This window comes from Equus quagga, chromosome 2, assembly GCF_021613505.1.
Source record: "Equus quagga isolate Etosha38 chromosome 2, UCLA_HA_Equagga_1.0, whole genome shotgun sequence".
NCBI lineage: Eukaryota > Metazoa > Chordata > Mammalia > Perissodactyla > Equidae > Equus > Equus quagga.
The window spans coordinates 58,600,539-58,741,386 of NC_060268.1; the positions used below are offsets into that span (position 1 = coordinate 58,600,539).

Here is a 140,848-nt window from a genome sequence, read left to right on the forward strand (position 1 = left end):
GGGAACTGGGAGGGAGCAGGGCAGGGTGGGGATGGGGTGAAGAGGAAGTTGCTGAGGAGGGTGGGAGACTGGCTGGCAACAAGCCCTTCCCCACTGGACACTTCCTCCCACTCCCCTCCCCCATACAACCGCAAGGAAGAGTCTAGGTGTTTCCAAGGATGGCCTGTGGGGTGGGGGCATGCAGGGGGGACATCTGGACTGTGTGTGTTATCTCCCTCTGAAGAGTGTACTCGGGATACTAATCTGGGTCTCCAAAAATGAGGAGGTGGGAAGGTTCAGTGATCACCTAGTCTAATCTCCCATCCTGCTTTTACAGAAAGGGAAACTGAGGCACAGAGAAGTACGGTGGCTTGTTTAGGATTATGCCATGACTTGGCAGCAGAGTGGGACAAGGACCTAGGAGTGCTGCCCTCTGCTCCCATCCTTCCTGCTCTGCCTTCCCCCACTCCTCTGCCAGCTCTGATGACACTTCCGGGGAGATCTGGGGCTTCTGTAAAAAATGCTCTAATTGATTCTTAACAGGAAGTGTGGGCTTTTTTGCTCTGAGTTGACAACCGCAGCAGCTACACACATACACACAGACGAGCATATGTGCCCCAACATACACTCCCCCGCCCCCACGTTTGTAGACAGCTGTGTGCACATACATAGAGCCATCTGCTCATACTCGTGGGCATTTAGGCACACAGATGGGACACACCTGTGCACTTCTCCCTGGTGCCAGGAGATGCCCAATCGGAGGCTCCCACCTTGTGCCCTCTCACCTGCCTTACGTTTTCATAGTGGACAGTGGATTTGAAGGGGAGGAGCTGAAAAGGAGGACCTGGCAGGGCTTCAGTGGGCAGCAAAGGCCACCATACCCCAGGCTAGGCTGCATGGCTGAGGCCCATCAGTCCTGGGCCTGGAGGGGCTGCTCATAGTTCATGGGGCAGATGGACAGGGAAACCACCAATTTGTCACGGGGGCCCAGTGAGGCTGAAGAAATGGGGCCTTGGAGAGGTTACCCAACTTGTTCACAACGGCCCAGCATGTAAATGGCAAAGGCTAGATTTGGACCTGGTCTATTCGACCAAGAGCCCAGGTTCCTGGTCACACAGGCACACCTTTCTTTAAGCTGAAGCAGCGGATCCAGGCTGGAGCCCCTTGCACACCGATAAAATGCCAGAGGACTTCTCACGGACAAAATAAAGGAAAAAATCATGTTACAGCCCTGTGGCCAAGTGGTTAAGTTTGTGCGCTCGGCTTCAGTGGCCCAGGGTTTTGTCAGTCCTGATCCTGGGCATGGACATGGCACCGCACGTGAGACCATGCTGAGGTGGCGTCCAACATGCCACAACCAGAGGAACTCACAACTAGAATCTACAGCTATGTACTGGGGGGGCTTTGGGGAGAAGAATAGAAAAAAAAGATTGGCAACAGTAGTTAGTTCAGATGCCAATCTTTATTAAAAAAATAATAATAATATTACTGGGAGTCTAGGTGGGGCTGAGGGAGGCTTTGCGGTTGAGTTGGCATTTGAAGCTGCTTTAAGAATGAATGAGGGGCCGGCCCAGTAGTGCAGCACTTAAATTCACACGTTCTGCTCCAGTGGCCTGGGGTTTGCCTTTTTGGGCCCTGGGTGTGGACCTACGCGCCGCTTGGCAAGCCATGCTGTAATAGGTGTCCCACATATAAAGTAGAGGAAGATGGGCACAGATGTTAGCTCAGGGCCAGTTTTCCTCAGCAAAAAGAGGAGGATTGGCAGCAGATGTTAGCTCAGGGCTAATCTTCCTCAAAAAAAAAAAAAAAAAGAGTGAATGAGATTTTACTAAAGAGAAGAGTGGAGGGGACAGGGAAGGGTATTCCTAGCAGAGGAAACAGCACGAGCAAAGACAGTGCAAGAAGGTACAAGGGGCAGGATACGGTGCCATGCTAATGAAGCAGGGGGCAACTGGCCAGAGAGGTTGTGGTCAGAACTCTGGGATGGGGCTGTAGGACTGATGTGCAGATCGGAGGGGTTGGAAGGGGCTCAAGTGCGAGACAAAGGCATTTGGGTGCGAGGATGTCCTGGCAGGTGCTCAAGGAGGGGTGTGACTCCAGCAGTCCTGTGTTCCAGAGGCTCGCTCTGACTCCAGGATGAAGGAGGGTAACGGGTGGATGCAAGGAGGAGAGGCTGAGGAAGCAGGTGTCCAGACAGAGGTCATGGGGTGGACCCAGGCCTGGAGCAGTGGGATGGAGTGGAGGGTGGGTAGGAGAAGAGAGACAGCCTGAGAGTAGCTAGGGGCTCTAGAGGGATTCAGGCAGGGATGATGATGCAGCTGCTAGGTGGAGGCTTCTGAGGTTACCCAGTCCACCTCCACCCCAGGCCAGGCCACTGGGCTCAGGCTGGAGGGCCTCAGAGAAAGTCTCGTCCCTGCCCCAGACTCCCTGCCATTTCCAGGGTCTGCCCACCACACACCACTTCCCCTGGGAGGAAGCAGCAGGGACCCCTCCATGCAGGCAGGGCAGGATTTTCTCCTTTCTCCACTAGCTAAGGAGCAATGCTCAATCTCTGCAGAGCTGCAGGGACAACACTAGCTACCACCCCTGGGCACAGACACTGGCTCCACCAGCAGTGAATGAAGGTCTCTGCCCTTGCAAATGGTTGCTGGTGCCTCTGGAAGCCAGATGGGGCTCTTGTTGTTACTGCCTTAACTGATTGCCATGAAGGATCTGTGCAGTCACTGCTTCCACATGGAGTCTGGAGTGGTCGTGCTGATTGGCAAGGCCTGGTCACATGTCCAGCCTTAGTTGCAAGGGAGTCTGGGAAAGGGAGTATCTGGCATATTGAGCCTCAGTAGTGGAAGCTGTGCTTTTCCTCACAAGTGGAGAATTCTCCACACATAGGAAGGGTTTTCAGATGCTGGGTGGCCAACATGAATGACAAATGTCCAATATGCTAGCTTAAGTGGATGTTGGTGAGAATTAAATGATACGTTCCGTGTAAAAGTGCTTAGGAAAGCAGCTGGTATAAAGAGCATGCTCAGTAAATGTTAGCTCTCATTCCATTCAACTGTAAGCTCCACGGGAAGGGAAGTGGACCTGTTTGGTGCCCTCCGCTGTATCCCTAGTGCCTGGTGTAGTGCCTGGCACATAGGAGGAGCTTGTGTTTGCGGCATGAACATCCTCCCCTCAAATCTGCGCTGTCCAGCCTTCCTCTCATCATCTTTTTCTCTTTGCCCTGGCTGTGGCCACACTATTTTCCAAGGAGGAGGCATAAGCCAGAGCAGAAAGAACACCATAAGAGGAGTCCCGTGCCCACAACTCGGGCTCCCTACCACCAGCTCACTGTGTGATCTTGGGCAAATCACTTCCCCTCCCTGGTCTGGCTTTCCGCACCTGCAAAATGGGCACACTAACCTCAGCTGCTCTGCCCCACATTTCTGATATGAGGGACAAATGAGAAAATGTGAGCAGCGGATTGCAAAGCAGCGAAAAGACTGCACCACAGTGGGGAGGAGGCAGCCAGCCGCTGAGAAGTGTGAGGACCCCACCCCAGAGGATCCGCTTTTGAAGCGGGCCACGGGGGAATGTGTGTGGGGAAGCGGCCTTCCTCTTCCCTCAATGGAAAGGACTGGTGTTCATGTATCTGTGAACTGAAGCTATTTTTATGTAGCACGACTGCGATGATGACAGGGCCTCTTCCTGAAGGGGAAGGGTGGGGAGTAGACCTGAGTCATCAGTGCAGCGGGCAGGCCGCACAGCTGACACAAGGCTCCCTGCGGAAATCAGACCTATACCCAGAATGACTGCCGGCCTCCGCCTTCCTCAGGTGGAGACCCCAAGCCGCGCAGCGGGGCACACAACCTGCTCCAGGAAGGACTAACTCAGTCATTGGGCTTGGAGCCCGTCAATCATTGCTGCTCTTCCAATGAGCTGTGGGCTGGCCGTGTCCCTGGGCGGGAACCTGAGGACCCACTGAAAAAGCTGGAATAGACGGATGGAAACGTGCCTGCCACACCCTTCCCGCTCCCCCCGAGTTGGCTGGCTGGCATTGAAGTTTCAACTAGGGTTTATCCGGCACAGATTGAATGCCCACACTGTGTTTAGGGGCTTTCCGTGTCCCTTTTCATTGAATTTTTCCAACACCCTCCTGCTTAGGTAGAGGTGATTTGCCTCCATTTTATAGATCAAGGCGCTGAGGTCCCGTGGGGATGTGCCTGACGCAGCTCCACAGCCCTCCTGACTGAGTCCTGGGCTGAGGGAGCCAACAGGAAGGGTGATTATTTTCTTTACTGGAAGGACAGGGAAAGGCTTCCCAGAGAAGGTGACATATGAGCTGGGCCCTAAACAATGAGCTGGATTTAGCTCTCTTGGGGGGCAGGGAGAGGGGAGAAGGAAGGGCATGTGACACAGAAAGCATATGACATGGGCAAAGGCATGGAGGTGGACAGGGCATGGCTTGTTTGGGGCTGTCGGGTAACTCAAGGTGGCTGGGGAGGGGCGGGGAGAGGGGGCAGATAGGGGAGGGCCTTGCATGCCAGGCTAAGGGGTTTGGGCTCTTTGGGGCTCCTGCAGAGCTGTGCAGGCCCTGAGCTTCCTCCCCAAAGTGCAGTCATGCAAAGGGCGGGGGAGCCCATGGTGGGGGGGAAGGACAGGGGGTGGCCCGTTGGGATCAGAGGAAACCAGGTAGGTTTCCTGCCCTGGAGCCTGAGCTCAGGCAGCGGCCAGGCCTTGCAGGGCTGCTGTGCTCCACAGGCCCGGCCTGGGTCAGGGTCTCACTCCCCTGAGTCTTGCAGGGCCCCTTCCTCTGCCCTCCTGAGTGTCTCCTCTGTGCCAACGCCTTTGCACACGGCATTCCCTCTAAACCTCACAGGCACCTGCAAAGTGAGTATTCTCACCCCCTTTTCATGGGGGAGGAAGCTGAGGTTTTGAGAGGTTAGAGGATCTGCCCCAGGTCACACAGCCCCTCTGGGTGACCTCTTGGGGCTCCCACCTTCATCCTCCAACAGAGGAATCCTCTCTGAGCCCTGCTTTCCGTCAGTGGAACCATAACCCCCTTTCCTCAGGGTAAAGGGGACCCTGAAGTGCCCAAATGTAACTCATCTGCCTCCCAGGCACCCTCAGCACAGACTCAAATGTTACATCTGGAGGCCCCTTGGAGATCATTTTGTCCACTCCACATATCACAGATGGGGAAACTGAGGCCCAGAAAGGAAGAGATTTTCTTGGGGTCCCATGGCTCTAGAGGTGATTGGCCCTCCTCTTTTGAAGCAGAGTCTCTCACTGGGGCTCTAGCCCAGCTGAGAAGTTGAGCAATGAGGGACAAGTGGGTTAGAGTGCAAGAACTTGGGGTGAGGGTGGGGGTGGCTTGTGGGACACGGGCTGGCTTGGGGCTTCTGGGAGATGAGAGCCACAATGCACTCAGCCCCTTCTTCCCACTTGGAGAACTTCAGACAATTCAGGAGAAAATGTCCCTTATCAGGACACTTTACTGCTATCTGCCTGAAAACTACTCTAATAACTATTCAAATTTTGGTGATATCGAGGTGACTGCGCCCCCTAGAGTTGTGCAGTGCACAATTTGAACAACTGTGAGTGATCGCCCAGCCTTGAAAATGGAGTGAGGTCTCTGGCAACTTTCTTCACTTCTCTATCCGCTCTCTTCTTTCCCTCACCCCTTCCCACAGAGCCAGGGACCAGGGGGCCATTTCCCACCAGGGTAGGAGAGGGAAGGAAGGACGGAGACAAGGGAGGAGGAAGGAGAGTGTAGCGGGCCCCAGAAGGAAAGGGCAGGACTTGTTTCTGCCCTCAGAAACTGAAACCAAAAGTCCCGGCAGGAGTCAAGTGAAAGGCAGGTCTGCAGCCAGTCTCTAAGGTTGCACAGCCGAGCTGAGGGAGCAAAGCCGCCCTGTCTGAGGGCAGCAGCCCTGGTCAGGGACCCTTAGCTGCAACCTCGGTGTCGCCTAGAGCAGGCCTTGCCCTTCTTGCTGACAAGGCGTGTGCAGGGCAAGAGACTCTGAGGCTTCCAAAGGCCCCTCTAGACATTATTACAGTGCCCAGCACTGGGGTTGGGATCGTTGCTGGAAGGTGGGGGTAGGGCGCTCACTCAAATCACGGAGTCACCTAATGGCCCGAGAGGGGGTGACCCTTAGCCTTGGCTGGTGTTAGTGTCTGTGTGGATGTACAAACACCCACAAGGCTGGCACAGCTGGTATCTGTGTGCCCAGCTTCATGGGGACCCTATCTCTCCAAGCTGAGCTCAGGACATTGAAGTAACATGGATTTTTGTGACCCATCCGGCTGTGAGAGGTCATTTAGGTGCCACCATATTGGATTCGCTGGGGCTCTTGTTGCTTTATTCCAACAGTGGGACAAAATGTTTGAAACTTGGACTGTCTTTAAATATTCAGATTGTATTGTCGCCATTTCTTGTGACCTTTATGATTCAACAAGCCAGACAACTGGTGTCTGGAACCCTGGTGTCACCCATCCCTGGAGGTTTCCTGGATCCTCTCTGGAGGGAGGGATGCTGGGCTCCGTGGGTCCCAGCTCCAGAACGGGCAGCCCCTTGAGGGCTGAGACTGTTTCATTCATCTTTGTGTCTCCCATGACAACAGGAGCCTCTCTTCCCCGTGGGGGTTCTCAGAGTGTAAGCTCCTGGCTTCTCCATTTGTGGGCTGATACGTACTCTGTGCTGGCCTCACAGAGGCAGGAAAGAAGGGGACAAATGCAGGGGGAGGGCAGACTGATGGGGGAGGGCACAGAGGGACCTGGCTCCACCATTTCCTAGCCCTGTGGCCTTGGACAAGTCCCATTCCTCTCTGAGCCTCAGTTTCCTCATCTGGAGATGGGGATGACTTAAACAGCGACTTTTATTGAGCATTTACTATGGGTCAGGCACTGTGTTGAGTGTCTTGCATGTAGTAACCTATTCAGAAAGTCCTAACCTATTCAGAAAGTTCCGGGCCTCCAGTGTGTGAGGGACACCATGGGCTCAGCTGAAGAAATAGAAGCTTGGAGAAGTTAGGTGACTGCCCAGGATCACGTGCAGGTGAGTGGCAGAGCTTGTACCCGACCAGCCCTCTGTACTGACAGACTCCAGCGGGCCTGTGAGGACAGAACTGTGGAGAGCTCAGCACAGAGCCAGCTTGGCTTGGCAAAAGTGCTCCGCAGCGGTGCTGTTATCAATGGAGGCCAGGCCTGGCTGGTCCGGAAGGTGCTCACAGCCTAAATTCAGGGTCTGGGGCAGTGAGAGTCCAGCCAAGTGACCCCACAGGATGCTGTGGGAGGAGGCCCTCCAAACTGGGATTCTGAAAGACCACATCCAGTAGGAGGGGTGGAGGCTGCCGAGGGCCCTGAGGAATGGGGTTGGGCCACCCCTGAGAAGGCTCTTCACTCCTGGTGTCAGATGCCCCCACAGAGGACTGGAGGCTGAAAGGAAGCCAGCCAGTGATGGGAGAGGAAGCAGGCCGTATTCGGGTCTGGCTGACCTGCGGGAGCTGGGCTGAAAAGCGTGGGTCTGGGAGGGCCCCAGAAAGCAGGTCACTGATATGGTGACAGTCATCTCACTGGGGCTGCCTCTGGGGATCTGGCTTAGCCTCCCTTCCCAGTGACCCAGGGGCTGAATCCACTCCTGACCCTGGACCAGGACCAGCAGAGAGACAGCCCCAAGCAGGGGGACTGTGACTTGAGGACCCCTCCTGGCAGGGACTGGCAGATGTCTAGGCCTGCCAGAGAACAGATGAGTCTCCAGCCCTGGGGACTGAAGAAACACACACACACACACACACACACAGCCTCCAGAGGGACAGGGTATGAGGGCCAGGCTGGGTAGCTGCAAATCCACAGGCCAGAATTCTTAAAGCACCCCAGCCTCCTCTCACACCCCACATCCAGTCTGTCAGCAAATCCTGCCGGCTCCTTCCTTCCCCACTGCCATCTGAGCCACCATTGTCTCTCCCCTGGGATGCTGCAGTCACCCCCTCACCGGCCTCTCGGCCCCCCCCCCCCCACCCCCCGACCTCCATTCTCTGTTCTCAACACAGCAGCCAGAGCCATAGTGTGAAAGATCACGTCACTCCACAGTGGCCACTTTGCTCAGAGCAAATGCCCCCGTCCTAACACACACCTCTGATTCCATGTCCTATTCCTCCCCGTCCGGCGTCCCTCACTCCACTCCAGCCGCTCTGGCTTTCTGGCTTTTCTTCACAGCCATCAGGCCTACCCTCCCCCACCTCCAGGCTGTTGCATCTGCAGTTCCCTCTGCCCAGAACACTCTTCCCTTTGACCTCTGCACAGCGAACCACCTTCCTGCCTTCCAACCTGCTCAAATGTCACTATAATTCTCAGCATTCCAGCAGAATACAGCACTCAAATTAGGGTTATTTGAGGAGGATTTACAAGGGGTGGACGGGATGTAAGGCAGCCCCAAGGGAGAGTGCAGTGCCCAGGAGCATGGGGCCCCTCTGCTCCTCCCAGGCCTGAGCAGGGAGGGAAAGAAGTGGCTACTGCAACCGGGAAGGAGAGAATTGTGGGACCACATGACAGGAGCTGTGACCGCGCAGGGAGGGAGCGGGGGGAATAAACACCTCCCTCTCCTTCCCGGCTCTCCTGCGTGGGTGCCCCATGGATGAGCCAGGCGGGAGGGTAAGCAGAAGTTCCCCTGCACAGGCTCCAGCTCAGCCACCCCTGCCCCCAACCCCCTCCTCTTCCCTTGCCCTATTTTATTCCGTGGCACTTATCTCTTAACATATTGACATATTCACCGTGGTTATTTTTATTATCTGTAAGTTCGATTGGTCCCTTTTATTCTCTGCTGCATCTCAAGAACACTGCCTGGCACATAGCTGGCATTCAATAAATAATCCCTGAGTCAATGAATGCCCACTCAGTCACCGTGGGCGCCTGGGGGAAAGCCTTTGGGCCCTTTTGGGCCCCTGCCTAGGGGAGGGGCAGGTGGATGCTGCTGTCTGGGGCTCCAGGATCGAAGAGAAGCCGGCAGAGCCTGGCTGGGGAGGAAGGCAGGCCTGAAGGCCTCTGCCCAGAGCAGCCCCAAACCTGTGGCTCCCGGAGCAGCTCCCTGCCTCTCCCCAAGGCTGTGACGCTGAGGCCAGTAGGATTGTCCTTGGCAAAGACCTTCCTGTGTTTGGTCTCCTGAACAAGGCTCCCCTCTGTGAAATCTCCTACCTTGTGAATCAGCTCTTTGAGGCACACCTGGCCCTTCTCCTGGGGCTGCACAGAATGTTTCCTGCAAGGAGGCCTGAACTCTCCGTGCAGTGGAGGTCCAGGTGCTGTAGGCATTTGTGCTGTGTCCTAGGCCTCGCTCGGGTCCCCAGAGACAGGCCTGTGGGGGGCCTGCCTGAACTCAGGGCTTCCTTGCTGGGCTCTTGGACTCCCGCCCCTACAAGTCAGGGGACTAGGGCCTCCCTGAGATGACACTGCCACCCCCTCAATAAGACGATGTCCTACAGAAGAGAAGACTCAAAACAAGGTGACGTCCAGACTTGCCCTCCAGTTGTAAAGTTGTGCATTTTCAGCTGGCAGCTGTTTCAATGCAAACACCAATAGGATTGTGGAGGGAGCCTCGCAAAATGATACTAATCTTCCACTGGAAAAATAAACATTTGAAACTAGCAGGAAAATTCTGAAAAACATACCACACAAAACCCAGAAGTCTTAAAGTAAAAGACTGATAATTTGAACACATAAAAACTAAAAACCTGAATGGGGAAAATTATCAAACAACAAAGTCAAAAGGCCACACACTGGAAAAAACTATTTGTAACAAAATGTCAGATAAAGAGCTAATCTCCTTAATATACACATTTTAAAAATTAATATTAAAAAAGCAACCAAATTCAAAAATGGGCAAAGTATATAAACAAATTCACAAGGAAAGAAAAATTTAAAAGGAACAGTAAATATGAGAAAAGATGCTCAAATTCACTCCTAAAGAAATGCATAAGAAAGTAACAAGAAAATACCATTTTCAACTTCTAGCTTGGCACCAATTAAAATGTTTTACAATGTATAGTGTTATGAGGGCGGGGGAAAGGCAGGCTCTTACGTTGTTGGCGGGAATATAAATTGAGCAGCATTTTGGAGGGCAATTCGGAAATAGCTATTATGGTAGAGTAAAGGTGGCCACAAATTGACACACGTCCCATAGAGAGGTGGCGTCTATGCCCCCTTCACTTGAATTTGAGCTGGTCTGTGAGATCTCTGATGAATAAAACACAGCAAAAGTGATAATGTCCTAGTTCCAGGTGTATCCCTTACCTTGCCCAGGGGGTTCCAGTTCTTGCAAGCCAACTGCCAGTTTACCTGAACTGCGATTACCTGATGTCACCGAGCTGTGAGAAGCCCTGGAGGATATGACACCATGTGGAGAGACAGGTCAAGGAGCCCTGAGGCCCAGTATAGCGAGTGATGAAGCCAACTTGGAAGAGAATCAAAGATGAGCCATCCAGCCGAGCCCTTCCTGAATTCCTGACCCACAAAACTGGGAAGAAAATAAAATAGTGGTTCACAGCACTGAGTTTGGAGTAGTGTGTTGTCTGGCCATAAGTATCTGGAACAGCTGTCCAAATTTAAATTTTCCCCATTGACCCAGCAATTGCATTTCTATGAACCTAACTTACTGAAATGTTTACAAAGCACACAAGAACATTGAAACAAACAAGTTCCTCGCAGCACTGTTTGTGAGAGCACAAGACTGGAAACAGTCTATCTGTCCATCCTTAGGGGAATGGCTAAATTAATTCTAATATATCTAGTTAATGATATATACTGTGCCTGCCAAAGGCCTGAGACAAGAAAAAGTCCCATTCGTGACCCTACGAGCCTAGAGTGACATAACAGAGTAGTTAAGAGCATAGATTCTGGAGGTATAGACTCTGGCTCTGCCATTTATGGCCTGTGTGACTTTTGGAAAATTGTTTAACCTCTCTCTATACCACAATTTCCTCATCTGTAAAACGGGATGATAATTATAGTACCTACTTCAGATGGCTGTGGTGAGAAACAAACCAGTTAAACTGACAAGCCTGGTGTGTAGCTGTGCATATATATTCTGAAGATGCAAAGAGCTTGCAGTTTAAATTGAGTTGGACCAGACTTTTAATATCCTAAAGGGATTGCACAGCAAAGGGTCTGCTAGATTGCCATCCTGGGACAGAGAAGGGAGATTTGACAAATAAAGGCTTGAAGGCAGGGGTCGGAGAATGTTTTTAAATAAATGGCCTCACACTGTATTTCCTGTTCTACGTCTTGCTCTCTTAGAGATTCTTGCTGCTTCTGCACTTACAGACCCACTCAGTTCTTTTTACCAATTGCTCAGCATTGCACTGTATGGCTGCACCTCAATTTATTTCACCGTCTTCTAGTGACGGACTCTTGGGCTGGTTCCAGTTCTTTGCTACAGTTACAAACAATCCTGCAGCAAACATCCTTGTCCCTTTATCTTTGCCCTATCAGTGCTATTATTTCTGTAGTGTAGATTCTCAGAAATGGAGTTGCTAAGCATAAAGTATATGTACATTTAAAAAAGCTCTGAGAGCTCTCGTCAAATTGTTTCAATATCTGGTCACATTTTCCCCTCCACTCCTTTCGTTTTTATAACTTTGCTGTCTGTTTGCACATATATATATATTTTAGATGAATTTTAGTATCATTTTGCCAAGTGTTGTCAGGCCTTGCCTTTGAATGAATACAGGGATGAATCAGCCACTGTGCCTGCCCTGAAATGTCCACAGTCTGGCAGGGACTGGAGTGGGGAGGGCTGTGCAGTAGGGATGATAGCTGCAAAACAAACAGGTACCTGCATCGAGGCCAGGGCTGGCACCGAAGGCCGGACCATGGGCTCTGGGAGCCCCCAGCAAAAAGCAGCATTTTGGGCCTGTGGCAATCAGGGAGGCCTCCACAGAGGAGGTTTCCTGCCTAGCCTTTGCACTCGTTACAGAGCACTTTTTAGAACACCAACTCATTGAATTCTCACAACAGCCCTTGACGTTAGGTAGTATTATTATCTCCTCCTTCCAGAAGAGGAAACTGAGGCCTGGAGAAGGAAGGTCTTGCTCAGCTCCAGCCTCCTAGCTCTTAACTCCTCTTTCCCTTCCTCTTTGCTGTGCTTCCTCATCATCTCCCCCCTCAGTGCCCCGCCCCCCATCCTGAGCCTTGCTGGCTGAGCTGGCAGAGCCCTGGGCCAAGGGCACTGCCTGTGGACACAGCCCATGGCTGAGCGGCCTTCTTAGAGAGGCCTGGGACCCGGACCCCAGGGTCCAGGTGGACCGGGCTCACAGCTGGCTGGACCCTGCTCTGCTCTGGAACCCAGACCACACAAAGCTGCTCACCTCCAGCCCGGGAATCCTGGGTCATCCCACCACTTCTCCAGGCAAACACCTCTGGAAATCAGGCCTTTAGAAGTTCTTTTGGATTGAGCATTTGCCCTGTTCTGCATTTCTTTAAAATGCGCACTGCTCTGACAGGAACCCATAGTAATTCCTAAACGTTCTGTGTGGATAGAGTTATTCTCTTTTCCCTCACGTTTAGGAAGGCCCGAGCTCTCTGGGAGGGCCTTAGTGAAGGGGAGTGGGAATTAAACTGGCAATTAACCCCCCATTTACCCGCTGCAACTCTTACCGCCTCACCCCTCCCTCACAGGCCAAAGTCCTTAGCCTGGCATTCAAGGCCTTTCACCGGCAACTTGGGGGAAAGCCTCAGAAAACAGAGCAGCAGGAAGCCCGGAGCAGAGGACCCCGCTGGGAGAGACTCGGAGCGGGCGGGCACTGCGTTTCTCCGCGCGGAGCCTCCTCCTTCACCGGCAGACCTAGCCAGCCTCGCCCGTCTGGCTTCCGTCCCCGCCGTCCCCGAGGTGGGGACAGATTACGTGTGCGCACAGCTGGGGAATTACGGTATTTCCAGACGGCGGCTCTTCGCCGGCTCTGGCTCCCCCGCGTGTCAACAACTGGAACTGCAGCCGGGCCGAGCCGGCCCCGCCCCTCCCCGGGGAGCTCCGGGACCAGGCTCAGCGTCCAGAAGCCGCGCGCCCGCCGGCTCCGTGCCTCTCGGGTCTGGCTCCTCTGTATCGGGCTGCTTGCTTGCCATATTTTCTGTGGCTTTCCCCCAAATCGCTTTCCTTCCCTGCGAGAGAGTCGCCTCCTAGTGTCGGGGTGCCCCAGCGGACGCTGGCCCCAGGGACGTCCTCGGGCCTCGCCTGCGGCCGCGGCCCTGCCCGGAACGCAGCACGGGGACCACGGAGTTCGCCTTTGGAGGGAAACATCTAGATTCCATCTGAACTCTCGCTTGCAGTGTGTCCCCGAGCGAGACATTAACCTCTCTGAACTTCACTTCCTTCCTCTGTGAAATGGAGCTTAGATTTACTAGTTTTTGCCTCCCGGGGTTGTAAAGATGCTTCAACGGGATAGTATAGGCGGCAGGTGGAGAGCAGGAGGGTAATAATCGCCACGATAACAGGCACTCACTGTGTGCGGGGGGCCTGTTCCGGGGCCGTTGTGAAATGACCCTATAAAAAAGTATAATCCAGGGACCGCCAGGTGGCGTAGTGGTTAAGTTGGCGCGGTCCCCTTCGGATGCCCAGTTGGCGGGTTTGGATCCCAGCGCGGACCTGCACATCGCTCATCGAGCCGTGCTGAGGCCAGCCTCCCACATATGAAGTAGAGGAAGATGGGCACGGATCTTAGCTCAGGGCCAGTCTTCCTCAGCAAAAGGAGGAGGGTTGGTGACCTGTATTAGCTCAGAGCTAATCAGACTCTGGGGCCAGTCGGTGGCCTAATGGTTAAGTTCAGTGGACTGCAGTTCACACCTGGGTTCCCGTCGGGCGCGACCTAGACCACTCCTTGGCAGGCATGCTGTGGCAGCAACCCACGTACAAAATAGTGGAAGATTGGCATAGATGTTAGCTCAGGGTGAATCTTCCTCAACAGAAATAATAGTAATGCCTGATTCTGCCTCCCTGTGGGTCATTAATCAATGCTTTCTTCCGCTAATGGATTATTCATCCCTTCTTAGTATAATGCTTTTGTGGGCAGGGACCTACAAGACCATTCAGGCCTGTTTCCGGATAAAGAGAGGGGGAGAGACTTGTCAGGGTCACATGGCCAGACCACACAGAACTGGACCGGAGCTCAGTCCTAGCCCTGTGCTCCTGCTGCTCCACCCACCCCTGCCTGTTGGGTGAGCAATTCTATAGGGGGTGCTCCTTCCCACCCACAAACTGCTGGCTCAGTACAGGCACCTCTCCAGAGGCTGCCCCCTGGCCACTTCTGACTCCACTTGGCCAGGACCTTCTGCCACCCTCTACTCTCCCTGCTCTAGGCTCTGCAGGCCTTGCTCCCCTCTCAGGGCTGATGCTCTAAGCAGAAAGGAGACCAGTGCAGCCTCCGGCTCCCGAGTGCTGGCACAAGACCAGCAAATACTTTACCCCTTTTTGTGTGCGTGTGTGGGTTCTTTCTTTTGTGAGAAAGGGGCTAACAATATATAGCAAGTGAGTCCCAGTGGCATCTTTGGGTGGGTGAATTGTGGATATTTTTTTCCTTATATGTATTTTAAATTTTCTTTGATATTGAACAAGTGTTACTTTATTAATAAGACAAGAAATAAAAGTTGTTTCAAAATTCTGAGAGAACGGCCAACAATCATAAAGAAAAATGAGCTGGAGATAAGATCCTATTGTTCTCAGAAAGAAAATGAAAATGGTCCTTAAACATAGAAAAAGAGAACCAACTTTGCTTGTCGTGATAGAAACGCAAATTAAAATCACATTAAGTTGCCACTTCTTACCTCTCACATCCCATAGATGCACTGGTAAAAACTTCAAATGATAAAGAGGAGGCTACTCATTGTGACTCTATTGTAACAGCAAAAGACTGGACACAGTGAGCAGGAACTGGTTGAATAAGCCCCCCCCCACGGAGGACCCTGAGGCTGCAGAAGGAACAAGGCAGAGCTGGACATGCTACTGCAGAGATCTCAGTGGAGGATTGTTCTGTGAACAAAGCAAGGTGCGTGTCCAGATGAGGCAAACCCGTAGAGAAGGAGAATAGATTACTGGTTGCCTGGGGCTGCGGGGGGATGGGAAGATGGGGGATGAGGTGAGAGCTAGAGGGCATGGGGTTTCTTTTTTTTTTTCTGCTGAGGAAGATTCACTCTGAGTTAACATCTGTGCCAGTCTTCCTCTATTTTGTATGTGGGTCGCTGCCACAGCATGGCTTGATGAGCGGTGTGTAGGTCTGTGCCCAGGATCCAAACCAATGAACCCAGGCTGCCAAAGTGGAGCACGCCAGACTTAATCACTATGCCATGGGGCCAGCCCCTGGGGTTTCTTTTTTTTGGGTGGTGAAAATGTTCTAAAATTTAGTGGTGATAATTATGCAACTCTGAACAATACTAAAAACCATTGACTTGTGCACTTAAATGAGTGAATTGTATGGTATGTGACTTATATCTCAATAAAGCTGTTACCAGAAAGGCAAGGTGAGAAAATTGAGTAGAGTATGCTACTGTAGGAAAGGGAGAAAAAATATATACATTATGCTATGTTGTATATACATGCATATGATTGAATTAAACAGTATAAGGATAAGCAACAACAACCACAAAGGTTATGGTGTCAGTCGGGCTGCAGTCAGGGAGCAGAATCGCTTTGAGGTTGTGGGAGAGGGGCTTCCTTATAGTAATCCGCTTTCACACCTGCGGAAGGAGCTGGGGAAGACAGTGACCCAGAGGGGAGTTAGAGGATCAGAGGAGTCACTGGCTAGTCAGTCTGAGAAGCCAAGTATGTCCAGCTGCCAAAATGGAACCTTGGGGGAAGCTGTGGGAGGTCTATGGGAAGCTGTTTCCTCTGTGCAGAGGGTGCCCCTGGGTCTGCCGTGAATATCTTGGTGGCCTGGGACCACTGCTGGTCAGCTGGGTCATCAGTTGGGGATAAAAGCTGGCTATGAAGTGAAGGAGAGTGAGGACAAGAAGGAAGCCACTGATCTATGATAACTGAGCATGACAACCTTCAGAGACTTGACTTTGAAACTTATATTTTATATAATTCTAAAACAAAATTAACATTAAAAACTATCTAAAAAGCAAGATGAGGCAAATAAACCCACACATGTTGAGTTGGTAGCATAACTACACAGAGGAGGACTATTCCAGGTGACTTTAAAACAGTAATGTGACTATATGTCCCTAATGGGATATACCCAAAGACAAGACCAACTTTTAAAAATACTTAGGAGCCGGCCCCGTGGCCGAGGGGTTAAGTTCGCGCGCTCTGCTTCAGTGGCCCAGGATTTTGCCGGTTTGGATCCCGGACGCAGACGTGGCACCGCTCATCAGGCCATGCTGGGGCGGCATCCCACATGCCACAACTAGAAAGACCCACAACTAAAGAATATACAACTATGTACTCAGGGGCTTTGGGGAGAAAGAGGAAAAATAAAATCTTAAAAAAAAAATTTTTTTTAAATACTTAGTTTTCAGGAATCATGTTGTTGGTTATTATGTTGAAATTGTTATTCTGAGACTGTTGTGAGTATATTATAGGGTAAAGTGAAGGAGGAATTTTCTTGGAGTCTCTGAAAAGTGGGATTTCCAACGTGGGAGAAAGAAGATACAGATGTAATTTCAATAACGTTAGATAAAACTCTGTTGTCTTGAATTTTGAGTTGATACTCATTCATGAGTATGAACCCATGATGCATTTCATCAGAAAACAAACAAATGAACAAACGTTCCCTAGCTCTATCCACTGAACGGTCCTAGAAATAAGAAGACCAACCCGGTAGCAATTATCTTCCCTAAGTTGACCAGTTTCTTATATAAGGATATAAGCCAGGAACAGGCTGGTGGAAGAGATGCACAGAGACGGTGTGGGGAAAGGGCACAGAGCTTCCCTGTCCTCTCTGGGGGCCACTCTCTCCGAATCTCCACGAGTTCACCAACCTGCAAGCTCTCTGAACCCCCACCTTTTGGTTTTTTATGGAAGCTTCATCATGTAGGAATGACTTAATCATTGGTGGTTGATTCAACCTCCAGCCCCCTCCCCTCCCCAGGGTGTGTGGTGGGGACTGAAAGTTCCAACCCTCTAATCACAGTCGGTTCCCCAGGCAACTAGCCCTCATCCTTAGGTGACCAGTGGCTTCCCAAATCACCTCATTAACATAACAAAAGACAACCATTGTCCCTCTTAACCCTTTGGAGATTCCAAGGGTTTTAGGAGCTCTGTTCCTGGACCAGGGACAGAGACCAAATATATATTTCTTAATATAAATCACAATGTCACACTGGTTTCTTAAATAGATTTAGGAAATCATCAGTGGCCGCTAACATCACACAAAGAGAGACAAGATGTTATGTGCTTTCTGATGGAAATACACATCACTTCTCTGAAAGGAGCTTCTCCCAAACTAAGCCTTTTGATCAATCTACCAACTTATAGGAAACACAGGAGGCAGAGGAACATGTTAAATGACGCCACGGGGAAGTCATCAGCAAATCTAGACTGTGGGAATCTCTACAGGATAAACGACCCAGTATATCAACAAATATAAGAGAGAGCAAGAGACAGAGGAGTGAAACTTGTAGATTAAGAGACTTAAGAGACAAATCAACCAATTTCAATGTATGGAGCTTATTGGGATTCTGATTCAAATAAACTATAGTACACATGTTACATAGATACATATACACATATGACAATTGGGGAAGGTTGAACACGGACTGAATATTTGATGATATTAAGGGATTATTGTTAATTTTTAGGGAAATGATATTGTGGATATGTTTTTAAAAGAGGTTTCATTTATAGAGATACAGACTGATATTTATGGATAAAATTATATTTATGAATTTGCTTCAAAATAAGTCAGGAGAAGGAGGAGGTTAGCCATGGATTGTTAATTCCTGAAGCTGGATGGTAGGTATGTGGGCTTCATTATGTTATTCCATCTTTTTGTGTATTTGAAATTTTCCATAGTAAAATTTTTTTACAAAACTCATATCTCTTAGATAAAGCAAACATGACAAAATACTACCACGTGGTACTATTCTTTGAACTTTTCTGTAGGTTTGAAATTTTTCTAAATAGAACATTAGGAGAAGAAAATCATCTCTTTGTCTTGATCCTTTTGCCCCAGCAGGAGGCCTCACAGCCCAGACCTTGGGGCCCCAGGGACCATTCTGAGCAGTCCTTTGGGACTGAGTGGTCTTATGGTCATAGGTCACTAGATGGAGCAGCCCCCAAATCCAGAAAGGTCAGCGCAAGGAATAAAGTCCAGAGGGATCTGGACGCCTTCCAAATGTTGCCTGGGGCCCCTGGAACTTCAGACCTACACCGTTCATGGCTCCCATCAACTTGGGCTGTCATGTGCCTTTGAGACTTGCCTTCCACTGTCCCTCTCATTCTCCCTCCCTCCTTGTGAGAATACCTGAGATGATGCTGATAAAGGACTGACACGATGGCTAGTACACAGTTGGTGCTCAATAAATGATAATAGCTCAAAGAGATTAGACCTGCCTGGGGAAAACAGAGACAAAAAAGCTTGAAAAAAAATGGATTGGAATGAAGTGGTGTGGACAGCCCAAAGCAGTGCCTCTCACCTTTTAATGTGCCCGGGAATCACGGGAGGTCTTGTTGAAACGCAGGTTCTGGTACCGTGGGTCTGAGGGGGTGCCTGGGATTCTGCATTTCTAACAGAATGTCACCCAAATAGCAGAGGAGCGTGAAATCTACTAGGTCGATTGGAAAACACAAGTCACAGTTCTGTTTTGTAAAAACTCTATAATTTCTCAAGATATGAAGTAAGAACAAAGGAAAGCCAGGAGGGCCATCTTGTGGAGAAACCTGCCACCGGTGCGAGGGGGCCCTCGACCGTTCTCAGAGTGATCTTGAGAGAGGTCACTGTGCTACATCCAGCCATGGCCATCAGGGCTGGGTGGCTCATACCTCCAACCCATCAGTTTTACAGATGGGGAGACTCAGGCCCACAGAGGGGAAAGGGCTGACCTAGATCACCAGCTAGTTATAGAGTCTAGCGAGGAAGGCTTCCTGGGAGGCTGGGGGCTAGGGAGGGGTGCCATGCAGTTGAACGTGAAGGATGGGAGGGAGTTGGAAAGAATGGGCCAGTTGGGTCCAGGTCAAAATGGCAGTGTGTGCAGTGAGTTTGAATCCAGCCTCTAGCACTTGCTGCTGGGACCTCTACAAGTTACCAGCCCTCTCTCAGCCTCAGTTTCCTCATCCATTAAATGAGGATGACAATGTCTTTTTGCAGGATTGTCGTGGGGATTACCTGAGATAATGAATGAAAAATCCCTGGCCAGCGTGGGAACGCTGAAGGCTGGGGAGGCCCCCTAGATGAAGCCCATAGGACCTTCTGGGCTTACCTGGAAACACCAGATGGGTGTGGCTTAGCCTGGGCCAGGGTGGCTGGTCTGGTGGGGGTGGCCAGACTTCTGTCACACACCCCACTTCCCCAGGGTTTTTGTATGGCTAACTCATGGTCATTTGGGTTTCACCTCCAGGTTCCCCAGGGAAAGGGAGTAGACGTGGACAGTCTCCAGGCAGCAGTGGCTGTAGGAAAAGGTGATAAGGCAGCAGCCACTTCATTCTGCTAGCCCAGGGCCATGGAGCTCAAGGACGGCAGCTGGGCAGCTCTGCCAGCCAGCTGCTCCCTGGCACCTTTGCATCTGCCCGGGAGGCCAGGGCTTGGAGAATGACCGACACCTGCTGTCTCACGCCAGCAGGGGCCTGTCCAGCTGCCAGATGCTCATGCTCTGGCTGTGGAAGCAGACCACCTAGGTTAGAACCCCGGCTCCACCACCTACTCATGTGAGGTAGGGAGACTTATTTACCTCTCTGTGCTTCAGCTCCTCCTCCATAAAATGGTGATGGTAACACCCACTTCATAGGGTAGTTTGGGGGACAAAATGAGATAATCCACACAAAGTGCTTCGTGTGGGGCTCATTAATTAACTATTATCATTGTGTTATTTTTCAAAGGGCATCCCAAATACCTCCTCCTCCGGGAAGCCTTCTTGAACTACTCTCCATGGACTAATACCTGAAAGATATTCTTCCTCTTCTGATCCTGGAAGAACTGGTAATGTCCTCTTGCTTTTGGGGTAGAGCTGCCTGGGACCCTGCTACATATCTCCAAATCTAAAGAGGCTGGAAATGCCTTAAAACCTAAAATGCAAAGAGAAGACATGGGCATCCCCAATGGTCTGAAGTGCAACCCATTATGATGTGTTTAACGTGCATCTTTTTGTTTGCATGTCTTTGCAAATCTGTGTTGTTTTGTATGCATGCATCTTAAATATTTTTATTGGTATCATGTTATAGGTTTCATTCAGGTTTTGTTTTTTTTTTCCTGAGCAAGATTTGCCCTGAGCTAACATCCGCTGCCAATCTTCCTCTTTTTGTGTGAGAGGCACTGCTGCAGCATGGCCACTGACAGACGAGTGGTGTAGGTCCACCCTGCGCTTCTGAACTTGGGCTGCTGAAGCAGAATGCGAGGAATGTAGCCCCTAGGCCATTGGGGCTGGCCCACATTCAGTTTTTTCACTTTTTCTGCTCAGCACTAGGTGGTTGAATCCATGCTGCTGTGAATACATCTGGTCCCTCCCTTCTGTAGTTTCATAGTACCATGTTTTACCCATCCCCTCCCTAAATGTGGACACTTTGCTTACCTCCAGCTCCCAGCAACCACAAAACAACAACACAGCAATGAACATCCTCTAAGGTGTTCCTTTGTGAGACTGTAAGAGAAGGAGCTGGATTTTAGGGTCATTGTTCGCTGTGTTTCATTTCCCTCATTACTGCCAGACTGTTTTCCAGAATGGTTGCCCCAGGCTACTCCCACCGGCAGTGTACCTGACTGTGACACATTCCCCACCAACATTTGGCATTAACCATCTGTCTAGTTTTTGCCAGTCTACTTGGTGTAAGCGATATCTTGTCATTTTAACTTGCATTTTTCTGATCACGAATAAATCTGACCATCTCTTCATATGCTTGCAGGCTTGCTGGGGTTTTTGTTCCTTAAAAGTCTGCCCAAACTTCATCAGACTAAAGAGCTTCTTCAAGGCAAGGGAAAACAGGATTGAAACAAAAAAACAACCCACCAATTGGGAAAAAATATTTGCAAGTCATATATCCGACAAAGGGTTAATCTCCATAATATATAAAGAACTCACACAACTCAACAACAAAAAATCAAACAACCTGATCAAAAAATGGGCAGGAGACATGAACAGACGTTTCTCCAAAGAAGATATACGGATGGCCAATAGGCACATGAAAAGATGCTCATCATCACTGATCATCAGGGAAATGCAAATTAAAGCTACACTAAGATATCACCTTACACCCATTAGAATGGCAAAAATAACCAAAACAAAAAGTAACAAATGTTGGAGAGGTTGTGGAGAAAAAGGAAACCTCATACACTGCTGGTGGGAATGCAAACTGGTGCAGCCACTATGGAAAACAGTATGGTGATTTCTCAAAAAATTAAAAATAGAAATACCCTATGACCCAGCCATCCCACTACTGGGTATCTATCCAAAGAACTTGAAGTGAGCAACTCCAAAACTCCCATGCACCCCTATGTTCATTGCAGCATTATTTACAATAGCCAAGATGTGGAAGCAACCTAAGTGCCCATCAACTGATGATTGGATAAAGAAGATAGGTGTATATATACAATGGAATACTACTCAGCCATAAAAAAGGATAAAATTGTCCCATTCACAACAACATGAACGGACCTTGAGTGTATTATGTTAAGTGAAATAGGCCAGATAGAGAAAGACAATCTCCGTATGACTCCACTCATAAGTGGAAGTTAAACATGTAGACAAAGAGAACAGATAAATGCCTACCAGGGGAAAGGGGGCATGGGAGGTGAGCACAAAGGGTGAAGGGGTGCACCTACAACACGACTGACAAACAATAACGTACAACTGAAATTTCACAAGGTTGTAAACTACCATAATCTCAATAAAAAGTTAAAAAAAAAAAAGTCTGCCTAAGTCCTTGAGGTCTGATTTTCAGCACCTGGGGTCAGCTGGACCGGGGTCCGGAGTCCCCAGGGTGGGGCCTGCCGGAGGCCTTGCACGCACCTCCAAGCGGGGAGGCTGGGACAGCTCTCCCGTGAGAGATGCCCAGGGGTACCTGAGAAGCCCAGAGTGGCCCAGACCCGCCAGACTAGGGTCTGAAAGGCGCCGAGCTGTGGGCAGGTCAGGGGGGCCAAGGAGGGATCTGCAGCCTGGTTCGGGATGGGGGGAGGCCGCAGCAGCTGCACCCTAGTCAGATCGCAGGGCTAGGCGCGGACGAGGGGTCTGGAGGAGGGCTGCTGCACCCCGGTTCTCCAGGGAACCATGCCCCCCACCCTGCCCCTCCTCGGCAGCTCAGCGCGCCCACCCTCGGCTCCCTGGCGGCCCTGTGGGACGCGCGGCTCGCGCCCGGGCAGCAGCGCGCGCAGGGCCCGCAGAGCGGCGGCATGGAGGAGGCGCTGGCGTGGGAGACGGACGGCAGTGAGTCCGCGGCGCCCCGGGGCCGGGGGGCGGGTGCGGCCAGAGGCCGAGAGGATACCCTGCGTCCCCACGGGGATGGCCAAGGCTGCGGTTGGCGCGGTCCGCGAGGCCATCTCCGTCCTGGGCTTCTTTGTGGCGCCCAGAGAGAGGCGCACCGGGCCGAGAGGACATTGGCCGTGCGTCTGCGACTCGGGGGCGCTCCTTGCTCGGAAAGCCGGGAGCTGCGGTGGAGGAGACGTTAGCTAGAAATAAGATGGTAATACGATCCTTTATTCAGTACTTAATTTGTGTGTGGGCCGAGCCAGGACGGGCACGTTATTTGGTCTTCAAAGCGGCGCTACGGGGAGGACCTACTGTTATCTCCATTTTGCAGAAGAGAAAGCTGAGGCCCAGGGTGGTTAAATAAGTTGCCCAAGGTCACACAGCCATTAAGCGGCTGAAAGCCCCAGCTTCCCCGCAGTGTCGGGGCCGGATGGGGAGTGGAGACCATATCAAGTGGGGGAACTGAAACCCGGAGGAGAGGAGCTGTGACGTGCCGCCCGTGGGATGAGAGCACCTCAGAGCCGCCTCCAGGGAGTGTGCCCAGTGCCAGTGGCTCTAGGCGGGGCAGCAGCAGCCGTGTGGGCAGCAGCTGGCCTGGGGGGCTTTGGCTGCACTGCTTGGGAGAGAGGAGAGCATTGTGCCAGTGACCTCACTGGGATCGGGATGGGGATGGGGATGGGGTAGGGGGCTCTGTCAAGGTGATAACTTTGTCAGAGGAGTGCAGGGTTCTTCTGGGGCGGAGGATCACCTGAATGGGAAAAGAATGTGCAGCAGTGGAGCATTGGGATGTATGGGAGGGAATTCTGGGCAGAGCACCCCGCAGGGGCAAAGGCTCAGGGGCCAGAGGGCAGTGTGTCTTTGACGTGGCCAGAAGGAGGGTGCATGGGTTCAGGTGGATGGAAGAGATGAGACTGGGCTTGATTTCACTGGTTCTATGCTCTGTGCTCTTGAACTCACTTGGACTCTTGGCTGTATGCGGACACAAACCAGGCCGCTCCTCCTAGGCTTCAGCTAAGACAAAGTGTGTCAGAGCTGGAAGGGATCTTTACAGATTACTTTGGTCACCCTCCCCCAATTTTACAACTGAAGAAACCGAGACACCCAAGGTGGACGTGACTAGCCCAGGATCCTGCTGCTGGAAAGTGGCAGAGTCAGGACTAGAACCCAAGCTTCTCTAAGTCACACCTGAAGTGCCAGCCCTTTTCCTGATCCTGGGTCGTGGTGGTGTTCAGCTAAGATGTTAGGGAAAGAAAAGCTCGGTTAACACAGTACTTCCTGAAGATGTTTGGGATCTGAGAGGGGCTCTTCCAGAGCCTATTATGTTACTTTGAGAAGGGCCCTCTCCTCACCTACAGGAAAGGCAGACCCCTTTGGAGTGGGCAAAGGTGGAGCTGTCAGTGGGGACCACACTTGGAAGGTAGTATTTCTCCCCTACCCTTGAAAATGTTGACTTGAAGCTCCCTTCTCTGCGGAGCCTCTTTCCTGCCGTTTCCCTGAGCTTGTGGTTTGGTTTTCCAGCCGACTCACGAGTCTTAATTGGGGGAGCATCTTATAGTTCAAAGGCTCCTGAAGAGTTTTAGTGGTTTGTGTGTCACTCATTCATTCAACAAATATGTGCCAGGGCCTGAATTTGGGGATATGGCAGTTAACAAATTAGACAAAGATCTCTCCCCTCATGAGCTTATATTATAATGGCGGAAGCAGAAAATAAACCTGATAAATATGTAAATATAGCATACGCCTACGGTGAGGGGTGCTATGGAGAAAAACAATGTGGGGAGTTGTGTGGGGAGGGTGCCTTCCTTGGTTGGGGCTTCCCTGGCTCAGAGGGCCCTCAATGAAGGAGGCCCCACCATCTCCAGGTCTTTGGCCACCAGAATTTATTCAGACTCTTTGCCTTGGAGGAATAATAGTGATGATGAAGATGATGGCACTATTTACCAAACACCATGCTAGCGGCTTTTCATATCTTGTATCTAATCAATAGACTAACCCTGCCAGAGAGCTCACATCCCCATTTTGCGGATGAAGGAACTGAGGCACAGGATAATGAAGTAACTAAGTCACACAGCCAGGAGGTGGCTTAGCCAGAGTTGAACCCAGGGACCTGTGATTGCCCTGGGGCAGCAGCTCTGGGATCCACAGCTTATGTCTATGAGGCCCAGAAAGCCCAAGACCCTCTCCCACATATGGAAAGCTGTGTGGAATTTACCTGGAAAAAGAAATGGATGGCAAGCCTATCTGTCACCTCAACACATCCTAGCCTTTCCTGCCAAGACATTGGCCACCTGTGGATACACAGAGGGGCTGGGTCTGGACATTCTCACTGGGCCAAACATGCAGAATGTGAGTATTGGCAGCAATAAAATCAGAAGATCACCTGTCCTGTAATGACTGTGCAAAGGGCCGGCAAATTATCTGTCCCTTGTGCTAGTGTGTCTAAGCCTTTCTGGAGAAGGGACAGGTAGCCATTAGTCTGGGGATTGTTAATGTCACTCATGGAAGCAGAGTTTTGTGGCTTCCTCCCTTTGCCCAGCTGTGATACTGTGATTTATAAGAAATATATATTTGATTATTCAGATGACCAAAATATATTTCTCATATATATTTGGTCTTCATCCACAGCTCCCAGCTCCCAAAAGCCTAGGAATTTACTAAGTGTTAAGTGTGAGCAATGTGTCATTTGTTATGTTAATGAGGTGATTTAAGGAAAGGAATGGTTGCCAGTGGAGCCAACCGTGTCATTAGAGGGTTGGAACTCTTGAGAGAGGATTGAAAGGGCTGAAAGCTGAGTCAATTGCCAATAACCAGTGGTTTAATCAATCATACCTGTGTAATGAAGCCTCCATAGAAACCCAAGAGGACAGGGTCCCAGAGCTTCTGGGGTGGTGAACACATGGGGATGCAGGGAGAGTGGCACGCTAGGACAGGGCATGGAAGCTCCGCGCCCTTTCCCCACACCTCGCCCTGTGCAGCTCTTCCATCTGGCAGTTCCTGAGTTATATCCTTTTATAATAAACCAACGATCCAGTGAGTAAACTGTTTCTGTGAATTCTGTGAGCTGCTCTGGCAAATAAATCAAACCCAAGAAGGGGGTTGTGGGAACCTCTGATTTAAAGCCAGTTGGTCAGAAGTATAGGTAACAACCTAGACTTTGGATTGGTATTCTGAGTTGGGGGGGGGGGCGTCATTGGAACCTCCAATCTGTAGCCAGTCGTTCAGGAGCACAGGTAACAACCTGGGCTTGCAATGGACGTTTGAAGTGTGTGTGTTGGGGGGCAGTCTCTTAGGACTGAATCCTGACCTGTGGCATCTGATACTCTCTCCAGGTAGATAGTGTCAGAATCGAGCTGAACAGGACTCCCAGCTGGTGTTGGAGCATTGCTTGTTGGTGTGGGAAACCCTCCCCGCTACACACACATGTTGGAATTGGTCTCAGAACACCATTAGCCAGCTTTGAGCCCTCTGTAAGCTGTGGGTGGATCCGAAAGGGTCAGGTGCAGCCCGGGCCCCCAAGGAGTAGGTGGTCCAGCCAAGGAGACCAGACATCCTCACAAGCCAAGAGCGATCAGGATGATGGCATCATGGGGGTCTGGTGGGATGAGCCCTGGACCACATCATCAGGCTCAGGCCTGGGTCTTCCTGGCTTGGCCGCCAACCCTCTGAGCCCACTGCTGCCCATGGCAGGAGGCTGGTGGGGGAGCTCTGAGGTTCCCTTTGGTCTGAGACTGTCTGAGATAAAGATGCAGTGATGAGCACGAGAGGAGTGCAGAGAGAAACTGCAGAGAAGGCACATCAGAGTGCGCTCCACAGCTGGGAGGCGAAAGCTGGTTAGGGATGAGGAGAGAAGAAGAGGTGGAGGGACGAGGGTCACGAGGTGGAAGCCGGGTAAACATGCCTCTGGCCTCGCCCGGGCCTGATGCAGTGGGTGGCTCATGACTCCTGCAGTCTTCTACCCTGGACAGAGCCAGGAAAAGGTGATGGGACTACTGCGACTCCGGTGGGAATGAATTCCATTCCCTTCCCCAAGAGCAGCTCTCGGGGAGGGGACATGAAACCTGGATGGTGGGGCACTGTGCGGGGGTGAGGGGCACACAGCTGGCTCCTGTGGATGGTCTGCCGATGCTCTCCCATCTTCAGGGTTCAGAGTCCTGCTTTTATGGACCTGTGGTGTGTTGAAAGGAAAAGCAGTCTGTCTGTGGAAGTGCCCACCATGGAGAGGGAGGAGGGGCATCTTCAGATCCACCCTTCGTAGCTGGAAGACCCTCTGCCTGGAAACTTTCAGGGCCAGGGAGGGGCTGTTCCTCATTCCTTGTTGTGCAGGGTGGGGGGCCCTCCCTGCTCATCCTGCATCCCTTTTTCTCCTCCCAGTGCTTCCTCTGGAGAGGCAGCTCCACGAGGCCGCCCGCCGGAACAACGTCGGGAGGATGAAGGAGCTGATCGGGAGGAGAGTCAATGTCAGGGCCAGAAACCACGTGCGTAAAGGGGCTCCTCCAAATTGGGGACCCTGGAATAGGGATAGTGCCGTGGTTACGCCTCCACAAGGGAGGGACAGTTCACGGACACTAAGGCAGGTGCGCTGGCATGTGTTAACTTGGGGATGGCTCAGGTGGTCCACATTGTCTCAAGGTCTCTGAGGCCTCCCCCGGAGTCGGGGTCAGGATTCTGAGCCAGGCTTGGGCAATTCCAGAGTTCATACTCTTAACCCCTGTGACTCGTGGGAAAGGCACACCCAAGGAACATAGGAACAAAGTCAAGAGGGCAAGGGGTCAAAGGTCAGGAGTTAGAGGCTGACAGTCAGGCAGATAGGGGCAGACACTTGGAAGGACAAAGATGGAGTGGTGCCTGTGGTCAGAAGTCCAGGGACTCAGGACTAAGAGAGGCCAGTCCATGAGAGGCTGAGCATGCGTGAGGCAGCAATTTAGTTCAGTTCTCTGAGGGCCCGCTGTGCCCACTGAGTGTGTAAACCTGCTGTGGGCCCAGATCTGCCCTCTGTGGCTCAACGACCAGGCAGGGAGGCAGACCTGGGCCCTGCTGATCAGGCCTCAGGGAAGGCCACAGGTAGGGTGGTTCACAGCCCTGCTGGGGAAGGCAACAGAGGGAACAGCCATTTCTTCTGGTGGGGGACACCGGGGATAGGCCTGGGTACCACCTGGGGTGGCCTCTCTCCGTCTTGGGGCTTCTGGCTGTCAGGAGCGTTTTAGAGGAGATGCTGGCCCGGGTGGAGGTCAGCGGAGGCTGAAAGGGTTGGGAGCAGCGTTCCTGACTGCAGCAGAGGCTGCTCTGTCTGGGGTGACATGACAGGGGTATGACTGGGTCTTCAGAGCCTGCCTGCGGCTCAGTTATAGTAACAGATTCTACGGTGTGTCTGGTGCATTTTGATTTCCAGAGCACTCTCTGCCAGTTTCCTGGGGTCCTCACTCACTCCTGGAGAGGGGAGGAGGGCAGGAAGCGTTAGTCCTGGTTATCGATTGAGGGGAGCACAGAGGGAGTAGCAAGTCGCCTTAGGTAACACAGCATGTTATTGGTGACTGGAACCTTGGTCTTAACTCCTGGACAAGCACTTGCCAGGAAGCATGGACTTGCAGGATGATAGGATGCTAATGCTAGATTCCTTCATCCACTCATTTGTTCATTCATTGATTCATTCATTAAATATTTATTTACTTACTTACTTTACTGGCTTACTCTGCCAGTGCTGTGCTAAGTGCTGGGGACGCAGAGCAGACATGGTCCCTGGCCCCTTGAAGCTGATAGTCTGGTGGGGAAGGACAGACATTAAACAGCATCGCGCAAACAATTCATTCCCACTGTGATAAGCTGAGAGCATGTGGGGACTGGAGGGGGCCCACCCCACTTACGTGGGTCAGGGAAGGCTTCCCAGGGAAGTGGCATTTTCGTGGGATCAGGTGAAGAAGGACAGTGGTCCAGGCAGTGGGGACAGCGTGGGCAGAAGCTTGAGGAAGGAAGGAATAGCTGGTCCCCAGGGAGACCACACAGAAAATTAGTTTCCTTTTGTTTTCCTCTCACAAGCGGAAACCTCCGGAGGGAAGGGGGCCGTGGGTTGGCTCCACTAGGCTTGCTCAGATGTGTGAAGGCCAGAGACCATGGTGAGCTGCCAGGGTGGTGTGACAGTGAGGTGAGGAGTCAGGCCCCAGCAGGCCTGTTCTGAGGGAAGGAGGGGACAGAACGGGGCCCTCAGGGACTTGGAGAGTATCCTCAGACATGGGTGGCTGTCCAGCAGAGGGAGCAGCAGGAACAAAGACAGAGGGGAGAAGTTGTCTGGCATTTCTGAGAAGCAGTGGTGGGCAGTGGTGGGCAGGCGGGACAGGCAGGGCCTCCGAGGCCCCGGGGTCAGGAGTATCCCAAGAGCAGCGGGAAGCTGTGAAGAGTTTTAGCTGGGGACACATGGACTAATCCTGTGTTTTACTATGTTCATTTCAGCTGCTGCCATGGGGAAGGGCCAGAATGTGGCTGGGGCCCCTGCCAGGTGGTCACCAGAGCTGACAAAGGCCCTTCCACCCTGCAGGCCAGCTGTCCTGGCCGGGAGGTGGGGGGCGCTGTGGGAGGCGGGCCAGGCAGCCGGCCGGCGCCTCACAGGTTTCCTCTCGATCCTGGCAGGTGGGCAGGGTGGCCCTGCACTGGGCGGCAGGCGCAGGGCATGAGCAAGCTGTGCGGCTGCTCCTGGAGCATGGGGCTGCTGTGGACGATGAGGATGCGGTACGGGACCCCTCGTGGAGGCGCGTCTGTGTGTGCGTGTCTGTCTGTCTGTCTGTCTCAGGGTGATGGAGGGGCATCGAGCTCTCTCTGGGTCTACGAGCCAGGGGTCATTGCCGAGGTCGCTGCTGACATGCAGATGCACAGGTGCAGGGTAGGCAGGGAGTCAAGTCTTCGGGCACCAGTGACACTGCACGGATCCCATTTTTCGCTTGCACAGTCATAAAGATCTCTCCATTTTCAAGGGCCTTTCAGTTCTCAGAGAGCCTTTTCAGCCCCTCGTGATACCCTATGAACAGGGAGAGATATGAGTTGTAGAACGGAAAATTGGGTGAGTTGACAAAGGCCTTATTTGTAAAGCCATTGGGAGGAAGGTCTCTCATGAGATGCCACAGGGCTCTGTCCTGGGTAACCCTTTAACCAACAACCTGGATAAAGACTAACAGTCTTACTTAACATATTGGCAGGCAGCACATTGCTGAGAGAGAGCACTGAAGAATAACAGGGTCTGCAAAATTATCTCTACAGGTTTGGGGAGAGGTCTGAATTTTGACAGGGATACCCGAAAAAGTCTGAATTTAAATTTTTTAAAAAAAAATTATAAACTTCCCTGCAGAGACTTAGCTTCCATGGAAATATTTTTCTTTGGCCTGGCTTCTCTCTGCTCTCAGGCCCCGCCTCGAGGGGGCTTGATTTCGAGTGGGGCTGGGAGTGAGTGGGGCAGCTGCACCTGCCTCTCCACCCTTACCCGTACCTGCTTCGGCCTCCTTTAGAGGGGACTCTGGAAGGAGAGTGTCTGGGATCCTTAGTCTGAGTTTCCCAATAAAACACTGGAACCTCTTGCATCAGCCCTTTGCTCACAAAGACGCCACTCTCACCACTGTGCTCTGTTATTTCTTCCTTGAGGGACTGAGTGAGAAAGGAAGATATGAGGGAGAATAGGAAGAGAAAGTCCTTTTATAGATCTTCTCTATTTCCTTTGAGAACAGTAATAAAGACATTTGGAGCAGTAAGAAGGCTGGTGGACATGCCTACTTTAGTAACAGGAGAGTGGAGGAGATACTGGAGAGGGAAATCCTGTTGTTGAGGGAAGGTCTCTAGTGATATGCCACACGGCTCTGTCCTGGACGGTTCCTGGATCTAGGACTGTGAATATCCCTGGGGTTCCCACTGGCAGGAGGCTCTGGCTCCCATGACCCTCCTCCCCCAGCCCTGAGCCTTGACACTCGTCATCATTCCCACCTGCTGTGGGTTTCTCCCTCTGGACTCCGCCCTGTGCCTCGTCCAGCCAGCCCACAGTTACTGATACTCTTCCCGGGGCTGAGCTCTGAGCTGGTGCTGTGTTTCCTGGCCTCTTTGGCTCTAGCTGAGAACAGCTCCAGTCCCCATTTGAGCTGCTATGTCAGGTCCAACACCTTCCCCAAGATTTCAGCAGGAAGGGCTTAGGTTCTTGTGGTCAGTGCTGGCTCTTACTTCTAGCTTCTGCTCAGTCTTTGCCGTCCTCTTGAAATTTTGCAAATAGTGCCTTATCGCTACCTTGGCATCACCCCCACTGTGGCTCTCAGTGCTTCTCCCTGGTTTCCACAGAGACCCCATTTACAGAAAGCTTCCAGTGTGGGCAGGCTTTCCAAAATAAGAGATGGAGGGGATTTACGTCACACATGAAAACAGTCTACAAATCCTAAAATCCTGTCTGGCATTCCTGTTCTTTAAGTCCCTTGACCTCTTCCTTGTCTTGGCCTCAGCGTCTGCCCCCCCACCCCAATGCTCCTTGTCTGCACCACAGCCTTCCTGCCTCCAAATTCCTGCCCTTTCTAAAGCAGAGCCACAAGACTGTCTTTGGATGCCCAGTGGCTGCTGATCAGTTTCACCTTTCACTCCCACCACTTGTCAAAGGTTTTACCCAGACGGAGTTCCGTCCCTAAGAGGAATTCTGGTGCCAGCCACTAAGACCCCCTTTCCTGCTGCTCCTCACAAAGGCTCTTTGTGGGGCCAGTGGGGAGGCAGCTATGATCCGGGGTGTTCCGTGCAAGTGCTGGGTGGGGCACTCTCCCTCCTAGAGGTCCGACTGTGAAATTGAGGCTGATTCAGGACTAGGAGCTGACCAACCCTGTCCTTGTGGCCCCTGCCCTAGGCCCCAGGCAGCTTGGAACATGCCGAGGGTGGGCATAGGTTAAGGGGACACTGACCCCTAGTTCTTCTTGAGGTGGGCTCTGCATTTCAGCTCCCAGCTGCACGTGGGAGCACTTGCCCACTGCAGGCCTGCTTCTTATGCTGCTGGGGAGATTCTTTGGCCTATCAGAGGAGACCACACTGTCGGTTCATTCTACGTATGACAGGCTTTTGGCCTTGCCAGGAGACCTAGAGCCACACATGACACTTTCTGTGAGAAAATATGTTCTTGTCTATTGGCACAGATGTTAGCTCAGGGACAATCTCCCTTAAGCAAAAAGAGAAAGATTGGCAACAGTTGTTAGCTCAGGGCCAATCTTCCTCACCAAAAAACAAAAAAATTCCTGGACTTTATTTATTTATTTAAAGATTGGCCCTGAGCTAACATCTGTTGCCCATCTTTTTTCTTCTTCTTCTCCCCAAAGCCCCCCAGTACGTGGTTGTATATTCTAGTTGTAGGTCCTTCTAATTTTACTATGTGGGACGCAACCTCAGCATGGCTTGATGAGCAGTGCTGGGTCCACACCCAGGATCCGACCTGATGAAACCCTGGGCTGCTGAAGCAGAGAGGGTGAACTTAACCACTCAGCCACAGGGCCGGCCTCTGGACTTTGAGTTCCCAAAGCTGGAAGCTCCCTGGCCTGGATGGTCCCTCATGGTTGTATGACTATGCAGTGCAGATAGGGCCCAGGTGGCACAACCACACCTCCTTACATTCTCCTCCCCTCCTCCCCTGTGTCCTCTCCCCCAGTTTGGGATGAACGCGCTTCTCCTGTCTGCCTGGTTCGGCCACTTACGGATCCTGCAGATCCTGGTCAACTCTGGGGCCAAGATCCACTGTGAGAACAAGGTAAGGCCCCCCTGCCCCTGCCTCCTCTCTTCCTCCTGCCCCCAGCTGCACAGGTCTACCCCATCTCTGCCCCCTCCTGCCCGCCATGAGCCTCTGCCTGCTCCAGCTTGCCCTGGCCCTCTGAGAACCCTCCCGAAGCCCCAGCTAAGCTCAGCCCTGTGAAGCTGGCACCCTCACTGCTTCCCCTGGGGCTGAGAGAAGGGTCTGGGGTATGTGTTCTATCAACACTGAAAGCCTCTTTCTTCTGATCCCCCCCCAATCCTTTACCACCCTCTGGTGTGGGGACAGTCCCCAGCCCTCTAGGCAGCCTTCTTATTTACACGAGAGGAACCGAAGGAACACCCTCTGAGGGTCTTAGGAAGGTTAGATGAGATGGGGTGTGGCCTCCTCCTCTGCCCGGCTGGCCCCTGCCTCTCTTGTGGTTTGTGTGGAAGGAGGAAGGCACCGTTTACCGAACTGTGGGGCCTTCAGCAAGTTACTTCACCCTTTGAACCCCAGTTTTTCCATTTGGAAGTGGGGATGCTAGGACCCCCTCTGAGCTGAGGGAGAAACAAGAGCAGTGCTGTGGGCGAAGTGCCTGGCTCGGTGCCTGGTCCCTTGGGGAGCCTGGCAGTGCCTCGCCGCTCACTGGTGGGCCCTGGGGTTTGAGGGAGGCGGGGCCCGCGAGTCGGAGTGCCTGGAGTCCCTGCGCTGGTGTCCCAGTGGCCCTTAGGAAAATGCAGTCATTTCCGGGCCAAAAACCTTCAGCCAGGAGTTCTCAGCCTTGGTCCTTAGAGAGAGTTCAGGGGTCCAGCGACTCGGATGGGAAAAAAAGTATGTATTTTTTTTAACATAACTTCTACTTGAAAATTTAGCATTTCTTTCAGTGATGAATGTGGGTGGTATTAGTATTACCTGTGACTTATCACTTATAGAAAATGTAGCTATTTTCATATCACGTTACAGTTTTTAAGGTATATCAAAATACTATTTATGTTCATCATTACTTTGAAATTATGGCAGTTACCAATCCTTCACTAGATCTTGTTGTTTAATGGATCAATAAAGCACGTATGTTACTAGATTGAAAATTTGCTTTTTGATATTTTTGCTAATTCTGTTTCAATATAATTGGTTTCCTTTTGTCGTGGGCAGAGTAATAGCCCCCAAAGATGTCCATGTCCTAACCTTGGAGCCTGTGAACCCCAGAATCTAACATGGCAAAAGGGACTTCGCAGGTGTGATTAGGTTAAGGACCTTGAGGCGGGGAGATTATCCTAGATTATCCAAACTGGCCCACAAAGGTTCTTAGAGGAGGAAGAGGAAGGCAGAGGGTCCGAGAAGGAGATGTGATGGAGGAGGCAGAGGTTGGAGTGATGCGGCCACAAGCCTAGGAATGCGGCAGCCTCTGGAAGCTGGAGAGACCAGGAAAGGGATTCTCCCTTAGGGCCTCCAGAAGAGGCACAGCCCTGCCAACCCATTTTAGACTCCGGCTCCAGAGCTGTAAGATAGTACATTTGTGGTGTTTTAAGCCACCGAGTGTATGGTAATTTGTTACAGCAGCAATATGAAACTAATACACCATTGTAAGCCTGTGTATTTGATTAAAATTTCTTCCTATATAATTTATTTTATGCATTTAAGTAAACATTTTTCTGAGAATGGGTCCGTAGGCTTCACTAGACACCACAAAGGGCCATGGCACATGAGAGTTGTGCTTATGCCATTGTCAGGATTTGTTGTTGTTGGTGGGAATGTCTGACAGCTCCCAGGGAAGGATGCCCCTGGGTTATGGACCACAGGATCTGAGCCCAGAGTGTGGGAGTGAGAGAGTGAGGGCCTATCAGGAGGGACCCTAGGATGGCACCCCGGTTCCAGCTGAGAGTCCTTCTGTCCTGTCCTGCCTGCTTGGCCTGCTTGGCCTTGGAGAAGCTCAGTGGCCCTAGGGAATCCAGTAGCTGTCTTGATGGAATTTGCTATAAACACAGAGCTGTGAATGAGCCTCATTGTTCTAGAATGAGGGAGGCGGGGTCTTGGGTGTGTGTTGAGGGCAGGGGCAGGGCTCTGAATAACGGACTCTTCTGGCTAAGCAGATCCCCTCTGTATTAGTTTTCTATTTTCAGTAACAAACCACCCTAAAACTTAGTGGTTTAACGTAACAATGATTTATTATTTTTCATAATTCTGCATTGGCTGGGCAGTTCCTGTGGTCTTTCCTGGGCTCACTTATGAGACCACAATCAGCAGGAGGTTGGGCTGGGGGCTAGCTCTCTCTGGGTGGCCTCCCTTGCATGTCTGCAGCCTCTGCAGGGAGGGTTGGAACGTCTGGGATGGTGTGGCTTGTTTCTCCAGGTGGTGGCTGATCTTCACGGAGGGCAGGCTGGCCTTCCTTATGTTGCTACCCCATGCATAGAAAAAAGCAAGAGAGGAAGTGGCAAGGTTTCTTGAGTTCAAGGCTGGAAGGTCACATGATATCATACCACATTCTACTGGTCAAAGCCCATTACATGCCACCCTAGATCCAGGGGGAGGAGAATATTGGATTCCCCCTCTGGATGAGAAGGGTAGCACAGTCCAGTAACTTACGGTGCTTCCAAGGGTGGGAGGAATAGTTGCAGCCGTCTTTGTAAACAGTCCATCGCAGCCTTCCTTTCCATCCCTGTGGAAGGTCTTCCCCAAAGATATTCATCACATCTTAGATGAGGATTGAGCCAGGCCCACAATCCATCCACCCCTTCCTGCTTCTGCCCTAAAGCTTTCTCTTTGCCCTGCTGTTTACCTGGCTCTACCTTGCCAGGCATTGGTGATATTTAAAATTTTGCTATAGACTGTATTAGAATTTCACCAGTTTTCCTGTTAATATCCTACAGTATTTAGTCATCTTGTCTCCTCCAATCTTGAGACGATTTCTTAGTCTTTCCTTGTTTTTCATGACACTTTCTTTGACACTTTTAAAGAGTAGTGGTCAATTATTTTGTAGAATGCCCTTCAATTTGGGTTTGTCGGATGTTTTTCTCATGATTAGATAGACTGGGGTTATGGAATTTTGGGAAGAAGACCACAGAGGTCAAGTGCCCTTCTCATCACCTCGTATTAGGGGGCGTGTCACACCAACATGATTTGTATCTAGTGATAACACTAGTGAGGTTGTTACCTTGATCCAGTTCTGATACCAATTCTGATGTGATGTATCTTCCACAACACCAAGCAATTAACTCAATTCTCCATGGACATTCACCGGGTGTCCCACAATTTAACTCAGTTCTGACACTGTCCACCTGGAGATGGCATCAGATTTCATAAGTTAGGGGCTCAGTCCCACAAGACTGCCCCCACTTCAGATGCCAGTCTCAAGTCCACATTGTTACCTGTGCTTCTGACCAACTGTTTATAAATCAGAGGCTCCCATGACCCCCCTTCTTAGTTTTGATTAATTTGCTAGAACAGCTCTCAGAACCCAGGAAACCAGTTTACTTACTAGATTATCAGTTTATTACAAAGGATATTAAAGGATAGGAATTGTAGGGGAGGAAGACAAGTCCTCTACCCTCTAGGTCCTTCTGGCTAGCCTAAGAATGAAATTGACATGAGACAGAATAACAGGAGAAAATCAAAGCTTTATAACATGTATACATGGGAGAAACCCAGGAAAACTGAGTAGCCGGCTAGAATGGCCAAAGCCACCACCTTAAATACCATCTTCAGCTAAAGACAAAGGCCCATGCTGGGAGTAGTGGTTTGGGGCCTCAAAGGAGAGGAAGACAATTTACATGGAGATGAAAATGCAAATATTTGTTAATCAAGTGTTTGCTGGGCTGGCTACAGACAAGGTTATCTTGAGATATTAGCTCCTTCCTGGAACAGGCCCTTCTATCCTAAATTCTTTTAGACAGTGAGGGGGAAGGTCAAAGTTTCTTTCAGTCTTTTGTTCTTAAAGATAAGCCAAAGAGACACATTTTGGGGTGACTAATTCTGATCCCCCACCAAATCAATAGCCAGATATACAGATACGTAGAGCCAGGTTCCAAAAGCAGGAGCTTCTGTCCCTATGGAATTTGGGGCCTGGCACGTGGATGCATTCTATTTCACCAACCTGGAAGCTCTCCAAACCCCGTCCCTTTGGGTTTTTATGAGGCTTAATTACTTAGGCATGACTGATTAAATCCTTGGCCGTGGGTGATTGATTCAACCTCCAGCCGTTCTCCTCTTTCTGGAGGTCAGGGGGGTGGGGCTGAAAGTTCCAACCCTCTAATCCCTGGTTGGTTCCCAGGCAACCAGCCCCTGTCTTTAGGTTACCTAGGGCTTCCCCAGGCCCCTCATTAACATAACAAGAGATTCCTTTCTGGCTCTTACTGCTAGGGTAACCTAAAGGAGCTTTGTGCCAGAGACAACGATGAAGACCAAATATATAATTCTTATTATAAATCACAATATCACCCTTGATCTCTTGGTGAAAGTGGTGTTGTCCAGGTTCTCCACTGTAATGTTAGCATTTTTCACTTTCCTTACTCTATTGTTAGAAACTCTTTGTGGTTTTAACTTACATTTCAGTAATGACTAATGATGTCAGATATGTTTTCATGTGCTTATTTGCCATTCATATATCTTCTTTGGTCTCCAAATTATTTTTATTTATTTATTTATTTTAAGATTTTATTTTTCCTTTTTCTCCCCAAAGCCCCCTGGTTGTGTACTTTTAGTTGTGGCATGTGGGACGCCACCTCAGCATGGCTTGATGAGCGGTTCCGTGCCCACGATTCAAACCAGTGAAACCCTGGGCTGCTGAAGCAGAGCACATGAACTTAACCACTTGGCCACGGGCTGGCCCCCCCAAATTACTTTTTAGTTGAGTTGTTTAATTTGTTATTGATGAGTTTTTAGAGTTCTTTATAAATTTTGGATGCATTTTGAAATTGCAGACATCAATGTACTTCCCTCTAAATACTTCAGTGTGCATGTCATTAACTAGAGTTCATTTCTTTACATACAATGAAATACACAAATATTAAGTTTATACTCACTGAGATTTGACAAATGCTATTCCTGTGTAACCCATGCTGCAAGATCATGACCCATCGATGGTTGCCATCTACTTGAAAATCAGTGTTCCAAACAGTCTAGCTGTGATGCAAGGCCAGGGTGGAAGCTCTGGGCTGTGAACATAGGGTTTGCAAACCTCCTTCCTTAATTGTTGCTTCTGGGGCCAAGAGACCTTCTTCCGCACCCCCCACCCTACCACCTCCTCCCCCCGGCCCACTAATCCCCTAGTCCCTAGTCCCTGCAGACCACGCTGCTCTCAGTCCTCCCTGGAAGGTTAGGGGGTGACTTCCTAGTGACAGACACTGGGCACTTAGCCACCGCCTTCCTCATTTGCTGCTCTATCAAGGAAAGCAGATGCTAGAACCTCCATAACAACATTCTGTGGGGATGTTCTGGGACTGTTAGTGCCATACAGCCTCAGCTTACATCCTCGAATCATTTTCAGTTTATAAAGTACGTTTCCTGTAGGTGATGCTCAAGATTATTAAGCTAATTTGACCTCTGAGAAAGTGGAGGCTCAGGAAGGTAGAGGTAACTAGCCCTAGGCCACAGAGCTGATAAACGCTGGAGCGCAGCACAGATTTGAACTCTGGCATCCTGACTCCCACCCGCCCCTGTGAGGCTGAGTTATCCCAGGGGCCCATCTCCATTTACAGTGTTGTTTCCATGGGGAAGCTGAGTTCTGGGTCATGAACACTCACCGTTGGGGAGACAGCCAGTGTGTGAGAAGGGCCTCCCTTCGCACACTGCAGGGACCACCCTGGCTTGTTTCCAGGAGGGCCTGACCTTACTGCACTGCGCAGCCCAAAAAGGCCACGTGCCAGTGCTGGCATTCATAATGGAGGACCTGGAGGACGTGGCTCTGGACCACGCTGACAAGGTGAGAGTGGCCTCAAGGCTCTTTGTCCTTCTCATTGGGCCAGGGGCTCCTGGGACCACTCCTGCCCATTCCTTGAGTGCATCCTTTGAGCTATGAGTGGTGTAGACTGGACCCCACCTCAGGGAGCTGCTGGTCTGGAAGGGACATGAGGGCACAAATAGCAGGCCGCAGGCAGAACATGGTCAGCTCCCTCAGACAGGTTCTGTTAAGGACTAGACAAGATAGAGAAGGGGGCCACTCCTGTCTGCTTCCCAGAGGAGGTGGTGTTCCGTGAATGAACTGGATTTTGTGGGCAAAGTTGGAAAGCAGGGGAGAATTCCAAATGGAGGAGAGGGCATCGCTAGAGCTTTAGAGGTGGGAAAGGCCCTTGGTGTGTGAGTTCAGATGGACCGGAATCTTGGGAGTGAGGGCCCAAGGAGGTGCTGAGGCTCGTCATGGAGATCTTGACCCTCAGCCTCAGGAATCTGTCCCTTACCCAGTAGGTATCAGGGAGCCACAGAGGGATTTCAGTGGGGGAGGGTCCCCCCCACCCCAAGTGGGGTCTTGTTGGGATATTGGGTCTGGGCTTTCCAGCCAGGGTGTGTAGGGCAAAGGGAGGGGGGAGCAGGAGAGGGGCAGGAGAGGTCACTGTAAGCCCAGAGTGGTTGGGGAAACAGAGACCAGGGGGGCAGGGCATGGAATGTTCACTCTCTTCTCTTTCCAGCTGGGAAGGACAGCGTTTCACCGGGCTGCTGAGCACGGGCAGCTGGATGCTCTGGACTTCCTTGTGGGCTCTGGCTGTGACCACAGTGTCAAAGACAAGGTACTGTAACCATGGGTCCCAGGGGAGGGCCCAGGCTCTGGGCTCCTGACCAGGGCGGGTGCTGGCAGCTCACCTGTGCTTACTTCTGACTCCAGCATCCTGGAGGGGCTGGATCGGCCCAAAGACCAGAGTGTGTCTGATGTTCATCCAGCAGGCAATTTTTGAGCACGTGCCATGGGCCAGCCCTGTGCTATGGGTGAGGAGCACAAAGATGCCCAAGACATAGTTTCTTACTCAAGGAACTCAACACCACAGTCCTAGTAAGGAGCTATGATCCGAAGTGGGGAGTCAGGATGGCAAATCTGATTGGTCGGTAGTGCTGCCTGGAGTGGGTTTGAGTGGGACTGTGGTTTCACTGGGGATGCCTGGTGTTAGGCGGTGTGGGAAAGGGTTGGGGGCTGGTAGCCACACACCTGCTGGTTATTTGCTTTCTTTGTATTTTAGTAATCTACTATGGTTATGGTGAAAGCAGGGTCAGGGCGCTGAGGAGGGAGCAGTTCATTTAGGGTGGGGAGCTTACCAGCAGGATTTCTCCAATCTGAGAAGGGGTGAGGGATGGGGACCAGAGGGGGCTATCCTACAAATGACTCGTATCAGTGGACCCTTTTGAATCGTTAGGCAAATGTGTTGCAGCAAATTCTAAACAATGCTTCCAACAAAGAGACAAACTCCATTTTTAATCTTCTGATTAATGTGCTCCGCCAGGAGAGGAGTTCTGTTTATAAGCTAGTGACGGAGAGTTCACAGAGAAAGGCACTGCAAGGTCTTAGAAATGGAAGCCCCTTCATCAAGGGCAAGTTCAACCTTTTCACTTTACAGATGTGGAAACTGAGGCCCAAAGAGGGGGATCCTTTAGCCAAGGTCACACAGCAAGACAAAGGTTGAGCTGAATTTGGAACCAGCATCCTGATACCTAGCGCTGTGCTCCTCCCTCTCACCAGGCTGCCTCCTGGGGCACTGAGCCCTTGGAGTCTGTACTGAATCTGTCATCCACACTCATCCTTTCAGGATGAAAAGGCTGAGTCAGGTTCCGAGAATGAGATCAGGCCAATTTCCTTTATTTCGGAAACACGGCCTGAGCACGTCATGCTCTGTGCCAGCACGGGGTCAGGAACTGGGAGTACGGAGAGGTGTAAAGGACAGCCCTTGCCAGGACATGTCCACCCAGGAGGCAAAAATGATTGTACTCAGGGCCCTAGGAGAACAGGAGCTCCCAAACTAGAAAACAAGAAAAGTCCAGCTCTGATGAACTTACCCAGAATCTTGCAATCAGAAATTCTAAAAGGAAGCTTTTAAAATTGCATGCTCCTGTTAAGTTTTGTACTTTCAGATGAGGAGCGTCTTCATTTTGAATTTCATTTGAGGAGGGGTTCAGAATGCTTTTCAAGGCTTTGAGCCACTGAAGGTCTGGCTCCTACTAGGACCCCACAGCCTGCACAGGGAGGTAGAGCTGTCAGAAGCGATGACAACACACGTCATGCCACAGGTGCTGTAGGTAGGGAGGCTTACAGAGCCCAGGGAGTCATTAGTTCCCCTGGGAATGTCAGGGAGTTGCTGACAGGGCCTCAGAGAGGTGGAGAGGCTGGGCATCCCCATGGGCGGAGGGGAGAGGGCACTAGGCCCAAAGTCAAGGCCTCCTTCTGCCCAGCTCTCCTGCCTCTGAGCCCGCTGCCCTCCCCAGGCAGAGTCCCAGCGCCCTGTTAGGGGGTCCATGCCACCTGCAGCTTCAAAGGGCAGGATGTGGGTATTTATAACCTAGAGGGAAGAAGAAAGCCCCACCCTGTCTCCACAGCCTGCTACCTATGGGCACCTGCAGCCCCCACGGTTCACCCGCTTCCTTCGTGTCTTCTTGAACAGAGACTTCACACCGTGGCCACATTTCCCACAGCCTGGTGCTTGCTTGCAGCAGCGAGCCAACCAGGTCACTGTGTGCGCATCTGCAGAGGGTGGGGGAGGAGCGGAACGGCTGGTGAGGGGATATTTTAAACAATTTTTATTTATTAATATGACAGTGATCGTAAAGGAAATTTAAATCTTTCATCTTCGATCCCATCAGATAGTTAGAGCTATTTGATGGATGTGTGGGTCTCCCATGGCGGGTATGTTCTATCTGTCGTCAGTGCTGCTGTGGCTTGGTATGCTGTGTGTTCACATCCTCACTGGGCCCTTTAAGGATCTGTGCTTAAATGCGAAGGTCTTGATTCCTTCCTCAGGAGGGCAGTGAGACAGGCCGGGTAGAGGAGAGAGCTTGAGCCAGGAGGCTTCCACGACTGGGTCAGCTAGCTATGTCCCAGGGGCCTTCTGGGCATGATGAATGGCCAAAGTTGGATCTTCCCTTCTGGATGCTTCTGTGGGTTCCTCAGGGGTCCTTGCCCTGGTCCTCCGTCTGTGGTTCCTTCTTAGGGACATACCTTGACGTGTCACCTCCCCTCTCTGAACCTCAGCTGCCACGTCTATAAAATGAGGGGCGGCTCCAGCTTGTCCCCAGGGCCTGCGGGGGTCTGTGACTCTACTGGCCCCTCAGGAACCCTTCTCCCTGAAGGACGGGAACACGGCCCTTCACCTGGCTGCCGCCCGGGGCCACCTGGCTGTGCTGCAGCGACTCGTGGACATCAGGTTGGACCTGGATGAGCGGAATGCGGTGAGTCATGCCCAGAGGATGCAGAGATGCATGAGGCTCGCTTGCTCCCTGCCTTTGAGGAACCTACAGCCTGAGGTATGGCCTGATTTTCCCCTGGGAGAGCCCCTGCAGCCGGGAAGCTGAGGACGTGTTTTCAGACTAACAGTCCACCAGGAAAAGATAAGCAGCAGCACAAAACTCGAGGCTTGGTGAAGGCTCTAGGCATGAGGGATCACCAAGAAGTATACCATGGTGTGTACTCAAAGAAGGGAGAAGTCGCTGTAGCCAGGATGATCTGGGAAGGCTTCCTGGAGTAGGAGGGAATAGACAGAGAGTAGGGGGTGAGACAGCTTGGAGGGTGAGGAGAACTGAGCAAAGCATAGGAGAGAGTGAATGTACCACATGCCCCTCAAAATGAGACAGTCAGGTTCGGGGCTCAGGGAACCATAAATAACTAAGGTCGCTGTCCTCAGTAGCAGGGCAGAGGAGAGCTTAAAGAGCCCTGGAGCCATGGCAGAAGGGGTGTCCTCTCCCCTTGAGGCCTGGCCTCAGCCTCCCCGCCGTCCTCATCCCTCTGGTGTTTCAGGAGGGTCTGACTGCCCTGCACGCGGCTGCTGAAGGGATCCACCCCGACTGTGTGCGGCTCCTCCTTGGGGCTGGGAGCAACGTGAACACCCTCACCCAGGTAACCAGGCCTCCCCACCACTGACATCTGCCTGCGGCAGAACCATAACCACGTCAACAGTAGCAGCCACCATCATCCCTGAATATTATGTGAATAGAGGCTATGAGGCAGCAGGCCCGGGTTCTGGTCTGGCTTCTCCGCTGCAGAACTCTGTGACCTTGGGCCAGTTACCTAACTTCTCTGAGCCTCGTTTCCCAACTATGAAATGAGGAGGCTGCATACTTACTGTTTTACACTCTGTGAGGATTAACTACCTAGTACGGTGCCTGAGACATAATAGCAGCTCCCCACCTGTCAGTGTCTTCTTATTGTTGGGCACTTCATGGTTCACAAGGCCCCTTTGTGACTATTACCTTAGAGAAATTCTCCCCATTTGACAGGTGAGGAAATTGAAGTTTAGAGAGGGTCACTGACTTTCCCAGGTCACAAGCTTGTAAGAAACAAAGCTGAGTCTGAGAAGCCCATTTCCTGACTGCAATGCTCAGGCCTGGAAGGTTCATCCCACCTGTGCAGGGGCCACCCAGCCCTCAGGCTGGAGCTGGGACTCTGGGACAGGGCTCTTCTCTCCCTCCCCATTGTCCACCTCAAGTCGGCCCCAGGACAGTCCCCGCTGTGTCCTGGAGACTCACAAGGTGTGGTCTTTCTCTAGGTAGGGAGTTCACTTTTTTTGTTTTTGCTTTTTATTTTTAGATGGATGAGGAATAATTTGTCTTAGCTGGCTGAAGGGCTTCAGGTTCTGGAATTCTCTATTCTAAATTTCAATAATAATGCAAAAATAATAATAATAAATAATAAAATATAAATAATAGTGAAAATAGTTAAAAAACAGGAATTAAAATGGGATGCTCAAAAATATTTATTTAACACAAAAGGAGACAGTCAAGGAGAAACAGAACAAAAAAGACAGGAAACATATAGGAAATAAATAGCAAAATGGCAAATGCAAATTTAATCGTAATATCAGTGTTAATATCCCCTAAATGTGAATAATGCTTTATAAGCCACAAAACACTTAATTTGCAGAATTCCCCTGGAGGTGTGGGAACTACTACCCCAGGAGTGTGGGGGTCACCAGAGCCCAGAGAGGAAAGGCGGCTGCCCCAGGGCACCCAGCTATGTCCTCCCATTGGCTTGGTGTTGCTCTTCAGTCAGCAGGTCCCTTCTCTGTGCCCAGTACAGTACTAGGTGCTGGGAGGGGGCAAAAGAAGTGAAATGCCAACAGTAGCAGAGACTGGGGAGGTTGTGTCCAGCTGGTGGTCATTGGTGGCTCTGGAGCTGCCCACTGCACTGGGCCTTGTGCTCCAGCTTCGGCTTGAGGTTTCTGGCAGAGGCACAGAAACCCTCCCACCCCTCACAATGCGGTGCAGCAGGGTCTCTGAGGAGGCGGCAAGTCCAGTGTGATGGCATTTCCCATTGAGGGGTGGACTGGTTCCCACCCACCCGGTGCACTTCCCTCAGATGGGACTTTGGGAGGGTGACCAACTTGTCCTGGTTTGCCCCGTACTGTCCTGGTTTTAAAACCAAAAATCCCAAATCCTAAGGAACCCTCAGTCCCGGCAATCTGGGACAGTTGGTCACCTATGGGGCTTGCCTGGCAGCGTGGGGAGGTATCGCATGTGACATCGTTGTTGCCTCAGGGGTGGGCTCTGGCTGACGGAGAGCGCTTAGAAGGCCTGTCCAGCATGAAGCCCTCGCTCTGGCCCTGCCAGGCTCCTGCCTGGACACGCTGAGGCCTGTTCCAGCCGGACAGTCCACGCCAGGTGGGGTTTGCTCTGTACGGGCAAATCTGATTTGTCCCCCTCTTTGAAAACCATCTCCTCAGAGTCTGTACTCTGCATGTCTTTACCAGCTAAGGAATTGTTCGGGCCTTGGCCTATGTTCCAGAATTTGTGACAGGAGGCAAGGAAAAGGCTGAGGCCATAGTGAGCCCCTGGTACTAGTCACCTGGCCTGGGCAAGTCACTGATGCCTCCAGCGTCAGGGTTTAATGGGGATAATAGTCCCAGGAGGTTGTGAGATGCAAATGAGATAAGGAATCCCATAGTGCTTTGTAAACCCCACTGCATGATGTGAGGTCCTTAGGACACTGCGTTGATGCCTGTTTCCCTCTAGAAAAAGCAGAGCTGCCTCCACTATGCAGCCCTCAGTGGCTCCGAGGACGTGGCCCGGGCCCTCATCCACGCAGGAGGCTGCACCAATGTGGCTGATCATGTAAGTGCGGGGTCCTGGATTGAAGGGGGTCCCCACTGCAAAGTGTCCCCTGACCCCACCGTTGGAGTACAGCAGGGAGCACTTCAGGCACTTCAGGCCCGTTGGGGTTGGGGCGGGGCCAGGACCAGGGGAGCTGACAGCACGAGGGAGAGTCAAATAAGCTCCCAGCTGCAACAGGATTAGAAACCGAGGTTGCATTTCCTCCAGAGTGAATTATCAGCTCGTTTTTTCCACTCATTTATCCACTGGGTCTCAGTAACGATCTTTATGTTACAGATCTAGGCTCTTGGTTGTTCATTTTTCTCCTGTTGTGTTGTGGTGCACACACAGGCAACATAAAACCTTGTGGTTAAGACATGGACTTTGGTGCCAGACAACCTGGCTTTGAGGCCACTCGCAAACCGAATGACCTCGGGCAAGCTGCTTTGACCTCCCTGGGCCTTTTTCCCTAACTATGGGCACTATTATTATTCCCATTGTATAAGTGAGGAACTATTTATTGTTTAAATTAGGAAGAGGTCATTTCTTTCTTTTTTTTTTTTTTTTTTGAGGAAGATTAGCCCAGAGCTAACTACTGCCAGTCCTCCTCTTTTTGCTGAGGAAGCCTGGCCCTGAGCTAACATCCATGCCTGTCTTCCTCTACTTTATATGTGGGATGCCTACCACAGCATGGCGTGCCAAGCCGTGCCATGTCCGCACCCGGAATCCAAACCGGTGAAGCTCGGGCCGCGGAGAAGCGGAAGGTGTGAACTTAACCGATGCGCCACCGGGCTGGCCCCGAGGTCATTTCTTACAGCTGAAATAAGTACTATATTTAAAATTACTGTAAAAACAGTATACCACAGTTCATTGCAATATAGAGACAAAAGGCATCCTTAATCCCAACCCCCTAGAAAAGCGATGACTTGACTTCATTCCCTCCCAGTTCTTCCTCCTGTAGAGTAGCATCTCCAGCGAGAAAGAATCCAGCCTAAGGCAGAACTCTGGAAAGGGGGAGGCATACTTATCTTACTCATCAAGACACCAGAACCTTGATTCCAGTCCGGTGGAGTCGACCCAGCCCGAGCATCAACTGTTGCTGCATAGTTTTCCTAGGACCCATTTTTAGTGCCAGATGTGGTCCAGTGACCACATCACACTTAACAATTCCTCTACTGTTGGGTATTTAAGTTGGTTCTGACTTTGCCACGATGAATAATGGTTTCATGAACGTTTTTATAGTACGTAACTTTTTATTTCATTTGCTTTATATATGAATTCCCCAAGCAGGATTTCTGGGTCAGGTGGTAAAAACATTTTTCTGATTCTTGATGTAAGTTGTCAAACTGCTTCCCAGAAGGTCAGACCACATAGCCCCCAGTAATTTATGAGTGACTTTTCATCAATATTGACCTTTCATCAATAAAAAGTAATATTTTTATTAATTTTGTAGTTAAATGATTCTTAGTTATTATTTTACTTTGAATCTCTTTGATTCCTTTCGGCCTGTACTTTTCCTATTAATTCATTTTTCTAGTTTAGGTTCTTCTGTTGTGAGTTATTTCTTTAGATCCCTTGTCTCTGTTGGTGGCTTTTTGTTTCCATGAGGTCATTACTCTTGGAATCGTATATGTTGTTTGCTCGTACAATTTTTTGTTTTTTCCTGAGGAAAATTGGCTCTGAGATAACATCTGTGCCAGTCTTCCTCTATTTCGTTATGTGGGATGCTGCCACAGTGTGGCTGACGAGTGGTGTAGGTCTGCACTCAGGATCTGAACCCTCAAACCTGGGCCACTAGAGTGGAATGCACCAAACTCAACCACTACACCACCGGGCCAGCACTTCTTACAATTTTTTGACATAGATATAATTTTTTGAAATAATATAATGTAATTTTTTGAAAAGATGTAAATTTTTATGTAATCAATGGTATTCTTGACACATTTTGAATTTTAATTAATTTTAATTTTAATCTTCTAGTTGTGATTTAATTTTTTTTTTTTTTCACTGAGGAAGATTTACCCTGAGCTAACATCCTTTGCCTATCTTCCTCTTTTTTTTTTTCATGTGGGTTGCCGCTGCAGCATGGCTGATGAGTGGTGTAGGTCTGCTCCCGGGATCTGAACCTGTGAACCCAGGCTGACAAAGCAGAATGTGCTGAACTTAATCACTACACCATGCGGCCAGCCCCTGATTTTTGATGTTTCTCTTTAATCCTCCTAAAATGTATTTTTGTGTATGGTGTGATATATTACTCAGATTTTTTCCCCCAAATTTTTATATTTCTATCTTAAGTGCATTTGTTAAATAATTCTAACATTTCTTAGTGCTTTTTCATTCCTTCCTTCATCATATATTTACATTTTGATATATGATGCGTTCTATTTGTGGGTGAGTGATTCTCTATTAGTAAGTTTTATGTCTTTTCTTGAGCTGGTACCATGCTATTTTAATTATTATTGCCTTATGATTTGTTTTAAAGTCATAAAGGCTAGTCTCCCTTAATTATTCTTCTCTATTAGTGTAATCTTTTATCCTTTTATAGTCTCACATGTTTATTCTTCCAATTGAATTTTTTTTTTTTTGAGGAAGATTAGCCCCGAGCTAACATCTGCCGCCAATCCTCCTCTTTTTGCTGAGGAAGACTGGCCCTGAGCTAACATCCAGCCCATCTTCCTCTACTTAAATGTGGAACGGCTACCACAGCGCGACTTGCCAAGTGGTGCCATGTCCCTACCCAGGATCCGAACCGGTGAACCCCAGGCCGCCAAAGCAGAAGGTGTACACTTAACTGCTGTGCCACCAGGCCAGCCCCTTCCAGTTGAATTTTAAAGTAATTTTGTCAATTCAACAAAATCAACTTAAAATTTATGTTAATCACTAAAGTATAAATTAATTATAGATAATTAAAATGAATTTAATATTTAGTCTTCCCATCTAGGAACATGATATGTCTCTCTCTATACTCAGATATTAATTTAAAACTACTAACAAAGTTAGACTTTAAAAACTTATTAAAGTAATAAAACATAAAAGGAATTTTAGAAAACAGAACAAAATCACTCACGTTTCTACTACCCTGGCACAAATATTCTCTTTTATTTACTCTATACTAATCTTTTAAAAAAGTTACCCACTTTAGCATAGTTAGAATGATCATATACGTATAATCTTGTGCCCAGGTAATCACGAGCATTTCCGCGTTCCTGCATCGCTATTGATGCTGACAGTTTTGCCTGTCAAATGGTGGCAGTATGATTTATTACCTTTTCAACTATCGTAGAGCATCAAGTTTACTTGCCAATACAAGTAGCACAGCTTTATGCCTATAAATTTTCTTTTGGGAAGATTCCCAGAGGTGGAAATTTGAGGTCAAATATTGTGAATGTCTTTCCAGCTCTTGATGTGTAAACCAAGTCACCTCCTAAAGGTCCTGTGGCAGTCTGCACGGCCACTAGCAGTGTGTGGGTTGGCCATTTCTTAGTCCTTTCACCAGTGTCGTATAGTATGTTTTACATTTTCTCTCAACTGAAAAAAATACCTAACATCCTTCATTATTGTCTTAATTTGCATCCCTTCAATTATTATTGAAAGTGAACATTTTTCCATTTGTAGCTAATTGTCTCTTCAAACTGTTTGCCCATTTATATGTGGGGATCTAAAATGATGTTTAAATTAGTTTGCCTGGGCTCTTTATCATATATATAAGCCCTCTGCCTCCCATGTCAACGATAAAGATTTCTTCTTAGTAGGCTGTTTTCATTTTGACTAGTTTTGCCCCTATTTATTTATATTATTTTTATTTGTTATATTTGCATTTTTTACATATCAAAAAGTAACCTGCTGGTAGTAATAGTGTCAAAAGACACAGACCTAAAAAGTGAAGGCCCTCACTTCTCTCCTCTGGCTCTATTTTTTTTTTGCAAACAGAAATGCTCTTTTCCCCAAAGAAATCAAACCTGATGATTTTTTTCTTTGCTTTTTCTTACATTGTTTCTATGCTTTGAAAATGAATCTCCTTGCCCATAATTTCAAAATAATTTATCTCCTTCCAATTTTTAAGTAAATTGATTTTTAAAAAATCAACTTTTAAAAATCAATTTTTAAATATCCGTGGTATAAAACAGGGACCAATGTGTATTTTTTCCTCTGAAATGACGAAGTAGTTGTCTCAACACCTCTTATTGAATAAGCAAATACTTAAATTTATTGGGTTCTGCTTCTTAACAGATGATTCTGTCACAATGAACTGTTTCGTATGTGGATTTCTGCCCCAGTTGAGGGCTGACCCAAATAATTAACACAGTCTGCCATCCTAGAATCTCTTTGTCGGAGGCGTGCTCTGTTCCTTCTTCTAGAAGAGCAGACGCTCCCATCAGTCCCCCATCCCTGACGCTTTTGCTTTCTCCTTAGCTTCTGGCACTAACTGATAGGTTACTTTGTTGATGATGTTTCTTGTCAGTTTTCCTCAGTAGAAGGCAAACTCCATGTTGGTTCTGCTGATGTTGACAGAGGTTTTGTTTGTTGTGTTCGCTGCTGGATCCCCAGTACCTGGAACAGTCCTTGGCACACAGTAGACATTCAATATGTACTCACTGAATGAATGAATACCAGTTACACGTTCACCTCCAGCTGCCTCTACCTGCTGGTCCAGGAGGTCCCAACGCCTCGCTATCCGCCAGCACGGATGGTCCCCTCCCACTGATGGGAGGCTGTAGAACCAATATCCTGAGCCGATATCTGCCGCGTGGGGCTAGTCCTGATCTCTTTTAGGGATGCCCTGCGCTCCTTGTCTTTTCAGATTACTGCAAGGTGTGGCTTATTCACGTGGCAACAGGTTTTTTGTTTTGTTTTATCTGTTTATCTTTTTTTCTTAAACAATCGAAATTCAAAATAACCAGGAACACTTTGAAAGAGAAAAGTGGAGTAGGAGAGTCGGCCTAAATCCACATACCATAAAAGAGTGATAAATTTGATAATATAAAAACAAATATTTTGACTGGCAAAAGAGACTGTAAGGAAAGTCAAAGCCAAATGACAAACTAGAAGCAAAGATAGAGGGCTGAGTCTTTCTAATATATAAAGAGTTCCTACAAATCACTAAAAAATAAACAACTCAAGAGAAAAATGGCCAAAGGATATGAACAGACATTTGGTAGAAAAGAAAATACAGAAGACTCTTAAGAGAAATGCAAATTAATACTACATGGAGATAAAATTGTTCCGTCATCAGATTGGCACAAATCCAAAAATTTTGCCAAATGTGTTGACAAAGCTGTGGGGAAATAGGTAACATCGTAAATTACTGGAGCATGTATAAATTGGCACAATACATACAGAGAGCAATTTGGCAATATGTATAAAAAGTGAAAATGTGGGGCTGGCATGGTGGTGCAGCAGTTAAGTGTGCACGTTCTGTTTCGGCGGCCAGTTCAGATCCTGGGTGCAGACATGGCACTGCTTGGCAAGCCATGCTGTGGCAGGCATCCCACATATAAAGTAGAGGAAGATGGGCACGATGTTAGCTCAGGGCCAGTCTTCCTCAGCAAAAAGGAGGATTGGCAGCAGATGTTAGCTCAGGGCTAATCTTCCTCAAAAACAAAACCCAAAACAAAACACAAACAAACAAAAACAAGTGCAAATGTGTGTCCCTTTGACCCAACAAATTTGGGAATTTACTTTACAGATATAGTTCCACATGTGTGGAATGATATATATACAGATTTTTGTTTCAGTATTGTTTGTAATAGCAGAATATTGGAACTAACGTTTAAATAGGAGACAATTTAATAAATTATGGTTCATCCATGCAATTGAATACTATACAGCTATAAAAAAAGAATCAGGGTGTTTTAAAAAATATATGCTTATATGGAAAGATCTTAAAGATACAGTTATGTGTGAAAAGCAAGATGCACATTCTCCAATTAAAGGTATCTGGGCTCCTTAGAGAAATGGCTGATTCTAGGACTGGGTCAGGAAATCTATAGCATGAGTCTGGAGCATTTTGTAGAGACAGAAACTAAAGAAGTGCTCCATAAAAAAATACAGTGAGGTACCTGCCTACTAGAATGGCCAAAAGCCAGAATACTGACAACACCAAATGCTGACAAGGATGTAGAGTAACAGGAACTCTCATTCACTGCTGCTGGGAATGCAAAATGGTACAGCCACTTTGGAAGGCAATTTGGCACTTTCTTACAAAACGAAACATACTCTTACCATCGGATCCAGTAATCAAGCCCTTGGTATTTACCCAAAGGAGTTGCAATGCCCGCATATGGATGTTTGTAGCAGGTTTGTTCATGATTGCCAAAACTTGGAAGCAGCCAAGGCGTCCTTCAGTAGATGAACGGATAGATAAAGTGTGGTACATCCAGACAATGAAATCTTATTCGGCGCTAAAAGGAAATGAGCTATCAAGACATGAAAAGACGTGGAGGAACCATAAATGCAGGTTACTAAATGAAAGAAGCCAATTGGAAAAGTCTACATCCTGTGTGATTCCCACTATATGACATTCTGGAAAATGCAATACTATGGAGACAGTAAAAAGATCAGTGGTTGCCAGAGATTAGGGGGGAGAAGGGATGAGTAGGTGGAGCACAGAGGATTTTTAGGGAAGCGAAACTACTCTGTATGATACTGTAGTACATTTATCCAAACCCACAGAATGTATAACACCAAGAATGAACCCTAATGTAAACTATGGACTTTGGGTGATAATGATGTGTCAGTGTAGGTTCCTCACTTGTAGCAATTGTACTACACTGGTGGGGGATGTTGATAATGAGGGAGGCTATGAATGTGTGGGGGACAGGGGGTATATGGCAAATATCTACATTCTCAATTTTGCTGTGAACCTAAAACTGCTCTAAAAAATAATTAGGAAAAAAACCCCACAAGGATGAGGCTATGTCAAAGAGGCCCAGGACCTAACAGAAATTTCTCCCAGTGGTCAAAGCTGGGACCATTTGAGCAACAAAATAGATAATTATATTCCAAGGAATAAGTATGTATGAGGCCATGCTGATTTAAATAAATGATTGACTGAATAAATAAGTAAATGGAGGAGAATAAACACATCTCCCATGCAGGAGAATTCCAAATAGTTTATGTGGACACTCCGACCTCAAGGGCTGGAGCATAACTCCAGCTTCCTTAAGTGTGGGCTTCGCATGGCCACTTCCTTTCAAAAAATACAGTATGGGAAGGGGAAAAAAGAGTAACCTTACAGAAAGCTGACAAACACTACCTCAGCCAGGTGGTCAAGGCCGACATCAACCCTAATAAATCATGTCGACACTATGTACCCTTAATATGGTGTGAGGAAAATGACACTTTACCTCTGTAGTCTTCTTCCCCTAAACCCATAAACCCAGTCTAATCATGAGAAAAAACATCAGACAAATCCCAATTGAGAGACAGTCTATCAAATACTGATAAGTACTCCTCAAAACTGTCAGGGTCATCAAAAACAATGAATGTCTGAGAAACTATCACGTTGGTTCATTAATTATGACAAAATTACTATACTAATGTAAGATGTTAATGATAGGGGAAATTGGGTGTGGGGTATATGGGAACTCTGTAATATCTTTGCAACTTTTATGTAAAACTAAATATATTCTAAAATAAAAAGTTTATTTAAAACTACAGAACAAGGGGCCGGCCCCGTGGCCGAGTGGTCAAGTTCACGCGCTCTGCTTCGGCGGCCCAGGGTTTTGCCGGTTCCACTCCTAGGCGCAGACATGGCACCGCTCATGAGGCCATGCTGAGGAGGCATCCCACATGCCACAACTAGAAGGACCTGCAACTAGAAATACACAACTATGTACTGGGGGGCTTTAGGGAGAAAAAGGAAAAAATAAAATCTTTAAAAAAACAAACAAAAAAAACTGCAGAACAATGAATAGTATGCTTAAAAAAAAAGAAAAAGGATGAGAGACCCACACAAATATGCCCAACTGATTTTTGACAAATGTGCAAAGCGATTCAATGGAGGAAGGTTAGATACCCTTTTCAACAAATGGTGCTGGAGCGATTGGACATCCACAGGCAGAAAAAGAGCCTTGACCGAATCCTCATATCTTATACAAAATTAACTCAAAATGCATTACTGACTTAAATGTAAACAAATAAAACTTTCAGAAAAAAACGTGGGAGGAAAACTTCAGGATCTGGGGCTAAGCAAAGAGTTGTTAGACGACACCACAAATGCAATCCATGGAAGGAAAAAATTGATAAATTGAAGACCTCATTAAATTAAAAACTTTCTGCTCTCCAAAAGATCTTGTTAAGAGGATGAAAAAACAGTCACAGACCAAAAGAAAATATTTGCAAATCGCATATCTTACAAAGGCAATCATGTGGAATATATAAAGAACTCTCAAAGCTCAACAGTAAAAAAAAAATCATTTAGAAAATGGGCAAAAGACATGAAGAGACATTTCACTGAAGAGGATAGACAGATGGCAAATAAGCACATAAAAAGATGTTCAGCATTATTAGCTGTTAGGGAAGTGCAAGTTAAAACCACACTGAGAGATTGCTACGTTAACATCAAAGGCTGGCAAGGATGTGGAGAAACTGAGTTACTCCTCCATTGCCGGTGGGAATGTAAAATGACACAGCCACTCTGGAAAACAGTTTTGGAGTTGTTTCTGAGACTTAACATGTAATTACCATGTGACCCAGCAGTTGCATTCTTGGGAATTTATCTCAGAGAAATGAGAACCTATGTTCATACAAAAACCTGTACTTGAATGTTAATAGCAGCTTTTTTCATAATAGCCAAAAACTGGAAACAACCCAGATATCCTTCAAAAGGTGAATGGTAAAAGAAACTGTGGTATATCCATACTGTGGAACACAACCCAGCAATAAGAAGGAAGAAACTACTGGCACATGCAACAACTCCGGACGGATCTTCAGGAGATTATGTCGAGTGAAAAAAGCCAGTCCCAAAGGTTACTTATTGTATGGTTCCACTTGTATAACATTCTTGAAATAACAAAATCAGAGTGGAGAACAGGGGCTGGCCTGGTGGTGCAGTGGTTAAGTTTGTATGTTCTGCTTTGGCGGCCCAGGGCTCACCAGTTCAGATCCCAGGTGTGGATCTATGCACTGCTTGTCAAGCCACGTTGTGGCAAGCGTCCCACGTATAAAGTAGAGGAAGATGGGTACAGTTGTTAGCTCAGGGCCAGTCTTCCTCAGCAAAAGGAGGAGGATTGGCGGCAGATGTTAGCTCGGGGCTAATCTTCCTCAAAAAAAAAAAAAAAAAAAGACGTGGAGAACAGATTAGTGGTAGTGGTTGCTGGGGATTAGGAGTGGGGATTGGGGCAGGGGAGAGAAGAGGATGTGGTTATGAAAGGACAACACAAGGGATCCTTGTGGTGATGGAACTCTTCTATTTCTTGACTACGTAGTAAATACACATACTTACACGTGATAAAATTGCATAGAACTAAACACACACACATACAAATGAGTGCAGGTGAAACTGGGGAGATCTGAATAAGGCGGTGGATATTGTCAGTGTCAGTGTCCTGGTTGGCAGATTGTCCTCTGGTTTGTAAGATGTTACCACTGGGGGAAGCTGGGTAAAGGATACACCAGATCTCTCCATCTTATTTCTTAACTGCATGTGAATCTACAATGATCTCAAAATAAAAATTTAATTAAAAAAAGGTTTTGCTTGTATATACATTAAAAAAGTCTCTGGAAGGATAAGAGCAGTGACAGAGGCTAGCAGTGGGAATGGGGAGTGGGGAGAACTGAGCAGGTGGGTGACGGGCGCGGGAAGAAGGCTTTTCACTAGATGCCTTTGGTTCTTTTGGTTTTTATAAATAAAATGTAAAAGAATTATAGGCAATACTTGCTTTCTTTCCACTCCTCTTTCCCACCACATTCCCCCTGATCTGTTTCCAGGACGACAGAGGCCATGTCTAGCATATTTGGCTATTGTAACTCCATCGTCCGCCGCTTCGGGGAGCCACATTGTAGCTCTCAGTCTCCAGGCTCATCGAGTCATGCATCACTCTCACAACGGACCTTCTCTTGGCCTGATTTTGATTTCACGACTGTCTGGCAGTGTTCTGAGGACACTGCTGAAATTCTGTCGTGGTTTTACCTTGGTCTTAAATTTTTTTCTAGATGTGTTTTAGAATACTTTTTGGCATTTATTGAAATTTGGGTTTGAGATTACATTAAACCTGTAAATAATATAAGAGAAAATGATCATCTTTATAATATTTTGTTTTTTCACCAGGAACATGGTCTCTTGCCATTTCTTTCTGTCTTCTTTTACATCCTTCAGTGATATTATATAGCTTTTGGTTTGCCTTTGTCATATCCATTTCCAATGATATCTTTCATAGACTTTATATTTTTTGGCTGTCATTGTGAATAGAATATATTTTTAAAGTTATATGTCATTTTTTGTAGGCATTCAATACAGGAATGCTATTGACTTGGGTGTTTTTATCTTCTATATGACTTTTTTATTAATTCTACTAGGATTTTTTCTTTTTTGGTGGGGGTAATGACTATTTTAACCTGTCTAGATATACAATCACGTTGCCTACAAATAATGTTATTGTTAAAATCTTCTTTTCTAATATTGTTAAACCTTTTTTTTCTGGCCTAAACTAGTAATGGCAATAGTGGGCATTCTTGTTGTTGTTGTTGTTGTGTGTGTGTGTATTCTGTTCTGTAACCTTTTTATACTCGATGTGTGAGGGTGTTTTCCCACAATAAGTATAGCTCTATACCATTGATTTTACTGGCTTTATACTACTCCACAGGATGTGTATCACTGTATCACCTAGAGAGAGGGATGGTGTGGCAGTACCTCCACTTTGTCATGTAGTCGGGTCCCTGGGGACCACTGGGGATGGCGTCTTGAGCGAGGCCTGCCATGAGTGTTGGACTTGGACTGAGATCTCTCTTCTGGTCCTGGCTGCTCTCTCATTCTTTCATTTCATACTTAAATAGTTATCAGCACCTACCTAGGTGCTGGGGGTAGAAAGTCTTATAATACAAGGTCTCTATTAGCTACGTGTCCTTGGGCAAGTTGCTTAAGTTTTCTGAACCTCAGAGTTCCCGTTTGTAAGATGGAAATGCCAATAAGAATACCATCGCTATAAACTTCGTAGGTTCCTGTGTGGATTAAAGGAGAGATTAGAGAACATGAAGGTGTTGTTGCTAGAAGGGACCTTAGCAAACATCACTTGCCAGATAATGAGTAGCAGAGAGAGGAAATGGTTTGCCTGAAGTCATGTTGTGAGTTCCTGGCATAGGAAGTCTCAAACTTGGCTCTTCAAGCCCCCGTCCACCTTGAGGATCCATTTTGGGCTCAGGGGTTCAGGCTCCAGGGCTGTAAATGCCTCAGGCCACCCATCTGAGAAGGAGAGGGGCCAAACCCAGAAACACCATACCCCTCCCTAAGCCCATCCCCCAGCACCAGCCTGCAGCAGGGCGATCCTGAGGGGAACCCGTCAATTGATCCTGTGTCTCCCCCCTCAGCAGGGCGCCTCTCCTGTGCACCTTGCTGTGAGACACAACTTCCCTGCCCTGGTGCAGCTCCTCATCGACGCCGGCAGTGACCTGGATGCCACCGACAATGTAAGTGGCCGCAGAAACCATCTGGGCCCCAGGGAGCCTTGGGCACCCTCCCAAGCTGGCAGGGCTTGGCTGCAGTCTACCAGCGTGGCCCAGAGATGAGGAATTGCATTTTTAGCTTGTAAAAAGCATTTGAATATTTGTTGAGAGTAGCATTATTTTATTAACCTTCCCCAATTTTAAACATTTTGGTTATTTCCAAGTTTTTGCCATGATATATATAACCCTGCGGTAAACATCTTCCTACCTTCAACCTTTTCCTTTCATTGATTTTATTTTTCCTTAGGGAAAATTCCCAGAGCAGGGTGACTGGGCCAGCCTTGGGTAACAAGAGGCTCCACGTCCTGAAGTTGTGATGTCAGAAGCCCTTTGAAATCCCTGCCCCCACAACCCACCCCCAACCATGCAGCGCTCAGAGCCAGCGCACAACCACGAGCGCTGGAAAGCAGTTTGGCAGGATATATCACATGCCTTTAAAAGGATCAGTATTTGTACTTCTGGGAATTGAGCCTCAAGAAATACATTAAAAGCTCGTGCACAAAGATATTCCTTGCAGCATTGTTTATCAGTCTTCAATTTGAAAACGACCCAGATGTTTAGTAGTGGAGGAGTAGTTAGGTAAATTATAGTACGGACATGTAATTATGGAGCTATTAAAAATAGTGTTTATCAGAGTTTATATCATGCGGAAAATGTTATGTTAGGTAGAAAAATAGATGCCAAATGTATGTATATAGGATGATCTCAAATATGTAAAACCAACCAACTAAGAATATTCTGCATTAAAAAAAAGACTAGAAGAAACATACTAGGATCAACAAGTGATATTTTTTATTCTCTTTACTTTTTTGTTTTTACCAGATTTTCCCTGGTGAATATTACGGTTGTGATTGAACCCAGTTTACCCCACCCCCATAATTTCTTAGAGAAACTTTGTTAAGCCCCGTTGGGACTGTACCTACCTTGGTCCTGTTCTGGCTTTGGGCTCATGCTTTTCTGCTTTCTGTCTCCTTGTCTTCTACTCCAGAGGCAGCAGACGCCCCTCCACCTTGCTGCTGAGCACGCCTGGCAGGACATAGCTGAGATGCTTCTCGTCGCTGGGGTTAACTTAAACCTGAGAGATAAGGTACTTCTGCTCACAACCCGCCTCCCTTTCAAGTGTTCATGGCTCCCTCTTTGCCAGAGACCCTGCTACAAACGCCTCTTTCTTTCAGAGTATTCAAGGCCTCCTATCCTTTATACACCAGCTCAAATGCTGCCTCCTCCAGGAAGCCTCCTGCCCCTGCACCACCTTTCCCTGCCTCCTCTGAGGTCCCTCAACACTTGGTCTGCCCCTCTCCTGGTCCAGGCGTGTGATATGGTTGTCTTCTGTTTCATGGTCCCCATCAGACTTTGAGTTCCTTGAGTCAGCAGGTGGGGATGGGGGAGAAGGAATGGAAGAGCGCACATCACCCTACAACACCTTGCGGGTCGGACAGGGGTGGGGGAAACTTCCCAGCTCACTGTGCCTCTGGGGTGGCTACCTCCTCAGGTGGCTGGAGGTCAGAGAAGAGTGAAGACTTGGTATGAGGCTACAGAGGTCACAGGCTCGTGAGGAGAAGGGTGCTTGCATGACCTGGGAGGAGATCCCTGCTTTGAACTGGGCCCCAGGGCAGCTGACCCAATGCTAAGAGGAGCTTTCTATCACCCTTGGGTCCCTGACAGTCATTGGGGCCAGCACCAGGCAGGAGGCCTGGAGCAAAGGGCTGGGAGCCTTGAGGGGAGGGGAGGCCAGCACACTTGATATGATGAGCCCAAGCCCCTTCTCTGGGCTCTGGTTGCCTCTGAGGAATAGGACTGGTAATGCCTATTTCACAGGTGATGTTGAAGAGTTATGTGAGCTGAGTTTCATAAGCTCTAAGACTTCCTAAATTCTACAGAAACACACAAGATGGTTGCTGGAATTATCATTATTGCCTTATTCTACCTGTGACTTTCCCACATGCCTCGACATGCCCAGAAAGCCTTTCTGCTCTCCAGGGTAGACTGCTGGAGACCACTTTCTTTGGTCTGGAGGGTTTGTAGTCAGTGCTAAAGGCTACACTACCCTCCTCCTGTGGAAACTCTGGCTTCCCTTCCTTCTTCTTACTTGCAGCAAGGAAAAACCGCCCTGGCAGTGGCCGCCCGCAGCAACCACGTCAGCCTGGTGGACATGATCATAAAAGCCGATCGTTTCTACAGATGGGAGAAGGTATTGAGACCCTGAGCTTGGTCTCTCCGTGTTGGAAAGGGAACGGCCATGGCTCTTTGTGAAACTGGCTTTGGACCGCAGCCCTGACCAATTCAGGGGCCCCTCACTTTCCAAGGGGGTGATAATCCCTGCCTTATCTAGCAGCGGGGTTGTTTGTGAGCATTTGGAGATGGGTGAGCATCCAGACCACACTGAAACAAGGCCGACTGTGGTCCATGCCAGTGTGGGGATACTACTGGGCACTGCTGTGGCTTCTGGTTGGTGGATGAATGCATGCATGCATGTGTGAATAAAGATGTGGCTAGTTGGTTCCCTCTCACTGCCATCTCCAGGTGGTTGGAACTACTGCTTGGGGTGTTGCGTTCAGGTAACTTTCTGAGCCCAGAAGGAATGTGTGCTGGGATTGATTAGTGATGTCTGCTGTGGAGTTGGGGAAGAGGAGTGGCAGAATGTAAGGCTATGCTTTTGCTAATCCAGTTGTCAGCCAATGAGGATCGGGTGGGGAGTTTTTTGGTGTCTTTGAGGGTTGTTTTTATACAAAGAAAATAATTTTTGCATTTACTTCAGTTTTAAAAATTAATATTAAATTGCAAATTACAAAACCTAGTTTTCCATAAACTTTTAAATTCATTTTATAAATCTTATTATTCTAGTTACACAAGTAGTAAATTATAACAATTATTTTCAAGGAAGCTTTTTGATTAATGTGTAGTGCCATGTTTAAACTTAATTAAACTACTCTGAACATTTTAAATGGAATGAAATCTAATATAATAGTTTTTTTAAGCATTTCAAATGCTTCCTAAATTCTTAAATTATCCTAGTAAATCCAGTAAATTAAACCCATAAATAAAGTGAATCTCAAATCTCTTAAACCTTCCAATATTGTTTACAAACTTAGTAAACTTCTCTTACACTTCTCAAATTAAAAAAATCACTATCCCCAAATTAGTTATCGATAACAAATTTCCACAGGAATCACAAGATATTCTCTTTCGCTGATATGCTAGATTCTCGTATGATTTATCCCTGTGCTTAATTCTAAACCACGTCAGGCTTTAAAAGTTCTCACACTGAGCCCGCGGTGCACGTTAGGATCAGAAGTCCCCCCCCACCCCCCTGACCCCCAGACCAATTCTGTCAGAGTCTCTGGGATGAGGGCCAAGCATCAGTGGTTCTTCAAGCTCCCAGATGACCCCAATGTGTAGACACTGCTGAGAACACTGCTCTAGGGAAACGGTTTTTACCACCCAGGGCAAGAGCCAAGCCCCCAGGTCATCCCCTCACAGGTGACTGGCCAGACACCGTTGGCTAGGATGTAAGATTCAGAGCTGCCGACACCATGGTGATTTTCCCCATCCCAAGCTTTTTAACAGCCCAAACTCTGCATCCACTTCCTTTAGAGGGGCTTACTTAGGCTTTTGTGGGTTTAATTTATGCTATCACACAATCCTTTTGCAACCTCTCATTTTATCACCTGGTTTGCATAGAAAGAATTCTGTACCCTACCCTTTACTACTCATTGGTGTTCAGCAAGTCCGGTGCCTGATTCTTGCTTGCCTGATTTTAGCCACAGCTTCTGAGTCATTCTACTGACACGCATGCTATAAGAACACAGAGAAAAGAGAGGAATTGGGAAGGCTTCCTGGAAGAGGTGGCATGTGGGTGGTCTTTTGACTCTGACAACGGGGTTAAGGACAGGGAGGTGAGAACAGGAATTCTGGATGGAGGAACAGTGTGAGCACCTCGGGTTCCAGAGGTCACGGCAAGGCACAGAGTCAGAAACCAGAGTAGTGGACACTAACTAAGCCCCAGGCCTGCGATGACGCCAGTTCTCTGTCCAGGCTTACAAGGGAGAGGCTGGGAGGGATTTCCCCCAGATGGCCACTGCATTTTGGGATGTGCCCCACAGGACCACCTCTCATGCAGGGATCCCAGTGACCCCTCTGGGAAGAGCTTGACCTTTAAGCAGGACCATCGGCAGGAAACACAGCAGCTCCGTTCGGTACTGTGGCGATTGGCCTCCAGGTACCTGCGGCCCCATGAATGGAAGAAGCTTGCGTATTGCTGGGAGTTCAGCGAGGCCCACGTCCACGCCATCGAGCAGCAGTGGACAGGTACCACCTTGCCTCTCCCAACCAGAGCAACCGGAGGGTGGAGGGGTGGGACGATCGAGGTGGGTTCAGGTTTTTGTGCTTCTGCGGAAAAAGCCTGTGCAACCCGCAGCCCAGCCACACCAAACCACGTGCCATTTCCAACACACTGAGAGATTGTTCCCTCTTCCAGGCATTTGTGCAGGCTGTGCCCTCTGCCTCTCCCTCCCCATTGACCCGTGAACTTCACATTCTTGGGAATCAGCCCGAGTTGATACCCATCATTCCCACACTAAGCTAAAGGCATTCCCTGTAAAGAGGCGAAGAGCTGCTGTCGGCGCTATTATTTAACATGTATTTGGAAATTTTGGCCCTGCTACTAAGGCGTGAAACAGAAATAGAAATAAGGAGTGTAAATATTGGAAAGCAAGAGAGAAATTTATTAATTTCAGATGCTATAATTATATATAGGAAGTCCAGAGTCGTGAAAACTCAGAATAAAATAATTCAATGAAATAGCTGAATATATGATAAAATATACAAACACCATAGTATTCCTCTGTTCCATTGATAAGTGGGCAAAATATATAAAGGTATTTAAAAAAATATTCCATCTATAATAGTTTCATCTGGAAAATCTTAAAAAGAAATACGAATGCCACATATGAATAATACAATAAAAATTAGTTGAACTATAGATGAAGACGGGTAAGTGGAATGACATTTTGTATTCCTAAGAGAAATATTGTGTAGATACTGATTTTTCCCAAATTGGATTAAAACTTTGATCCAGTTTTAATCAAATGAAAATAGGAGGTTTTTGAAACTTGACTAAAGGATTCTGCAGTTCATCTGAAAGAATAACCAGGGAATGTATAAATGAACATTCTGGGGAAAAATAGTGAAGAGCGTCTAACCCAACCAGACTTAACTGCTTAGAAAGCTAAAATAATTAACCTAGAGAGACGCCTGACACAACAACATGCAAATCTCTTAGTGGAATAGAGCAGGGAGTCCAAAAGTGAGAAAAGCTCTATAACAGATAAGAACTTTCAAGGACGATAAAGGAGCACTTCTATATTATAGGGCTGAGGGCAAGGGCTAGTGAATAAATGGAAGTTGAGACAATTGGGTCAAGTGAGACTGCCGCACCAAGGGCAGCACCATGAGGAAGTGTCTGCTGAGGGCCCAAAAGTGGCGGAAGGTCGGAGGACCAGTGAACAGACTGATGTGGACCCAACAGCTGTGCTCAAGCATGTGTGTCCACAGCCAGGACAGCAGACCTAGTCGCAGAGTTTATTTAGCAGGTTAACCCCACACCTGCTCTGAAGAGTGTGGGCGCTTATTTTCCAAACATGCTTGTCCATTGGAATCACCTGGGGAGCTTTAGCACCACTCACCCAGACCCCGGGCTGCACCCAGACCCAAGTACTTCGGAATCTCGGGCGGGGGCTAGGGGGTGCTGGTGTCAGTGTTTTCTAAAACTTACCAGGCGTTTCCAGTGAGCATTTAAGAGTTGAGAACCACTACTGCAGGGGGAAGAATGTGGCCAGCTCTGTCTCTAAGCTGTTTTCTCATCCGTAAAATAGGGCCACAGATTTTGTGAGGAGCCAAAGAGGTGAAACGTATAGTAATGTGCATCGTGGTACCATAGTGAATGCCAATGCTTTCTCTCTTCAGAGTGACACCAAGAGGATATATGGTGGATGCTCAAGAGAAAGCCTGGGGCAGGGGAGGTTCTAGGGTCCCTGACACAAAACCCCTGCCCCCACCCCATCTGAGGCTGCTCCTCCTCTCCCCCCGCATCTCTGGCCTGATGTTCAGAAGGGCCTGGTGTTCAGGAGGCCATACAGGGCGGCAAATACACGTGCTCAGACCTGGCTCCTGTAAGGCAGACCACGTTGGCTCCTTCTCCTTTTCCTCTCATGGTCCTCAGGCACCAAGAGCTACCAGGAGCATGGCCACCGGATGCTGCTCATCTGGCTGCATGGCGTGACCACTGCCAGCGAGAACCCCAGCAAAGCACTGTTCGAGGGCCTTGTGGCCATTAGCAGGAGAGACCTGGCTGGTAAGAGTGTCCTCTGCCCGGCTCCTGCTCAGGGCGGGGCCAGGCCCCAAGGTCAGAGCTGCATGGCCCTGCTGGAATGCAGCAGGGCCCCCAAAGGGCTCCTCAGACCACAATGATGTGATGTGAGCTCTGATCCTTCCAGACTCCTAGTCCTGGTCCTACCTCCTTCTGGAACTCAGGCGGAGCCTTGGGGAAATCACAGTGCCTCCTGGCCCTGGTTTCCCCATCTGTGCAATGTGGGTATTGGCCCAGAGGACCCAGAGGACCTGTGACCTTCATAGCCCCAAAGCCACAGATGTTATCATCTCTTTCTCTCCAGCCCTCTATACCTTTTTTTTTCTTCCAATTTGGAGTAAGGCTGGAACAGCCTGCAGACTTCTTTTTCACAGACATTAAGACATATGGGCCAGAACTAGCTTAATATCAGTTGAACCAATCAGATCTGGTCAAATAAAAATTTTGAGGCCACCACAACCTATTTGAGTCTGTCAATCTCTAAAGCCTGGCTTGGAATTCAGGGCATCCCATGGAACCATCAGGCAAGTGGGATAAAAGGGTCTAGTGCTAATCCCTCATTTTAAAGAAGGACAGCTCATGATGACAAAGCCTTAACACCATCATGTCCATTGGCAGGGTGGGTTACAGGGCGACCACAGGATGGGTATTAGGCAGTCACCCATAGTAATAAAGGCTGTGGCAGTCGTGCGGTAACAGGAAAATCACTGATAGCTTGTTATTGAGGGGAGAAAGGAAAGCCCCTGGCATGGTGGCGACCTTGCCTGCGGCAGCTGTGAAAAAACAGTCATTTCAGAGTGGAGGAGTTGGGCATGACTTTTTTCTTTTTCCAAAATGTTCTTAAATATTATTGTTGCATCTTCTTTTAACACGTCTGGCAGGCAATTAAAACCTAAAACCAGCTCTGTGAGGCAGAGCTTAGGCAACATGAGGCCATAGGATTTTCATCTTTTGCAGAAAGCATCAGGAAGAAAGCAAATGCAGACCCCAGTGCCCCCAGGAGGTGCACAGCCATGTAACCGGAGGGGCCAGACCTTCAGGCGCGTAGGACCTCAGAATGGGGCCACCGAACAGAAGAGACCCACCATTTAAGGGCTTTTTAAAAATCATTGTTAACAGATCTCCAGCTACTTCTACTGAAACGCACAGTCATGCAGGACGAGCAGCCCATGTTTGTCATCTTTTTCACCAGCCTTGCTCCAGGGCCCTCTTTCAGGTTTTGCAGGTCATCCCTTCCCACAGGTATGGTCCTTTGCAGCTCTCAGCTCAATTTCATCTCCATTATCTCCTCGGAGCCTCGCAACAGTCCCCTGAGATGCAAGGGGCCTCTTTTCAGAGAAGACACTGGGGATCTGGATAGATAAGCAGCTAATCAGGTGGTGAGGTCAGGTGCCAAACTCATCAGCATTTCTGTCTCCCCGACCTGGGGAAAGGGCTCCACCCATCACTTACAGAAGGGACCGTCCTTAACTCATTCACGGGACTTTATGAATGCCGAGCTTACTCCACCACTGTTTCTCTTCACAAGCTTATCTGTACACTTTGACAGTTCCAGGAGGCACACACTCTCCTTTTTCTCTCGTTTTATATTTTTTGAAGTTTTAAAACTTTTTATTTTGAAATTACACTTACAAAAAAGTTGCAGAAATAGTACAAAGAATTTCCAAATACTTTTCACAATACAGCTTCCCCCAGTGTTAACATCTGACAGAATCACAATATAATTTTCAAAATCAGAAAATTAGCACTACATCCCACAACTAGAAGGACCTGCAACTAAGATATACAACTGTGTACAGGGGGGGTTTGGGGAGATAAAGCAGAAAAAAAAAAAAAAGATTGGCAACAGTTGTTAGCCCAGGTGCCAATCTTAAAAAAAAAAAACAAAAGAAAATTAACACTGATGCAACACTGTTAACCCATCTTCAGACCTTATTCAAATTTTGTCAGTTGAGCCATTCATGTCCGTTTTCTGGACCAGGATCCAGTCCAGGATCACACCTTGCATTTAGTTGTCATTCTTCTCGTTTTGAATAGCCCCAAATAAAGGGTCACCTCTCTAGAGCATCAGTATCCAGTAAAACTTCCTGCGAGGATGGGAACGTTCCAGGTCTGTGCTTTCCAGTATGTTTGCCACTAGCCAACTGTGGCTATTGAGCCCTTGAAATGTGGCTAGTGGGACTCAGGACTGAGTTTCTACTTTAATTATTTGACATTTAAATAGGCACTTGGGGCAAGTGGCAACCGTAGTGGACAGCACAGCTGGTCTGGCCCTTTGCTTTTAGGTACCAGGCAAGCACAGGTCGTCGCGAGGCTCGGCTGCACCTGTAGGAGAGGGTGGTTCCAGGGAAATGTGATTCTGGAAGCCTCAGGGTCTCACAGAACGTGGAGGATGCCTGTGTAGGGTGGCCTGGAAGTTCTGCCTGAGAGCTGTTTCTGTCTGATTTGAGCTCTCCTGCATGTGGCACAGCTGGCTGTGGCCAGTTTAGGAGCCCACATCTTAGAAAAACTCCCCACCAAGTTACCCACTGGGCCTGAGTCCTGGGGAAGGAGAGAGAATAAAAACCGCTAGAGCTGAAAGGGGCTCCCGTTCTCACACGTGGCCGGTGGGAGTTCACAATGGGACAATCCCCTCGTCTACTCATCTACTAAAAGTACAAATGCCTTTACCCTTTGACCAAAGCAATCCCATGTCTAGGAATTTATCCTACACATAAACCTGCGAACATTGTACTGACACGAAATCAAGCTAAGACAGGGGAAACTGCTGGGGAGAGGAGTGTATGGGAACTCTGTCCTATCTGCTCAGTTTTTTTTTGTTTTTGTTGTTTTTAAAGATTGGCACCTGGGCTAACAACTGTTGCCAGTCTTCCTTTTTTTCTTTTTGTCTTTCTGCTTTATCTCCCCAAACCCCCCTGTACACAGTTGTATATCCTAGTTGCAGGTCCTTCTAGTTGTGGGATGTGGGACACCGCTCCAACGTGGCCTGATGAGTGGTGCCATGTCCTCAGCCAGGATCCGAACCCTGGGCCACCGCAGCGGAGCGCACGAACTTAACCATTCAGCCACAGAGCCGGCCCCTCTGCTCAGTTTTTTTAAACTCTTTTTAAAAATAAAGTCTACTGGGGCTGGCCCAGTGGCGCAGCGGTTAAGTGCACATGTTCCACTTCGGCGGCCCAGGGTTCGCTGGTTCAGATCCCGGGTGTGGATATGGCACCGCTTGGCAAGCCATGCTGTGGTAGGTGTCCCACATATAAAGTAGAGGAAGATGGGCACGGATGTTAGCTCAGGGCCAGTCTTCTTCAGCAAAAAGAGGAGGATGGGCAGCAAATGTTAGCTCAGGGCTAATCTTTCTCAAAAAGAAAAAAAAGATAAGAAAAAGAGGCTTTGAAATCAACCCATTTTACCGGCATTAACCTGATGACCTGAGAGGTGTGTCTTGCCTGAGGCCTCACAGTTGGCATTGTATTCAGAACTCTCCCACGCTCCCCCCCCAACCTTGGCCTCCGTGCCTTGTGGCATCCTTCCTCTGCATGTGCTGTGTGGGGTGGAAATCTTCCTCTTCCATCCATTCCATTTGGGAAAGGTATTTTGTACCACATGGGACTTTGATCATTTATCTGGGTGAATTTTGCAAAATGAATTTTGTATTTTTCTCACAACAAAAAAGCAAGTTCTTAAATAAAATAGAAATGTTGAAATACATCTCTTAAATTCAATACCCATTTCTTTTTTTGGGAGCTCTATGGCGAAATTTTAAATCCGACAAGCTGTTGTGGATTGGTTCTGTGTAACCACAGTCACTCAATTCGCCACCACCCGCCAATGTTCACTGAGTGCCAGGCTGTCTGCTGGGAGCCAGGGCGCAGAGCTGAGTAGTGCGGGGTTCCTGTCCTCCAGAAGCTGGTGGTTGGGGGGTGGGATGGGGGGACCAAAATGTAACATAGTGTGGCCTGTGCTGTAATGGGTGTGTGCAGAGAACTTTGGGATTTATTCTTCCTTGGGAAGGTAAGGGGGAGGAATGTCTGAGAAGCTCATGGAGAAGACAGAAGTGGGGAAAGCATGTTCCAAGCAAAAAGCAGTCTACATAATGGCACAGAGGTGTGGCCTATCTATCTGGGGAATGGTGTGGCTGGAACACAGTAAGCATGGGAGGAGGAGGAGAGATGAGCTGGTGGGGCAGGAGGGCTGAGAGTCCTGGTGTGCAGAGAGGCCTGGACGTTTCCGTCCTCCATGAGACTATTCCAACGGGCACTAGCAGCTCCAGAGCTCCCCACCCGTCAGCCGGTGCTTGGTCGGGCCTGCGTCACAGCTCAACTTCTCCCTCTGCCCAATCCATCTTCCTTTCACAACCTTCCTTCCTTTGATCCTTAATAAGCATCTTGCATCCAAAGTTTCATCTCAGCATCTGCCTCAGCCTGCGACATGGGAGTGGAGGGCTGGGGGTAGAGGTCCAAGACGGCTGAGTCTCTAGCTGGGGAGTCTGAGGAACAGCGACGCTAGAAACTGAGATGATATGGTTTAGGAGAGAAAGGGCAGGTTTGGGCAGTGGGGACATGGGTGTGGCTTTTGCCAGGTAGAGTCTGGGGTGCCTGTAGAAGCCTGGCCTAATAGGCCTGAATAGGCATTCAAGGCCAGCCCTCAAAATCAGTCAGAGCTGACGATGGCAGTCATCAGGGTGTAAGGTCAGGAAGTAGTCAAAGTTGTTAGCGGGTGTGGCTCACACAGGGAGAATTCGAAAAAAAAGTGGAGGGCAGTCCCAGGGTTCATTACTACACCAGGTGAGGTGGTGACCACTGACCACGTGTGGCATGGCCCTGCCCACAGGGCTCCCTGTTAGCTGGGAAGTCAGGACACACACAGTGAAACGTCTGTGTGTTTCAAGGAAGCCTCAATGCTAACGGTCAAAAATGTCAAGCCCTACCTTCATGGTTTACCAAGTGCTTCCTTTTTGTTTTTTTTTTTAATGATTGGCACCTGGGCTAACCACTGTTGCCAATCTTTTTTTTTCTTTTCTGCTTTATCTCCCCAAACCCCCCCTGTACCCAGCTGTATATCTTAGTTGCAGGTCCTTCTAGTTGTGGGTTGTGGGACGCCACCTCAACGTGGCCTGACGAGCAGTGCCATGTCCGCGCCCAGGATCCGAACCCTGGGCTGCCGCAGCAGAGCGCGCGAACTTAACCACTCGGCCACGGAGCTAGCCCCAACCAAGTGCTTCCATAATTTGCAACAGTTGTCAAATCAGAAGGTGGTCAGAGAAGACACTGTGGCCTTTGTGGAAAGATCACAGGCTTCAGGGATGGCCAGACCCAAGTTGGCATCCCAGCTCGGCCCCTTACTGTGTGAGGCTGAGCAAGTCTCTTGACCTCTGCCAGTCTCCAGGACCTCACCTGTGAAATCAGTTTAGCCAGGGTTGTGGTGGGGACGAAATCTGAACAAGTATGGTTAACTGAATATTCTGAAAACGTACAGGGAAAGCAGCATCGACGCTCATTTTGTCTAAATTATACCCTAGAGAAACCAAACAGTTGATGAGGGAAAGCTGTGTTTTGGGTTTTTTAATCAGCGAACTCCAGTTAATAAATGCAGAAAGAGTGATAAAAATTCGAGTATCGTCACTGTTCTGCAGCCCTCAATCCGTGCAACGACCAACAGCGGCAGCTAAACCATCGGGGGATCTTCCAGTGACTGGATCAGGCTAACAGCGTTGGAACCCACTGAACAATCTTAACAACTGAGGCAATCAGATGTTATGTGTCTCCTGAGGTGACGCGATGGGAAGTACACAGCTCCACCTAGGAAGCGTTCCTGCCAAAAAGATTGAGCTTGAACCTGATCGAACCTCTAGCTGTAACTACCAGTTTACTGGAAACACCAGGGACAGAGAAACAAATTAAAGGACATCGCAAGGCTACAATCAGTCAAATCCAGACTGTGGGGAATTCTATAGGGCATATGAGCCTGTTCCTTCAACAAATAAATAGCAAGAAAAAAAAACAGAGGGAGGAGGAACTTACAGTTTAAAAGAGACTTGAGACATTTCAATCAAATATAAAGTATGAACTTTGTATGGAAGCTGATGAGAACAAGTCAACTATAAAAAGACATTTGTGAGATACTCACAAATGGGAACATTGACTGGATATTAGATGATATGAAGGAATTATTATTTTTTTTTTTGAGGAAGATTAGCCCTGAGCTAACATCTGCTGCTATCCTCCTCTTTTTGCTGAAGAAGACTGGCCCTGAGCTAACATCTGTGCCCATCTTCCTCTACTTTATATGTGGGACACCTACCACAGCATGGCTTGCCAAGTGGTGCCATGTCTGCACCCAGGATCTGAACCAGTGAACCCCAGGCTGCTGAAGCGGAACGTGCGACCTTAACCGCTGCGTCACCAGGCCGGCCCCTATTGGTGAATTTTTAAGTATGATGATAGCATTATGGATATTTTATCTCTTGAAGGTACCTATAAAAATATTTATAGGTGCCAGATGGTACCTATAAATGATATGGTATCAGAAATTGCTTTAAAATAATCCAGTGATGGGAGTATGTGGACGAAGTGAGGGTGCAGTATGAGATGGAGCACGACCATCAATGAGTTGTTGATAATTTTTGAAGCTAGGTGGTGGGGACACAGTTCATTAAGGTATGGAAAGTTCCAGGCACATAGTAGCAGCTCAGTAAATGAGAGCTACTGTTATTTTACAGCAAGCAAACTGCGCTTTAGAGAGATTAAGTAACTGACCTAAAGTCACACCGAACTGGCAACATGGTCTGCTTCTCAGAAAGTCTAGGGAGCCCAGTCAGGCAGCTACAATGATCACAAACGTCACTCACTGAAATTGAATTTTTATTCCAAATGACTGTAATGGCTAGAAAGACAACAGCTAAAACTGAAAACAATTTGCTTAACTGGAAATTAGAAGTAGTTGATTTGCAGGAGAGCAAATGGGGGTGACAGCCTTGGCACTCGGATAACGGTTATAACCCAGAAAGCGTAAAAATAACCAACGTCCTCTGACACACAATCTGGATGTGCTGCATTTGCAGCAAATAACATAAAAAGAAAGAAAGGAAGAGAGGAAAGAAACGGAAAAAACCCCACAAAACCCCCAACTTCAGAAATTAACATTGACTGAAGAACTCAGTGGGGAAGACAGTTGGTAGCAAAATTTTCACAATTCTTAAAATGGGAGTCTTCAAAAGTACTTCTTCAAATTCAAAAGCTAAAAAAACCGAAGAGGGAACAGTTACACTGGCTTAGAAGAGCTGCCGCCTGCCATGAAGATGACAATCAGTCCTGCTTCCAAACACAGTGATCACCGGTGAAGCTGACAAACCCAACAGAGGCCGCCTGGAGGGCGCTGACGTCACTGATTGTACAAGGACGCGCCGGATCACTCGTCGCGAACAGCCACAGCCGCAGCTATTGCTCCTCCTGACTGATGCTGAGGTTGCCTTTCTGCACCTCGAGTTCCTCGGCACTGACCATTGATGGGTCAATGGCCGCATATTTGGTTCCATGGAATTGTAGCAAATGTATCTGTAGGAACGCAGGATCATTATTTCATACGTCACCATGGTATATAAAGGTCTTACACTTTCAAATTACAGAGTGATACATAATTAAAGAAAAACTAGAAAACACAGAAAACTCGAGGATTTTTTAAAACCAGTTTGGGAGCTTTGTTCATCACTTAATATGTAACCGGTCTCTCCAAGTTCCTACAAACTCTTCCTAAACATCTTAGATGGCGGCACGCTGCTCCACGAGCAGGTGCTCACCCTCCCTCTGCTGCTGCGAGTCAGGTCCTTCTCCTGCTCTGCCCTTCTCACCCCGTGAGGAATGTCTCTGGGCAGCAAGTTGGTCTGTATTTAGGATCCTCCCCTTAGGTCTACTGCCACAAGTGGATGACAGGATCAAAGAATGTGACTGCTTTTTTAAGGTTCTTGATACTTCTTGCCGAAGTGCCAAAGCAATCATTTCTCACCACTATTCTAAAATCCACTGAGACAGAGGATGAAGAGGTGGTGTTTGTTAGTTTATATATATTATTTTTTTAATGCATTAAAAATAGATCAAGAAGTTGCTTCATGGGGCTTGCACTGACCCCATTGAGGTCTGGAGTCCTGCTCTGACTGAATTTATTGTGTCCAGGAGGCAAGGTCATGTCATACCACGTGGCTACTTCAGTGCATGGAGGTGGCCTGCTGTTCTCAGAAAAGGGACGGTGGGCAGAGTCCCGTGGGTGTCTCTCATAGACCTGCCTGAATGCTCCTATAAATTATTAATGTAAACCGCCCTTACTGAGTCAATACCTCATTCCTACAGAGAATTCTGTAGTTTTCCACCATCAAAAAAAGGCTTTATATTTCAAACCACACACTTTGGGTTCAAAGTGCTCTGGGTTCCAGGCTGGGCCTTACCTGTACATAAAGATTCACCTCCGCACTTCTGCACAGGTATGGGAAATTGCCTCCTGTTTTAAGGTGAGCCCTCCGGGCATTAGGATACAGTTTGTACATTTCTTCTTTAGCTTCGGTTGAAAGTGCACTCTGGTCAAACACCTTTAAAAACACACAAGGCTGAAACCTACTAGTATCTTACTATGTTCTTTTCGCATTATGTAAAGTGCCACCCCAAGTGTTCCGTTCTCCTGAAGAGACACCACCAAACCCCTGTGCAGCCTGGGCCACCTGCTCCTGCTGATCCCTGGTGACTCTAACTCCAATGCAGGACGTGAGCTGCAGATTTTGCTGCCAGATGTCTGTGGCATTGTTTGGGGGGAAAAATTAATTTCCTTTTTCCTCAAACATGGCTAACCAAATTAACAAAATATTAATAATAAACAATCATTATTGAAAAGGCCAATTAATTTTAAAAAGATCATGACACCCCAAAAGAACTTTTTAATTCTCTTATTAGTTAAAAAGTTACGTAAGTAGTAAGTATATGCTCAGCGAAAAAAATTTCCCTCAAACTGTAAAGAGTATGAGATAAAAAGTCCAGATCCTTTCCTGGGAGAGCCACTGGAACAGTCTGGAGTGTAGGAATTCAGACCTCTTTCAATGCCCATACAAATTTATGTTTTATGCAAGAAGGTTTTTCAAAAGTAATTTAAAAGTAAAAAAAAAAAACTTGTAAAAATGCATCTCTAACTTGCTAAAGCTTGTGGACAGTTCTCAGTGACCACGTACCTAAGTGGTGAGCACAGCTTTGAAAGATGGGCAGGCGGAGCAAATGCACTATAAGGACCAAATATTTCACCAAGAGTATTGAAAAGCTTGCTCTGTGTCATGGTAGATGTTGGAATGTAGCAATTATAGTGAAGAATGATAAGAAGATATTGTTTATATGCTTGTAATGGACAATTTCCTGAAAAAAATCAGTTCTTAAAAATACCATGTTATTTGAATTTAGGAATACATCCACTTAAGAGGCAAAATAAAGTAGTTATATGATTTCTAAAAAAATAAACCAAAACCACAATGAAATATCACTTTACATCCATTAGGATGGCCATTATCAAAAAACAGAAAATAATAAGTGCTGGTGAGGCTATGGAACAATTGAAACCCTTGTGCATTGCTGGTAGAAATGTAAAAATGGTGCAGCCATTGTGGAAGATGATATCATGGTTCCTCAAAAAGTTAAACAGAACTACCATATGACCCAGCAATTCTACTTTTGGGTATATACCCCCCAAAATTGAAAGTAGGGACACAAACAGATATTTATACACCAATGTTCAGAATAGCATTATTCACAATAGCCAAAAGGTGGCAACAACCAAAATGTCCATCAACAGAGGAATGGATAAACAAAATGTGGTCTATCGATACAATGGGATATTATCCAGCCTTAAAAAGGAATACTTGCTACAACATAGGTGAACCTTGAAGACATCATGCTAAGTGAAATAAACCAACACAAAAGGACAAGTGTTACATGATTCCACCTAAATGAGGAACACAGAATAGTCAAATACACAGAGACAGAAAGTACAATGTTGGCTGCCAGAGGCTGGGAGGAGGCGGGATGGGGAGCTACTGTTTAACATACAGAGTCTCAGTTTGGGATGATGAAAAAGTTGTGGAGACGGACAGTGCTGATGGTTGCACAATATTGTGAATGCACTTAATGCCACTGAACTGTACGCTTTAAAATGGTTAAAATGGTAAATTTTGTCATGTATGTTTTACCATAACTCAAGAATATAAGAAGCAAAGTTTTGCGCTAATTAGACTTTATGGAATTCTTGATTCTCTGCCCTCATGAGGTCCCTTCTCTTTGCTGCTCAGATGTGTAATAGCTAAAGTGCAATATCTATTGATGAGAATAGCAAAAATACACCAAAATGGGTAAGGATTACCATGTTTGCTTAAATTTATTCTGATTTCAATGGTGTTATTCCTGACAGGAAAAATAGAGGATAATTAATAAACAAATTGTTTTGGAATTGAGAAGGCTGGGAGGTAAAATAAAAAAATCCAAGGCAGCATTTGAAGAGGCACATTAAAAAATTCTAAAATAATTATAACAAGGATCTTGACATATACATTTAGAAAGGAAGCTTACATCCATAATGGTTACAGGGATGTCCCGAATTTTATGAGGTTCCACGTAGGAATTTTGACAATTCAGGGTAAGTCTTGAAGCCAGTTCACTCTGCCCCAAACTTTCCAGCTGCAACAAGAAATGCAGGTAAAGTTTTGGCATTAATTTTGTTTTTCACATTTACATTAATTCCACAGATAATATTTGTGCTTATAAAGGTGGTACTACGTGTGGTGCGGCCCGAAAGGTCACCAGTGAGGAAATACAATGTATTTGAGAGATCATAAACTGGGCCTCTCACGTGGTGGCATTTTTCTATTCCGGGAACCTGGCATTCCATAGCCCTCAACCTGAATTGCCTCAACCTGGTGCCTGTGGGCAACAGGCCAATTCCTGAAGCTCAAAGGTGAGAGAGAAACATTTAAGAGATCTCATTGCTGGCAGAGACCTCAGAAAGATCATCTAGCCCAGTAGCTCCTAAACGCACCTCTACAGACCTGCTACATCACGTTCACCTGGGGGAGGTGGTGGGGGAGCGTAACAATGCAGATTCCCAGACCCCACGCCCAGGGATTCCAGTTTGATGGTCTAGTGTGAGGCCTTGGAATCTTTATTTTTAAAAGTTCCCCCAAGTGATTCTGATGAATTACTTTCCAGCAGGAATATCTCTTTGGATGTATTAAAGTTAATATGGAAGACAGCTTAACAAGCACCTCTAATGCATACTCAGTGAGACAGACATATCTTCAGGAACCAAGCAGACATGAAAATTCCCGGTACAAGGTGTCTCCACCCCAATGCCATGATTCTTACCCTGTCCACCATGAAATCAATGGCATCAGCCATCACAGGGTCCACTGGGCCAGACGAAAAGTTGCCAAGAACTATTTTTTTGAGCATAAATGATGGCATCAGCCAAAAGCTGTAAAACAAAGACCTGATGGTTTAAATTTCCAAGACTAGACATAAATGGCAAACATTCATTCAACACTGAAGCTTTGCACTCGCTAGGAGCTTGGGATCTCGAGATAAAAAGACCTAGTTGCTTCTTTCAAAGAGCTCAGCATCTTTCCCAAGCTCCCAAAGAGTTACAGTTTAATATGATTAAACTTTTATTTGAGGATTTGGAATAACTCTAAGCAATATTTCAAAATACCTTTACCGAGGTAGACGTTCTGATGAACCCAAGATTTTTTTTTCCTAATTGGCCTTATTTCCAATGACTAAACTATTTCCTTTGGAAATTGAAAATTTAAGATTATCAACCTTCAGGTTTATATCACCTTTTGATCGACTATTTCAAAATAGATTTCAAAATAGCAAAATGAAAGAGCTATTGTACCTCCCAAAGTTTGCTACTATTAGATTCAACTGGGCTAATTCAAGGCAGTTTCATCTTTATGGATTTCTATATGTGATTTTTATTTATTTATTTATTTATTTATTTATTGAGGAAGATTAGCCCTGAGCTAACATCTGCTGCCAATCCTCCTCTTTTTTGCTGAGGAAGACTGGCCCTGAGCTGACATCTGTGCCCATCTTCCTCTATTTCATGTGGGACGCCTGCCACAGCATGGCAGTGTGTAGGTCCGCACCCGGGATCCAAACCAGCAAACCCTGGGCCACTGAAGCAGAATGTGCTAACTTAACCGCTGTGCCACCAGGCTGGTCCCTCTATATGTGATTTTTAGTTGATATTTATTCTATTAATTACAAATGCTGAGAGGCATTACATAGGGTAATGACTAATTTCTCTAATCCTATACTGAAAATGATGTTTAAGAGGTGCAGATGGCCTTCTGATGCATATTCTCAATGGAATAGCTTGGTGGAAGTTGAGCTTCCCTCGCAAGGACCAGTTGGCCATCATTCAGTTACCTTTCTAAATTCTCCACTCAGCCTCCCACGCCCCCCCCCCCCCCCCCCCAGGTTTTCTTATCTTCTAAAGGCATGATGCCTAGGTATGCTCTGTGAGGGGTGGACTTCGTTGGCTTTGCTCGCCCCTGTAGCCTCAGCGTGAGCCATATAGTAAGCGCTCAGATGTTTGATAAAAAAAAGTAGGCGATATGTAAAAGCACAAATAAACTGGGGCAGTCTTGGCTTCTGACAATTAAAACAACATGAAAAATCATCAAAAATAATCAATAAGCTTTAGTGCATCATCTGGACATGAAGTATTTTTAGCTAATGTATACAAGAAATTGCTGCAGGAATGCTGAGTAAACTACTGAGATAAGATCAGGAAAAGTTTGTGTTTTTACTATTTTTATTTTTTTCCTTTTTCTCCCCAAAGCCCCCTGGTACACAGTTGTATATTCTTAGTTGTGGGTCCTTCTAGTTGTGGCATGTGGGACACCGCCTCAGCATGGCCTGATGAGCAGTGCTGTGTCCGCGCCAGGATTCAAACCAGCGAAACCCTAGGCCGCCGCAGCGGAGTGCACGAACTTAACCACTAGGCCACCGGGCCGGCCCCCAGGAAAAGTTTTTTAAAATATCAGAGTGTAATCTTAAGTAGATATGAAAACAATGTGAAAACCAACCGGCTCACACTGTATGTTTAATCACTGGGCTTTTTTATGGTAGAGCCTAGCCTTGCTAGCAATGAAAGAAATGCACATGAAGTCAGCTTTAAGGTACCATTACGCACCTATCAAACTAATTAAAATGATAAAACCACCCAAGGGATGGCTCAGAGGAAGCAGGTACCCCACTGGTTGCCCCACAAAGCATTCCACCATTTCCATCTTTCTGAAAAGCAGACTGACATTAAGTGTCATGATGTGTCCTTAAGACCATCTGCTGACAGACTAAAGGCTCTAGTCTCTCCATTTTTGGGAACATATCTCAAGGAAATAACCCGGAAAGAGAAGAAAAAACGTAATTAGTATAAAGATTTACAGTAGAACAGGATGAAAAATTGGGAGAGGCCAAATGCCTGAAGAAACTGTTGTCAGTCAACACACAGAACTGTTTACACAAAATAATAAGTGGAAAAGGCAGAACATAATATTAGTTATATATGCACTGAAGAGAAACTGTAAAATCATATGAATGTATATTAAACAAAGCTAAACAATAATTTAGAGTCAGGGCTGGCCCCGTGGCCGAGTGGTTGAGTTCATGCACTCCGCTTCGGTGGCCCAGGGTTTCGCCGGTTTGAATCCTGGGCACAGACTTGGCACCGTTCATCAGGCCACACTGAGGCGGCATACCACATTGCCACAACTAGAGGGACCCACAGCTAAAAATGCAGAACTATGTACTGGGGGGCTTTGGGGAGAAAAAGAAAAATAAAATCTTTAAAAAAAAATTTTTTAAAAAATAATAATTTAGAGTAATGTAAATAGTTGAATTTAGAGCCCACTCAATTCTTTTCTTTTGCAGAGGTGACTGTTACTAATTTTAAAAGCCAGGGCAGTTTCAGAAGACAGAAATAAATATGACCCTCCCTCCCTAGTGCACCAAAAAACCAAAAACCAACATTTTCAAAATTGCACTGAACAAAAATAATAAGAACTTTGGTTGAATGTTTACATTCTTACCTGTTTGCAGTCCAAGTCTGGTTAAAGATAGAGGTGTCACTGAAGGAATTGCAGAGGATGAGGGAATGGACTCTGGGAGATTTGTGAGTATATTCAGCAAATTTCTGGGCCAAAAAGCCTCCCAAAGAAGCCCCAAAAAGATGAACCTAATTGTAAACAAACACAAGGAGGATCCTAAAACAATGATCAATCCTGAACATAAGTATCAAAAAAAAGTTGTTTTAATTATCATCAACCACAGAATATAATGGCATCACTAGCCATTAGACTAAAATACCGTCATGCATCGCTTAAAACAGAAATATGTTGAGAAATGCGTCGTTAGGTGATTTCGTCATTCTGCAAACATCACAGAGTGTACTTGCACAAACCTAGACAGTATAGCCTACTACAGACCTAGGCTGTACGGTACTAATCTGATGAGACCACAGTCATCTATGCGGTCCGTTGTTGACTGACATGTTGTTATGCAGTGAATAATGGTTCTACAGCAGTTAGGAACATAGGAAATACTGTATTTAAATGCAACTTATATACTCGGTCAAGAAAACAATATAACTGTGCATACAAATGATGCAAGTTAAAAAAAATATTCTTCACAAATTACATTAGAAAACGAAACCACTTAGTAGTTTATGTTTAAGAAAACTGTAATTGAGTAATTCTACTGCTAGGTGAATATCCAAGAGAACTGAAAACACGTCTACACAAAAACTTGGACACGAATGTTCACAGCAGCATTGCTCATAATAGCTAAACAATGGAAACAATCCAATGTGCATCAACTGCTGATTGGTAAACAAAATGTACTCTATCCACCCAATGGGATATTATTGGACAATAGAAAGGAATGGAGTACTGATGTATGGTGCAACATAGATGGACCTTGAAAATGTATGCTAAGTGAAAAAAGCCAGTCACAGAAGACCACACATCGTATGATTGCATTTATGTCAAATATCTATAATAGGCAAATCCATCGAGACAGAAAGTAGATTAGGTTGCCAGGGCGGGTGGGGGGAAGGGTGGGGAGTGACTGACTGCTATGAGTATGGGGTTTCTTTTTGCGGTGAAAAAAGATTCTAAAATTGACTGTGGTGATGGTTGCACATATCTATGAATATATTAAAAACCACTGAATTATAGACTTTAAAAGGGTAAACACTATGATATTTAAATTATATCTTGAAAGAGCTGTTAATAAAAAATGAAAGACAACACCAGGTTTTACAATGTAAATGCTACATTAAAATTGCACGTAAGTAATTAGTCTCAGGGTACTCACTTTATCCAACTGTAAATGGTCTAAAAGTTTTCTGAATCCATCACAGAATTCAAGATGGTCCCAGTAAACTGGATACTGCAACTGAAATAATAACAATAATTTTTAATTTACTTTAACAACTGAAAGGTAAAATGCAACTCATATATATATGAAAAACTTAAGACTCACACAACAGCATTTCTCATGTGTTTAAGTTCTGCTCCTTATTCAAAATATGTGAAAATTAGCTCCCACCTTCCCCTAAACTTCATAATTCACATTTTGCCTAACAGACCAATCAGAAAAGAATAAAAAGGAAGCACACTCTGGTGACACTACGTGAATAACAATTTCAACTCACATCAATTTCCTTTCTAAATAGCTCAGAAACTCTGAGGTTCAAGGGTGAACGGAGCAGAACCCATCCAAGTAAAGAAATTCTGTTTCGCCTTAAATCCAATTTCATTCAGAATGATTGCTCAGGAGAACTAGAAGTAAAGTTCGTCCTAAGGAGAGTTCCCTCTCTTCTTGGAAGCATTTCTTTAAGGGAGTATTCAATAAAATTGTTCCTCGTCTTTTAATTGATTGAGTCATTCTATCGATTTCTTGTACTTTTATTTGTGACCAAAAATTCAGGTGCTTGACTCTACGCAGTCTATTAATGTTGATGATGAGGAGGAAAAAGAAATACAAGTCACTAACTCCTTTCTAGGGGACTTAGGCTTGTCATCTAAGAATTCCCCTCTCTTTAATATATGTAAAACCCACCTGACAGGCTTGTTTTAAGCGCTTAAACTCATTTTGTTACTGAATAGATACTGCCATGTAAATTATGGGATAATTTCAGATTTGATATGTTAGTTGTACTATTAAAATTCCATTTGTGGATAAGATTCCACTATTCTGAGATAGGATGGAGGACAGACCCTCCCTAGGAGAGAAAATTTGAGAATGGGAGGCAGATGATGACCTAAAAGAAAGGAGATGATATTTTTATGAAGCCTTATTTTAAAAATATTTGTTTCCTAGATAGGTGATAAAACTGCATACAACTTAATACATAAACACACACACACTTGAGTACAAGTAAAACTGGGAAATCTAAATAGGATGAGTGAGGCTGGCCTGGTGGCAAAGTAGTTAAGTTCTCATGCTCCGTTTTGGTGGCCCAGGGTTCATGGCCTGGATCCTGGGTGGGGACCTACACACTGCTCATCAAGCCACGCTGTGGCAGCATCCCACATACAAAATAGAGGAAGATTGCCACATATGTTAGCTCAGGGCCAATCTTCCTCATCAAAAATAAATAAATAAATAAATAGGATCAGTGGATTGCATTAATATCAAGATCCTGGGGGCCGGCCCCATGGCTGAGTGGTTAAGTTCACCCGCTCTGCTTTGGTGGCCCGGGTTTCACCAGTTCAGATCCTGGGCTCAGATATGGCATTGCTCATCAAGCCATGCTGAGGCGGCATCCCACATGCCACAACCAGAAGGACTCACAATTAAAAATATACAACTATGTACCAGGGAGAAAAAGGAAAAATAAAATCTTAAAAAAAAAATCCCGGTTGTGAAATCATACAATAGTTTTGCAAAATGTTACCATTGGGAGAAATTGGGCAAAGTGTAAAAGGGATCTCTGTATTATTTCTTACAACTGTGTGTGAATCTACAATTATTTCAATAAAAATTTAAATTAAAAAAGATCTATCTGTGCATTTAACTGCTGGATACAAATACCTAGTAAGTTTCAAAACCTCATGGGGTTGAGCATTTGATCAAACCGTAAGGATAAAGTAATTTTGAAGACACCTTTGGTCTTCTCTTGATTCATTATCTAGCTAGTGAAATAGGGAAAGCCCACATCAAGAAGCCTGAGGGCAAAGCAGAAATATCCAGCCGAAGGCAATGGTGACCTGCCAGTTTCGAGCAATAAACAGTCAGCTTTCAACAGCACTCTAAAGTGAAACAGACCCTGGGGCCACTCAGTTTCTACCCCCCTGGCTGATCAACAGTGGCCACCAGGAAAGGTACTGTCCTGTTTTAGGCGGCAGAGGGCTTGGGTAAGGGCAGATGCCACCCTGCATTCCTGGAATGCTGTCCACGAAGAGGGATGACTGAAAACTTAGAACCAGGGAGGATTATGTTGCAGAGACTCACATACGCCATAGGAGGAAGGGTTAAAGAATCCGGAGAAATTAGCTACAGAAGAAGCGACCTGGGGAGGGCAGCAGGCGGCTCCAATAAGAACTAGTTTTTTGAAGAAAGAGAAGGGCTGTCAGGAGGAAGAGGAATTGGATGCATTTTGTGTGGCTCCAGTTGGTGGTAACTGCTGTAGAATTTCCAGATATTTTCCAAGAGAAGAGATTTGGCTCCCATTTTCTCTCCTTTAGACAGTAAATAAAATGTATAATAACAGCAGTACTTCCACAGGGAGTCTGTTTACATGTTAATATTCCAGGTCCCAGAAACAACTGCGAGCTCCAAAGCCGGAGTCTTTTTCCTCTGAAGTTAGGAGACCGACCTCCACTGTGGTTACAAGTCAAGGCACGCCAAGACCTCAGCCGCAGGCAACAGAGCCCTCCCTGCCCACGCCTTTCCCCCAGAGAAGGAGATTCAAGAAGGACCAATGCAGAACTAGATTTAGATAAAATAACAATTAAAAACAAAAAATTTCTTAACCAAATACTAAGGATATGAGCTAACCAATGAACTTCAACTGTCAAAGACTTAGATTAAAGCAAGCTTTCAGTCGCCTACTTTTTGGCAGATCCCTTTGCTGTCTAATATTCCGTGCTCAGCTCCCCTGGAAACGGAGTCAGAAGACTGAGCTTGGTTCTCCCTCCCCCACCTCCTGGTTGTGTGACGTGTGGGATCACTAAAATGGCCTGGACTTCAGTTCCCTCATCTATGAACAAGGACAATGCTTCCTACTATTCAGACTTGCGAGGAGAATTAAAGGAGAGAAAGCAAGTAAAAGCCGGGTGTGGAGAAGGCTTCCAACAGAGGTACGTCCCTCTGCACCTCCGTGGACACATACCCCCTTCCTTCAAAAGGCTTCATTCTCATTTAAAAAAAGGAAAACAAATATCTTATCTCAATAAAAAACGTGCCCGTTACTACAGAAGAACAAAAAAAAATACAAAATGTGGACCTGAATTTTAATATTGAATCAATAATACTTACAGCTATAACCCGGTAACCCCATCCAGTCAAGGCCAAAATCTGCCGGAAAAATACATCGGCGGTCCCGCTGACAGGGGGTAAAAATATGAGAGGACACCTGATATTTCTGGGGCCTGCATCATAGAGGGACCATATCTTACTGTCGTCATCATCCACGATAATCTGGTGGGAAAGGTACAAGAAAAAAATGGAAACCGTATGCATTTGGTTTTTATACTTTACTTCACGCTATAATTCCACTGACAGTTTTCATAGCACTGGCTTGTTTGTTACAAGATGACCTGGATCAAGCCAGACTAGCAAGTATAATACACTGCCTCAGACTCCTTTTCCTTCTTTAGTGCTAAGGAAATATTCCACAGAACTGCTTTATACTCTTCCAAAGAGCTGCTTTTTCTTTCAGTTTTTAATTTTCCTTCCTACTCACGATTATAGGAAGTCTATTTTGTTTACCATTAAACAGCAAACTCTGTACATGGCATCTTATTTCTTCTCCAAACTTCTGGCTCTGTGTGTGTGTGTGAGAGACAGGGAGTGTGTGTGTGTGTGTGTAGGAAGGCAATTTGCAGAGTCATCCTCCAGTGCTGGCCCAGAGGACGGCTGGGATCAGCGGGGTCAGAGTATGAACAGAGCAGGCGAGGGGGAGACAAGACTGCAGGCTCACGGGGTAAGCTGGGCAGAGAAGGTACCACTCAGGAGATGCTTCAGAAACCTGATCCACACCAAGCCTCTAGCCTGCCAGAGAGGAGGGCTGAGGCAGGGGTAGGTGTCACTGTCCTGGGACAATGTTTCAAACTGTTCAGTCAGGTGTAAGAAGTGGGTGCAGGGAAAAACTGGCTTTTTTTGGGAAAAGGGGGTGGGGAAGAGGAAGTCATCAGCAACCTTTCTAATTTAGGGGTTCTGGACCCAACAGGGGAAAAAGATGAGCATTAAGTGAGCTGAGACAAGCCCAGAGCTCAGCACAGAGCTTGGCAGATAGTGGGTGTTCAATAAGAGTTAGCCATCAGTAATATGCACTACCTCATAGCTTAAGTTTTCTTTTCTTTGGCTGACTTTTGGTGGTATTTGGGAAAGTACATTAACTGCTCAAACTTTTGCCAACACAAATCCATATTTATCCTACTTTTACATTAAAAGGCTCAGGGTCTCCAGGTTTTACTTTCTGAGAGCTCCTAGCTGGCAGCGCTGTGGGCCCCATAGTGTCACTGTGGGTGGCAGCACACTAACTGGGGCCACTGACGTCACTGGAACAGACAAAAAGGGCAAGGCAAAGTCCAGAGGGCCCTGACAATGCCCTTTGGGACTTCGCCAGGTCACGGATGGTCACAATAATATCTCACGCTCCTGTTCTGCCCTCTGTATTTTCCCATTCACATTTTTGCTTTTCATGTTTCTTTTTGCCATGATTGTGATGAAAAATCTCAATGGCCTTTGACAGTGCACACAGTAAATCCCAATCTTGTAGTAATAAAATTCATATGAGATAAGATTTCAGATCTCTAAAATTTTCTAGGAAATTATTTCAATAATCCCACTTGGAAGAAAAGCAACAAAAATGGTACATTCTTTATTTCTCCCCGCCCTCAGTTTGATTGAGATATAACTGACATAGTATCTCCTGAATTTAAGCCATGTACTTAAAGGTTGTTTATCACTTCAATTTTCTCCAAGTTCTCTGAATGGCAATTTTGTCAGAATTCCTTTAGAAGACACACTATTATTTGATAATTTAAAATCTAGCACCACGAAATTTCAAGCAAACTCATCATGACTTGTGGATCAAAGAGATCTAGCAACTGAAGAAAATTACATCAATGAAACAACTTCCTATAACCATTACTAAGAAAATGTAGATAAGTTTGGGTTGTTCGGGGTCTGGTGATCAGTTCGCTGAGGGAGTGAGTCCATCAGGAGGCGCTCACATGAGTTACCTGAGGGGATGGGACAAGGTAGAGGGACCCCAGGAGCCAAGTGTCATTTAGCCTGGGCAGTAGTTTCCCAGGGAGCAAGAAGGAAGGGGGGGCTCCCTTTGGTAGGCGGCCAAGCACTTCCGGCTTTGAAGCCAGACTAATTTGATTTTAATCCAGACTTTACCAGGCTGTGTGACCTTTAACATGTTAACTTTTGTGAACCTCAGTTTTCTCATCTATGAAATGGGCACACCACTACCTACTTGGTTAAACTACTGAAACCTTTACTCTCACGCACTGCTAAGGCATAACATCTAAATCACACACAAAAACAACGCGAGATTTTTGCAAATAAGAGGTATAATAAAACGATACATACCTTTTTAAGGGGAACTGTGCTTCTAAACCAGTTATAATCAGGAGAGACTTTAATCTCTCCCATGATTAGCTGAAATGGAGGTTAATCCTGAAATAAAAGCATGTGATGTTTCATGTCAAGAATTCACAGTGACATCAGAACTAAATATAGTCTGGTCTAGTTATACCAACAATACTTTAAAGGGTAAAACCAAGGAAATGGGCTATTTTACCTTGTTGGTATATTCTTAAACTAGAGAAAACAAATTGGTGAAATTCTATTGTCGTAGAGCAGGAAGGGGCCCTGAGAGAGAATTATTCCAACCCCCTTAGTTCCTCCAGAAGAGGAATCTGGTCTAGAAAATGTAAATGACTTACCCGAGATCCCATGGCTACTGCAGCGCTAGGACCACACGCAGGACAGTCTTTTCTGCCACCAGACTGCCCGTCCTAGTTAAACGATTCCACACTGCAGGCCCATCACCTACCTTTTGACAATATCTTACGAATCCATTTAATAAAGATGTTCCTTTCTCATAGAATTATAGGGAACAAGCCACACTAGAGAAGCGGGCTAAAGTAAGCCTGCTTCCTGATCAATTCACAAAACGCCATCAATCTAACTCTAGTGGAACATAACTTCAGAACCTCCCATGTAGTTCTTCATGGAAAATACACGAAAGTTGCTGTTCATATTGATGTGATTAAAAGTGACAGAATGCCCTCTGAAAGATGTATGAGAAGATACCAGAATAGACTTGAAGACACTATAACTAGCAACAACACAAAACATGTGCCTTTAGGAAAAAAATGTGGTCTTTTGTTGTGAGATTAGCGATTTTTAGCTTTTATAGTTCTGTGACATTGGAAAAATCAAAGATCCTCTTTGGGCTTTTCTCTCTTCTATGACTGTTTCACTACTGTTTCCCCAAAGCCTAGAACAGCGCTTGGCACACAGCAGGCATTACCTGTTGACTAAATGAATGACTGTCCTAAGGAGGCTGAACTAGGCAATCCTAGAGTGCCTTCTAACTGGGGCACCTATGAGTGTTGGACTGGTTGAGTATCTTTAATTTAAAGGCTGCCCCTCTTGTTCAGGCATCTGTGTTATGTCATAACAGGAACCTGAAATTATAGTTCCCTGTTGCAGATTCTCATTGCCAAATGAGGAACTTCCACGCACTGGTCTGGAAGGATTCAAATACTTGCACTGCATCCTGCCCTCTACCCCAGGGCAAGTCTGGATTTCCTATGAGGGCTAGGATGAGTTCAAGACTCTAGGACTGAACTCCTGGGCTGCCTCTGAACTGTCCTTTTAGAGAGGCTTCTCTGGACTGGCCAGGAGGGGATTCTAAACCCAATGGAACTCTTCCTCCTCGGCCCTCTAGATCTGCTCCCTCGGGAACACAGGGCGCTCAGCGATCTCAAGTGTTACCTCTAAGCTTGGGGGGTTACTAAACTGAACCCCAAGGTGACAGTAAATGTAGACATCCAATATCAAACCTGATTTACAACCTTGACATTGTAATAATAGTCTCTTCTTTCAAGGCTAAGATGGTAATTTTAGAAAAGTTTGTGAAAATCGTAAGTTGCTCTCAAGTACCAAGAAAATCACCAGCCAGTCTTATGCTGAAAATCAGTGTGCACAGATGTAGTTATGATCACACTGAAATAAAGAAAATCACTCTTTGCATATCTATTTTCTCTTAACAAATACTAAAATATTAAAAAATCTAAGCCATTTGAACTATATAACCTTTTGCTAAGCTGGTTATTATTTTTATTTTATTAGTTTTAATTGAAAGCAACTAGCACATATAATTAATTCTGGAATATCTTCTACCTGGATAGACTTGAAATATTCCTCTATCATCGAACCACTGCCTAATGGTGATATTTTCTAGTATTGCATTACTATAAGCAATCACTCTATTGTACCGGAGGAAATATCACAAACATGTTTAGCAAATAAAATCGACTCAACAGATTTATAAAACACCTTAGCTAATTAAAGCCAGAAAGTTTGCTTCTAGATTCGCCAAACTTGGGATAAAAGTTTGGGATTAAGTATTCACAGTGTGGAATCAGTTGCAATGTACAAACCAAACTACCAGACAAATACACATATACACATCATACACAGGCACACAAATTCATCCACTTCTTCCCATAGCAATAAACAGAAAGATGTTCCTTACCACAGTCTTCAGTATTATTCACAACCATCCCGGTGTTACAACATTTTATAACTAATCTTGCTGGATGGAGAGATTCCACCCAACTGTGACTAAATTTTTGTAGAGGCAAGTGAGTTTAACACTTGTGCTAGTTTGGCAGTACATGAAAGGTAAGACAGAAACCAAATGTTGCATCTGACCAACTGACTTCGAAGTGAAAAAGCTCACTGCTGCAAAGGGAAAGCAGCTGTGAGCGGTATGAAAAGGAAGTTTGTTCTCCGAGCTCTCTTTTATCCACTAAAGGGGTATACTTTTCCAAGTCACAAGAGAAACATTCTATATGCAGCAAAAAAAGGTTATCTGAGATTGTGACCAAGTCAGTCAGTATTAAATAAGAAGGAATCCGGACCATGAGTTCAACATTGACTTGATCTCTCACAATTCAACTCTTCACAAAAACAAAAGCACCTGTTCCTGCTGGTGGGAAAACAGGCGCAGAGATTAGCCTTAATCTTGCCTAAGAAAACCCCTCCTCCGAGAGTGCTTTGCATCCCTGGTCTTCTCAGCCCTTGTGCTGCTTAACAATAAAACTGCCAGCTGCAAGTGTGCGCCAAGAATGACCCGCACTTATCCTTCAGGGTTTCAACAGAACCTGCCAGTTTATAGTCAATGAAATTGCCTTTACAAATATTTAAGTCACATAACCAGCTTAATGAGTCAGAGGTTTCTGATCCTTTATCTCAATCTGTGGTTCATCCACATGTGGACAACCTGTGAATACCAGCAATAACAAAATATTAGAGTTTCTAGATCTAATCTAAGAGTTTCTAGGCGATGCAATTGGCTTTTCAATGCAAGTCTCCAGATCTCACCACACCAGGACACAGCTATCCTTTTTTTAGATCTCTTCAGGGCAAGATTTATCCCTCATTTCTTCAGGAACTTATTCCATTATCTTCTAAACCTCATGGGAGGAAAAGCTGCCTACTTGACATCTCTTCTGTGACACCTCATTTTGTGCTCTGTCTTGGTATAAAAGCTTCTGGAAATTTGCACACTGCTATTAAGTTACTCCTCAGTTCTTGAATCTTTGTGCCAGCAGGAGCTGGAACATTGTAGGTGGAGACAAAGCAGCAGCATAAATGCAGAATTTAGAACTCCCCAGGAAAAAGAGAGGAGGAAAAGTGAGACACTTGCCCTGCTACTGTCCTCATCCCCCATTCACAAGCCTCCCACCTGGGCCGTGCTCAGCAATGACAAAGACATCTGTCACTTTCAGGCTGAGGTGAAATCTCCAAAATAACTGGCCTCTGCTCAGAGTTCTTAAAAGTTTACTGAAAAACATGTTCCTGGGTGCAGCTGCATAGCCCCAGGATGGAATTACAGGAGGATGCCCTGGTCAAGGCCCCTCCCCCCACCCACAGGCGACCCACACATAGACTCCCACCCTCACCCAGTCCCACCGATGGCAGCCACACAAAGGCAGGGTCAGAGACCACCCCCAGGAACTCCTCGACTTCAAACGCGCGCGCGCATACAAACAAACAAACAAACACACACACACACACACACACACACACAGAGGGACATGAGATCACGCGCATAGTCACATGGACCAGCCCACTCGGGGCCACACTCACAAAGTCACACCGACAGAGGCAGCCACGTACACTACATACACACTCACCGGCAACTTCATACACATCACACAGCCACACTCCCATTTCTCAGGGCCTCTTCCACTCCTCACCTGCCGTGTCCGCCCTCACGTCCCTTTCCCTCCCCAAGGCAGCTCTTCCCTCTAGGACGGGCACGGGCAGTGGAGGCGGCTGGGCCCGGGTGGGGGCCCCGGGCCAGAGCGCTAGGCACCCGCAGGCGCAGAGGGCAGTGGGGCGCGCTGCAAGACCGGCCTCCGAGGGGCGGGGCGCGCGGCCAAGCGACCCGGGGCCGCCGCGCTCGCTCCCTCTGAATTGTTAGCGCAGCGGGCGCCAGCCTCGCGCTTCCGGGTTCGGAGGGGGCGGGACCACGTCGTGAGGAAGGGGTGGGACTGCGTGCCTCCGGCGGTCACCATGGCGACGGGGCGGGTGGAAGACAGAGGTGAGAGACTCCCCGCGCTCTTGCTGCGTCCTTCGGGATGGGCAGCCAGCGTCGGTTCTGGCGGTGGTGGCGGCTGCGGGGAGGAGGCCCGAGTTGCCTCGGGGTGAGCAGCAGGTCGCCTGTGTGACATGGGCACCGAGGGAGGTTATGGGAGTGGAAGAAGAGGGCGCCTGACCCCTTGGGACGTGCCTCGGCCCTCGGTTCGCCCCTCTTGGAGGAAGCAGGTTCCCTCTCCGCCGTGTAAAGCTTTGAGGGGACCCCTTTGGCTTCCAGGTTTTGGTGAACAAGACTTTGTATACTCTTTTCTTGGCAAGATTGTTTTCCTTTGGCACTACTACAGACGCCCTCCGTAGTCCTCCACTGTAACACCCCCACCTCCTTTTCCTGACTTGTGCTCAAGTTCTGGGAGATTTCCGGGAACAGCTCCCGCTGAGCCGCCCGCTCCTTCATCACTTTCCATTAAGCGATAGAGAATATTAATAAACATAATCATTATTCTTAGGCAAGATATTGCAGATGTCGTGACTCTCTTCAGTAAAATATGCAGGTTTGCTGAAAGAATGTATAAGGTTGAAAAATATGTAAATCTCCTTGTTTTGAGTTTTTAGTGATCCTGCAACCAGGTCCTGTTGAAAGTGCCTCTCCGTAATCTGTTTTAGGGGATGCTTTTACCCTGTTTAAAGGCCTTTGGATTTTGCCCTTATTCAGGCAACTGTCTATGGGATCAAGGTCAGGGGAGAATTCGGGAAATTGCATCCTTGGTCATGACCTCTGCTCTCCTGCTCAGGAGTCTAGGGTCCCTGTCTAGAATTTGCACAAATCCCAAATGCATTTCCAAGCAGAAACACGTATGCCTCCCCGCTACCCCCCAAACCACCTCTTTTGGAATTTTGAGTCAGTCACGGGAAGTAGTCTTTCATTATAAGTGCCACATAGGTGTGTAGAGCATGTTTCCACAGAAGATTTTTTTTTTTAAAGATTTTATTTTTTTCCTTTTTCTCCCCAAAGCCCCCCAGTACATAGTTGTATATTCTTCGTTGTGGGTCCTTCTAGTTGTGGCATGTGGGATGCCGCCCCAGCGTGGTCCGACGAGCAGTGCCATGTCCGCGCCCAGGATCCGAACCAACGAAACACTGGGCCGCCTGCAGCGGAGCGCGCGAACTTAACCACTCGGCCACGGGGCCAGCCCCTCCACAGAAGATTTTTAACCTTGGGGCTTTGTCTCAAAACTTTGGTATAGTTTAATGAACGGAGTAACTGGCAAATCCCTGGTTGTAGGTAAACCCGTTATGGGCGCTGATTACGTTGTATCTGCCTCGCTAGGCGAGCTGGGAGCTTTAATTTAGAGCACAGGGAACAGAGTGATTCAACCGGTGCCCTAGCACGTGATCTTGCTTGTAATAGGTACTAAATGCATAGTGAATTAATATATGCAAGAATAAATAAATCTATCCACATGTATTCCTAAAACTATATTCCTTAGATCACACACCCACACACCTCACTTTAGTGACAGCCCTAATGAGACTTAAGCTCTGGATATGTCCAAATATATTAGAAGTGCTAATTCTGTTAGTTTGGTAATAGTAATTTTTAAGTTGACTGTTGATAATAAAAACCCATTTCACTATGTAGACATGTTTTGTTACATGTGTACTTTATGTGCTTTTATTACAATGTAAAAGATCAAATCCAAAAGAATGTATGCTTTGTTTCTCTTAGAAAAGGACCCCATGGTTATGTTTGGATCCTCAGTTGCTCCCTAACACATGGCAAACACATTGTCCATTCCCTAAGCTGCACCAGGAACATTCAATAGCTGTGAATTCCAGCTGTCCTGTGATTGCACCGCTGCAGGGAGCAAGCTTTTGACCCAGGGCAGGCCACAGTGCAGGCAGGCCTGGTGGATACGGCTGTGAGGGTTTAAAGCAGCTGTCAGGTTTAGGGTCTGCCAGATGGTTCCCACAGCACCAATCCCTGTGTGAGAGTCACACTTAAAAACTGGAATGTTCACAAAATACTCTGAACACCAAGCAAAGTAAACAGATGGCCAGCTGGTCCTAAGAATTGCCGAAACTCAAGCTCTATTCCTCAAATTGATCTTTTGACAGGATTATTTGTTTTAAAATACACATGCAAGATAGTCCTAGATATATCTCTTATGCATGTATACACACCAAACAGAACAGTGGTTACCTTTGAGAAGAACCTGGAGAATAGAAGGGGTGATGAAGGAGAACTTTGGCTCTAGATTTAGTATTTGAATTTATGTAAGAATGTATTCGTATATTACTGTGTGATTAAAAAAAATAATTAAACTCTCTCTAAATCCTTCAATAGCTCTCCACTGCCTTCAAGCTAAAGTCCAAGGTTCGACATGCTACAGCAGGTCTGGCTCTCTTGAAGGGCCCCAGACACCCTATGAGGTCTCAAACCTCGTTTGTGTATGCTCTTCTCTCCGCTTAGAATGCCTCCCTCCACTTGACCCACCAGAGTGAATTACCCCTATTTTACCCCCAGAAACAATGAATGTGTAAAAAAGCGAAAGAGGAATAAAACATTTGGTTTTTCACACTAATACCAATTCTTGGAATACCATCCTTTTAAAGCTTCCCAGGGTACAGTTGGCTGCAGTGTTACATATCAAATTAGGCTGAGCCCCAAGATTGGAAGTGAACGCTATTTCCTTATCACCAGACCCAATCTGTGTCAAATACACACCACACTGGATTATAGGGATCAGATCCAGAGTGGGGATTCTGGAACTGACCCAGAAAGATGCTGACATGACTGTTCTATAGCTTGCTGCCTAAAAGTCCTATCAAACAAGTTATATGCAGTTATTTATAATTAATAATTTATTATCATCCAGGACTTAAGAAATTTGAGTTCTATCCTTGGGCAAGACATCTCCTCTCTCTAGGTATGGTTTCCTTCTCTGTAAAATGAGTCCATGGTTAGACTAAATGATCTTTTTTTTTTTAAAGATTTTATTTTTTTCCTTTTTCTCCCCAAAGCCCCCCAGTACATAGTTGTATATTCTTTGTTGTGGGTCCTTCTAGTTCTGGCATGTGGGACGCTGCCTCAGCGTGGTTTGATGAGCAGTGCCATGTTGGCGCCCAGGATTTGAACTGACGAAACACTGGGCCGCCTGCAGCGGAGTGCGCAAACTTAACCACTCAGCCACAGGGCCAGCCCCTAAATGATCTTTTAAGTTCTTTCCAAGTCTAAGATTTTAGACTCTATATATTTATGAGAGATATTTACGGAATCTTTATAATAGCCTTTCTTCAAAGCTCCTTTTCTCTGATAATCCCTTCACTGCCTCTCCCTTCCAATTAAACTTTAAAAAAGTAGCCTGCACACAAAACTGCCTCTTTATGGAGACAGTATTTGAACTTCTTGGATAAGTTCATGTTCATTCATCCATTTTAACTTTTTAAAATAGGAGTTCCTAAGCAAAAGTACCACATCTTTTGTATCATGTGCCAACCTAGCCTTTCATTAATGTTTCTTCTGTAAATAACAACGTGATAATCTACCTTCTGGAAGAAGAGCTGCAAGAAAGAATCCTGGGAAACAAGAGCTGCACTACTACACTACAAAATAAAGCAGCTTCTATCTGTAGGGTTCTAGAAGACTTTATGAATTCTTAGAGGTAACGAAGACAGTGATTAAATAGTAGCAAAATGAGAAAATCTTTTTGAAATTGTCTAGCATAGTGCCTGCATATAATGGGCAGTCAGTTAACACGTGCTCCTCTTTCTTTGTTTCTGAGCACCAAGACGTAGCACAGTAAATTCCCTGATCGAGGATACAAACATTTGCAAGTACACGTAGGATAGTAAAGTGGGTAGGCCCCCAGCTTGGTGTCCCACTCCTGCTGTGTGACCTCTAGCTCTACCACTTATTAGCTGTTTAACATTCGGGAAAAATGACTATCAATAACAGTACCTTCCTCCCAGGGTTATTATGAGGATAAAATAAGATAGTTCAGGGCCAGTGCTTAGAAACGTAGTTAGCACTCAATAGATGGTAGCTAGTAATGGTATTGAGAACCTACTGTGTTCCAGGCACTATGCTAGGTGCATTCTTTATTTCTATTCCTCATGACAATCCTTGCAACATAGGTACAACTTTCATTTCATTTCAAGGAAACAGATTCAGAGAGGGTGAGTAACCAGCTCAGGATTACGGTCAGCGGCAGAGCCAAGGCTCATGCTGTGTTTGTTGAATCTAAGACTCTGCCTCTCAAATCATATATCTTTACCCTGAAATTGTTGGATGAATATAAAGAAAAATGGTGAAAATAGGTTGTACTGCCTTAAATACAAAGTATAAAAACAGTAAACATCCTTTTGGCAGCTTTTCTCAAGAGCTTGGTTTTATGCTCAGAAGCATTTCTTTTGTCTGTCAAGCCAAATCAAGAGGAAAATCTTTTGGAAACAAAATCTACTGTAGTCTTCAAGTTCGAATCCTAGTATTGTCACTAGCTAGCTTGTGCTGGACTCCTGTTGCATCACCCCTAAAATGAACTTTTTTTTCTTTTAAAGATTGGCACTTGAGCTAACAACGGTTGCCAATCTTCTGTTTTTTTCTTCTTCTCCCCAAAGCTCCCCAGTACATAGTTGTATATTCTAGTTGTGAGTGCCTCTGGTTGTGCTATGTGGGACGCCGCCTCAGCATGGCCTGATGAGCGGTGCTATGTCCGTACCTAGGGTCTGAACTGGTGAAACCCTGGGCCACCGAAGTGGAGAGTGCGAACTTAACCACTCAGCCTTGGGGCTCGGGGCCGACCTTAAAATGAACTTTTGAGTTACTAAATCGTAGAGCCTTTCCCACGCTAAAATTCTTTCCCTGCCTGTTAGTCTAAAGGCATCTCAGCAAGCTGTTGCTGCCATCCAGAGGAGAAAATATTGTTGCAGGCCCAAAGAAAGCATTATCGCAGTATTAGACTGTGGTAACAATAATAGCTACCATTTATTGAGTGTCTACTGTGTGCCAGGCACTTCCCTGGGCATATGCTATATGTATTTCTGTTCTTCAAAGTAGTTGTTACCCATGTTTTTGAACTGAAAAATCAGAATTTAAAAAATTTAAGTACTTGTTCTAGGGGCACCCAACTAGTAATGAGTAACTGACTTCTGTTTTGAGTGTGATGTTTTTTCAGCAAGGACAAGAACCAAAATAGAAAAATCTTGCATAAGAAATAAATGTGTTTGCAAATCCATCCTTTCAGCCAGAGCACAGAATAGGCTGTTCCACCCTTCCTGGGAGGACCCTGGACCTAAGGGCCAGCCTGTGGCTCCACACCCACCTCTTAAGCTAATTAAAGCTGTTACTACTCTAGCATAAAAATTATTTGTTGAATCTGATAAAACGCAGCGTCCCATATCCAGAGATTCTGATTCATGGTCTGGGGTAGGGCCCAGGAATCTACATTTTAAACAAGTACTCCAGGTGATTCTGGTTCAGATGACAAACATTGCTCAATCATACTGGATTGTAGTTTCTATAGGGGGCCTGAACAAAGAGTGGGTGATATAGTTTCCCGAGGCCTATCTGGAATGTGCACCATTTACTTTTCAGAGGATGGGCTGCCAAAATGAAGATGGCATTTCTAAACCAGGTGTTTGTCCTCCAGTCCTAGGACGGGCTTAAGGCTCCCTGGACAGGAAACTACCCTCTACAAGAGGGGCCTTGCACTCTTGCCTCAAGATTTCATATGTATGAAAGGTGTTTCATAGAATCCTAAGTATACCAACCATGCCAGTCATGATGACCAGCTTCCCTTTCCAGCTCACACAGCCTTACCTAGAGCCTCCTTCTCAGTATTAGGCTGTTTTTTTATGCAGTTGAAATCGTTGGACTGGGGTGGGCCTTGACTCACAGTCTGGCCAAGGACAAGAAGTGGTCTGGCACGAAAAGATTCTGCCCACCAAGGGCAACGGTAATTGGCTAAACTACCAGATAAGCTCCATCCAGAATATGGGGTGGCAGACCTGAGACCATTAACCACTAGGTAATAAGAGCAGAAAGCTGTGCCCTCAGTAAGGCTCCCCACTTCCCATGGCAGTGCCTGAGTGGGCACTTCCTTAGATCCCCTGCAGAAATCAGCATACTGCACACCCATAAGCTCCCAGAGGGCACTGAATCTCATTCTCTCTGAATTCCATAACATGAATTTAGTGCCTGGAGGGGGAAGTAAGTACTCGATACATATTAACTGAAAAACAACAAAAAGGCACTTTCACACAGTCAGTGATTCTCAAAACTATTTTGGCAGTTATTTTATTTTAAAGATTTTATTTTTCTATTTTCTCCCCAAAGCCCTCCGGTACAGTTGTATATTTTTGGTTGTGGGTCCTTCTAGTTGTGGCATGTGGGACGCTGCCTCAGCATGGCTTGATGAGCGGTGCCATGTCCATGCCCAGGATCCAAACCGGCGAAACCCTGGGCTGCCAGAGCGGAGCGCGAGAACTTAACCACTCGGCCACGGGGCTGGCCCCATATTTGTTTTTTATCTATAGCCCCATTTCACATATGAGGAAACTGAAGTTCAGTGATGTTAATGACTTGTTAGAGATCAAGGAACTAATCAGTGGTGGAGCCAGAACTCTCTATAAGAATAAAATACCCAACTGATAACCCAAGTTCTCACTTCCACAACAAAAATCTTTTAAATAATTTTTCCCCAGCCCCATAACAGCTGTTGTAGTTCAGATCTCCACATTTCTAACCTTCCAACAGATCTTCCTGCCCCAGGTTTTACCTCCAATCTTACCTTCCATCCCACTACCAAAGTTAACTTTCCAAAATGCAAATCTGGTCATGTCACTTCCCTGATTAAGTCTATTGCACACAAAACAAAGGTCCAAATTCTCATGGTTTTCAAAGCACTCCATGATCTGACCTTCCAGTCTTGCTCTTCCAGCGTCAACTCCATCATCCTCTCCCTGTCATATTAACTCTTCCAGTTTCTTCAAAACACTGTGCTCTTTTTTCTCATGTTTAACATGTTTGTTTCTCTTCCATGATCCATTGTTAGCTTTTCCCTGGTCAGCTACATATACATATGTTAAGTATCTAACTAGCTTATACATTAAAGAGAATCTATAGCAAATTTATGGCTTAAAGAATGATAATAAAAAGCAATCATGCTCCCACCACCCAGTTTAGGAACCACATTACCAAAACCCCCTGTAAGATAGTGTTCTTTTATGCCTCTTTGCCTCTGCACATGCTAGAATGCCCTTCCAGGCCTTAGTGTGCATAGTGAACCCATCATTTGGAATCTCAGATTCAGCTTTACCTCTGGAAAGTCTGCATTGACTCCCTTGAGGGGACTCCCTTAATGCTTCCATTATCCCTCCATTATGGCATTTATAACAGTCTAGTTGCTTACATATTTGCCTCCAGAGTAGATTTAAGATACCAAATATTATTTAATCTCTGAATCTCCAGCAACCAGCATAAAGGCTAGTTACACAGCAAATGTTCAATAAATAGGATTGATAAATAGGATTCAATTTGGGGGCTGGCCTCTGGCCAAATGGTTAAGTTTGTGCGCTCCACTTCGGCGGCCCAGGGTTCCAGTGGTTTGGATCCTGGGTGTGGACATGGCACCGCTCATTAAGCCATGCTGAGGTGGCATCCCACACAGCACAATCAGAAGGACCTACAACTAGAATATACAACTATGTAGTATGTAGGTGCCATGTCCGCACCCAGGATCTGAACCAGCGAAACCCTGGGCCACCAAAGTGGAGTGTGCGAACTTAACCACTTGGCCACGGGGCTGGCCCCTGGAGAAAGATTTTAACTGATAGAGTCTAGGCAGGAAAAGCTGATATGTAACTGTCCATTGCACCTCCTTCCTTCTCCAGAAGTGCTTGACTTTCTTGGAGACACAGAAGATGAGTTTGCACAGACCAGATGCTCAATAACCTTTACTGCACACATAAGTTGAAGAATGTCTGCATCTTCCTACTTTAAGAAAACCCAGGGGGCTGGCCCTGTGGCCGAGTGGTTGCGTTCATGCGCTCTGCTTCGGCAGCCCTGGGCGCGGACATGGCACCGCTCATCGGGCCATGCTGGGGTGGCGTCCCACATGCCACAGCTGGAGGGACTCATAACTAAAATATACAACTATGTACTAGGGGGCTTTGGAGAAAAAGAAGGAAAAATAAAACCTTTTAAAAAAAGAAAGAAAACCTAGATGTAAAATGTGAATTTATAGTACAGATCAATGTGACAGAGTATTAAATATTATGTATGCTTAATACTTGATGAGAACTAGATGGTAGATAAATTTAAACAGCTGACTTTACTACTTGTTGAAAATCAGAAATGTAGATTAAATACTGCTGAAATGATAACAGTTAATGGTAAAAATTTAATAGGTGCAATTTTTTTTTTGTGAGGAATATTCACCCTGAGCTAACATCTGTGCCAATCTTCCTCTACTTTGTTTATGGGATGCCTCCAAAGCATGGCTGATGAGTGCAGTATGTCCACGCCCGGGATCCAAACCTGCAAACCCGGGCTGCCAAAGTGGAGCACATGGAACTTTCACCACCAGACGATGGGGCTGGCCCCTACAGGTGCACTTTTTAAAAGAACCTCTCTTCAGTATATATGAGCATACCAGTTAGCTGCACTTGCTTTTAGGGAAAGATGCAATCTCCTTGAGTTTGATATTATAGATAAAAATTTTATTTAAAGCTTCTTTTGTCATTCAAATAGAAAAAGCTGTTTTTAACTACTGTTAAACAAAAAGTGGAAAGTGAGGTAATTCATCTTTGACAATAATCTTCTCTTCCGCCAACAGTGTCATCTTCTTTGCAAGTAAAGGTAATTCCTTATAAATAAGGCTTTTAATAAATTACAAATATGTAGTAGGTTCTTGTCCATCTTCTTCCTAACTACTTAATGCACTGTTGCATAGCAACAATTTTTTTTTCTGCTTCTTTGTTGGAAGTCTGAGAGTCTGAAATCTGCATTGGCCTGGTTGAGCTTGGGAATTTTTCTGGTACCAGGGGTGCAAATATCCGTTGTAGAAATCAGTAGCTGTTAGTGTTTTCTTGAGCATCACTGATCGAACACCAATCCAGCCATCCTAAAGGGCAAAAGACAAATAGTGAACAGGCAGTGGTGGCAAAACTGGTGGTAAATTTTAGTTTACAAAACTTTTATTATGAAAACAAATAAACCAACAAATCTTTACTATAGCCTAGCTGCAGATAGCACAGTACTAAGTGACATATATAATTCTTTGACTCTGAAAGTTTATTACCAAGGAGTGATAACAAATGTGCAGACCTATATAAGCCTATTTAAACACAAAGGGAGCAGAATAAGAAGGTATGTTATATTTCCAGAGTGCTTTATGGTTTTCAGAGTATGTCCAAGTATCTTATTGTTACTGGTCATCAAAATACAGCCGTTCTAAAAAGCAGGCACATCCAATATCACCCCCAGAGAAAACTGATTTTAGAAGAGAAAACTCATGCCCAGAGAGGGTGAGTGATTTGTCTGAGGTGACACACCTGGGGGACTCAAACTCGCATGTTCAGACAACCCCAGCTTCTTCTCTGACAGCAAACTCCAGATTTGCAATACAGATATATACAGCCACAGACAAGGACAGCAAGACATACACACCCAATGCTGTTCCAGAATAAGTTGGAGAGATGAAGGGAGGTTGATGTAGGAGTTCTGTACCTACAGTCTGTGTAGCTCAGATCAATCTATCACACATTTTAAATATACTTTCCTGAGCATGGAATATTGCACATAAACACTGCATGAAGGAAAATACCCAGGAAATGGAAGGATTGTGGAATACTTCTCAGGACAATGCCATGGTGTTATGAAACAATAATGGTTTAAAGTCATTTTAAATAGTTAAGAAATCTCCTAACCACTGTTCAACAGTAAGTAGGATACATGCACTGCAGTAATTCAGCTAGACACTTCGATAGGACTTCAGTATCTTTTATGATCGTCATATTAACAAGATGACGTTAATTAAACAACACTATTAATAAGAGGTTGTTAAATTGGATTACTGAGAATATTCAGGTTTCTTTTAAGACAGCACTAAAGTTATTGAATATTCTTTCATTGTTTGAGTAATAATAATGCCTTGTCAAAACATCACTTTCAAAACATTATACTAGAGATTCTACTATTTCTTAAGAAAATTAAACTGTCCGTTGGCTCAATCTGGTGGACAGGCAGTTGAGTGAAGTCCCAACTAAAAATGATAAATAATATAAACTATAAACTCAGTACAACAAGTATGATAATTTGAAACTAAAGGAGAATGTACCTTACAACAAACCAGCAGTTTCTGTGAGTGTTTGTGGTATATCACCGATCCTGGAATAACAGCCTGTCCTGTTAATTTTGGATCTAAAGAATGGGGGAAAAATAAAAAAGATATGAGAGAGAGAATAAATAATCATGCAATTTCATGGCACTTCTTAAAAATCAAAACATCATGGGAAGCAGTACTAATGCTGGAGAAGACACATCTGCTGATGCCCCGACTTTGTAATCCAAAACTTAATGATGGAGCCATGGTGCTCTGTGTGTACCTCGAACCCAAAGGGAAGCTTTCTGTACACGTAAGAAGCTATGAGTCCTTCACCCAGTCTCCCAGAGATCAACCTAAAATGTTGAATCTTGAAGTTTTGACCATTTTGGGGAAAGAACTGTCTCCCTCCTAGAGAGAGATACAGGAGGCTTAGGATCTAAGGTGGCCCTTCCAATCCATGACCAAATCAGTCCCAATTCCTAGATCCTGAGGAACTCGGACACCCTCTGAACTATGCCAGTTCCCTCTGTGGCTCAGAGTCCTTCAGTCCACCATGTTGGGAGGGCACTGTTAGGCCTCAGAATGGATCTGTGTCACGAATGCTACACCTGGGCCTAAGATTCTCGCTGAGCTTCCCAGAGATTTTCATTATGATAGTCACCAGAGTGAAACTAACCAAGTCATTTTGCACTCCCTGAAAATCTTAATGTAAGAAATCACAGATCTTAAAATGAGATAGTACCACTGCTCTGCCTACTTCCCAGGTTCTTATGATTAAATGAGAAAATACATGTGAATGGACACTGCAAAGAGTAAGACAATAAATGAACGTAAAGCATTATCATTATTGAACTGAAACAAACTAAAAGAATCCTTATTTTTAGTGTGTGACCTATGGTAAAAGACACATTTTCAAATACACTATAGTGAAAACATTTTCCATGTCAGCTATTCAAAAGTTAGTACCAGTGAGGACTGAACTATTAACTTCTACCAAATCCAGGAGTTTAATGGTATTATCCATCCAGAGTGTCTGCAACGGAATCTGCAAACAAAATTAAAGAAGGTGTGATAAAGAAATACATTCAGCCCCCAAACTCTTTTCAACTACTATTTTGTGTTAATCTGGTCTGATTTCTCTCCCAATTAAAGACGAATTTGGAACTCAGTCTCTGAATCTTATGGAACAGCACATAAACATGATCCTCTACATCAGCCTCCAAGATTTGTAAGATCTTAAACACTTTTAAAATCAATGTTTATATCTTTATTAATATTTCTAATTAAAAATATATGTTCATTATAAAAAAATGCAAGCATTACAGCAATTATGTTTAAAAAAATTTAGAAAGTCAAAGTATTCTGTACTCCTATTCCCAGAGGTAACCACTGTTAACAGTTTGATGTGTATTTCCTTGTATTTTTTCTACAAAGATTATTTCAAAAATCTAGAACATACTGTTCTGCAAGGAACTCTTTTTACTTAACCATAAACCATGGGCTCCTTTTCATCAGTACGTGCTTATCTATTTCACTCTTTTTATCTGCTGCACAGCATTCCATTTTATGACTGTACCATAGTTTATGTAACCAATACCTTTATGATGGACATTTCAGTCATTTTCAATTTCTTGCTATTATAAAATTTTTAAATGTGCTAATAAATAGCCTGGTAGATATACCTTTGAGGACTTTTACATTTCTGGAGAATAATGGTTTTTTTTAAGTAGACTACCTAGTTTAAAGAGCATCAACATTTTATTGTTAAACTGCCTTGCTAAGAGAAAAAAGAAAAAGACACCCTATTGCTGTTTATTATTAGTGGGGCCAAGGAGCATTGCATATATTTTCTTGCACATTTTATTTCTCTGAAAACTGCCTATTTATACCCTCTACCCGTTTAAAAGAAAAACAAACTGAGTTGTTCATCTCTTTCTTATTAATTTGCAAAAGTGTTTTATATTTTTAGGAAATAAGCCCTTTAATTCTTGGATGTGTTACGAATATTCTTCCAGTATGTTGACTTTTGAACTTGGGTGCAGTAATTTTTTTTCCATGTCTAAGTTTTTTATTTTTATGGAGTGATATTTATCACTCTTTTCTCTCATGGCCTCAGTGGTTCATGTCATGCTTAAAAAGGCCTACTCCAATGGGACGGCCCCTTGGCCGAGTGGTTAAGTTCTCGTGCTCTGCTTCGGCAGCCCAGGGTTTCACTGGTTCGAATCCTGGGCGTGGACATGGCACCACTCGTCAGGCCATGCTGAGGTGGCGTCCCACATGCCACAACTAGAAGGACCCACAACTAAAATATACAACTATGTACTAGGGGGACTTGGGGAGAAAAAGCAGAAAAAAAAATTTTAAAAAAAGGCCCACGCCTCACTTTATTAAATATTATAAAAAAGTATTCAACTGTGTTTTTTCCCAGTCCTTTGTGGTTTTGTTTTTTCACATTTAAATTCTTGATCCCCCGAGATTTTATTTTCATTTTAAAAGGTAGGCCTCTCATGGCTAACCTGCTGTCCCAATGTTATTTACTGGCTAATCCATCTCCCCTTCCCCTGGTATGAAATGCCACCTTTATCACATAACACATTTCCAGTATACCTGACACTCTGCAACTTGATTTTAACTGTTAATAAAAATTAACACATACCAGGAAATAAGTCCTGTCACATTTCTGAGTTAAATACATTTATTTTCAGACTTTCATTCAATCTTCTATTTCATAGATGAGGAAAGTGAGGCCCAGAGAAATGCAGGTGTTTTCCCAGGTGAGACCCAGGTAGTTAGTGGCAGAGCCAAGGATCAGAATCTGTGTTTTCTCATTCTCAGCTCAGTGCTTTTTTATGAGATTCCTTAAAGAAAACATTTAATTTCTAGAAGAGTTAAGTGGTTGCAAATATTTGAACATTAAATCAAAAAAATTAAATTTGAAAAGTTCACAAGTGTTCATAACCTTACATCTGTCAATATTGAAGAGGAGATTGGTACAACATCTTCTGTTGGTACAGTATCCTCTTCAATAACTTGCTGATTTATTTTTCTTTACCTGCTCCGAATAAAAATTATGAAATGATTTTCATATGTGTAACTTTTTTCTTTCACAGAACTCAAAATATTTTTGAAACATGTTTACTGACTAAAAAAAGATTTATATTTACTGAGAGTGATAAATATGCTAGGTATATAATCAGAATATGCAGTTCTTGTTCTTGAGGAGGTAAAGCTCATCTTCACCTTATCATCAGAGCATTGCAGAAGGGAAAATGATGGCGAGAATATAGTCATTTCAGTGTCTACCATCATTACTTGTCCAAATCATATGTTGGCAGGGATTTAAATTCAGTTTATCTCCTTTGATCTTGACAGTTGTGGGCATGCTCATTAACCCTATTTTAGAGGTAAGAAAGCAGAAGCTCAGAGAAGATAAGGGTATTGCTCTTGGTTAGTAAATGGTAGCTCCAGGAATCAACTCTCACCTTCTGGCTCCAAGATAAGTACTCATTCTGTTACTGCACAAGCTTTTCTCAGTGGAGAGGAAAGGTGAACTGCAGAAGATAAGGATCATTATGTATGAAAGTAACTCTGTGTTTAACGTTGAGAAACTGTCAACTGTTTTCCAAAATGGCTGCACCATTTTATGTTCCCACCAACAATGTATGAGAGTTCCAAATTTCTTCACATCCTTGTCAATACTTGTTGTCGTCTGTTTTTTAAATTATAGCCATCCTAATGGATGTGAAGTAGTGTCTCAGGGCACTTTTGACCTGCATTTCTCTAGACTACTGAAGTTGACCACCTTTTCATGTGCTTATTGTCCATCTGTATATCTTCTTGAGAGAAATGTCTATTCAGATCCCGTGAGCATTTTCTAATTGGATGGTCTTTTTTACTGTACAGCTGTTAAGTTTTTTAATATATTCTGGATACTAGACCCTTATCAGATATATGATTTGCAAATATTTTCTTCTATTCTGTGGGTTGCCTTTTCACTTTCTTGATAGTGTACTTTGAAGCCCAACGGTTTTTAATTTTGAAGTTCAGTTTTTAGTTTGGTTGCTTATGCTTGAGGCATCACATCCAGAACCACTGCCTACTTTGAGGTCATGAAGATTTATCCCTGTTTTCTTCTAACAGTTTTATAGTTTTGGCTCTTACACTTAGGTCTCTGACATATTTTGAGTTTATTTTTGTATGTGGTGTGAGGTAGGGGTCCAAACCGATTCTTTTGATTGTGGATATCCAGTTGTACAAGCACCATGTGTTGAAAAGACTGTTGTTTCCTCATCAAATTGTACTGGCACCCTTGTCAAAAATCAACTGACCATAAATGTATGGGTTTATTTCTGGACTCTCAATTCTATCCCATTGAGCTATACATCTATCTTTATGCCACTGCCACACTGTCCTCATTACTGTAGCTTTGTAGTAAGTTTTGAAATCAGGAAATGTGAGTCCTCCAACTTTGTTCTCCTTTGTCAAGATTTTTTGGCTATTCTGGGCCTCTTGCAATTCCATACAAATTTTAGGATCAGCTTGTCAATTTCTGCAAACAAGTCAACTGGGATTTTCATAAAAATTGTGTTGAATCTGTAGATCAATTTGGGGAATAGTCCCATCTTAACAATATTAAGTCTTCCAATCCATGACCACGGAGGTCTTTCCATTTATTTAGGTCTTCTTTACTGTTTATTAGCTCTTATCTTTTAGGAATCTTTATCATTCTCTTTACGTAAGATTACATCATTTTCAAACACAGATAGTTTTACTTCTTCCTTTCCAATCTGGTTACCTTTTGTTTCTTTTTTCTTGCCTAATTGCCCTAGCTATAACCTCCAGTACATCTTTCTCTTGCTCTTGATCTTAGGGGGAAAGTTTTCAGTCATTCACCATTAAATATGATGTTAATTGTGGATTTTTTGGTAGATGTTCTTTATCAGGTTGAGGAAGTTCCCTCCTATTCTTAATTTGTTCAGAATCTTTATCTTGAAAGGGTACTGGATTTTCTCAAATGCTTTTTCTGCATCTATTGAGACAATTATGTGGCTTTTGTCCTTTATTCTATTAATATGGTGTATTATATTGATTGATTTTTTTGTATGCTGAACCAACCTTGCATTCATGGGATAAATACCACTTGGTCATGGTGTATAGTCCTTTTTTATATGTTGTTTGAAGATTTTTGCCTCTATATTCATAAGGGATATTGACTTATAGTTTTCTTTTCTTGTGATGTTTTTATCTGGATTAGCCTACCTTGGATTTCATACTACCTGCTCCCTCTGCCTGGAATGCCCTTTTCCTGATCTTGGCATGGCTGGTTGCTATCGTCTTTCAGATGTCAGCTTAAATGTCAGTTCAGAGAGGTATTCCCCATCTATCCAGTCTAAAATAACCTTCAGTTAGTCTATCACCTTATCCTATTTTTTTGTTTAAGATTGGCACCTGAGCTAACAACGGTTGCCAATCTTCTTTTTTTTTTCCCTGCTTTTTCTCCCAAAATCCCCCCAGTACATAGTTGTATATTTTAGTTGTGGGTCCTTCTAGTTGTGGCATGTAGGATGCCGCCTCAGCATGGCCTGATGAGTGGTGCCATGTCTGCACCCAGGATCCGAACTGACGAAACCCTGGGCCACCAAAGCAGAGCACTCAAACTTAACCACTCGGCCATGGGGCCGGCGCCCCAAATTATCCTATTTTAATTTTCATCAAGGAACTTATCACACTATTTCTTATTTATTTGATTATTTATTGTCTTTCTTCCTACACCATCTGTACCTCTAGCACCTAGAACAGTGTCTGACACATAATAGGCCTTTAATAACTATTTAGTTTAATGGATAAAAGAATAATAATAGGTATCATTTAATGAGTACTTACTCTGTGCCAGATACTGTACTAGATGTTTTATATACATTATATCAGCCCTAATTTCCCAATGAACAAACTAAAGCTCGGAAGTTAAGTACCCTTCCCAAGTCTACAAAGTTAGGAAGTAGCAGAGACAAGCTGGAACCCAGCTCTGTCTGGCTGTAAAGTCCCAAGTTGCTTTCCCTATGCCATTCTGCTGTAGCAGGAAAAGTACAAGGTTTGAAGTCACACAGTTCTGATTCAAAGCTTGACTCTCACTAATTAGCAATGTAACCTTGAACAACATTCAATAACCATTCACTGAGTATCTACTTTAAGGCTCAATTTCCTCAACTTAAAATGGGATAATACCCACAACATGCAATTGTGATCCTCACTGAAGAACTTGGCATGCTACAAATATTCAACAGCAGTTGTCCATTTTACCCAACATTAATAACAGGGAAGGGCCATTAAAAACCCACACAAGCTAGACCCAGAGTTTAAACAATACAAGAGGCCACCAACATGAAGGAAAAAAGCCAATAAATTTGTCAAAAGAATTGAGAATTTAACTCAGATATTTTAATGAGTTGTTACATTACAACTCCACTTTGTGTACCATATGTGGTAATCAAGGATTTAAGAATTCAATTATAAAACATGGGCCATAGGCAGAAAGACAGACTGGAAAAAGCATGGGATTAGGACTTAGACGATTTAAGTTCATTAGTTAGTGACTAGGTACCCCTGTTAGTCATTTCATTTTCATTCCTTTAATCTATGAAATGGGATAATAGAACTTGGTTATGGGAAACTGCAAAATATGTATTTGAAAGCGATTTGTGAATTCCAAAAACTTAAAGTTTGAAGAATATTTTTTAAGTGAATATCAGATACGCAAGAACTGAATGTAGTGACTCAAACAGAAACTTGTACACCAATGTTCATAGCAGCATTATTCACAACAGCCAAAAGGTAGAAACAATCCAAACATCCATCGACAGATGAATGGATAAACAAGATGAGGTATATACATACAATGGAATATTATTCAGACTTAAAAAGGAATGACATTCTGATACATAGCACTACATGGATGAACCTTGAAGACACTATGCTAAGTGAGATAAGCCAGACACAAAAGGACAAATACTGTACGATTCCACTTACATGAGGTACCTAGAACAGGCAAACTCATAGATACAGAAAGTAGAATAGAATTCATCAGGGACTATGGGGAGGGGGAATGGGAGGTACTGTTTAATGGGCAGAGTTTCAATTTGGGAAAATGAAAAAGTTCTGGGGATAGCGGTGATGGTTATAAAACAACGTGAATTTATTTAATGCCACTGAACGATACACTTAAAATGGTTAAAATGGTAAATTTTATGTTATGTATATTTTACCACATTAAAAAAATAGCCATTTTTTAAAAAAATGAATTTCAGGATTCTTAGGTTTAGTTTATGAGATTCATTCCTGAATAAAAATATTTCAAAGGTGAATTACACATGTGCACGCGCACACACACACACTCTCTTAGGTAAAACTGCAATCTGACTTCGAACTTACTATATTTCCTATGGCACGATAAAGTCTGAATATTTGCTCTGACGTTTGTTCCTCCCATTTTATACAGCTGGTACCAGCAGAAATCTTAGGGGCTACAAGATAAAGCCAATAGCAAGAATGAATATCAGGTTCCATGTCCATGAATTAATAAGTATTGATGCTGAAGAACAGATACAAGAGAATTCATTATATTATTTCCTCAACTTTTGAATATGTTTGAAACTTTCCATAATATAAAGGTAAATAAATAAATCATACAAGTACTAGAAGAAGACATGGGTGAATTTCTTTATAACCTGGGAGTAGAAAAATGACTGAACAATGACTCAAAATACAGAAGTAATTAAAGAAAAGAATGATAAATATGACTACATAAAAAACTTTTTCAAGACAAAAAAAAATGTCACAAGTCAAAAAGCAAATGACAAACAAAGTACTTTTTTAAATTTGTATTACAGTGCTCTGTATCTGCTTATATAGATATAAATCTGTAAATATACATTTATGTAATCTTATAATAATATTAATATAATTAGATTATATTTAGGAGTACTTTATATCTATTATATAGATTTATTTATATCTATTATATAAAGTACTCCTAAAAACTGAGAAGAAAAAGATCAAGAAATCTGATAGGAAAATTGTCAAAGGATATAATAAACCGTTCCCAGAAAAAAGAAATGCAAATAGTCCTTAAACATATGAAAAGATCCTAACCCCCCTCACAGAAGTAATATAAATTAAAACTACTTCAAGATGCAGTTTCTTATCTATTTGATTAGGAAGTAACATGCATAAAGTTATTTTTAATGGCATTATTTGAAATAGCAAAAGACTGGAAACAAATGCCCATAAATAGGGGCTCTGTTGAATAAATTATGATATATGCACACAAATGAGAACTAGACCACCATAAAAATAGAAAGGGGGAAATCTCTTATTGATAGGAACTGATCTCCAGGATACACCACTGAGTGAAGAAAGAAAGGTACAAAAGAGTGTACATTTTATACCACCTTTTGTGGAAGAAAAGAAAAATCTGCTTAAAAATGTGTTTTTGCTAATTTTGATAAAAAGAACCAACTAGAAGGTGAAATCAGAAACTAAGGAAAATACTGACCCAGAGAAGGAGGGAAACAGGCTTGGAGGAGATAGGGATGGACGAGAGACTTCTCTGAGTTCACCTTCTCAAATTTTAACTTTTGAATCATGTAAATATTTTACATATTCAAAAAATTAAATTTAATCAGAGAGGAAAAAAGCAACTCTGAAAATTAAACACAAATGGAAAAAAATAAACCTAAGTATATATCAAACTAGATAACAAAACCACATGGAAAAAAGAATTGTCTCCAGAAAGTTTTGAACACAGTACTCTGACTGCATAATCTTAGCAGGATATATTCTAAGGACAAAAAAACCTGCAGAGAAATCTTAAATCTTACTCAGTAGTTTTACTTTTTGTAGTAATATTGGTGGCATAATTTTCAAACTATTTTATGCTTAGCAATTAAACAAATAGGTTAGTATTAATACAAAAAAAGATATTCAGTGTAAGAGAAAATACTCTAAGAAAAACTCTGTAATTTAAACTTTGAATCAGTAACAATATGAACTCAAGTATTATTTAAAAAATATAATGCCTAGCCTTGTCCATTGTCACCTTATCTTGGAACACATTGTTGTACGAGATAGTTTCTAAATACCACCCCCCACTAAAATGAACAAGGGAGAGATGGCTGATTCCAACAGAGGACAGAGAATTTACAAGGTGAGCCTGGGACATCTTATAATAGAAAGCAAGAAAGCACTCAAAAACTAATTGGCGTGGAGAAGTGTCAAAAAGATGCAGGAGCCAACTTTAAGGGGCTCCCACTGGCTAAATCTGGGACTACTTGAGCAGCATAAGCATTATGAATGTAACTAACTGTAAAACACAATAAAGGAGAATCCACGAGTCAAATGATAATTAAAAAAACTCGTTTACCCATAATTGAAGGCAATTGTGGCACCAACTCCTTACTCTAAAAATTGGTAATTAGAGAAAGGCTTAAACAATTATTCTGTCATTTTAGGATGAACTAAAATTCATCAATTGATGAGGAAAAGTTCTTCTTTACAGAGCAATGCCAACTAGTAAAGTAAAAGGAATTAGAAAATCACCATTTTGCAATCTCTAATGAAATAATTCATTCAGGGAAGGAGCATCAATCCATGCTAAAATTGTGATGTGAAAGGTTGTTAGGGAACAGGATATTTGCATGGTGCTAAAGTACCCCACAGATTACCTGCCAATTGCAAAGGGAGAAACACATCTTTACACTGGAAAGATCTGGTGATCACCACCTCAGCTAGGTGAGCAAACTTAGCTTACTAGCCTCGATGCAATCTGGCATCATGGCTTACTGATGTGACATCCTAAGCCTGGAGGAGACAGGGGAGAGACTTCTTTGAGTATATCCTTTTAACCAGTTTTAGCTTCTGAATCATGTAAATGGTTTACATATTCAAGAAATAAAATCATAGATAAAAGTAAAAAGCAATCCTTAAAATTAAAAACAAACTGGCACAAATATCACTAAAAGACAATTATCATCTACGAAATATTCTTTCCAAAAACTTTAAGCCTGAATCCAATCAACCTTTTAGAACTTCCAACTCACAGGAAATATAAGGGCTAGAAAAACTAGAAGGAAACAGACAACTGGCCTGAGCTCTTCAAAGAGTCAATGATATGGAGGGAAAAAAAACAGTGGAGGAATTACTCTAGTTTAAAGAGACTAAAGAGACATAACAATTAATTACAATTATATCCTAGTTTGAAAAAATATACAGCTATAAAATATGTTTTTAGACAATTAAGAAAATTTAAATGTGGACTAGATATTAAATGCTATTAGGGAACTGGACATTTTTCTTAAAAGATGTATGTTGAAGTATTTAGGGATGAAAGGTCATGATGCATACTTCTAAATGGTTAAGGAGAAATTTAAAAATATACACTAAATAAACCACATATATAGAGAGAGAAAGAAAATAGGACCAAATATTAATAATTGTTGACTCTGGGTGAAACAGGTATTCACTGTCTTTTATCTCTATGTTTGGTACTTTTCAATATGAAGAATAGGAAAAAATTTCCAATCTTTCCAAAGGCTACATGTTAGGAGGGACAAAGAGAGCTTCCCAACCATTCTTTGGAAAAGGGCACACAAGTGGGCACTCAGTCGTTAGTCAAAATCAAGGGAAATTGCAAGTGAAGCAGGCACAGTGTTCAGATGCTATCAGGACAAACAAACCTTAGGGAAGAGGTAAGAATCTGCAGCCCTTACTCACCATGTGTCACCCCCACAGTTGGCTGCTGCCTTCTGTTGCTCAAACTTTCAGGCAAATTTTTCAAAACTGAAATAAGCTAAAAAAGGAGAACGTTATATATTCAAGATAAAAAGAACAAAAGCAGAAATACATTGCAATTCAGTACCATGAAATGAGCTACAGCTTTAAAAGAGCTGGGTGGCAGATAAGGCAGTAAACTGGCTTAAGCTGGGAGGATGCGTGTCTGCTGGGTAGAGCTTTAGTGGCGATGTTGGTCTCTGCAGAATTCAGGTCACTGATCTGCCTCCAGAGGACGCTGAGCTTTGCCTGACTGTGCGAGCCTTCAGTGTCAGAACAGCCTTACGCGCAGCTATCCACACTCGCACCCTGCAGGGGAGAAGGCAGAGGAGCCTCACAGAAGAAGAGTGTGCTCTGGAGTCACACAGTTCCGGGTTCAAATCCCAGTTCCACCACCTACTGGCTGTGTCATTGGGGGAAAGTTATGTTACTTGTCTGTGGCCTTCAATGTCATCATTTGTAAAACAGTTCACAGCAACAGCTACCTCAAAGGTTTGTTGACAAGGTAAAAAAATAAGCCTACAGAGCTATCTAGAACAGTCCTGGCACACAAACCAGTGCTCAGTGAACAACAGCCACTATTATAATAGCATTCCTGAGGGGAGTTGGGGGGAAAGTTTTCCTCTACAGAAAATTAACTAGTTCAAATGAAAATCATTAATCTGCTCATTAAGCATTTACTCAGACCCCACTGTATTGCAGATTCAATGAGCTACAAAACGCCACAGAGTTCATTTGTAGCTGGGGGGTCAACAGAATCCCAGTGCGTATGGATGCAAATGACTGGAACACAGGCACAGAAGTGGGGACAAAAGCTAAGAGTCACTTACAAAATGCTATAGGTGCCTTCTGACAGGGACGAAAGGTCCGTCTATGAGACTAAGGAGAGTGAAACAGGGAAGAAAGAAGGCCTCACTGTGAAATGCAGGAGACCACGTAGGACCACGTGATTCATCTGAAAGCCTTTAGGTAACCACTCTGTGTAAATTCTCAAAGAGTTACATGAGATCACAAATACCAAGCTAATTTTTAGGAAGCCAAGGATAGAAATCACTTAAAAAGGAAAAAGGAAGCTTAAAATTACATATCATAAAATTGCTCTTTTCATCAGAACCACTTAGGAAACCTACTAAATGAATAAAAAACAGTGGGCTCTCAGAGGACTGTACCATGTTGGCACCCAGTCTTGACAGCACGGCTTCCAATTCCTTCGCGGTACTCTTAGGTGGCACAGGAACCGTTTCCTGTTTGAGAATTGGGCCTACATCAAACCTACCAAAAAAGGAAAAGCAAATAATAACAGGATTAGGGATGATTTCTTACTAACAATGTTTGTCTACATGAGTGTTTATATACCACAAGGATAGTTTACTCTTGGCCACGAATTTGACTGTTAGCCATTAGCAAGGGAGAAATGTCAGCATGAAAGGAGGGAGAGTAAAATCTGGCCTGTGCTTAGATTTTACACTTATTTTTTCCTCAAGGAAAAAGTATAAAGTTGGGTATCAGGGATTTAACTGCAATAATAGATAATGCTACCATCAGTAATAAATAGTATGAAAGAAATATTCTATTTGTATAATGAAAGCATAGAGCAAAGAACTTATTTTCCAAGGAAGTCCCATTAGGAAATCCCTAATTATTTCTTTCTATATTTCCTTTCTAAAAGGATAAGAGTTTTGCCTGGATTATAATCATTGATGATTATATAGGTGCAAGTGTATTTGTATTCCCACAAATCGTACATTTTACATCAAGCTCTATAGTGGCCACCAGCTTTTTTTAGAAATATGCTTTAGTTTGAATATTTAACTTTGTGGTTCTGTTAATTCTATTTTTAACTTATGAACTTTAAGAAAATATTGATTATGAAAAATCACAAATATTCACAAAAACAGAGTGACTACTCTAATGAATCTCCATATATGCATCACCCAGATTTTAAAATAATCAAAGTTTTGCTACTCTTGTTTCATTTACCCCACTCTCTTTTTTTCTAAAGTAAATTAAAGCAAATCCCAGATATTGAGTTGTTCTTGTGAACTTGAAAATTATTCTTTTCTTTTTCCTGTAAGATTGGCCCTTAGCTAACATCTGTTACCAATCTTTTTTTTTTCTTCTCCCCAAAGCCTCCCCCAGTACATAGTTGTATATTCTAGTTGTGGGTCCTTCTGGTTGTGCTGTGTGGGATGCTGCCTCAGCATGGCTTGATGAGCTGTGCTAGGTCCGTGCCCAGGATCTGAACCGGTGAAACCCTGGGCCGCCGAAGCAGAGCGCGCGAACTTAACCACTCGGCCACGGGGCCGGCCCCCTGAATTATTCGTTTCTAGGGGTACATTAGGTGAATAATAGGCAGAGGCTTAATACACTCCTGAAGCAACTTTAAATAATTGTTTCTTAGATTGTAAGTAAAATAAAAAACATTAAATGTTTAAGACAATTATATTACACATTGATATACAATATATTCTTACTTTAGATTCCAAAACTTATTTGACCATAGTTTGACCATAGAAACCCACGCCAGCAGAACTAAAATTCATAACTAATATACAAAAATCCATCTCTCATTTACACAATGTCTTTTATAGAAATCCAGTTGTTAATAGGATTTATTTCAATTAACAAGTTAAAAATTTCACAAGGGCTTTAAAGAGAGACTGCATAAATACCAAAACACATATGGCTTATGTTAGAACCCAGGAAAAAACAGAAAGGGTACAAAAGCCAAGGAAGGACTCTGGAGCTGGAGAAATTGGTGAGCACCATCCATTCATCCATTTCCCCCCCAAACAGACTGATACCAACATTCAAAATCACAAGAAGTCTCAAGAAAAGAATTATGCTCTTACCTTTTAGGTCTGATCTGCATAATCGTTACTCCAGTAACTGTGTCTCCGTGAAGCACGGTATGGATTATAGGGGCTGGACCACGCCACCTCGGGAGGCAACTGGGATGGACATTCAATATGCCACTGAGTTAGAAAAGGCAGAAATTAGCATGTAAGTGGGCTTTACCACTTAGTCACTGCTACCTAAAGTAATATGCTACTTTTCATCATTAAACTTTCCAGAAATTTTGAAACACTAACAGTTAATTCTAGCTTGTACCACCTGAAAAGGGAGCCAGAGCTAAGTTCACTCTCTTACCATAAGAGACCAATGAAACTCAATTAAAAACAGAGCAAGAACAACTATTCATTGTTCCAAAGATGTTCCACACAAGCTCATGATGTCTGGAAGTTTTTAAATAAAAACGAAACTATGTGAGAAGAACCATTCAAACTCTATCGTTCATCTCATGGATGATGTAAATTATATTTATAGTTTAGTTACATAATTATCCTCACTTCACTTAGTTTGCATACAGAATGCCTAAAACAAGCTTCTTGAATCTCCATCAAAAGATCTATTCACCTTTGCTGTTTATCCCAATACACTTATCACCCATTAATGAGCAATTTAAATAATTTACTAATCTGTCATTAGCTTAATGATGTCTCCATCAGCATGAGTATGCACTTAAGAGTGTGCATATATGAAAGAGTCTTATATTCTAAGTTCCACTGTTGAGCCCAGGCTCATTCATCCAACAAATACTGACTGAGCACAATCCACGTGCTGGCACTGTTCCGAGTGCTGGGGATACAAGCAACAGTGAACCAAACAGAAAAAAATTCTGCCCTCAGGCAGCTTATGTGCAAAGAGTGGAGATAAGCAATAAAAACCAAAACATGTAAAAAGTTTGTCAGATGGTGCTAACAGCTATGGAGAAAAACAAAGCAGAGAAGGGGATAGGAGTATTGGATGGGAGATTACAATTTTAAAGTGGTCAAAGAAAGTTTTACCAATAAGAAGACACCTGGGCAAGACATGAGGAGGTAAAGGAATAAGCCACAGAGATATATGGGAGAAAGCTTTCCAGGCAGAGGGAACAGTAAGCACAAAGATCTCGAGCAAGGTGAATGCTTGGCACATTCAAGGCACAGCAGGAAGGCCAGTGTGGCTGGAGTGGAGTGAACCTGAGGAATAGTAGTAGGAGGTGAGGCCAGAGAGCTAGCAGGGGACCAAACCAAGTAGGTAGGTCCTTATAGGCCAATATAAGGACTTTGACTTGTATTCTGAGTGAGATGGAAAACCAGCAGAGAATTCTGAGCAGAGTGACATGATCCGACTTGTGCTTCAAAAGGGTCACTTTGGCTCCTAGACTGTTAAAAGGCTGAGAGGGCCAAGGACAGAAGCAATGGAAATAGCAACAGTGGAAGCGATGAGAGACAGTCCATTTCTAGACAGATTTCGAAGGCAGAGCCAAGAGGATTTCCTGATGGACTGGATGCGTGGTGAGGGATAAGGAATCAAGAATGACTAAGGATTTGGGTCCATTCAACCAGAAGGCTGGAATTGCCACTTACTAGATAAAGATTTGGGGAGGAGCAGGTTTTGGGCAAAAGTTCAAGAATGTAGTTTTGGACATCTCACATCTAAGGTGCCTATCAGACATCCAAGTAGAGCTGTGGAGGAGGCAGGGGGTATCCAGGGCCTGGAGTTCAGGGCGAGATCTGAACTGGAGGGACAAATGTGGGAGTTGTCAGCAGATACAGTATATGGAATTTAAATGAGGGGGGTGAAAGCCCACAGATAGCGATAAAGATTAACAATTCATGCCACTAATATAATGTTTTAAGAGAAAATATTAAAGAAAGCAGAATTAGAGTTCAAGTTATTACACTTTAGATGCCAGGTCTGTATATAAAGACCAAGGTCTCTATTCCATTATCTCCTTATAAATAAAACTTACTAGGGAAATTTAAGAATAAGAGCCTCACTCAAAAGTCGGCCAAAGGAAGCCACCACTCCAACATCATATTCTCCAGACCCCACGTCTGGCCACTCGTACACCGGCAGCTGAGACTGGACAGCATACTGCTTCACTGGCAGTCCTCTGGGTGACGGGGAGGGCACTGTGACCACTTCCAATTTGTCAATTAGCTCCTCCTCTTTGTTTTCCCTAAGTTGGAAAGAACGAAAGAAAATATGAGAGTAGTATGACAATGACTCAAAGCTAAACTACTTCACAGACCTCTATGATGTTTTTATGATTAAATTCAGGAAGCATTCTGATAAATGAATAAAACTAGTGCAAGTGAAAGACTGAGTTTTTATTTTTTATTTAATTTTAATTTTAAATTTGAAGAGCCACATGTGGCTAGTGGCTACTCTTTGGATAGCACGGTTCTAGAAGTTTCCCCTTGCAGACAGAAACATATATAGTACAGACATTTTACACAATTAGGATATAATATATACTGCTCTGGATTTTTTTTTTCCCACTTAACAACACTATATGTGTCGCTAAGTGACGGGATCCGTTCTGAGAAACGTGTCCTTAGGCGATTTCCTTGTTGTGCAAACATCACAGAGTGCACTTACACACACCTAGATGGAACAGCCTACTACACAGCTAGGCTATATGGTACTCATCTCATGGGAGCACCGTTGTATATGCAGTCCGTCGTTGAGCGAAATGTTGTTATGTGGTGCATGATGGTATATAAGCTATTATGTGAGTCTTTTAAAACAATGGGTTAAATATACATTTGCTTGTATATGCATCGAACATTTCTAGAAGAAGAACCTGAAAACAGTGGCTGTCTCTGAAGAGAAGAACCGGGAACTAGGAGACAGGAGGAAGGAACTAACTTTTCACTGTATATCCTTTGAATCTTTTGAATTTTGTACCATAACCATGTGTTATTCAAACAATAATGTTTTTTAAAAAACAAACAAAAATATATACCATGGGCATCATTCCATGGCAGTTCATGTAGCACTACCTCATTTTTTTTACCTGCTGCGTAGTATTCCAGTGCCCAGGGGCTGTTCATTTCTTTATTTAGCAGGTATTGCATCACATGTTAAGGAGTTAGGAGGAAAGGAGTAGATAGGAGGGCTCTAAAGAGAAAGTGCAGGAGTCGTGGAGCTGGCAAGGGAAGCATCAGCAGAAGGGTCAGGATACAAGAGTGAGAGATGCGGGAGGCAACCTGGGGAAGGCAGCACGTGGAGAGCGCATTATGGAGGATGTGCAAAGCGAACAAGAGTGAAGGCAGTGTTCCAGGGTGCGTGTACAGAGGGGAGTGTGTGGAGGGAGGAATATGATACAAGGAGATTGAAGAGGGAGTCAATAGGAGGGGCTGCTGTGAAGTATTTGTAGGGAAGACTTGACGGAGTGAGATGACAGAAACGAGCGTGGGGGTGCGTCAGGAAAAAACGGAGTGGGGAGATAAACAATGGAGGTTGGGGGAAAGTACGCAGAGCGATATACACGGGTATAACCATCACATACCATGGACTTTCAGGACAGGTTGGACCTCAAATAATTTTTTCCCAGGTTTGTTAAATTTTAGAAATACTAAATGTATACCCAAGAGTTCTGATCTATAAATCTACTCATTTGGAAACAGTTCGTTTTTGGACTCCGTCCTCATTTCAGTCCCAGAAAACTGGGGAGGAGATGGGGAGCAAAGGAGACCTTGGTGCAGAGGGATGCAAGTACCTCGTAAGAAGCCCAAAGGATTGGAGGGTACAAGTTAGATGAATAGGAAGCAGTACGAGGAAATGGAAACGGGACTTTGAAGTCAGACCCCATTTTAGTCCCAATCAGCTCAGCTGATGACCTTGGGCAATCGCTTAACCTCTCTGAACTCCGGTTTCATTACAGGCAAAACGTGCATGGAGGCGGTGAGACTGGACGGAGATGATGTATGCAAAGCGGCGAGGACAGGATTGGCTCCGCGGGGCGCCCGGTAGCGCCTGAAGAACGGACAGACAGGGCCCGGAGCGGGGGGTGTAGACCAGACGGGACCCGCCGGGCCGCCCTAGGGCGGACAGCCGGGTGCGGCGCCCCTTCCGGGCGCCCGGAGACGCCGAAATCTGGGCCCACACTCTCCGGCGCCGCCGCTTTCCCCGACAAGGAGTCCAAACCCTCGGGGTCTCCCGCAGAGGCTCGAGATCGGCGCCCCCAGCAGCCGGGCCCCCCCAAGCCCCGGCCCCGGTACCTGGCGGCGTGCAGCGCCCGCAGCGCCTCGCGGGCGAACTGGTCCGTGCCGAAGAAGAGCACACGCCAGGGCGGTCTCTCCCGGACGCGGGCGCCCCGGCCGTCCTCCCCGCCGGGGCACCCTCCGAGCCCGGCCAGCGCTCGCCACTGGGGGCTCGGCCTCCGTCCCGCGCCGCCACCGGCCGGCAGCCGCCCGCAGCAGCGACGCACCAGCACCCTCATCGCCTCCGCCGGCGGCCTGCCCTGCGCAGGCGCGCAGGGGTCGGGGCGAGCGCGCTAGGCCGGAGGGGCGGGGCCGGGCAGGAACCCCACCCGAGGGGCGGGGCCTGCCTGACTGGAGGCGTGGCCAGTGTGACGGAGCTGATAAAGGAAGTTTGACGGTTCGAGCGTCCTGGTGATTTTTGTTGCATTATTTGCTCGATTTAGCCAATCTCCCAAAAGAAGTCTTTTGGGAACAAATCATGTGTTTTAAGACAATAAAATCTCATTTATTTACGTGATTCTGTGTCATTTTCTCAGCCATTTTGATAACTAGTGCTTACTGCGTATTTACTATATGCCACACTTTGGCTAAGCATTTTATGTTCAGTTAATCCTCATATCAACCATACAAGGTAGACATTATTACAACCGTTTTACTGAAGAGAATCTGAGACTCAGTTGAAGTTAAGATCCTCACAGCTAGTCCACGTAGCTCCAAAGCCTGTGGTCCTAACCATTTGGCCTTCGTGGCAATCCTGTGTATTAGGCAAGCTAATGTCCCCATTTTGAGCCGGAGGAAACTGAGGCTTAATTACTTGCTACGGTCTCTCTGGTGTATCTGTGGGTTCCCTCCCACACAGGGGGATACCACAGAGGAGATTCTTAGGGAAAATGGGCAGAGGAAGCTGTCTCCAGAAGACCTCTAAGGACCGTTAGTGCTCAGAGTCTGTATGCCTGAGGCCCATGCAGTGGGCTTCTCCTTGGGTGTGGTCACACATCCTGGCTATAGAGTGGAGACCAGATTCCTTTCTAGCCTTACTCTCACCACCTTTTCCCGTCACACAGTCTTAGACCCAGCCACCGGGACCAGTCCTTTTTCCTAAATTATGAGCTCTGCACATCCCTGCTTCCCTGCCTTTGCTCATGGTGTACTTCCTCCCCTCCCCTCCCCACCTCTCTTCCTCTCTAAATGCTATCCATTCTTCAGTGCCAGGTTCAGACATCCTCCCTGAAGCCTTGAGCTCTTGCCTGCATGGATTTAATGTCTTTCTCCATGTGTTTCCTTCATGCTTTGTGGGGACCTCTGCTTCTCACATAGTCTGGAATTATTGAGGGAACTTGTCTAGTGTCTGCACAGACAGTGACAAATGCACCTGTGTGTTGAATAGAAAAGAGAGAGGCAAAGAGGAAGAGAGAGGCTGTATTTACAGTGAGTCTGCTCATCTGATCACATATGAGAAGGAGAGTGAGATGGGACCCCAAACCTTCTACTCCTGCAGTCAAGTTCTCTTCCAGTATCTTCTCTTAGGGTAAGTGCAATATGATTCTATTTTTTTTAAATGGTCTTTTTCCATATAACACGACCTATAAATGCAACCCAAATGGTCGTTTGCATTTTCACCTTAGAATCTGGCCACTAACTAAAGTGTGACTTTTTATATTTGTGTTTACGTCGTTTCTCTTCTTGAGTTAGAGAGCCTGCGTTATGCTACCTTTAATTTTCAGTAGCCCAAGTTCTCCACAGGTGGCCTGCCCCCTAGAGTGGCCTTGTTGGCATACAGAACCTTCTGCCCCCTACACAGCACTGCCTAGTCTGAGGGGCCGATGCCAATCTGTTTTCTTTCCTCCACAGAGCTGCCTCCTATCATTGACCACTGGCCGTTAAAATGACATCTAATTTTCTAGGGATGGTCTTTTGATTTGCAGCAAACTTCTTTAAAAAAAAACTAAACATGGGGGTGCCCACCTGGTGGCACAGCAGTTAAGTTTGCAGGCTCTGCTTCGGCGGCCAGGGGTTCGCAGGTTCGGATCCTGGGCGTGGACCTATGGGCCGCTTATCAGGCCATGCTGTGGCAGATGTCCCACATATAAAGTAGAGGAGGATGGGCATGGATGTTAGCTCAGGGCTAATCTTCCTCAAACAAGCAAACAAACAAACAAACCAAACCAACCAAAAAAACCTGAACATGATATTATTGTAACAGCTGAAGTTTTCCCAGGATGCTGAAACGGAAATCTTTCTGAAACTCTTGGGAGTAAATTACGGCTGTATGGGAGAGATGTCCATTTCCAAGCCCAAACAAATCCGTGGCTGGAGCTACTATAAAGCACACAGAGAAGATGAAGAAGCCAGCCCCAAATGGCAAGGAGTTGTAGGAAATAAATTAAGACATCTAGAAAGCACATCCAAGAGGACTGGGCTATCACAGAACCCAGATAATGCTAATTGGGTAGGTACTCCAATTTCCAGAAATTTCTCTCCTCTGATGGAGTATGTGTGCATGTTGAAAGAATGAAATCACTCAAGGCTCTGAGTCTGAGTGACAAGACAAGAGCAGCGTCATTGACAGAGAGAAAGAACTGCTTGGTGGTAACTGTGATGACATTTCACCTTTGAATGTTTGAAATGGAAGTGATGAGACAAGCAAGTGGAGATGTTTGGTAGAAAACTGGCCTGAGGGCTTGGCCTCCATGACTGGGGCTGAGAGAGCTGATCCAGGAGTGGGGGGAAGCAGGGAACATCTCCTTCTGCTCCCAACCCTACCTATGTGTGTATGATTTCTGAGTGGGAAGAGCTGCCACAGATTAAATTTGTGTGTGTGTGCGTGTGTGTAATTAGCCCTTTGGCGTTGAGAGTCAAAAAGGAGGAGCAGCCAGAGCCCTGGGAAAGATGGAGCAGGGGCATGAGCAGGAAAATGGACAGAGCTCTGGTTGGTCAGGTAGCCAATGCCCCAGTCCACAAGAATTCCTGAATGTGGCCTGGGAAGCAATGCCACATGTGACCAGGGGAAAGTCTGCCATACACAGGCATTGGGCCAGTGCCAGGGGCAGGAAGTGAACAGAGGGGCGCAGGCCAGTGAAGTCTTTGGGCGCGCAGCCACTTAGTGAGTTCCATGTGTACGTACAGCCATCTCCTGCCTGTGGTTGCATCAGAAGCCCGCGAGAGGGCGCTGCTCGCCAACCTTACCCGTCGTTGAGCCTGGTAGTCAATTCACAAGCTGCAGTGCTTCTGACTCCGATTGGGCTGTGTTGTGACTGCCCTTTGCGGTCTCAGTAGATGTCGCTCCCTGATCTGTCCAGACGCTCTGTAAAGCGGGGCTGGGGCTGCAAGGCCACCCTCTGTGGACAGACCGGGACACGCTGGCCACCCTCTCCCAGTCCCTCCCCAGCTCTTACAGATGATAAACAAATACTAAGGCAGTTGTTCTATGCAACAGACTGTCCCCCACCAGGAGCCTGGGATATCTTTCCATCCCAGGTGAGAGCTTCAGAGGCACGTGGGCCCACAGGACCGGGTGTCCCTGAGGAGAGAGACTGGAGAGGTCACATGACATCTGAGGGATGCCAGATGTGGTACTACAGGAATGAGAAGCACGTTTATGGTTTACGGATTCTGTGTGTATGGTATACTTCAGTTTTTAAAAAGCCTCTCTCTGATTTTATCACGATGTGGGTAAAATGCCAGTGTAACATTTTAACTCACGTAAGGCTTGGGTTTATATTCTGATAAGCCTAATTAATTGGAATTTTCTAAATTCCTTGTGCTTGTCTTATAGGCCATATAACTAATCATTATTTACACCAAGAATACAAGACTATGTAGACATAAACATGGAATCTCCACTAAACTTAATTATAATAACTAGTATAGGATGTAAAATTCAGGCAATGTTGCAAATGTTGTGGAACCACAGAATTACTCATCTTGTATTACCTGAGTAAAATTTAGGCTGTGTATTTAATATCAACAGTGATTAATTTATTATTTAATGTCAATTTATATTGTAATTCCAAGATCACTAACTTTAAGAGTTTAGGAATATTAATTTAAAGTAATTGATAAATGATTTTTGGTTATCTGAAAAAAATTTAAGAAATTGAAAGGAATAGAGACAGAAAGAATACACGTACTTGGAGACTGCACAATACTTTTTACAACCAGTCTCAAAAGACCAAATAAATATATGATTCCATTTATATGAAACATCCAGAATAGGCAAATCTATAGAGACAAAAAGTAGGGCAGGGTGGGGGTTGGGAGAAATGAGGGGTGCCTGCTAATGCGCCCAGGGCTTCTTTTCGGGGTGATGAAAGTGCTCTAAATTGATTGTGGTGATGGCTCCCAATTCTATGAACACACTGAAAGCCAGTGAACTGCACACACTTTACATGAGTGAATTGAATGTTGTATAAATTATATCTCAATAAAACTGCTAAAAAGTATATTTTTATGTACTCTTGTCTGTATGGAATGTCCTTTTCTCATCATATTCAAATTACAAAAATAAAATCTATGCTGTAAAAAATGTCTTAAAATATGCTCTATAAGACTAATTTTATTTTTATTTATTTATTTAATTTTTTTTGGGGGGGGAGGATTAGCCCTGATCTAACATCTGCTGCCAATCCTCCTCTTTTTGCTGAGGAAGACTGGCCCTGAGCTAACATCCGTGCCTGTCTTCCTCTACTTTATATGTGGGACACCTACCACAGCATGGCTTGCCAAGTGGTGCCATGTCCACACCCAGGATCCAAACCGGCGAATCCCTGGCCGCCGAAGTGGAATATGTGCACTTAACTGCTGTGCCACCGGGCTGGCCCCTAATTTTATTTTGAAAGCTAAAATTTGAAGCTTTCAATAATGTCGTACCTATCATTTTTCAGTATGCATTTTAAAAATATATGTATTGAGATATATTAAAATTAATTAAATAATTGGCGAGCTTATGTATCATAAAGTACTAATAACCCAACTTAATACACTGATTGTATGACTGATCATTAGTACACAGTCTCTCCTCCATGTGAAATAAATTTTTATTTTTCTTTTGTATAGATGACAAAAAGTTGTTGCTGTAACTTCCCAAATGTGTACTATTAAAAAAACTTTTGGGGGGTTGACATGGTGGTGAAGTGGTTAAGCTCGCAGGCTCTGCTTAGGCTTGGGGTTTGCAGGTTGGGATCCCGGGCATGGACGCTCCTCAAGCCATGCTGTGGTGGCAGCCAGCATACAAAATAGAGGAAGATTGTCACAGATGTTTGCTCAGGACCAATCTTCCTCACAAAACAAACAAACAAAAAAACCAAAAAAACTTTTGGAAATATAAAATCTGCAAACAACTGTAAGCAAACAGAAGGACACGGGATTCCTCAGTTCTGGAGAAGCTCCAATTCCTGTTTGTCATGTTGGCTTCTGTTGTGGGGTGACAAAGCACTGTAAACCTCTGATTAATAAAATAGCTGGAGCTGTGGTCGTTTCCTGTTCTTGGACACCTGGGTTGTTATCTGAAAGCCCTTTTTGATGCTGCTCGTCTCTGAAATTAGTCCTCCCGTTTGGAGTAACACAACAGATATCCTGTCTTTTGTACCCAAACCATCTTTGGTGTTTCCTAGACAGCCACTAGATAGCACCAAAGCCTCTCTCCCTCACCTCTTACCCCGCTGTGGCACTCACAAAAAGGGATGCTAGAAATAATTACACGTGATTGGTGCACTCCATAATTACCTCAATAGTAAGCTTCCCTAATTATCAGGTTCAGAATACGGGGAAAGCTGTTGAATCAAAGAGAAGTGCAAGCTACCCTGTTAGTTTCTGTAGGTAAAGTGTTACTGTGAATATATTATCATATATCCTGCATTGGATAGTAGCATATTTCTATTCATATAAGGGCTGTCAATACGTTTACCTCTAAGAAGATTTTTCCTAGAATTATAGTAACTTTGTTAGTTGGAGGTGATTGTGGTACCCACTTTACAAGACAGATTGTAGCACCCTGGAGATTTGTCAAAACCTTCATTATCTATTTTGCACCCTTTCCTTCGGGAGTGATGCTCAATTCACTCTTTATGTACGAGCTATGGAAAGGCCCATTGACTTACATCCTCCTCTCCAGTGGGGAATTCCACTCACCTCCCTTCTGATAGAGTTGACTCTGTGATAAATTAAAGCAGAGCGGCCTAGTCTTGTCATCAACAGGTGGTTTTTGCTCTCTCCTCACACTTGTCTAAAGGCCCCTTGCACATGTTATAAGTCAGGGATCACGCCTTATGGAAGAAATATCAGAAAGGATAATCTTCCATCTTGGTGGTAAGGATTGTACCAGATACTCTTGTTGTTTTTTTAACAGTTTTATTAAGACGTAATTCAGATACCACACAATTCACCCATTTAAAGTGTGCAAATCAATGGCCTTTAGGATATTCACAGAGTTGTACATCAATTACCTGAGTCAATTTTAGAACATTTTCATTACCTCCCAAATAAATCCCATTCCCCTTAGCCATTACCCCATCCCAAACCCCCATTTTCCCTAGGCAACCACTAATCTGCTTTCTGTCTGTATAGAGTTGCCTATTCTGGATATTTCATATAAATGGAATCATACAAGATGTGATCTTTCGTGAGTGGCTTCTTTCATTTATGTTATAGCTTTAAATGTTCATCTGTGTTGTAGTATATATCAGTACCTCATTGCTTTTTATGGCTGAATAATATTCCATTGCTTATTCATCCGTCAGTTGATGGACACTTGGATTGTTTCTGCTTGTCGGCTATTATGAATAATGCTGCTAGGAACATTCATGTACAAGTTTTTGTGTGGACATATGTTCTCAATTTTCTTTGGTACAGACCTAGGAGCAGAATTGCTGGGTCATACGGCAACTTCACGTTTAACTTTTAGAAGAACTGCCAAGGTGTTTTCCAGAGTGGCCGCACCATTTTACATTCCCACCAGCAGCGTGTGACGGCTTACTAGCAATCTTAACTATTGACGCTGCAGGGAATCAACTCGTGTGCTCAGGCCTCTAGAGTGGGTTGACTTTGGCTGGCAGACTGTACCACAGCACTTAAGTCTCAGGATTTCTGGAACTGTTTTATCTAGAAGCAGATAATTCTGTAAATGTGGACAGCTGACAAGATCTGCCTACGGAGAATTCTTTATGTAGGACATACTGACTGAAACCAATGGTGGAATTTGGGTTGTGTTTGTCTTGGAATGTTCGTGGTATTTTTCTACTGTTCTGTATTCTGCTGGGCATATGATAAAGGCTTTTTAATACCATCTCTAAGCCTCATTTTAGCAGGCTTTAAATGTTCAAACTGAAAGGAACTCTCTCTCAACACACAGAGTTAAAGGACTAGTACCCTAAATCTCTCTGATTATTAGCTTTGTGAATCCTTCCCCTTAGTTAGCGTGTTATTTTGGATGACCCCTCAAAATTCAGGAAAGAAATAGTATGGTGTACTTCAGACCATCCACCTTTTGGAAGCCAGGGACTAAATGCCTTGGAATACCTCCCCACATTGTCATACTCCATTAGAATTCAGAATGTGTAAAATGTCTTGGTCATGAGGACAAGACCCCATAGAACGTCTTAAATGGAAATTTTAATCCAAATTAATAAATACTTAGATGAATTTAAGGATGATGCCTCCAAAAAATGCAATTCATTTTAAAATGTGTTAAGCTAAGCAAAATAAAATTTTCCTTACCCTAACTATAGTAGTCAACTTGCAAATAGTCAAACCATATTTGTAAATAGATCCCTTGGGAGAGTCTCTTGAGCTTCTGTTGAAAATACAACACTTCGCTTGACCTTCTCCACAGCACTATCCAGAATGGAGGTCGGGTCTTAAATGCACAGAGGGTCTTCTTGGCTTTTCCGGGAGGTGATTTGCATAAGTTCAATAAGAATTGGTTCTCTTTCCTACCAAAACATAATTGGAGAAACCAAATGTGTAACCAAGACCAGCCAGGTGGGTCAAATTTAGACATGAATTTCTTTTTTTTTCAATAATTTTATTGAGATCATAATGGTTTATAATATTGTGTAATTTATTTTTCGCAAGGAAGAGTAGCCTTGTGCTAAGATCTGCTGTCAATCCTCCTCTTTTTGCTGAGGAAGATTGGCCCTGAGTTAACATCTGTGCCAATCATCCTCTGTTTTATATGTGGCATGCCTGCCACAGCATGGCTTGCTAAGCCGTGCATAGCTCCACGCCCAGGATCCGAACCGAAGTAGAACCTATGAACTTAACCACTACACCACCGGGCTGGCCCCAAACATTGTGTAATTTTAGAGATGAATTTCCTCTAACGAGGTTAAACTTTCCCATGGATAAGGAGCAAGGACTGTACTTCATATATGCAAACGATGCTACAAAACCCTCCAAGGAAATGAGTTATGGAGTCATAACCTTACAGGTAGTAAAGGTTGCCACTTCTAGGCAAACCAGAAACATTGACAAACTTTAGAGAGCTGCAGAAGAGATTTGGAACTTGATGATGAAAACCTGGTGAGGTGAAATTTGGTGTTTGGCTCCTGGCCTCAGCAAACGCATGGATAAGGTAAGGAGAAAGTATTTCTGGCATGGTGGAAGGAATGGACACTCAACCCTAGGGCTTTACAAAATTTATGGGCAAAAGTTGCTTCTAATCTTATGGCTCTAACTTTGTTCACCATTTAGCAAGGAGGCCTTTGTGCATTTATAGATGCCTCTTGTTGCATCTCTGAATTAAAACATGACACATGTTGGGGCTGGCCTGATGGTGCAGTGGTTAAGTTCGCACGTTCTGCTTTGGCGGCCCAGGGTTCGCTGATTCAGATCCTGGGTGCAGACAGGGCGCTGCTTGTCAAGCCATGCTGTGGTAGGCATCCCACATATAAAGTGGAGGAAGATGGGCACGGATGTTAGCTCAGGGCTAATCTTCCTCAAAAAAAAAAAAAGAAAAAAAAGACACACAGAATAACATTTAAATAATTCAGGCTCATAAACTGCATGAAATAGTTACCACCAGACTGAATCACCATACAATATTCATTTGGAAATTCCTCCCAAATATAGGACGCTGGTTTAAAGGAATAATATCAATGTGGATACAAATACTTCTGGCAACAATGATTGTGTATTTTTTGTATGCCTACTTGCCTCTATTTGTTAAAAAATGTATAAAGTGATTAACTAGGCAAGAAATTTAACTAATGTCCTTTTTTGGACCAAGACAGATCTTTTAAAATTATCTGAGCCAAAGAGAGAGGCTTTAAAAGAAAAATTGTCCCAAATCTGATCCAGGACAGAACTTTTTTTCTTCTTGAATGATTTAACTCACAACTTCCTTCTGGAAAGAAATTATGATTCCTGGTAAAAGTGCTTAGAAAATTTTCTGATGAATTTAAGAATATTAAGACTCGTTCTGGAAAACTAGTCACCCACCCACTCAGCTGACATCAGTCAAGAGTCTTAGTGACCTTTTAATCAAACATTTTTTTTTTATGTGTAGTCTAACAATGATTATCTAACCTTTCACCAAAAGCGAATTTCTAAACTGGGACTATCGGAGGCCTTTCCCCTTAAAGTAAGATTGTAATAAAACTTTGACTAACGAATTAGTCTTAACTAAATTGTCTGAAGTGTTTTCTTTAACACTGGGGCCAACTATATGCCATGTAGGTCCCCTCAAAGGAAGCTTACTTGCTTGTGAAAGGTGGGGACAACAAAATTCAGGCAAATTAACACACAATGATTACTTACCAAGTTGTCTGACATTCCTCAGACACATTATTGAGCAGTTCGTCTTCAAGACGAAGCTATTCAAAAAGTGCTGTGTTTGGGAATGATTAAACTTCAAGTACCTCATTTATTAAAAGGAAAGACTGATAGACTTTGATTTTATTCTACTCTTGGACTTTGATTTAGTCAGAGACTGGAAAAGATATTTGGTTATACTGTAACCAGGAGCAAGGGGTCAAAGACATCAAATTAAGGATTATAAATAAGGGTCAATGCCATAGGAAGTCTCAAATGCCATAGCTAAGGTGAAAGTGTGGCTCCAGAATGTGCTTTCTTGGAGAAAGCACTTACTTTCTTCCATTGTTTCACATGAGCTTCTGTCCAAACTTCCAATACTTTGCAAATGTTTTTGAATTGCTTCCAGCAAAAAATGTGCCTGTTGAAAAATCATTTGATCACTGAGATCATTTTACTTCAGCATGAAGATGACTTCCCTCTAGATACCCATTCCTCTTCTCAACCGCGCCGTTACACATGGAGGCATCAAGTCAGTGCTTACCCCCTATAATTTTGGGCTTAATTGCCCTATCTTTTTCAAATATGCCCTCACTAATTCTACTTTGTTTCCCTCCTCTGGGTTTAATATAAAAATTGGCCCCTAGGAGAAATATGTTGTCCCAGTGGTACCGTAATTTAACCCTTCCCCTGTTCTTGGATATTTAGTTAGGTTTTTTTTTTTTAACCATCTTAAACAATGTTTCAGTGAGCATCCTTGTACGTCTATCTCTGCTCCTGTGTGTTCTCATTTTCTTACATCACCAATTTTAGATTTCATTTTATTTTCCATGAAGTTTTCTCTACTGAGAAGAGAATGTGCCGCTCTCAGGGACTTGGCAGAATTATTGTCCAAACTGAATTATTAAATTGGCTTCTGAGTGTAAGTGATGCTTGTAAAAATCAGGGTAAGAACAAACTCCTAGCCAAGGGCTAGCCCGCCCCTGCAGGTGTCAGCTGACAATGGATGGAAGTAAAACAGCCTGACTGGGAAATACTACAGAGCCGTCTCCACCACCTTGAAGCCTTTGCTGGCTGTCAGCCTAGCAGGCATCTCATCTTCAGTGTGGGGAGGCGGGAGGTTGAGAATCAGCACAGTGCTTACTCTTAGGCCCTGGAGCTCTGGGCAGGACGCTTCCTGGCACCTTAACTCTGGGCTGAGACTAAAATGCCAGTGAGGTGAGAAGGCAGGACCCTGGACAGCTCAGTGGGTGTTTCACCTACTTGCACATCCCACCATTCTTAGGAAAAGAGTTGTCTTTCATACTGCGTTTTTCCTTTTATTTATTTATTTATTATTAATTAATTAATTAAGCAGAAAAGCTAACTGGTTGGCCCCAGGTGAAAATCTCCTGAGTTTAAAGGGCCTGGGTTTTGTCATTACACAATTGGTCCCTCCTGATAATAATTTCTAAATTACCTTTCCTTTTCACTGCTTTTTGAAGCTTATAGATTGATAAGAAATTGAAGGCCAAGTGACTAGCTCAAGGCCACAGGGCTGGCCGTTGCAAGGGTGGACAGGACTAGAACTTAGTTCTTCTGATGCCTTGGTATTCACTTATTCAGCAGTTACAGAGCACAAATAATGTATTTATTAGTTACAATACAGGCTAAGTTTCTGTAACAAAGGGAAACACAATGTCTCAAGTAATACCAAAGCTTACTTCTCTCATACATAACTCTCCAGAGTTGCACAGCTGGTGCAGGGCAGGTAGGGTGTTCTGTTCCAGGAGGTCATTCAGGGACCCAGATTCCTTCTATCTTGTTGCCCGGGTCCACAAACTTTTTCTGTAAAGGGCCAAATAGTAAATATTTTAGGCTTTGTGGGCCACAGAGTCATCGTCACAACTGTTCACTTCTGCTAATGTAGTGCAAAAGCAGATACTGACATTAGGTAAGCAAATGGGCATGGCTGTATTCCAATAAAACTTTATTTGCAAAAACAGGCTGCAGGTCAGATCTGGTCCATAGGTTGTAATTTACTGACCTCTGCCCTTAGATATCCTTTTCATCATTTCATCTGTGTCCCAGACAGAGGAAAGAAGTGGATGGGTTGAAATTATAAAACACGATCCATAGATAAAACATTGTGGCGTAGTCACACAGTGGAATACTATGAAAACAAGAATGAATGAACCACAGCTACACACTACAACTTGGATGAATGCCACAGATATAATGTTAAGCAAGAGAAGCCAGACACAAAAGTTACATATTGATTGAGTCCATTTATATAAAGCATAAAAATAGGTAAAACTAATCTGTGGTACTAAAAGTCAGGATGGTAGTTGCCTTTGTGGGCGATAGTGACCAGAAGGGGATACAAGAAGACTTCTGGGTTCCGGCAATGTTCTATTTCTTCATCTGGATGATGTGTTCCCACACACAAGTGTGTTCACATGTGAAAATTCACTAAGCCATAGCTTAATATTTGTGTGCTTTTCTATATGTATGCTATACTTCAATAAAAAAGTTTACATAAATTGAAAAAAAAAGGTGATTCAGGAGTAGGGTATTCGGGGCCGGCTCATGGAGCAGCAGTTAAGTTCGCACGTTCTGCTTCGGCGGCCCGGGGTTCGCCAGTTCGGATCCCTGGTTCGAACACGGCACCGCTTGGCAAGCCATGCTGTGGCAGGCGTCCCACATATAAAAAAAGTAGAGGAAAGTGGGCACGTATGTTAGCTCAGAACCAGTCTTCCTCAGCAAAAAGAGGAGGATTGGCAGCAGTTAGCTCAGGGCTAATAGTCCTCAAAAAAAAAAAAAAAAAAAAAAAAGAAGTAGGGTACTACTACTTCTCGAATCACCTGGGGTGGGGCAGGTTCTTCTTAAAGGGGACATGACCCCCTTTAAGGACCCCATGACACTCTTCCAAAGCAGACAGGGAGGATTGTGGCCAACGAGTCACTTTAGGACACACATTGGAGTGGTTATCCAGCTCACAGCCTTTCTCTCTTGGTTACCTGATGGGCATAAAATTTGAGGTGGCCATCCATGGTCCCTCACTCCCTGGCCATAACAACTGACCTAAAATGTGGGTAATGACCCAGGCCAGGAAAGTTACAGTCCTTTCCCAGGAATTGCCAAACTGGATCTGAGAAAAGGGACTCCTTTCTCTCCAGCTGTGAGTGAGAGCCTGGATATTTTGCAGCCTGGTCCAGCTTCCTGGAGATGGCTAGACTGTGGGAATGAGCCTGATACCCAGAGAGAAGCAGGGAGAGAGCTAGACAGAGAAAGAGCTAAGAATCTTCAGGCTCCTGGTTCCAGCTATCCCTAAGGTCAGCTCCACCCTGCTCTTCCCAGTTACATGAGCCATAAACTCCTTTTGTGCTTAAGAGAATTAGTGTTGGGTTCCTCGCTCTCGAACACTATCAGCTGCATTTCTCTCCAAAATGCACCCTGAATCCAACCACTTTTCACCGCCTCTACGGCCGCTGTCCCAGCCCAACACACTACTCTCTCTTGCCTGGAGGAATCCAACAGCCTCCCTCCTGATAGGTCTCCCAGCTTCTCTCTTGCTCCCTTGCAATCCATTCTGCACCCAACAGGCCAAGTGATCTTAGATAAATGTCAATCAAATCATGTCACTTCCTGCCTAAAACTCTCCAGAGGCTTCTCATTATATCCAAACTCCTTGTCCTGTTTTATAAGGCCCTGCACGATCTGCTTCTGTCTACTCTCCAACTATATACTGTGCCACTTCCCTCATCGCTGTGCTTCAGCTACATTGTCCTTCTTTTTGTTTCTTGAACTCATTAAGCTCATTATTTCTCCAGTGACTTTGCATCTGCTGTCCCAGCTCTTTCCACGGTTAGCTCCTCGCCATTCTGTTTTTAACATAGCAATGTAGTAGTCATAGCTCCCCAATGCCATCTCTTTATATATCGTTTGGTTGTTTAAATTATTCACAGAAATTGTCACTAGCTGATATTATTTTATTTATGTTTTTGCTTACTTTTTTGCTGCCTGTCTATCCTCCCAGAGGTGAGCTCCAGGAAAGCAGTGTTCTCACCTGTCTTGTTTACCATGTATCCACATAGTAGGTGCTCAAGTCTAGTATTTATTGAATGAATGAATGAGTTACTAAATGATGAGGGGCTGGAGTTCTGTGGAGGCCCCTAGGTTCCCTGCTGGATCTCCGTTCCTCTGTACTCTGTTGCTGTTCACAGTGTTGACCAGTGCTTAACTCAGAGGCACTTGCAACTGTCACTTGACCTCACTCAATCTCAGTTTCCTCATTTGTGAAACTGGACCCCTACTCCTTGCTGAGCCAACCCCAAGGGTTTTGGGAGATGCAAGGAGCCAGTGGGTGGAAAAGCCCAGAGCCCACTGATGATCAGAATTGAATGGGTCTGGCCTGGTTGGGGAAGCCCCTTGCTCCTGCTTCCCTACCAAGCCCTTCCCACTCGATGCTATTTGGCCTGGCCTGCTCCCTCCTCTCTGGGTCACTCACACGGTCTCACTTGCCTTGCCTCTCCTGATGCCTAGCCCTCTAAAGGTCTTATTTTATAGCTTCTTGTAAGGAATCCACATGAGGCCATGACCTTCCCTGTGAGAAAGCACAGGCTGTAAAAGTCCTGCTCTGTGGTTAAATATTGATAACACCAGGAAGTAGAGGCCTGGCGTGGTCACGCCACACATCCTCTTGCAATGTGGTCCCCCCAGACCAAGGGACCTCCTCAGCCTCTTCCCCTGGGCTGGCACGAGGGTCTGGATGTTTTCTCTGTACTTGAGGCCAACATATAAGAAGGAAAGCATTGGGCTCCTGGTTCTTTCGGATTGTGAAAGTCAGGTGGAGCCTGTTTGCCCTCTGAGGCCACTCATTCAAGAGGTCAGTCACCCCGGAGTGACAGAGAAGTCTCCAGGCATGGGCGTGTGCTAAGAGCAGAGCTACCAGACGGGCCCAGCTGCCACAGGCCATGCAGCACTGCCCCCCAGGATCAGCTGTGTGGAGAGCTCAGGTGCAAAGACCATCCGGTGCTCCTGTGAGAGGAGGAGGAGGAAGACACAGAAATCAGTGCTGCTTCCAACAGCAGGCCCCAGAAACCCAGGATCGAGGGTGAGTGTCTTCAACCTCCCACAGGGATGGGTGGCCCAGGTGTCTGTGCAGGAATCACAGTCCAATGGCAGATGGTTAAGCCCTGTTTAAAATGCAGGAATCTCCCAGAGGGGCCTAAGGAGATATGACAATTAAAAGCAATATGATGTCCTGGATGGGATCCTGGAACAGGAAAGAGACATTGATGGAAAAATGAATGAAATCCAAATAAATCATGAAGTTTAGTTAATTATTTTTTAAAAGCTCGGACATTAATAAGATGCTCACTCTGGAAGGAAACTAGATAAGTGCTCTGAGGGACATGTGTCCTCTGCTTCTGTGGCATTTAACATAGTCAGGGAGGGCTGACTTTGTTGCTGACTTTGTTCTGGATTTGTATCTATTTTGTCATTTTGGTTTTTTGTTTGTTGGTATATGTTTACCATAACAATATTATGTATATTTTTAAAACACACATTCCACTGTGGATATCAGCCCACATGCAAGTGTGTATACTTATCCGATTAGTTCCAGTACCACACTGTCTTGATTACTGTAGCTTTATAGTAAGTCTTGGAGTCAGGTAGTGTCAGTCCTGTAACTTTTTGTTCTTTTCCTTCAATATTGTGTTGACTATTCTGGGTCTTTGGCCCCTCCATATAAATCATAGAATCAGTTTGTTGATATCCATGAAATAACTTGGGATTTTGATTGGGATGTGTTGAATCTACAGATAAAGTTGGGGAGAAATGACTTCTTGATTAGTTCCATTAATTAAACATCCAAAATTGAAATTATTGTCTCAAAAGGTATAAAATACAATATGTACATACATTTAAAAATACATACACATATACAAAATATATATTTAAAGTATACACACAAAAATACATACATTTAAAAAAAGTAATTACATGTATTGTTTTCATGAAGGCAGTGTGTAGTCACAAGAAATGTATACAATACAGAAGTGTTCAAAGTGAACGTCCCATGTGCCTAGGCCCCATCCCACTTCCCTAGACGGAGTCGGTGTTTGGTATCTTGACCTCTGCACTCTTTCCTCTGTGGGTATGGGGGGGTGGTCTGCGTATGCGACAGGGGCCTATGGCCAATGTTACTAATTAATCCAGGTACTCCCGCATCTCAGATTGGACAGAAAGTCACAACTCTTCTTAGCAAGTGCTCTGAACAGACAGTTGGAGCTGGAGCGCAAGATCACATCACTTAGACATCTGAGTGGTTGTATTATATATATCCCTCAAGTGGGTACGTGGGTGGTGTGCATCCGAGGACTTGAAAGTCTGAAAATGGTCTCTCTCCCCGACCTCCATCTCTACCTTGACGCACTAATGATCATTCATATATGAAAAAACTTTGTTCAGTATTATATTTGTGTCAAAATATTTTCTCTCAAAATCTGTAGATGTTTCTTCAGTTTTCTCAGAATATTCAGAGCTGGAGGAAACGCTGATGTCAGTCCTTTTATTAGCACCTTGTTTTTCTGCTTGGCCGTTTGCCATCCAGTTGTTTTTGAACGTTCCTGGCTCAGCATCCAAAGGCTATTTTGGAAGGCGGTTTCAGAGTGGGGGAACCCGAGGTCGCCTTGGGGCCTCTCTGGTTTTCTCTTTGCTTTTGTTGTTGGCATTAGCCTCATGACATGTTTTCGTCATGTTCAAGACTGCTCAAGATTGGTCTGTTCAAGACTCTGCTCCTGTTTTATTGCTTCTGTTACTTTTATCTCCAGCCCTGTTTCCTTTTTCCTCTTCCTCCAGAGATGACTATTCTAATGTGTTTAACGTCTTTTTAAAAAATGTGTTTTTGTAAAATGTGCGTTGTTGTTTTGTGTGTAGACATTTTGAATTTTCATAAACGGTCTGGCATGCCCCCTTGTGATCCCTGGGGATAATTCTTTGGGACAGAACTGCTGTGTCATGGGGTGTGTACACTCACTTTGACTAATTTGCTCTCTAGGTAGCTGCCCAGTCTACACTCCCTCTGTCAGTGCATAAGGCCATAGCCCCAGAGCCCCGTCAGCACACAGCATTATCCAGCTTCCAAACTGTGCCCATCTAGTAGATATCAAGTAGCATCTCATTTTTGTTTTAATTTTCTTTCTTCTGATTACCAAAGAGTTTAAGCATTTTTCACATGCCTGCGAGCCTTTTGAGTTCCCTATTTCGTAAACTGTTTGTTTATGTCCTTTACCCATTATTAGGATTCCCGTCTTTTTCTTGTTCATTTGCAGGAACTCTTTATATATTCTAGAAATCAGTCCCTTTGTGGTTTTAAGCACCGCAAGTATCTCATCCCATTCAGAAATGTGTTTGTTACTGTATCGATGGTATTCTTCATTGAACAGATAATCTTATTTTTGATACAATCAAATTCATCAGTTTTTTGTCATTATTGAATTATTTGAGCTTTTATGGTTTTGTTTAAGAAGTCCTATCTCACTTCTATTCACTTTATATGTTTTCCTCTGACATTTAGGCCTTTAATTATGGAGTCTGTTTTTGTACATGCTGTTTGTTAGGTGTGCCTCCAGTCTTTTTTGTCCTCCGCACAGTGAGCCAGTTTTCCTCAGTCCATCTACTGGACAGTCCCCCTTTCCCTACTGGTTAGCAGAGCTACCTTTATCGTATGTCAGCTTCCTACGTGTACGTAGGTCTCTGAAATCTCTGTTCTGATCCTTTGGTATAGCGATTTGGCCTTGTCTTAAAACCACATTTTTTGTTACTTTGTCTCAACACCTGGTGGGGCCAGCCTCTACTCTTAGTCTTTCTCTTTTTCAAAGATTGACTTAGCTATTTGTGGACTTTCACTTTTTCTATAAAACTGTTACAATAAGTGTGTCAAGGTCCCCAAAAAAATCCAGTTGGAATTTTAATTGAGATTGCATTCAATTTATAGATTAATTTGGGGATAATTGGCATCTTTATATTTTGTCCTATAGTTTGTCCTATCTAAAAACATAAATGTCTCTCCATTTATTCAGATCACGTATTTTTTTTTGTTCTAGAGTTTTAAAATTTTCTCCATAGAGGTCTTTTGTGTTCTTGGATAAGTTAATCTAGGTGCTTTATGACTTTGATGCTGTTGTAAATATCTTATTTTTATTTAATTTTCCAGTTTCAATAATAATGTGAGAAATGCTATTGACCTTGTATACAGCAACCTTAATGAATGCTTCTATTAGTTCTAACTGTTTGTATTTCTAGGTAGATGATCGTGTCATCTGAAAATTGTGGGTTTTAATTCTATCCTGTCAAATCTCACACTTACTTCTTTTTCTTTCCTTATAGCACTTGCTAGGACTTCCAAGACAGTATTAAACTGTAATGGTCAAATTCAGCCAGCAAATTGTTGTCTTATCATTTATCTTAAAGGGAATGCATTTAAAATTTCTCTATTAAATATAATGTTTGCTGTACGATTTTTATATATTGCCTTCCTCAAGTTGAAGAAATTTCCTTCTACTCCAGGTTTACCAAGAGTTTTTATCGTACATATTAATCATATGATTTTTCCCTTATGGCCTATTAATGTGGTGAATTACATCATATAGTTTCTAATGTTGAACTTTCTTCCATTTCTGGTATTACACTTGATAATGATTTTCTTAATACATTGTTGAGTTTGGTTAACTAATACTTTATTTAGGATTTTTGCATCTACTTTCATAAGTGAATGGGCCTACCATTTTCTCTTCTTGTATGGTCCTCATCTAGTTCCGAAACCAACGTTAAATCAGCAGTTCAATTTGTGCTCTTTATTTTTGGGGAAAACTTGTTTAAAATAAGAATTAACTACTTATTGAAAATTTATCAGAACTCATGATTAAAGCCATCTAGGCCTGGGCTTTATTTTTTGGAGAAGAGGTCTTGGACCATTATTTCTATTTTTTTTATTATTACTTTTAGTCTCCAAGTTTCTTGTTTCTTCTTTGTATCATTTTGGTATTTTATATTTTTCTAGAATTTTATCCATTTCATCTAGGTTGTCAAGTTTATTAGCATATAGTTCAAAATACACTTTTATATTTTAAAATCTCTGGTCTTATTTTGATTCTATACTTTATTTGTGTCTTCTCTCTTTTTCTGGATCCATCTTGCCAGAGATTCATTTTATTAGCATATTTTTTTAAACGGGCTTTCGGTTTTGTTCATCTTCTCCGTTCTCCACCTCTATTTCATTGATTTCTGCCTCTATCTTTATTATTTCCTCTTTTGTTCTTCAGAGGACCCAGTGATCCAGAGGAGAGAAATTTGCCTAGACAACTTAACCAGAGGCATAGCCAGGTGAGGGGCCAGCTCCTAGGCTCTTAGCCCAAGGCTCACCTCTCCTGGCCCGCAGCCCTCCGGCCAGGAGCCCAGAGTAGCTGGGAGGACCAGATGCCACAGGCCGGCGCTGGGCTGAGGCATAGACCTGGTCTAATACAGTGGCTACTAGACTTAGTGACTATTGAGCACTTGAAATGTGGCTAGTTGGAATGTAGATACGCAGTGAGAGTAAAATTTACACCCAATTTCAAAGACAATACAAAAAAAGTAAAATATCTTGTTATATTGATTATATGTTGAAATGATCATATTTTGGATATACTGGATTAAACAGAATACGTTGTCAAAATTAATCCACCCTTTTTTAAATGTGGGTACTGGAAAATTTTATATTAAGGAGTACTAGTACTGTTAGTACAAGAACATGCCAACATTTGTGACTGTTGTGAGAGTGACTACGGTATAGTAAACACAGCTTAACCTGCTTTATTTTGTAGGGAAGGAAAAAGGCTCAAATTAAGGAAGGGATTTTATCCATGGAGCATGTTCAGGTTCTTCTATTGCAAACGACAGAAAACAACTCGGATAACTTGTCCAAAAAAGAAGTTATGGGGGGCGAGGGTGGTGCTGAGCTGAGGGCAGCACTGACCAATCAGGCCTGAGGGTGGCGGCAGTGTAAAGGGAGCTCTCAGCTTTCGGCAGCAGGAGCTCGCGGCGACTTTTCTCTGGACTTCCCCCTGCTACCTGCTCTGGGTAGCGGGCGTGCCAATCTCCCGGGGAGAGACTGTGATAGGCCCAGCCTTTGTCACGTGGGAGACAGGAGCCTGTGATTGGCCACCGCATGAAGGAACCTAAGTGGAGTGCTGTGAGCTGTAGAAGCTGGACCGGGATGCTGGACAGGCAAGAACGGAAGATGTCCCCTGCAAGGGTCCCACAGCCCGTCAGTGGCTCCTCACTCTCAGGTCAACGCTCCCCCATACGTGATGAGATTTCCCCACTTCTATGATCTCTGCCTCTCCAGGCCCCACCTGCTCCCGAGTTCCGGCTGTTTCGGTCCCGTAACTTTGGGCTGGAGGAGAGCTGGCCCAAAGTTGGGCAGGGAAGGGAGGTCAAACTGGGGTGGGACATCCGGTCATGCTCTCCTGTTTGTTTCCAGGGATCTTCAGGACTTTGCTCGGGGGCTGGAACCTAGGGAGGCCAGGAGGGCCAGCTGAGGGGCAAAGAAGCCTAAGGACTTCGTTGTCAGAAACGCACACCAACCAGGAGCAGGGGCATGGACCACAGTGAGGGGGTTACCCTAGACCCAGCTGGCACCGTGGTGCCTCAGGAGCTGCTGGAAGAAATGCTTTGGTTTTTTCGGGTAGAAGATGGTAAGTGGCAGGGGGATTGGTGGTGGTGGAGGAGGGGGGAGGGGGTGTGTGCTCTCATCACAAAGAATGGTCTCTAGCTGAAGTTCCCTGACATGGTCCCTCCTCCATGGACCCCTCTTGTGTGGCAAGCTGCACATTTCCTCCAAGGCAGGGACTGAGGCTGAGAGGTCTCAGTACCCAGAGTAGTCTGGCTGAACCACACCCTCCTTTTCTTAGGGCTTAGTCATTCATTTACTCATCCATCCAATCGCTCACAAATATTTATTAAGTTCCTCCTGTGTGCCAGGCACTGTTCTCAGCACTAGAGTTTCAGTAGTGAATAAAACACAAAAATTTCTGCCCTTATGGAGCATACATTCTAGTGAAAGAGGTAGAAAATAAACAAGACAAACAACTAAAATGCATAGCATATTGGTGATGAGAAGGAGAGAGATGAAGCAGAGAAAGGGAATAGGAAGTGTGCAAGGATAGGTAATGTGGTCCTGGAAGGTCTCACTAAGAAGGTGATGTTTGAATTAAGGTTTGCAGCAGGTAAAGGAATTAGCCATGCAGATTATGTGGGGGAAGAGCATTCCTGGGAGAAGGAACAGCAATTGCAAAAGCTCTGAGGCTGGATCCTGCCTCATTTTGGTACACTGTGGACAAATCTTGATTATCCAAATTCATATTAGCCACTTTATGTATTATCTGTGGACAATTGTTGACTTCAGTTTAACTGACACTCTGTCCTGCCTCCCTTCCTCTCTCCCTCCATCCCTTCTCTCTTCCTTCCTTTCCTTGCCCTGCCCAGGTCCGGTCCCCAGCAAAACTATGAAGATTATAAAATTTATGTTTACCCACCTCCCCTACTTCCCCACTATTGTCCAACTGCAGTGTTCTCCCCGATTCGATTAGGCTTCTCCAAAGCAGAGATGGTCTCCCCCTCCCCCACACTGGCGTTCCTGCAGGGTGGGGGGCTCATCTTCGCCTTAATTAGAGTCTCTCTACAACTCCTGGCCCACAGCAGGGGACAACTGATGCTGTGAGCTGGGTCTGAGGCCAAGCCCTAATTGTTAGAGGGCCTGAGAAGCACTCAGCCTCTTCTCAAGACTCTGTCCTGTGTGTCCCTCTCCAGCAACTCCCTGGAATTGTTCCATGTTTGCCCTGATGGGCGTGGTGGTCTCAATAAGCATGGTCCTCCTGGGAAGGAGCATCCAGGCAAACAGGTGAGGAGCTGGGGTGGGGGAGCTCTCTGGAGGGAGGGGGCCCTGCCCTCCCAAGGGAAATCTGGGGAGGGGTCATCTAGGGGCCTCGGCTGTCCACCCTTTGGGACAGCAAAATGCAGCTTTCAGGGTCCTTTGGGAACCCAAAGCTGTTGAAAAACTAGCAACTGTTGCCAGTTACCACCTGCTGGCCCTGCTCAGCAAACAGGGCAGGGCTGGTATGTCTCCGAGGTCGGGATCTATGGCTCTGGGTTCACATCCCAGCTCTGCCACTCGCTGGCAGGACAGGGCACTCAATATGTCCAGACCAGTTTCTCCTTTTATAAATGGTAAAATGACCCACTCCTTCCTCTTAGGATTGTGGGGAGTGCTCAGTGGGGCTAGTGCAGAGTTAGGGATGCTGTTAAAGGGAAAGCCTCTCCCTGCTCCAAGGCCAAACGCAGGGTGCAGATAGAGACGTGAGGTCAGTCGAGGCTCCTGGGGTAATTTTAACACTTTTATAATGACAATACCCCTTAACCCTGGATGCACAACAAAATCACCTGAGGAGGAATATTAAAAATACAGAATGCTGTGCCTCGCCTTGGAGATTCTGACACAAAGGGTCTGGGGTGGGACCTGGGCAGTGGCATTTTGTAAAAATCTCTAGATGATTCCAGGGCTCACTTTTGAGAGCTCCTTAAAGGCAGAGACCACATCTGACTCAACTTTGTTTCCTTGAGCAACTGGTACAGTGTCTGGTCCTAGAAATTACTCAATAAATGTTTGGTTCATTCGTCCCCATTCATTCATTCAACAATTACTATATATCCATCAGTCATCACTATCAGTAACTTTAAAACAATAATAATGAGAATCCCTCCCTCATATCTGTATGGTGCTTTACAATTTTAAAAGCACCTTCACATTCTGTCATTTGATCCTCAAGACAGCCCTGCAAGGTAGGGCAGGCACAGGTTATTTATTCCCATTGTACAGAATAAGATCATGGAGGATGCATGGAAGGGTTGGCCTAACCTCTGTGCTCTTCCTTCTATGCTATATTTTATACTTTCTGTGAATCGTCCTCACAGTTCTGCTATAAAGTCAAAAAGAAGTAACCCCACCTTGTTCCCATTGAGAGCTGGTTGTTATGAACCGCTATGGCCCTGTTCATCATTCATTCCACAGATAAGAGCTGAGCGCCTGCTCTGTGCCAAGCTCTGTGCGGACGGGGGAGCCACAGTAGAGGACAAGATAGATTCAGCCCCAGCCTGATGGAATTTACAGTTTGGTGGGGAGATGATTGTAGTTCAGAATGACAGATAGTGACTGTGGGACACGGGGAGTGTTGTGGGAGCACAGGGGTGGGATCTGGGGCCTTTGAGGCAAAGAGAGAGAGGGAGGGTGGGCTGAGGAAGCTTTCCAGACCAAGGGACAGCATGCAGCAAGCTCGAGGTGGGAAGAGGAGGGCCCCATGTGGCTGTAGTGTGGAGGGTGAGGAGGGCGGCGAGGAGAGGAAGGACAAGAGGTGGGCAGGACTAGAGTGCACAGGCCCGGGGGCATCCTAAGGGGTTCGGGTTCTAGCTCATGGGCATTCAGAGAAGGGCTTTGCATGGGGACAGGAAAGGTTTATGTTTTAGCAAGATCATTCTGGATGCAGGATATAGAAAGACCCAGAGCAGTGTGGCCTCGAAGAAGGTAACCTTGCCTCTCTCGCTCTGTCAGGAAGCATCCCCCTCAGCAAGATCAATTCAGAGACAAGGCGGCTGTCCACGGGAATCGTAGACACTGAGCTGCTCCCCCTGGGGCCCAAGAAGATTCTCAGGGCAGTCAGCTCTAACCACAGCTGGATCCCTCTGCTGTGGCCAGGAAGTCTAGGGGTAGCTTGAGTAAAACCACCTCAGAGGGAGGACATCTGGGGGAGTTATTGTAAGGAGGGCTGGGTCTTGAATGCCAGGTTAAGAAATTGGGCAGTGGGGAGCCACTGACGGTGCTTGAGCTGAGGAGCAATGTGTGCACAGTGGGGCTTTAGAAATATGACCGGTGTACATAGGCTGGTTTGGAGAAGTAAGCACCTGGAGGCAGAAAGGTTAGTGAGGAATTTCCTGTAGGAGTTTGTCTGGGGATTGGGGGTGGGGTGAGAAGGACCTGCACTGAGTAGAGTGACAGGCCTGGGATAGGAGAAAATGTGGTTTGATGAAAAGAACACAGGACTCCAGCAGGAGACTAAGTGCATGTCCCAGGTACCTTTGGCCTCTTTGAGGCACATTTCCTCACCTGTAAGGGGCAGCAATAATAACTGAGGTCACAGGTGGTGACAGAATTTGATGAGATGATGCACGGGCAAGTATAAGCTGTTTCTCTGTGAAAAGAACATGGAACCATCTTGGTTTTCTCCCCCAGCACTTCTCAGAACTGCAGACTGGATTTTCCCCTCCAACCCGCTGGCCCATTTGGGAGATTCAGTCCTGCCCCAACCACTCAGCACCCCAGCTCAGGGAACTCACATTCAACAGTGTTTTCTCTCCTCCCAGAAATCAAAAGATGCGGCCACCAGAAAAACAAACTTCAGAAGTCCTAGACTTGGTGGAGGCCGGAATCAAAGATGACAACAACCTGAGCATCCTAAGAGAGACTTTGCTCTCAGAGAAGCCAAATCTGGCCCAGGTGGAAACTGAGTTAAAAGAGAGAGATGTGCCATCAGCTCTCCTTCCAGACCCACAAGAATCTGAGAGCTAGTGAGAGCCCAGAGCAGAGCCGCATGTTGTTAGCAGATAAAATGAACTGCAATCAAACTAAACTACTGTTATTTAAAAAAAAAAAAACCCTTTTTATTAAAATGCTTCTGCAAGTGAGCAGTTGAAATTGCAGAGTTTGTTCAAATGGCGGTGGTCCACACACAAGTGGCTTGGAGCAAAAGCGGGAAATCCATAGCCAGCCTGTGGGTCAGGAGGCCTGGCCAGCACTCCTCATGTGGTCTTGAGGAGGTCACAGCCTCCCTCTGACTTCAGCTTCTCCTTTATAAAATGGGGCTGAAGGCTGGGTTAGAGCTGTTGTTTTCAATCCAAGCTCCTGGAACTGCTGAGAGGGAAGGAGCGGGATTCTGGGCTCAGAGTCTCCTTCCTGTCCCTTCCTCCCACCAAACCCTCTCCTTTTCACTTGCTTATCTGCTGAGGGTCCGTGAAAGGTTTCCTTTGGGCCAGGGGCCCTGTGGTAAACAAAGTCAGAAAATCATGGAATTCCCTGCCTCCAAGACCCTTTTCTTGATAACCATGGGATCCCAAGGGAGTGTCCTGAGCCCATGTTGGAGCCACAGTGTTGTGGTATAAGCTGTGGTAGCAATCCCAAATAACTTATGCAGGATTTGCTTTTGAACCAAAAATGCTTTAGGTTCTATCTT

At 45.1% G+C, this 140,848-nt stretch overlaps 4 protein-coding genes across 8 annotated transcripts; 2 read left to right on the plus strand and 2 right to left on the minus strand.

Moving 5' to 3' along the window:
• Window positions 1-22,472: 22,472 nt before the first annotated feature.
• Window positions 22,473-62,611, plus strand: ANKDD1A (ankyrin repeat and death domain containing 1A). Its single transcript, XM_046652750.1, is given in 15 exon segments — window positions 22,473-22,506; window positions 26,920-27,023; window positions 29,170-29,271; window positions 29,274-29,300; window positions 32,189-32,287; window positions 38,082-38,186; window positions 38,890-38,988; window positions 41,531-41,629; window positions 42,195-42,293; window positions 44,405-44,503; window positions 56,009-56,107; window positions 57,132-57,230; window positions 58,239-58,334; window positions 60,247-60,451; window positions 62,364-62,611. Coding segments are annotated over 15 exon segments (1,614 nt in total).
• A 6,739-nt stretch (window positions 62,612-69,350) lies between these two features.
• On the minus strand, window positions 69,351-87,512 carry SPG21 (SPG21 abhydrolase domain containing, maspardin). 3 transcript variants are annotated; one of them, XM_046654779.1, is made up of 10 exons: window positions 87,265-87,512; window positions 85,536-86,285; window positions 83,360-83,446; window positions 81,071-81,232; window positions 77,903-77,983; window positions 76,618-76,763; window positions 73,889-73,997; window positions 73,097-73,204; window positions 70,945-71,085; window positions 69,351-70,060 (listed from the first exon to the last, which is right to left on the minus strand). In XM_046654779.1, the coding sequence occupies exons 3-10, from the start codon at window positions 83,420-83,422 to the stop codon at window positions 69,944-69,946; spliced, it is 927 nt and encodes a 308-aa protein (XP_046510735.1). In that variant the 5' UTR covers window positions 83,423-83,446; window positions 85,536-86,285; window positions 87,265-87,512; the 3' UTR covers window positions 69,351-69,943. The 3 variants fall into 3 exon arrangements, with proteins under 3 accessions (XP_046510735.1, XP_046510734.1, XP_046510737.1); XM_046654778.1 differs by lacking the exon at window positions 85,536-86,285; XM_046654781.1 differs by lacking the exons at window positions 85,536-86,285; window positions 87,265-87,512 and adding an exon at window positions 83,716-85,509.
• Window positions 87,513-96,225: 8,713 nt separating this feature from the next.
• Window positions 96,226-116,053, minus strand: MTFMT (mitochondrial methionyl-tRNA formyltransferase). Its single transcript, XM_046655137.1, is given in 10 exon segments — window positions 96,226-96,564; window positions 96,567-96,729; window positions 97,945-98,027; window positions 98,899-98,977; window positions 105,361-105,452; window positions 108,700-108,775; window positions 109,926-110,028; window positions 111,609-111,731; window positions 113,555-113,764; window positions 115,812-116,053. Coding segments are annotated over 10 exon segments (1,179 nt in total). The 5' UTR covers window positions 116,033-116,053; the 3' UTR covers window positions 96,226-96,535.
• A 12,328-nt stretch (window positions 116,054-128,381) lies between these two features.
• On the plus strand, window positions 128,382-140,187 carry SLC51B (solute carrier family 51 subunit beta). 3 transcript variants are annotated; one of them, XM_046653975.1, is made up of 4 exons: window positions 128,382-130,635; window positions 136,051-136,264; window positions 137,379-137,469; window positions 139,983-140,187. In XM_046653975.1, exons 2-4 carry the CDS (start codon window positions 136,168-136,170, stop codon window positions 140,185-140,187), a joined length of 393 nt encoding a protein of 130 aa, XP_046509931.1. In that variant the 5' UTR covers window positions 128,382-130,635; window positions 136,051-136,167. The 3 variants fall into 3 exon arrangements, with proteins under 3 accessions (XP_046509931.1, XP_046509930.1, XP_046509932.1); XM_046653974.1 differs by lacking the exon at window positions 128,382-130,635 and adding an exon at window positions 134,930-135,856; XM_046653976.1 differs by lacking the exon at window positions 128,382-130,635 and adding an exon at window positions 134,930-135,794.
• Window positions 140,188-140,848: the final 661 nt, after the last annotated feature.

What these genes read in the sequence shown, in the direction of transcription:
- SPG21 (XM_046654778.1), bottom strand. Translation starts at nt 83,422, where the DNA reads ATGGGAGAGATTAAAGTCTCTCCTGATTATAACTGGTTTAGAAGCACA. An exon ending in TTGATTTCATGGTGGACAGG is followed by an intron (nt 73,205 to 73,888) that starts GTAAGAATCATG and finishes TTCTTGTTGCAG; the next exon opens with CTGGAAAGTTTGGGGCAGAG. An exon ending in TCCCTGTAACCATTATGGAT is followed by an intron (nt 71,086 to 73,096) that starts GTAAGCTTCCTT and finishes GTGTTTTTAAAG; the next exon opens with GTGTTTGACCAGAGTGCACT.
- SLC51B (XM_046653975.1), top strand. Translation starts at nt 136,168, where the DNA reads ATGGACCACAGTGAGGGGGTTACCCTAGACCCAGCTGGCACCGTGGTG. An exon ending in GTTTTTTCGGGTAGAAGATG is followed by an intron (nt 136,265 to 137,378) that starts GTAAGTGGCAGG and finishes GTCCCTCTCCAG; the next exon opens with CAACTCCCTGGAATTGTTCC. An exon ending in AGGAGCATCCAGGCAAACAG is followed by an intron (nt 137,470 to 139,982) that starts GTGAGGAGCTGG and finishes CTCTCCTCCCAG; the next exon opens with AAATCAAAAGATGCGGCCAC.